This window comes from Scaptodrosophila lebanonensis, unplaced genomic scaffold, assembly GCF_003285725.1.
Source record: "Scaptodrosophila lebanonensis strain 11010-0011.00,11010-0021.00 unplaced genomic scaffold, SlebRS2 tig00000024-arrow-pilon, whole genome shotgun sequence".
In the NCBI taxonomy this organism is placed as follows: Eukaryota; Metazoa; Arthropoda; class Insecta; order Diptera; family Drosophilidae; genus Scaptodrosophila; species Scaptodrosophila lebanonensis.
The window spans coordinates 18,695,916-18,834,887 of NW_022060538.1; the positions used below are offsets into that span (position 1 = coordinate 18,695,916).

The 138,972-nt window shown below is 39.7% G+C and overlaps 19 protein-coding genes and 1 non-coding gene across 23 annotated transcripts in view; 12 read left to right on the forward strand and 8 right to left on the reverse strand.

Moving 5' to 3' along the window:
• Nucleotides 1-1,232, reverse strand: part of LOC115620971 (serine/threonine-protein phosphatase 2A activator-like) — a 1,251-nt gene extending 19 nt beyond the window's left edge. The window contains exon 1 of the mRNA XM_030514492.1: nt 1-1,232. This exon is cut by the window's left edge and continues 19 nt beyond it. Coding sequence (XP_030370352.1) covers nt 1-1,232 — 1,232 coding nt within the window.
• Nucleotides 1,233-3,672: 2,440 nt separating this feature from the next.
• LOC115620296 (40S ribosomal protein S3) lies at nt 3,673-4,889 on the reverse strand. Its single transcript, XM_030513478.1, has 2 exons — nt 4,784-4,889; nt 3,673-4,478 (listed from the first exon to the last, which is right to left on the reverse strand). The coding sequence occupies exons 1-2, from the start codon at nt 4,817-4,819 to the stop codon at nt 3,774-3,776; spliced, it is 741 nt and encodes a 246-aa protein (XP_030369338.1). The 5' UTR covers nt 4,820-4,889; the 3' UTR covers nt 3,673-3,773.
• A 426-nt stretch (nt 4,890-5,315) lies between these two features.
• On the forward strand, nt 5,316-7,122 carry LOC115620306 (E3 ubiquitin-protein transferase MAEA). The gene has a single exon (XM_030513490.1). It carries the CDS (start codon nt 5,436-5,438, stop codon nt 6,618-6,620), a length of 1,185 nt encoding a protein of 394 aa, XP_030369350.1. The 5' UTR covers nt 5,316-5,435; the 3' UTR covers nt 6,621-7,122.
• A 146-nt stretch (nt 7,123-7,268) lies between these two features.
• On the forward strand, nt 7,269-10,441 carry LOC115620307 (ras-related protein Rab-13). Of its 2 annotated transcripts, XM_030513492.1 has the most exons (5): nt 7,269-7,698; nt 7,796-8,088; nt 9,679-9,792; nt 9,859-10,008; nt 10,060-10,441. In XM_030513492.1, exons 1-4 carry the CDS (start codon nt 7,575-7,577, stop codon nt 9,967-9,969), a joined length of 642 nt encoding a protein of 213 aa, XP_030369352.1. In that variant the 5' UTR covers nt 7,269-7,574; the 3' UTR covers nt 9,970-10,008; nt 10,060-10,441. The 2 variants fall into 2 exon arrangements, with proteins under 2 accessions (XP_030369352.1, XP_030369351.1); XM_030513491.1 differs by having other exon boundaries at nt 9,859-10,435.
• Nucleotides 10,442-12,506: 2,065 nt separating this feature from the next.
• On the forward strand, nt 12,507-16,730 carry LOC115620972 (serine/threonine-protein kinase Nek8). The gene is made up of 10 exons (XM_030514493.1): nt 12,507-13,207; nt 13,293-13,431; nt 13,481-13,764; nt 13,818-13,982; nt 14,769-15,284; nt 15,354-15,522; nt 15,596-15,781; nt 15,848-15,980; nt 16,437-16,533; nt 16,592-16,730. The coding sequence occupies exons 1-10, from the start codon at nt 12,507-12,509 to the stop codon at nt 16,728-16,730; spliced, it is 2,529 nt and encodes an 842-aa protein (XP_030370353.1).
• LOC115620558 (SAFB-like transcription modulator) lies at nt 16,727-22,837 on the reverse strand. Of its 3 annotated transcripts, none has more exons than XM_030513845.1 (9): nt 22,601-22,837; nt 22,036-22,533; nt 21,406-21,430; nt 21,047-21,167; nt 20,711-20,760; nt 18,502-19,540; nt 17,910-18,062; nt 17,387-17,830; nt 16,727-17,318 (listed from the first exon to the last, which is right to left on the reverse strand). In XM_030513845.1, the coding sequence occupies exons 1-9, from the start codon at nt 22,718-22,720 to the stop codon at nt 16,931-16,933; spliced, it is 2,838 nt and encodes a 945-aa protein (XP_030369705.1). In that variant the 5' UTR covers nt 22,721-22,837; the 3' UTR covers nt 16,727-16,930. The 3 variants fall into 3 exon arrangements, 2 of the variants coding, with proteins under 2 accessions (XP_030369705.1, XP_030369706.1); XM_030513846.1 differs by having other exon boundaries at nt 20,711-20,757; nt 22,601-22,836; XR_003995229.1 differs by lacking the exons at nt 16,727-17,318; nt 18,502-19,540 and having other exon boundaries at nt 17,800-17,830; nt 20,711-20,757; nt 22,601-22,834.
• A 175-nt stretch (nt 22,838-23,012) lies between these two features.
• Nucleotides 23,013-24,859, forward strand: LOC115620688 (peptidyl-prolyl cis-trans isomerase sig-7). Its single transcript, XM_030514056.1, has 2 exons — nt 23,013-24,410; nt 24,469-24,859. Exons 1-2 carry the CDS (start codon nt 23,056-23,058, stop codon nt 24,824-24,826), a joined length of 1,713 nt encoding a protein of 570 aa, XP_030369916.1. The 5' UTR covers nt 23,013-23,055; the 3' UTR covers nt 24,827-24,859.
• Nucleotides 24,824-25,524, reverse strand: LOC115620689 (complex III assembly factor LYRM7). Its single transcript, XM_030514058.1, has 4 exons — nt 25,450-25,524; nt 25,247-25,390; nt 25,103-25,184; nt 24,824-25,040 (listed from the first exon to the last, which is right to left on the reverse strand). The coding sequence occupies exons 1-4, from the start codon at nt 25,468-25,470 to the stop codon at nt 24,874-24,876; spliced, it is 414 nt and encodes a 137-aa protein (XP_030369918.1). The 5' UTR covers nt 25,471-25,524; the 3' UTR covers nt 24,824-24,873.
• A 601-nt stretch (nt 25,525-26,125) lies between these two features.
• LOC115620554 (protein Lilipod) lies at nt 26,126-40,749 on the forward strand. Its single transcript, XM_030513840.1, has 8 exons — nt 26,126-26,197; nt 35,083-35,207; nt 35,373-35,512; nt 35,574-35,804; nt 36,031-36,099; nt 38,263-38,756; nt 38,832-39,063; nt 39,730-40,749. Exons 1-8 carry the CDS (start codon nt 26,126-26,128, stop codon nt 39,936-39,938), a joined length of 1,572 nt encoding a protein of 523 aa, XP_030369700.1. The 3' UTR covers nt 39,939-40,749.
• LOC115620555 (tetratricopeptide repeat protein 12) lies at nt 36,768-37,767 on the reverse strand. The gene is made up of 3 exons (XM_030513842.1): nt 37,392-37,767; nt 37,118-37,240; nt 36,768-37,055 (listed from the first exon to the last, which is right to left on the reverse strand). Exons 1-3 carry the CDS (start codon nt 37,718-37,720, stop codon nt 36,839-36,841), a joined length of 669 nt encoding a protein of 222 aa, XP_030369702.1. The 5' UTR covers nt 37,721-37,767; the 3' UTR covers nt 36,768-36,838.
• A 1,603-nt stretch (nt 40,750-42,352) lies between the features above and the next one.
• On the forward strand, nt 42,353-47,634 carry LOC115620931 (protein polybromo-1). Its single transcript, XM_030514438.1, has 4 exons — nt 42,353-42,449; nt 42,609-43,455; nt 43,513-46,530; nt 46,600-47,634. The coding sequence occupies exons 1-4, from the start codon at nt 42,354-42,356 to the stop codon at nt 47,574-47,576; spliced, it is 4,938 nt and encodes a 1,645-aa protein (XP_030370298.1). The 5' UTR covers nt 42,353; the 3' UTR covers nt 47,577-47,634.
• Nucleotides 47,635-48,800: 1,166 nt separating this feature from the next.
• LOC115621285 lies at nt 48,801-51,633 on the forward strand. The gene is made up of 3 exons (XM_030514888.1): nt 48,801-48,994; nt 49,118-49,298; nt 50,869-51,633. The coding sequence occupies exons 1-3, from the start codon at nt 48,853-48,855 to the stop codon at nt 51,527-51,529; spliced, it is 984 nt and encodes a 327-aa protein (XP_030370748.1). The 5' UTR covers nt 48,801-48,852; the 3' UTR covers nt 51,530-51,633.
• Nucleotides 51,634-51,804: 171 nt separating this feature from the next.
• On the reverse strand, nt 51,805-66,592 carry LOC115620973 (ETV5-related protein Ets96B). Its single transcript, XM_030514494.1, has 7 exons — nt 66,575-66,592; nt 60,277-60,748; nt 59,188-59,346; nt 58,285-58,363; nt 58,094-58,140; nt 54,777-55,467; nt 51,805-52,201 (listed from the first exon to the last, which is right to left on the reverse strand). The coding sequence occupies exons 1-7, from the start codon at nt 66,590-66,592 to the stop codon at nt 51,805-51,807; spliced, it is 1,863 nt and encodes a 620-aa protein (XP_030370354.1).
• Nucleotides 65,068-66,464, forward strand: LOC115621884. The gene is made up of 2 exons (XM_030515711.1): nt 65,068-65,077; nt 65,137-66,464. The coding sequence occupies exons 1-2, from the start codon at nt 65,068-65,070 to the stop codon at nt 66,462-66,464; spliced, it is 1,338 nt and encodes a 445-aa protein (XP_030371571.1).
• Nucleotides 66,593-67,557: 965 nt separating the features above from the next.
• On the forward strand, nt 67,558-70,311 carry LOC115621873 (solute carrier family 25 member 44). Its single transcript, XM_030515698.1, has 4 exons — nt 67,558-67,676; nt 68,067-69,061; nt 69,125-69,252; nt 69,378-70,311. Exons 2-4 carry the CDS (start codon nt 68,326-68,328, stop codon nt 69,567-69,569), a joined length of 1,056 nt encoding a protein of 351 aa, XP_030371558.1. The 5' UTR covers nt 67,558-67,676; nt 68,067-68,325; the 3' UTR covers nt 69,570-70,311.
• Nucleotides 70,312-71,019: 708 nt separating this feature from the next.
• On the reverse strand, nt 71,020-77,074 carry LOC115621872 (cytoplasmic aconitate hydratase). Its single transcript, XM_030515697.1, has 11 exons — nt 76,974-77,074; nt 76,800-76,892; nt 75,512-75,681; nt 75,240-75,455; nt 74,664-75,174; nt 74,496-74,596; nt 74,294-74,410; nt 72,214-72,868; nt 71,704-72,136; nt 71,361-71,646; nt 71,020-71,292 (listed from the first exon to the last, which is right to left on the reverse strand). Exons 1-11 carry the CDS (start codon nt 76,978-76,980, stop codon nt 71,182-71,184), a joined length of 2,700 nt encoding a protein of 899 aa, XP_030371557.1. The 5' UTR covers nt 76,981-77,074; the 3' UTR covers nt 71,020-71,181.
• A 129-nt stretch (nt 77,075-77,203) lies between these two features.
• LOC115620822 (exosome complex component RRP46) lies at nt 77,204-78,129 on the forward strand. Its single transcript, XM_030514252.1, has 3 exons — nt 77,204-77,334; nt 77,404-77,639; nt 77,702-78,129. The coding sequence occupies exons 1-3, from the start codon at nt 77,229-77,231 to the stop codon at nt 78,059-78,061; spliced, it is 702 nt and encodes a 233-aa protein (XP_030370112.1). The 5' UTR covers nt 77,204-77,228; the 3' UTR covers nt 78,062-78,129.
• LOC115620821 (CDK5RAP1-like protein) lies at nt 78,091-79,918 on the reverse strand. The gene has a single exon (XM_030514251.1). The coding sequence runs from the start codon at nt 79,881-79,883 to the stop codon at nt 78,138-78,140; it is 1,746 nt and encodes a 581-aa protein (XP_030370111.1). The 5' UTR covers nt 79,884-79,918; the 3' UTR covers nt 78,091-78,137.
• A 35,644-nt stretch (nt 79,919-115,562) lies between these two features.
• On the forward strand, nt 115,563-117,557 carry LOC115620974 (probable cytochrome P450 12e1, mitochondrial). Its single transcript, XM_030514495.1, has 6 exons — nt 115,563-115,634; nt 115,692-115,803; nt 115,922-116,165; nt 116,224-116,340; nt 116,399-116,852; nt 116,932-117,557. Exons 1-6 carry the CDS (start codon nt 115,563-115,565, stop codon nt 117,514-117,516), a joined length of 1,584 nt encoding a protein of 527 aa, XP_030370355.1. The 3' UTR covers nt 117,517-117,557.
• Nucleotides 117,558-120,577: 3,020 nt separating this feature from the next.
• On the forward strand, nt 120,578-120,649 carry Trnad-guc. Its single transcript has one exon. It is a non-coding gene; the product is annotated as a tRNA-Asp (tRNA).
• Nucleotides 120,650-138,972: the final 18,323 nt, after the last annotated feature.

A 138,972-nucleotide genomic window follows, 5' to 3' on the forward strand; every position in this document is an offset into this window, starting at 1 on the left:
TCTTTGTCTTGGGGTTGATTAGAGGACCGTGGCGATACCAAAGATTTGGGACTTACATCGCCGGAACGATCACTCAATTTGTCCGGATCTTGAAAGCGCATGAGGGCATGCATGTGTCTACTCACAACTGGCGTAACTGGTGGCAGATGGGATGGATGTTCGTGGTCTTCCGGGTTCTTATAGGTTATGCCGCCAAAGGTGTCTTCTTGGAACTCAGCAGTGGATCTTGCGCTCCTCAGTGGCACACCTAATCGCACCACCCGCAACTCCTCCCGGTCTGGCAAACGGCAGAAGGACATTAAGTCCGTGAAGGTGGCATGCTGCACGAACTGAAAATCGCCCATGACATCACGCAAATAGCATTCGATGAGAGTCTTATAGACCTCTGCCCACGATGACATCGACAACAAGCACCATAATTCAAAGGAATGCTCACCCAATACACCGACCCGCAGCTTCATCCGATCATCTAGGCATTCTACCAACAAATAGTCGTGCCGATAGGTCTTCAAATTCTCCTCCAATTCGCACTGAACGGGCGTAAAGGGCGCCTCCAGTCCCAGTTGTGCGGCACCCCACAAATATGGAATCATACAGTATTCATCGATGCCCCAATCCCCGCGCGAAACCGTCGGTTCCATGTGGTAGGTCTGAATAAGTCGTCGCATCAGATGATTGTATCGTCCGAATAGAAGCAATGCCGCCGCAACTGTATCTTCAGACACCAGAATTTCAGCCTTAAACAGGCCACACAAAAAGAACATGAACATCAGTTCGTGTCCGTGTCCGTAGTCGACCCGCATCGAGCTGCCAAAGGAGAGCGACAAATACTGTCCCAACTCCCCCACATATCTACAATTGCGAATCATAGCCTTGTCGAGCATAATGAACACTTTCTGATGCATTTGACGGGACCACGATCGGTAGGCCTGATGTCCGAGCTCTGACGACTGCGGCGGGTTCAGATATATCAGTTCTTCCAAGCAGTTAAACATGGAGCAGAGTTTCTCCAGCTGTTCGGTGACTGGAAAATCGCTGGTTATGCGTTTACCCTGGATGGCCAAGCTGGTGTTGTTGATATACGCCACGAGATCGTAGTATGAACGCGAGTGGACCCAGTCCAGCATATCCGCTTCGCTTCGGATGGGCTTCTCAGGACCCACCTGCATGTAGGAGACGGCGCGAATCGCCGCCTCACTTGGCTCGCCAACATTGTACAACGAGTTACTCATTTCGAGTTGTGCTATTTGCCATGCCAGATCGCCCTAGAGAATTGGGGATTTAAATTTGAAAGAACGACCGAAGATGTTGTGATTTTTTCAATCACATCGTATTAAGGTTCCATTTCCACAGCGTCCTTGTTAGGCTAGGGGTGCTTCACACCCCCTGCTTAAACCAAGGCCCTGGGCCAGGGACATACATTTCGCGAGTAGCCGAAGTTCACTGTTCAATTTCAGAAAAATGTCGCTGCTAAAGACTTGCTTAAATTGTCATTGAACGATAATTCGAGAGACTGGTCATGGCTACATAGTTTTGTCTCTTAGTAGCTATCATCACCATGAGGCCTTCATCTTTGTGGAATAGACGGCGGCTTAAAGATACTCAACCACAAGATACTCTCCACAATGGATCGCTGCTTGGGATCTGTTGTACTCGCTGTTGTTATTTCATGTATTATTTCCACAATCTCCCTTTTTTTTACAAATCTGTATTCAAGCTAGTAACTAGACAACCAACGCCTACTATCTACATTCTTCAATATCTTAGGATTCTGTCACACAATATTCACAACTTAAGATTTTTACTTAATAGTACATCCTGTGCTCGAATATTTTCCAAATGCTTAAACGCTTGGGGCATAGAAAACATCTGGAACGTATCGAGTCACTCTTCCTCTTGCTCTCCGTAGATCTCAACTATATGTGTTTCTTCATAAGCTGATTATTGGAGATGAAGATTCCTTTACCCATTTATGTCGTCGGGAAACTCTTTTACAAGTATATTTATCTTCTAGAATTCCGTCACCACAATTAGATGGTTTGTAGCTTATGCCCATTTAAAGAAATATTCACAACTTAAGATCTTTACTTAATAGTACATCCTGTGCTCGAATATGTACTAAATGCTTAAACGCTTGGTGCATAGAAAACACTTGGAACGTATCGAGTCAGTCCAGACGTAATTCCTTCATCTTGCTCTGCGTAGATCTCAACATTCTGTCACTCTTCACAAGCGGATTATTGGAGATGAAGACTCCTTTACCCATTTATCTCAACCTTATGTTGTTCTTCACAAGCGGATTATTGGAGATGAAGGCTCCCTTAACCTTTTAGGTCGTCTGGAAACTCTTTTCTATTTATCTAATTTAGATGAACAACACTCTACCTTTGGCACAATCATGTTCACTTTGTTTTAGATTATAATGATCCTTTTCGCCTAGTCTGAATAGCGCTCTCTCTTTCTCATTTTCATCTCCTGGAAATCTCCGACAATACACGACTGAGTCGTAGCACAGCTTGCAGGACTGGCTATTGACATCCACATATTTCCCCACTGGGCTTATCCCTTAAGTACTCCAAGAATTTAGCTTCCCTCTTCTACTTTATGTAGCGTAATTACCTTTATAAATTGTTGATCTGATACATCATTTAGAAACTGCATTATAATGTGAATTAAAACTTGAGTCGAGCGGGATTGACACGACGAATTGCAACAAGCGTGCGGGAACTAAAAGCCTTTTACTGTACTGGAGTGGAGTTGGAGTTGCTATTCAAAGCAGCTGGTGTCTGGGCCTTGCTGCACTGCATCATTGAAGAGTTATGGCCTTGCCTGCTTTCGCGCCCGCTAATTTAGATTTATGTGCCAAATCAGAGCCGAATGCGTGATGCAGGCAAGACGCCGACGATGAGGACGTGCCCACCAACAGTTATCCAACCAAACAGTCCCACGACGTGCTGCCCGGAACTGCCGCACACTCGCTCACCTGAGTCGCGAATGTGTGTGTGCGCGCCATTAAATGCGGCACAATTTTTCATGAGGCGATCGTGTGCTGGCTCTGAGATTTCAGTTTCAAATGCTCACGACCGCACAACAAGTGAGATCTAGCTTGGGTAGTAGAAAGAAAATCCATGGCTTCCATGTGCAATTAATTGTGCGGCAGTGGTGTGCCGAAGCTAATAATCTCTGTGATTTTGATAAATTATTTGATTGTTGACATTTGACTGTGAAATCGTTGCAATTGTTCCTGGAATTATGTATGGCAAGGAACTGAACTGTTGTTTCTGTTTCTTTCTTCATTTCTGTGTCACTGTGACTCAGCAGAGAGGAGGCGAATGAATGAACATATCAGTGTGATAAATAAGCAGGCCACAAGTAAGTGAAGTTATCTGCCAGGCTACACGCAATGCGAAGGACAAACTCATAAATCAGAGTTTTTCAAACAGTTCACGCTTAATCGCTGATTTCCGTTGCATGAACAACAACACAGCAGCAGCAGCAGCAACGACATGAAAAGGAAACTGGCACTGGAAACTGGTTGGGAGAACAGCAGAACCCAACCACATTGGCGGCCGCATTCGCCAGTCACAACATTTACAAACTGACCCTCGCGCACTCTTTACACTGTACAAAATGCTTGCCAAGTTCTTTATGGTTATTGTTTTATACTAAAAGTTACTTTGTTTATGTTTATTAAATCCTCATTTGAATTTACTTGTTGTTGTTGTTGTATTTATCTCAACTTCACCATTTTGCGTTAAACAGTAAACATAATTTTACAAAACTTTCGCCTCGGACAGATCATCCAAAGGTTTGCTGGGTGGTGGAATTTTGTATTCGGTCTCTGGAGTCTCATAGATCTTCTCCTCCTTGGGCTCCACAACGGACACATTGTCTGGCAATGGCTTCTTGGGTCCAATTTTGTTCTTGGGATCGTAGGGCAACATGATCTTGACCTTGATGCCAAGCACACCTTGGCGGAGCAGCACGTGGCGTGTGGCAGTCTCCACATAATCGTTGCATGGATCACCGGAGTGAATCATGAGTCCGTCGACGAACTTCATCGATTTGGCACGTTGACCGCGCAGTTTGCCGGACACAACAACCTCACAGCCCTTGGCACCGGACTCCATGATGAATCGCAGCACACCATAGCAGGCGCGACGCACGGCCAGACCACCGGTCAGCTTGTAGCGCAGCGACTCGGCCTGCGCAATGGCGCAGAGACCGCGTGTAGCGACCTTCTCGGCGTACAGCTCAATGCGGTTCGACTCGAAGTTGAAACGCTTTTGAACCATGGCGGTCAACTCACGAATGCGGCGTCCCTTCTCACCCAAAACCTGCTGGGTTTTCGTGGCCATGATAATGATCTCGGTGCGAGAGGGCGTCACACGCACCTCGACGCCGGAGTAGCCATCCTCGGCGAGCTCACGGGTGAGGAATTCGTTCAACTCCGCCTTGAAGATGCCGTCGGAGACGAACTGCAAAATTGAAAATACGAGTTAGCTGCGAGTTTAATAATTACAAAAATGCATATTAAATGCCTGGTGTGCACTCTGCCGTTTTGTTTTTAATTAATGCCATAATTCATTCATTCTAGCTGCTACACATGCTGGCGCTGCGCCCACAGCAAATTGTCGCCGTGCCCCCTTTGAGGTTAGCTTTTGGTTTAGATTGTTTTTGGCGTGTACATCATGAGGCTTCCATTTATTTTCCGGCACAACACATTCAACGGGAGGCGCGGCACTTTTCTGCACAAATTCTGCGGACATTTTCGTTTATTTACCTTGCGTTTTTTTGAAATCGTCAGGTTCATATTCATTTCATACGACTCGCACGGAACGTGGTCAAAAAGAAAGAAAGACACAGCGCTGCTTTACCGATAACATGGCTGTCGCTCTCAAGCAGTGTTATTCACTATTCACAGTTGCTTTGATAACAGTGCTGCCACTTGCACCAATTTTTCCTACGCTATCCCAGAGGTAGCCATCTTAGTGACGTCATAAGCAACCTTTTAAAAACATTAATATTTTTCTATTAAAAATGGTTCGAAATAGTTGAGAATCTCAATGGAAAACTGCCACAGTAAGAGTATATATATATTTAATATTGCGAAATTCATTTTTAAACCCGTAATGGTGTAAATGGTGTTTTTTAGTAATATTCATTGAACTTAACGGCTTTCATAAATGAAAAAAAATAGTACCAGATGATTGAAGTTCCCATATGATATGACAACATATGTCGAGTGGCAGCCTGCAACATTTGTGAAGTGGCAACCTACAACATTTATGGACATCAGAACAAAGCAAAAAAGGCAATTGCGTCTCAAGAAATACGCCTAAGTAAAGCTGACGAAATAGCTTCATTAAATAAAAAACGAAATTCCAATTTCATGTGGATTTGAGATATAATCGATTTGTCGCACAATCACCAAAATGTCAGAGATTAAGGCGTTGGAACACGCCACTCTCAAAGTGCCATACGAAATACTGAACAAACGCTTCAGAAATGCGCAGAAGGCCATCGATAGAGAGGTTGATCAAGTAATGTCAAGTTCGCGTCAGGTAGAGAAGGCCTTGGATGGAGAGCAGCCCCCCATATTGTCGGATGTTACGAAGCTGATGGGAAATGTGGCCCAAAAACTGCAGGTTCTCAAGCGAAAAGCAGACGAGAGCATCAATGACGAGCTCAGCGTCACTCAGATATGCAAGCGCAAGTTGGATCATTTGAAGGGCATAATGCCTGCAAGCAGCACCACCGGCATCGTCTGGCATGGCTCTGTCGACCAGTGGAAGCGCACACGTCTCGATCGCCTAGTTATCGAGCATCTGCTGCGCATGGGCTACTACGAGACGGCCGAGGAGCTGGCAGCACGATCCGACGTTCGCCACCTGACCAATTTGGATATATTCCAGACTTCGCGTGAAGTCGAGGACGATTTGGCTAATCATAGCACCACAAAATGCGTGCTCTGGTGCATAGACAACAAGTCGAAGCTGCGTAAAATCAACTCTACCATTGAGTTCAGTCTGCGAGTGCAGGAGTTCGTAGAGCTGGTGCGCCAGAACAAGCGCTACGACGCAGTTAAGCACTCGCGACGCTACTTCCCCGCTTATGAGAAGACGCAATTGAATGAAATATGCCATGTTATGGCTCTATTGGCCTATCCCACCGACACGGAGCTGGAGCATTGCAAAAAGTATTTGGATCCGAAGCGCTGGCAACAGCTGGTACTGGACTTCCGTCACGAGAACTATCGTTTATTCCAATTGTCGACCACATCTGTCTTCTCGGCGGCCATGCAGGCTGGCCTGTCGGCGCTGAAGACACCGCAGTGCTACACGCAAACCTGTCGTAATCTCAATTGCCCCGTTTGCCAGGAGGACCTCAATCGCATAGCGCTCAAGTTGCCATATTCCCATTGCGTGCAGAGCCGTCTAATCTGTCGGGTCACTGGTCTGCCTCTTAACGAGCACAACCAGCCCATGATGTTACCAAATGGACAGATTTTCGGACAGTTGGCACTAACTGAGATCACCAAAGAGGATGGCACTGTTACGTGTCCGATAACCAATACAAAATTTACGAATCCCAAAATCGAGAAGGTCTTCGTCATGTAAAAATAATTATCTGATAAAGAAAACGTATCTGTGAGCAAACTCCATTTATCCCTCAAGACTTATGCGAGAAGCACCTTTTCATCACAACACAGCTCACAGCCGAAACCCATCCTGCCTAGACTTAAGTAAGATTGACTCTATTTTGAATAACTCCATATCTATTCTATATATCCATATATGTACGTATATCTTATCTACGATATTAAGCTAAGAAGCGTTCGCGTTGCAAGCAGAAATCGCTGATAATTTAAGATATTTGAACGAGTGGACAGCGTTTTCATTTAACCGCCTACCACTCGCTCGAGACCACGAATGCTGAAGCTGCGCCGTCGCAGTTATATTGATTTTTCAGAGCAGAGCCGCCAAAGCAGAAGTGCGTTGTTGATTGAATGTTGTTACCGTGCTATGTTTGCAACGCGAACGCCTTTTTTTGACTACCTAAGTTAAAAGTATACCTTATAATACGCACCTAAAATAAATAAAGTGAAAATCATATAAATAGGCCAAGCAAAGCTGCATTTCCTTCTAACGACCATTCATAAGACAAAACGTTGCAAGCGCTCTCTAATTGCGTTGTTTGTTTTGTTGGCGAAATACAATTAGCATTCTACTTTTTATTTATATGAGAGCTGAAAATAAAAACTATACATACTCGCATGTATTTGTGGAAAGCAGCCTCCACTAACAACAAAAACAACGAAAGGCAAAACAGCTGCGTCTTCTGATACCAACAACAATAATAACAGTTGCAGCGCATAAACATACATACATATGTAATACAACCCCCACGGCCATATAAACGTACATACATACATATGTATATATGCATATGTAGAATCAACCACCACCAATCAACAGCAATAACAACAAGAAGAGGGGCAGCGACTGAGCTGAGAAGACACAAAAACCTAAAACCTGCTCACATCGCAGTAGATTTTCATTCGCAATCGCAATATGGCTTTGGATTTTGTGGCCACCTACAAGGTTCTGGTGCTGGGTGACTCGAATGTGGGCAAAACCTGCATTGTTCACAGATACTGCGATGAGAAGTACTACGACACATATATCTCGACCATCGGTAAGTGTGTGTCTCAGTCTCTGCCCGGATCTCATTAAACTTTTAGCATCAATTACGCTATTTGTATACCCATTACCTCCTTCCCCTACTCACACAGGCATAGACTTCAAGCAGAAGTTAATTAATCTGGATGGGGTGCCCATAAAACTGCAAATCTGGGATACCGCTGGCCAGGAACGTTTTCGCACACTGACCACAGCCTACTATCGGGGCGCCATGGGCATACTCCTCATGTACGATGTGACCAACTTGGAGAGCTATAACAATTTGTCTTATTGGTTGCGCAACATACAGGAGAATGCCTCGCCGGATGTGGTCAAAGTGTTGGCGGGCAACAAATGCGAATGTTCGGCGACCCAGCGCATGGTGGACAAGGAGAGAGGAGAAAAGGTAACATACATATGCCTATAGCCTATATATAATACTCACTATACGAGTAGTAGAGTGTCCCACATTCATGAACTCAGTGTGGCTGCCAAAAAGTAACTCTACTACACTTTTTTAACCCTCTTTGAGTGTTTCTGCTGTAGAACACTTCAGTATAAAAAGGATACAATGCTAATGCCGTGCTTCATTTTGTTCCTTTTGTGCTGAGAGACTAAATGGAGAGATGCCTGAAAGTTGAAATAATTTCAATGAAAATAAGGAATGATAGTAGATTCATATTAATGGAAGTCCCTTTTACCATCCAGAGACTGTTTCATCATTTAACAACTTTTCAATCTTCATTCACAACTTCTACTTCCTTCCTGGATTGTTCTGTTATGGAAAGGGTTTTAGTATCATATTTGAAAAAATATCTAAGGGCTACGAAGCTGCTTTTACCATCAAGAGACTGTTTCATCGTTTAACAACTTTTCAATCTTCATTCAAAAACTTCTACTTCCTTCCTGGATTGTTCTGTTATGGAAAGGGTTTTAGTATCATATTTGTAAAAATATCTAAGGGCTACGAAGCTGCTTTTACCATCAAGAGACTGTTTCATCGTTTAACAACTTTTCAATCTTCATTCAAAAACTTCTACTTCCTTCCTGGATTGTTCTGTTATGGAAAGGGTTTTAGTATCATATTTGTAAAAATATCTAAGGGCTACGAAGCTGCTTTTACCATCAAGAGACTGTTTCATCATTCAACAACTTTTCAATCTTCATTCACAACTTCCACTTCCTTCCTCGATTGTTCTGTTATGGAAAATATCATATTTGTACAAATATCTAAGGGCTAACCAGCAATAACTTATAAAAAGTTGATTTTGCACTCAATAGAATAACGCATCAATAAAAGACTCACCAGCACTATTATTTGGAAACCACCCAGAAGAATTTTAAATTTATTTCAACTCTTCACGGTTAGCAGTTAAAGCTCTTTAGTCTGCTGGCATATAAATTAACATTTAATGAGCTTCCTTTACTTCTTGTCGGCTCATCTATCATTAGATAATCCTTACATCTCTTTATAGCTCGTTCATTTTACTTGTAACCAGCATACCCTACTTATTTTAGTAGTATTCATCATCCAAGCTTGAACGTATGGTAATGAATTTGATTTGTTCTTTCAGAACATTAAACAAACATACATTTTTAACATTCTAGCCCTAAAACTCTTATAGAAATTGGGGTAGGGTTGCGTAAAGACCTTCCAAATCTAGACCGAATTCGTTCTGTTGTATATTATTCGTGGGAGTTTTATTATTGGTTTCAAGCTCTTAGGACTTCCACGCTTCTTCATACATTCTTTTTTAACATTATTTTTTTCAAGACTCCAATTAAGTCACCGAGATTTCTCTATTTTATCTAAAGCGTCGTTTATCAGGAAAATAAAGAGATGCTTTCTTTCTGAAACAATATTTTCCGCCCAAACGAAAGGGGTTTTAATAAAATACAGAAAGCGCACTTCTTTTCCTTTAGTGTTAGCAACAGCTTAGACCTCATTCGAAAACATATAACATCATTTAAATAATCATCTAAAATTATATTATAGATTGCTGAAAACTTCGACATGCCCTTCTTCGAGGTCTCGTGCAAGTCCAACATCAATATCGAAGATGCATTCTTATCATTAGCTCGTAAAATACGTGAGCAGCGTGAGCGTCGTGTAAGTAATATTTTCATCTATAATTTGTAACACTCACGATAGTGAAACTATTGGTACATTTTTCAGGGGGATAACTTCGAAAATGATGAGAAACAGGATAAGAAGTCGCCAGGCTCTAATGGTCTGGGCACATTCAGCTTGGGCAGTCTTTCTGGCGAGAACCGATGTTCCTGCTAAATCGTCTTTGTCTTCAACATAGCCACGGCCATTGATATGGTAACCTGAAAAAGTTGTCCAAAATTATTGATAACGTAGCGCATTTTTTAGAGAACTAGCGACGTTGTCGTAGCCAAGTTTGTGCGTACAATTTCAATGATATTATATTATCGATAATGATTCGAAATGCAAAGATCCGGTCATACCTACTATATATATATATCTATTATTAAGTGCGTATGTATATGTCAAACGTACAGATTATGCATTTTTAAGGTAGTCCAAGGAACGTACATATAATACTAATACTATATTTGAGCCGCTCGTACATGCCGTTTAATGTATCTCTATTTCTATACTTAAGTCATACATATAATCATGGTCTGAAGTTTCAAAAAAGTGGAACAACTAAAGCGAACACATACTTAAATACAAACATATTTCTTTGCAACTCTGAATGTGAAATCCTTGAACAGCCAAGTTAATAGACCACGTCTGATCCCCAAAAAAAACCCCGAAAGCGATCGCTTTTTGTAGATAGACAAACCCACAGGTGCAAAAAGTTGAAATTCCGTGAAATGCAGATAAGGAAGCATTACTTCTAGTTTGAACGATTTGTAAAATATTTTAATAAATTGCTGAGCTTAACTACGCGTAGAATAAATTTAACATAAATTCAACAAATTAGGCACAAACAGAATGCTTTATATAAACAATTATATATACATATACAGGGCTTTTACGGTTTTTAGTGCAGCGTCACATTGTGTGGAACCAGAAATGAAGGAAATGACCAATTGGTTGTTGTGGACAATTAAATGAAAAAAACTATATACATATTTCTTCACAGTAGTGCTTAGTTTATCCACAAAATGGGCGTTCAAATTGTATATGATGTAAATGATCGAAAAAACAAAAGAATGAAATTTTATGCGGAACCACTGAACAATATTTTCAAAGCAGAGACTAACATATTTACTCTTATTTGCTTAAGCTATTGGTCAGACAGGCAAATAATTTGCTCACAAACTTGTCACATTTTACATATATTTGATCAATTAGCATTCTATCCTAAATTGAGTTTTTTGATTTAACAAGCTTCTTCAGAGCTCACTCTTCAGAGCCTACTTGGAAATGTACAGAGATTTGTGTGCAAATTATCTCCATGTCTGACCATATCTTTAGATTTAGAGGTTGTTTAAAACGAATTCATTCAAAAATTGGTCAACAAATTTAGCCAACATTATTAGTTTCTATAGAAAATAGAACGACAAACCCCAACGAAATACGATTTACTCATGAACTAAATTTTTAAACCTTTGTTACTGTTAAGGGAACCAAAAGTCTCTGAATACCGTTTATGTACTTCTTCTATTCAGTTTAAAGTTCCTTTAGTTAAACTAAATTAGAGACTACGCTGTTCCAACTTCCAAGACAATTACACCAACAACCAGCTTTATTTTTAACAACAGATTTATAAAAACTTATCAGCGCTTCACATACAACAATGAATAGCAGGAAGTTATAAAAAAAAGTTGTGTAAATATTGTTTTTATTTATTAAATACGAATGCATATTAATTTTATGGTCAATTATACATAATTAATAACATTTTTAGATAATTATGCCGATGATTTATATGCTGAAACAAGGTTCTTTAAACTAGAACGAACAATGATATATGAATGTAACGATATAAAAATTATTTTTAAACTTAATTCCGAAAAAAATACATAGCTATAAATATGAAGAAGAATGTTTTTCAATTCCAAATGTAACATGTGACGTAAAAAAAGTGAGTACGGATTTCAGGTAGTTATACGATGAGTCCAAGCTTTATGTGTGCGTTGGCGATGCTCTGAAACGGGTAATGCTATAGAGCTCGAAGTGGGAATCTATATCATGAAAAGATGTGCCCGTACTTTGCTTTATAGATGGAACTATCAATGTCTTTTTTTTTCGTGTGCATCTTCAATAATCTCAAAAGCAATTAAAATAGAATTGATCAATCTACAATTGATCTCGATCCCAGATCTGAGCTCGATATATAATAGCTTGAAAATAATCTTATAACGAGGTATTCGACAATCAAGAGATAGGTTTCGGCCCCAGTCTCAGAATATGAGATTACTTGTAATGCTTGTTTCCATTTTCCATCTTCGTGAGCAGACATCAATCTCTATTTGCTGTAACATTTGTGATTTCCTAGAGATATTAAAATACTAGGTATGTATTGTTTTTTACTCAACCCCCTTATGGTAGATATTTATAATGGTCTTTAAATAAGCGACAAATATTTAATGCTAATGTGCACTTGAAAATGATTACGATCATAGTACTTCAATCACTGTCAATCAACTCATTTAAAATTGGTTAGCAGTTAGTTAGTAGCTATTAGAGATTGAGACGTTGTGATAAGGGTCAGTGCGGCTGCCTAGCAACCCCGATGACCACAACTAAGGACATCTATTGAGTAACCGCGACCTAATTACGTGCACCATTCGATTTCACATGAATCAATGATTAATGGGGCGACTAAAAGCTAAAAGCGTGCGGACATGAACAAATTCCGAGCCAAAGCCAGTTCCTTGCCAATTTTTAATGGACGTACACCAGATACCAACGGATTGACGAGCACATCGCTGCCCATGCCGGTCCTGGTGCCTGGAACTGCACAAAGGAAGCCCCCGACAACAAGTCGCAAGCCCACAATTTTTACCATAACGGACGGTAGCGTCGCAGGCATTGGCCCTGCTCCTGCCATGTCTCTGGCCCAGGCTACACCACAGCAGGAGCAGCTGGCCTTGCAACAGCTGGCGGTGCCGAAACATGCAAGTCTGGTTAATGAGAAGACGCTTAATATTGCCGGCACAGAGCTCACCAACTACGACAAGGTGAAGGTGGTGGGTCAGGGATCCTTCGGCATTGCCATTCTCTATCGCCGCAAATCCGATGGCCATCACATTGTCTTCAAGCAAATCCTTTTGAATGACCTAACCCCGCCCGGTCGGGACTTGGCGATGAACGAAGTGGATGTTTTCTCAAAGTTACATCATCCCAACATCGTTAGCTATCTGGGCAGCTTCATCAAGGACAATACGCTGCTCATCGAGATGGAGTATGCGGACGGTGGAACTCTGGCACACATTATTGCCGAGCGCCAGGGTCGAACGCACTTTCCCGAACGCTACATCATAGCTGTGTTCGAGCAAATCTCCAGCGCCATTAATTACATGCACTCCGAGAACATTTTGCATAGGTAATTGGAATTATCCTAATTATCTAGGGCGAATCTTAAGAAAGAAAAAATAACTTATTCGGGTCATCTCTGCATCTATTTAAAGGGATCTGAAGACGGCAAATGTTTTTCTAAACAAGCGCGGCATCGTCAAAATTGGCGATTTCGGCATCTCAAAGATAATGAATACCAAGATTCACGCACAAACCGTACTAGGCACGCCCTACTATTTTAGCCCAGAAATGGTAAGTAACCACCTGGATTCTGGCCTTCATTTCACAATCCCATCGACAGTGCGAGGGCAAGGAGTATGACAACAAGAGCGACATTTGGGCTCTGGGCTGCATTTTGGGCGAGATGTGTTGCCTGAAAAAGACCTTTGCCGCCTCCAATCTGTCGGAATTAGTCACCAAAATCATGGCCGGCCAATATACAGCTGTGCCATCAGGCTATACATCGGGCTTGCGCAGTCTTCTGGCCAATCTGTTGCAAGTAGAGGCTACGCGTCGCCCAACCGCTGCCGAAATTTTGGAATATTGGATACCATTGATATTTCGCAATTTGGGAAAAAACAAAGGGTGTGTTCTGTAGCAAATCAGCTTGACGGACTCATAAAATATCTGATTCCCAGCTACTCCTACGAGAACGATGCCCATATAAATGGTACACATCTGTCGGCTCAGGTTTCTGTAGCAAGTCGCAGCAATCTGACCATAGAATTACCCACCGCTAAGACCGAGACCAAGCAGCTTATGAATGCCGAGACTTGTGCCCCGCACGAAGTTATTGAGAAGCGGTAAGTTGCCAGAGAAATAATACATGCCATACAATTCCTAGTGTTCTTACAAATTCTTAGACAATATTATGAAATGAAGAAGAAATACTTACCTTTAGTTCATAGCCATTATAAACACTAAGATAAACTGTATTTTTATACCCTGTATAAGGGTATACCAGTTTTGTGTGAATGTATGTAACACACATTTAGTCATGTCCGTCTGTTTGTCTGTATGAACGCCTGGATTTGGGAAACGGCTGAGCCCACATTAACCAAACTTAATATATTGGCTCTACTACGTAGCCCCTTCCCCAATAAAAAAATGCGTCAATACTGTCCACAATTCCAAAGCAACGTTAGCTAAACTTTCCAAAGGCAATTTATAATTGTAAGTAAATCGGTTGATTCTAAGAAAAGTTATTAGCGAAACAGCATCAAGTTCGCTCTTCTTCTTGTTCTTTTTGCTTCTGCTAAGCGCCGGAATTTTGCTTGGGTACAGGGTTGGGCTTGCTCACTATAGTGTATTCTTATAAGTAATTCGATATGGGGCATCCCATAGAGATACTTTAGGCATGCAGCCTTGTATCCGGTATAAAAGATTTAATGATTTCTCGAATGCTTGAGAGACCTAAAACCCTTGAATTAGGAAACAGAGGTATATTTAGTAGAACTAAAATAACTCGAACTCTATCCAAGTTCATCTTAAAAACCATTTCTTTCTTTACGTTTCTTAACATTTATAATAACATTTATAATATAAAGATATTAACTCACACTCTTGCGTGCTCTTCAACTTTTTCACAGCTCTGTTCTCTATCAGCTGAAATCGTTTGGGAGCAGCTTTAGCATGAGTCCCATACAGCTTCCCCCGAAGGCGGTGATCATATGCGTGGCCATGAGCGATTCCCATTTTGTGGTTGTGAACGAGGATGGCTCCACGTATGCTTGGGGTGAGGGCACACATGGCCAGCTTGGACTGACCTCCCTGGAGGCGTGGAAGCATTATCCGAGTCGCATGGAAAGCGTGCGCAATTATCACATAATCAACGCCTGTGCCGGCGATGGATTCACTGTGCTGCTAACACAGTCGGGCAGCTTACTGAGCTGCGGCAGCAATACCAAGTACGCTCTCGGTCAGGAGGAGCAGAAGAACTACTATAGTCCAAAGGTAATAGATAAGCTGACAGATGTGCGCATTGACCAGATTGCTGCAGGCCTAAACCATGTTCTGGCGCTAAGTCGCGAAGGAACTGGCGCTGTCTACGTTTGGGGCAGCAGCTACAAGGGAGCCCTGGGCCTGGGCAACTACCAGACGCAGCAGTAAGTGAAATTCTCACTATCCTGTATACCCGAAGAGTTGACGGAGTAATGCTTGTTCCTAACTACCAGAAAAATGCCCCAAAAAATCTTGCTGGCCCATGTAAAGAGCAAGCCTGCGCAAATATTCTGCGGACCAGACACCTCCGCCGTACTATTTACCAATGGGGAGATCCACGCCTGTGGCAGTAACGACTATAATAAGCTGGGCTTTAACAGACCCGGCAAAATCACGGCCTTTGTAAGTGACTTTAAACCACGTCTAACGACCTTTCCCTATTCTGTTCCCCTTTTGTCTTATACATTCAACGTAGAAGCGTATTCAGCTACCACACAAGGTTCTGGAGGCTTGCTTCTCCTCCACCCACTCGGTATTTCTGGTCGAGGGCGGCTATGTTTATACCATGGGTCGTAACACGGAGGGTCAGCGCGGTCTACGCCACTGCAATCTCGTGGAGCAGCCAACACTTGTGGAGGCCATTCGTGCGCGTTATATTGTGGTAAACAATTATAGAACCTAATCCTCACGGAAGTTTTTGATTGTTAAGGTGTTTGATCATCCACAGAAAGCCAATTGCAGCGATCAGTGCACCATAGTGGCATCAGAGGACAACATCATTACGCTTTGGGGCACGCGAAATGGTATGCCTCTACCCGATATCGGTTCCAGCAATAGTGGTCTGAATATGGTATGTTTAAGTAAGCCTTATATGCTTCTAAATGATTGATCTAAGCGCTTGGGCGTGATTGAAGGGTTGTCTTTCAGTTATCTTGAAGCTGGCATTGCTAGGAATAATAAGATGATGATAAAGTAATTTTTTTTTGATTATCTAGCTCATTTCTATAGGTCTCAGAAATTTTTAAGGAACCCATTAACACACTAATCCCCTAATTACAAGCACCAAATTATTTGTACACTGTTTTCCTATTGCATTTGAGCGTAATTTAACTCATTTGAGGGTCGAATTTCCTGAGAGAAGTTTTTATAACTTTGTTCCAACTAGACCAACAGTGACAGGCAGCCACAAAAAGATAAAGTAGCCCTACATTTACTATCTTATAGGATTCAAATGTACCCTTTAAATTGAAAATAGGTATTTTTATGCACTTTTCCAAATAATTTCTACTCCCACACACAGCAACATGGCGCTCAAGCAGATTTCGAATTAGACAACAACACGGCGGCCTTTACAGATTTTCTAGCTTCAGTCTACAAGTCAGAGCTACTCCTTGAGCCCGTGGACATATTAGCGTGAGTGGAATTCAAGTAAATGTCAACCTTTAACTATCTGACAGATTCATATTTGCAGGCTATACTCTTCTAAAGCGCAGCGCGAGCGAGGATACTACGTACGTGTCCACCATGTCTACCCTTTGGCGCACAGTTTGTTAATCTTAGTGGACACCACGACACCACTTGTATCATCATTTGAGGAGATGGTGAATTGAAATTTCTTATTTTTTTATTTAATACATTTAATGAATTAAAATGTATGTATGTTATGTCATAGAGCAATTACACGTGCTAGTCTTAATTACAGTCCTAACATAAAAACTAAAGATATAGCATAAAGGCGCTCATACCTGCGCTCATGTGGGAATTATAACCGTGTGGGGCGGGTTGGTTGTGTGAATTGCTTAGTGTGTGCCTAATAGCGGGACATTTGGCCGCCATAGCGGTCCTGCCCCTGTCGCCCACCGCCGCCATACATGCCGCCACTGCTGCTGTTGCCGCCTTGATAGCCACTGGAGCGATCGTTGTAGGAGCGATCGTAGCGATCCTGGGTTTGCACTGGACGCCAGCTGTTGTCATCGACTGGTGCTGACTTGTTCCACGAGTTATTGCTGTGCAGATTTGAGGAGAGTCCATTGTTGCCATATGATTTCATAGGATTGCCGCTGCCCGAATGACCCAAATGTCCTCCGCCACTGCCTCCAGATGAAGGTGCCCAAATGTTAAGGTTATTTGAATTTGCGCCATAGCCACCAGCACCGCCGGTGCCACTGCCAGAGTTGTCGTATCGCTTGTTGCCGCTGCTAAAATATGGACACGAAAATTCAAAATAGTATTGGAAAAAATATATTTGGCTCTACTCTGCACTTACTGAGACAAGGAATGCCCGTCGTCCACTGCTCCACGTCTGTAGTTGGATGAATTGCTACGATCGGTAGCATCATTGTAGCGACCACTACCGCCACCAGCGTTGTTCTTGTGCCCGTAGGAGCTGCTGGTGGTGCCACCGACCACTGCAGATACATTGAGATGACGCACCTCCACCTCGCGCTTGTATTCATCGCGCTTGCCTGAAGATGTGGAATAATCCTCAATGTTGCGCTTTGAACTCGATGATATGTAGTCATTGGCGCCGGAACGCTTGCTGGGCACTGCTGGATAATCGTCTATAGCGCTACGCTTGGATGCAGTCGAAGTGCCATAATCATCGCGCTTGTTGGAATAGTCAATGCGTTTATTGGAGCTGCTGAAATCGTCGAGACCGCGCTTCGAAGCCGACGAAGAGCCAAAGTCATCACGTTTCTTGTCGTATGTGCTGTGACGGATAAAAGAAAGTTCAATGAATCAGCTATTGCTGTTACCAAGGAAATACTAATAACACCTATGTAACTCACCTGCGTGAACTGACCAGTGAGGAATCAAAACGTGGTGGCGGAGGAGCATCAAATACCGCAGAGCGTTTGCGTTCAGTTGTTGTGTCCGAAAAGCGATCATCGGTGCGCTTATTCACAGCACGCTTGACAGGATCCTCGCGAGACTCCATAATCCTTTAGCAATTTGGAAAAGAGAAAGAGGGGAGAAAATAAGGCAACTTATTAGAATATTTCATAGGCAGTTAAGAGGATGTTGTGGACACACAGTTGTGGTGGACTCAGAAACTATGGGATGCAATTGCATTTGGAGGAAAAAAAAAAGTTCCGTGAGCAAGAGCAGGACTTGCACTTGAAATAGTGGGGGATTATATAAAATGTTGTTCTTTTTTTTTTGTTTTGTTCAAATGTTGGCAGTTGAAGAGACAACGTTGCGTAGACGCGCGCTCGCATGGAGACGACAACGACAACGACGACGGCGTAAACTTAAAGTACTAATTTTGTACATGAACAAATGTATTAAAAATAAATACTATATAATATATATGTAGAGATATATATTGTGTTGTTCATTGCGTTACGTGTGACGCATTACAATTTTCTTTTTTTAGCATACTTCAACTGTTGACGCTTCAACTCGAGGCGCTCCAATTCGATTTTCTCGCGCTCCAGTTTCTGACGCTCCCGCTCCAGACGCAGCAGTTCGGCTTTCTCGCGCTCCAGCCGCTCCCGCTCAATGGCCAGCTTGCGACGCTCTTCGGCCAGACGCTCCTCTTCTAGGCGCTGACGTTCGCGTGTCTCACGGCGACGACGCTCCTCCTCGCGCAACTCACGCTCGCGTTCACGCAAGCGCTGCCGCTCGCGTTCCTCGCGAATCTTCTGATAGCTCAGCATCTCCCGCTGACGTCGCTCACGCTCGCGCTGGCGCTGCTCCCGTTCTCGATCAAAGTCGCGTGGCGGACGGGCACGGTCATTGTCGCGTTGATTTCCCTTACGGGGCGGACCAGATTTGAAGTCACGTTCGTGGCGTTTGTCGCCACCACCTTTGTTGTCCTTGCCATCGCGTATTGATGACGCCTTGCTGTTGCGATCCTTGCTCTTCGTATCGCGCTTGCCATCACCTTCTTTGCTGCCACCCTCACCCTTCTCGCGCTTGTCATCGCCGCCGCCAGCCTTGGTGTTGTTGCCGGTCTTCTTATCGTCATCCTTCTTTTTGGCATCGCTTTGCTTGTTGTTGCCTGAAGCATCCTTGGAGGCAGTGGTGGTGTTGTTGCCTCCAATTTCATTCTTGGTGCGCTCCACCGAAATGATGCGTCCATGCAGCTCTGTACGATGCATATTCTCAATGCAGCGCGAGGCATCCGCAGATGAGGACATTGTTACATAGCCGTAACAGCGCGTTCCTGGTGTTCGCGTATTGGTTACCACCTTGGCGCCAATCACTTTGCCAAACTTGGAGAAGATGGCCTTCAGATCACTGGCACGCGTCAGCGTGGACAAACCGGATACCCAGAGATTGCGAGACAGTGCCGCTTGCTTGCCGCCACTGCCGACTGCTGAGGAAGTGCCTGATTTGTTGTTGTTGTTGCTGCTGCTGTTGTTGTTGTTGGCGGTACTCGTTGAGGCCGCATTCGCCGAAGAAGTCGATGTTTTCTCTGCAAGTTCCATGTAAATAATAACAATATTGGAAGAGAGTTATGGTCAGCTTTGAGAGGCTTTAACTGGTTAACGGTTTTGATTTTGTTTACGATTTTTTCTGGTTTTAAAGGAAGCACTTAGCATTTTAAACACTTTGTTGTTGCTGTTTAGATATCATTCAAACGGAACAGATTAACGCACTAATATAGCAAAGAGAGTGTGAATTTGATTGGCTTCTTCCTGTCGGCGCAGAACATGCTGTTGCTATTCCACTGGTACTCAGATGCATCGAATGGAAGTAGACTGCTTCTTGATATCAAAAAATCAAGGATTGCAAGGGGAGCTTTGTCGGGACATCTTCACAGCATCGTTTAGTAATACTGCAAGCGATAAGCCTGTGGAGAAGCCCAGATATCCGCATTCTAGGTGACACCTGATTTTGAGTTGTGTAGGAGGCCAGGTAAATCATACCACAGTTGGCTGCTGATGCTGGCAGATTCCGCATCTTCCCGTGCAATGGCTTTCATAAGATTTCATATGCCTTCATCAACAATGTAGACCTTTTACAAAGTCGTTCTTATGCAAATTAATTATCCCAGAGACGTATGGAGACGATGTGAAGTATTGAAGTGCGCTATGGTGCCAGGTTGTTTTTGATCTGTAAGCAGATAATTGGAGCCCAGCTTCGAAAATTCGACGACAGATGTTTTGGTTGTCAGGTTGCAGCTCAGTCGTCTGTCAGAGTCCCCATTTGGAGCCAGCATCCTTTAAAAACAACTCTGTTGCTTCAGCTACCGCCGTCATTCCTTCTGGCATCAATCGTGGCGAAATTATTTATTGCTCCATCACCAGCGTCGCCTTTGTCGTCCTGCTATCAATCGACGCAACATCAGTCGTCATCATTCGCCGATTCATCAGTCATAACTTCATCCAGTCAGAGCTACATCAGTCGTCAAATCACCATTAGGTGGCAGAACGAGTGCCAAGTAGTCATCGCCCGATGACTACGTTCCAGTCCAGATTCTTCTCCAATCAAATTCACACTCTCTTACGGCATCTCACATGTCTCTTAATGTATTTTGGCTAACATAAAAATCGGCTCATGCTTTTTGCCTATGCATCTCATAATGTAAAAACTTTACAAGCACTCGAATTCGCCCTGCAGCTGAAAAAACAGCTTAAATTACCTTTATCATCCTTTTGGGTCGACGATTTCGAAACTGATTTTTGGTCGCTGCTTTTCAGAAGTATGGGACATGTTGAGACGGTTTCAGCAAATTGTAGTATGTCGGTTAAAAATAGAGTGAGAAAATCGCATTAGTAACGTCATCAGCGTTGCATTTAGATTTGTTTAAGGCGGCGACATATGACAAGCCATAGCAGAGATCTCAAGTGAAAGTGGGCGCAAGATTTTTCAAGCGTCCTGTCGTAGAGTTTATAAAGCGCCCACTTTTAAATAAATTCAACGCTGCTGCTTATTCACATTGCCACCGCCTAGTCGTAATTGTCGGAAGCCAACCAACCTAGCATCCTTCTTATCGCTCGATTTGTCATCCTTCTTCTTTAAACGAGCGCCATCGTCATCCTTCTGGTTCTTTTTATCAGCATCCTTGCCGCTTGATTTTTGTCCCTTTTCCGGTTTAACTGCAATTTGTTGTCACATTCGTTGCAAGGGAAATTGTTAAATTAGATTTAGCAGAAACACTGATCGCATTTTACTTTCTCAACTTATTGCTCAAAACAGAGCAAAATAATAAAACCAATTCCCCGCGGGGTGAGAGTTCACTTAAATCGATATTTACTTAGCAACCATATAGGGCATTTGGTTTTGAAGGGGTTGGTGAATGAAATCGTAGTCATGTGACAAACAAATATAACTTACCCGACTTTTCTTTGTCGTCTGGTGCCTAAAAAACAAACAAAGAATAAACATTTGCATTCATGGATTTTTTTAAAATAAATTAATGCGAATTGAACATTTGAGTCGAGCAGGCTCAACTCTTAAATACCCTGTACCCTTTCCTCATATGCTTCTAAGTAGTATATAGTTTCAATACATTTATATCAGGATTGTGTCCTGTGCGAATTACAGCAACAACAACACAGCCGCAAGCAGAGCTTGGTAGAGATAACATTTGTGGCTATACATTTCTTTACAATTGAACTATCATAATGAAACACGAAGGTAGATTCGCCCTAACCGTATTAGTTGTAAAATATCAGTAAATAAAACCGAAGAACTTTGGGAGTTGTGGAAAACCAGAAGAAAAACAACATAAACTAAATCTGACTAAGACTTAGGAGAACCGAAATATCATGTTTGGTTATTCTTGCTCCTGTACTTCCTGGGATCCTTTGTTCATGCAGACGTATCGTGATCCTAATCAGGAATATATTTAATTTATGGTCCAACACGGCTTTCTCAGTGGGTTACAAACACTCGCACTAAACTTGTACGCCCTTTTATTCTTTGGGTACAAGGTATAATTATATAAATAATAGATGAACTTACCTCATCGTGTAAAAGTTTTTGCTCGTCTTCACCAATTGTTAAATTGATAGACTCGTCATTGTCTATATTTACAGTGTCGCCGGTATTTTCCTCCTGCACCTCGGCGCCCTCACAATCACCGGCTCCATCGTCTTCACCATTTTCTTCGGCTTCACCACCATCATCTTCGCCACCCTCGCCTTCAACCTGATCGTCCCCTTCATTATGATCGTTCTCCTCCTGCTCTTCATCGTCATCATCAAGAATAACACAAACATCGTCCACATCTCCCACTTGATCTATTTCATGATCGCCATCAGAATGAACATGGCTGCCATTCTCATCACCATTACCAAAGCTCTGGTAATCTCCATCTTGCTCGGGATCGACAGGTTCTTCCTTGATCTTCACATCTGATATGTCTCCAGCCTCTTGTGCCACATTTTTCTTTGTATTGACACCCTTTGAAGCCGGCACAATCAAATGGGTGCTCGGATCGAAGCCCTCTTCCTTTAGTGCCTAGAAAATAGATAGAATTCCACGATTGCATAAACATATAATCAATGCAAACGTAGTTCATCCTTACCTTCTCCAGGCGTTCAATTAACACTACCTTTGGACCTACGGTCTCCAGCTTGCGTTTTTCCAACTCATCTTTTAGGTCGCATACGCGCAACTCGTTAATTTTTTTGCCAGTTTCGGCCATTTTAACTTTTACTTTATATTGGGGTCTATGCTAATTACTTGATACACTGAAATATCGCAAGAATTAAAATTACTTTACTTATCCAGCTTCCAGACAACGTGCTGCACAAATCAATTTTTTCCTAATGAAAATTTTCACAAGTCAAGATGGCGACCCGACGTCTTTTTCTCAGCTATCGACTGACAATATACCGCCCGATAAGCAAACTATTCGATTGGCAATGCAGTGCAACCTTTGATGAAACGTTTTCAGTGCGGTTGACAGGCTGGTTTGTGTTCCGGGTGTGTTTGCGTTTATTTTTTGGCGTTAGTGTGCGATTTTGATGATAGTGCGCGATGTCGGTGGTTATTGAAACCACATTGGGTGATCTCACTGTGGACTTGTTCATTGATGAGCGTCCAATTGCCTGCATGAACTTCATGAAGCTGTGCCAGCTAAAATACTACAACTTCAATCTCTTCCACACAATTCAACAAGGATTTATTGCACAAACAGGAGATCCCACAGGCGCTGGCGATGGCGGCTCCTCTGTCTGGGGCGTAATTGAAGGCCAGCATAAACGCTTCTTTGAAGCTGAATACCTGCCCAAGATTTCTCACTCCAATGCCGGCATGCTGTCTCTGGTCAGTGCCGGCAAGAATCTGGTGGGCTCTCAGTTCTTCTTCACGCTGGGAGAAAACCTTACGTCGTTGGATGGGACGCACTGCGTCATCGGCGAAGTTGTGGAGGGCCACGAGCTCCTGCGAAAACTGAACGATGCCATAGTGGATGAGAATAATCGTCCTTACCAGGACATACGCATTACGCACACGGTGGTTTTGGAGGACCCATTTCCAAAGCCGCGCGGATTTCAAGCGCCCGATAAGTCACCATCCCCGAGTGCAGAGCGCATGCAAAATGGCCGCATCGCCGCAGACGAGGATATAGACGACACTGACGGCAAAACAATGGAAGAGATGCAAGAAATGCTGGCAGAACGCGAGGCCAAGGCACGTGCTACGATTCTGGAGATTGTGGGAGACCTGCCGGATGCGGATATGGCACCGCCAGAGAATGTGTTGTTTGTGTGCAAACTCAATCCGGTAACAACAGACGACGACCTGGAGATTATATTTAGTCGCTTTGGCGTGGTTAAGAGCTGCGAGGTAATTCGTGACCGCAAGACTGGCGATTCCCTGCAGTACGCCTTTGTCGAGTTTGCGGATCAAAAATCGTGTGAGGCGGCTTATTTCAAAATGGACAATGTTCTTATTGACGATCGTCGGATACATGTCGATTTCTCGCAGTCTGTGGCGAGGGTCACTTGGCGTGGCAAAGGGCGCGGTGTTGTGGGTCCTGAAGGTAAATTGGACTTCAATAATCTAAAAGAGAGCAATGGCAAGCGAAAAGACTACAACAGAGGTTGGTCAGAAAAGAAGGTCAAGGAGGGGCCTAACGAACAGAGAAGTAGAATGAGTTCGGCCGAGCGTCGAAAAGCGCGGGAACAACGCCATCGTGAGCAATACAAACGGGAAGATTATGATCGCAAAACACGGCGTTCTATATCCAGGGAACGTAACGAACGAAGGCGTGAGAGGTCGCCCCACAAAAACAGGCGTTACTCGCCAGCCCACAGGCGTCCTGAAAATAGACGCAGTAGGAGCAGAGAAAGAGAACCAGAAAGAAATCGTCAGTATGCACCACAGCGGAGGTATGTACCTTAAACTTTATTCTATTTGGGCGCAAAACAATGACTTTATCATTTAAAGAACATCGCCAAAGCAACATCAGTCCCAAATGCGTCGGCCAGCTGAAACTAACTATAGGGATCGCAGAGAATATCACAGGAGTCCTGAGCGTGATCGCAAACGTGCTGCAATCGAGCCGAAAAAGAAGAGCAAGTCTAAGAAGTCAAGGCGTGGTGAGAGCAGTTCGGACTCCAGTGAATCCTCCACGGAGTCGGAATCAGATAGCGAAAGTAATGAGGATACTTCTTCATCGTCAACCGATAGCTCAGACGAAAGTTCCTCTGACGAGCGGAGTAAGCGTAAAAAGAGAAAAAAGTCCACACATAAGAAGAATAAGTCGAAAAGCAAACACAAGGCCAAAAAGAAACACAAGAAATAAAATGTAGCAACCGAACAGACTATTTAATTATAATATCCCACTATGTATTACTTTTTACGGTCCTCGACTTCAGCCTCCAGAGCGGCCGTCGCTGCTCCACCGCAGCATCCTTCCTGGACTTTGGCTCCACGTCGTCTACGCGGTGGTTCAATAATGGCGTCGGGATCAAATACGATATTGTCCAAGCGTGTAACTTCTGGCGTGATGCGCAATTCTTATAAGGACATATAATATTGATTAATAGACGTAGTGTTTATGTAATTATTTGCTATTTACCATAAACGTCGTCCTCGCGCTTCCGGGCCTGAATTACATTTGTACGCAGCTCGTAGTCTACATCTTGGGCTAATTTGATCATCTGAAAGAAGGTTTAGTCAAATAGTATCCACGCATATTCTAATGTTTAGCTCTCTTCGCCACCTTTTGGATTTCCTTCTCATTTGTTTCGTTTTTGTTTTGCGAAAACGATTCGTTTATTTTTTGTCGCCCCGCCGATAATGCTAGTTCATCGCCTTGGAAAACATATTGCCGTGTGCGGTGTAGCTTCTTAAAAGCACTCAGCACCTGTTAAAAATCAAATTATTGTTTTACTAATTGCATTTACAACTGCAACAAAAAGTTACCTCGCGCCGCATTTGGGACATTTTGTATGTTTATTTTATGAACAGCTGTTCCTGTAGGGTTAGGTAAGAAACGATTAGTGCTACCAGATCGTCCAACATTAAAACAAAGTGACCGATGTTGCGGTATAGGAAATAATTGATATCGATATTTTGTGTCACAGTAACAATCGTGATTGAGTAAATCGCCTCACATCTCTAACAGCGACGCTAACTGAGCAGCTCAGTTTATAGAAATTTTTTACGCTGTGCGGTTTGATTACGGCGCCAACGCACATTTAAGTTGCCGTACAAAAATGATATATAACCATAAAGAATTGAGAAAGACCTCTTAATTCTTTATCACGATGCAATACTAAGCAAGGCCGTGACGCGTAAATGTAATTCCAAAGAAATAAAACAACAAAAAAGTGACCGCGACAACAAAATAAGCGCACGCATAGAAATTCTTTATTATCGTGTTATCTGGTGCGCCGTCATTTTATTCACAGCGAAAAGTGAAATTGTTGTAACTGTTTGGCATTTTATATATTATTTTATTACAAAAAGTTACAAATTACATGAGAGGTTGAAGAGTGTGTGTGCATTAATTCTTAAATACTGAAGACGATAATTGGAGCGTACTGGGAATAACTAAACAAAACTGGCTCAAAGCGATAAATTAAAATTCTTCACGAACATGGACGAAGAGGAGGAGGAAGTAACAGATTTGAAGCTGCAATTGTTTCACAATACAGTACGCGAGCACATTGTAAGTTAAAACACAATCATTTCAGCATTAGCCCAATTAGGAAGACCAGGTGTAACGTTATGTGTTGTTGCCATTATCAACAGTCAAAACCACCCCTGAAAAATCAGCGCAGCAGCCTTGTCTGCCAAAGAGCAGCTGCCTTGTTTGCTGATGTTTGCTGTTCGACGCCCAACAACAGTGTAGAATAGACGCACGTATCTGTGCAGCGGGGACTTACGACTGCCATAAAAAAATTAAGAATAATTGGTACCTGGCACATTGGTTATTGATATGGTGCTTTTCTTTATAAGTCTTATCAGCTCTGCCAATATTTGCAGCAGTAAGCGAATACCGCCAATGCTTCTGTTGCCGACTGCACTTTCTATTTCAACCGCAAAATGAGCAATGAAAACAATTTAACCACCACCTGTTGTTTAATAATAAACATTTTTTAAAGGGTGTTTCTTTGCCACTTCAAAGTAAAACAAAATACTCGAAAGTTAAGTTTAAACTAAAATATATGTATATTCCCAAAAAGCTCAATAATTAAAAAAAAACCCCTTTGTCTTGCCTTAAAGTTTAAGGCTTAAACAGCAACACTAAAGTTCAACACTGTAATTATTAAACCACACAAACGAAAGAAGTGTATGCAAATGGAAATTTTCACGCAAAACTTTAAAGCATACAAGTGAAAGTGGTTTTGCATTTTCGATTTATCTGCTATTTTTAAGCATCCGCGGGATATCGAAAAATATGTTTATGGGATTGCGCAAACATTAATTTTGTTTTACAATTGAAGAACTGAAGAAAAATGTGGCATTTGGCAGCGCATGTAAACAAATTTCAAGTGCATGCCAACACTTGAGGCGCGATCGCTCACGATTTCGAAAATGTTTGTCGTGCACAGCTGGCTGGTTTTTCTTTTATTGTGCATAAACAATGGCAAGTGCCTTAAACAAATTTAAAATTAAGTGAACGAGGGTGGGACAATAGAACTCACGGAAAACTTGGCCGAAAGTTTATAGAAATTTGTGAAATGGAGTTAAAATTAGATTTACTTGTAAATATATTGGCCTTTCCAACAAATTCAGGCACGATCACGCGCATCGACGAATACCCTTCTTGTTTCATTCGAAATCATTTTTGGCAGGCATTGGCTCTTGGAGTTTAAAAGCGCGCATTGGAATTGTCCCCTCTCCACTTAACGCATTTATTTTTCCTGAACTATTTACATTATTTAACATTTCTTTTTAATTCATAAATAGTGATTTTTAGTGATTTTTCATTTTAGATATAGGAAGTTTATTTAAGGTTCCAAAGTAAACAAGACTTTTAAATAAATCGCTTTCTCACATTATTTAAAATGCATATATTAAAGCTTACCTCAGATTTAAATACTTAAATTGCTTACATATTAATAATTTAGTCACATTTTCGCAACAAGTTGTAAGACTCCCCTCGTAGTTGCAAAGAACAAACCTGTTCAATTGCTAGTTTGTGGCAAATTTTTTACCTCTGCATAATTGTTGTCTTAGGCTATTTTTAAAACTTCTCAAATGGGTGACCAATCGAATTTATTATTTAAAATCTGATGTATTTTTAAATGCTTTGTCTGGTAGTTTTCTGTTAGCGATTGATTGTCATTAATGGTACTTATAATACGATGGAATTGGAAAGCAACAACTGTTGAAAAACTTCATTTTATTTCCACTCATTTAGTCAAAATTGAATAATGCAGCACTTAAGTGGGTCAAATCAGAGTACGTGCGTCGCATTTCAACAAAGCTGCTAAATAATTCATAAATTATGCAACAGCCCCAAATACAGAAAACAACACATACATGCAAAGGCGCAACAAAGTTCTCACTCGATCCAGAAATTTTATTTTGGGTGCTGGAAGCGAGTGAATCCAAAAGTTTGACATGTGTGCCATGTCCCCTCACAATATGATGAGCCGTTCATTTGGATAGAGAAGCTTTTATTTGTTGAAGTAAAGTTTGTCCGAAACCATTTACTACAATGTTGTCCAATAAAGTGTCATTAATTATGGATGTTTAATAATCTTATTTATAGTACAGATTATACTTGCTTTATAATTTTTGTTTGCCAAGCTACGTTTTCTTCTTTTAAATATATAACCAAGCATCAAGACATTTAACACAAATATAAATCTGGATTTACAATCGGATTGCAATCCCTAGCTGATAATAACGAGTAGCTCCCTTCCATTACCAGAGATAAGTGGAAACCTTCAATGGACATTACAAACTACAGATGGTGTTGTTTGCATTACTTAGATTTAGGTAAAGAAAACCAATAGATAAGCACTGCCTATATAAGATTACGAGTGAAAATATATAGAAGAAATTGACGAAATATAATCAGTTCAAATTTTAAATTCAACAAATGGAGTGGTCTGTTCTTTACGCAAACCCTTACAACCAAGGTGTTCAATAGAAGATATATTCTGAATATTGATATTCCCGGTCATTCTACATACATATATCTGAGGCTGAAGATTAAACTGGGCAATCTAAAGAGCAAAACCGAATACCATTCCGGCTAATTTAAGCGAAACTGGCACTCAGAATACAAATAGACCTGATAGTTGAACTTTAAGCAAAAAAATAAAAAAAAACTTAAATTTATTGAAGTGACTTGAAAATGTTCACATTACTGACCAAAAGAGTAAAAATGCGGTTTGTTTTCAAATATAGTTACGAAAAGTTATTTGTTTGATGTCTTAGGACTATAATTTTTGAGTAACAAAACGGAAAAGAGAAGGCTGTTAGCCTTATAGCCTTATAGACCTACCTTCATCGTCAAACTGACTTTTATCAATTAGTATTAGAGCTTAATTTTTGGCGCTAGTCAAGAAGTAAAGTTTTTTCTTGATTGTTGTTAATGAATCGTAATTTAATTGCACTTTATAGGTGAAATCAAGATCTAAAACTTGTCACATACATATTAAATAGGCTTATTTTGAAAATTTTATTTAAATCTCCCGCCTAATTCTATTGAAGTATGTAAGTAGCAGTATAAGCTGCTTAGTCCCACTTGAGTTTCTTTTTTTGTGATTTATTGTGGATCGAAGCAGCCTAAACGGCGTCTACTGCTATTGTTCAGTCATTCACTCGCTTTATCTTTCACTTGGCCCGAGTCGTCATTAACAGCCGCTTGTCATCTTATTGCCAGCTTTTTCTTTGTGCCCCTCACATTATAAGCCACATTGTTAACATCTTTCACTTAAACTGCAGTCAGCAATTTGTTGCTCACTCATTGCTCGAGCGGCTTGGAGACCTTTCTGCAAAGTTGTTAAACAGCCTGCGACGCGAAATTCCTACACACAACCATAGTATGTACATACCTATGTACATATGTGTATATATACGAGTACATTAAAAAATATGTGCCTACAAACATGATTGCGCCCACTTTGTTGGCGTCGCTTGCATTTGTCTCTATTTATAGCCAAGTTGTCGCTGTCGCTGTTGCTGTTATGTTCGATGGTATTTGGGCGTTTGCTTCGAGTTCAAGCCAAGTCATTGACTCCTCAAATTCGTTGCATTGCTTTTAATAACAAGTTTTTAGCGATTAGTAGCGCTACACTGGCCTGCTAGTTTCATTCCGTTTACAGTTATGGCCAAAACGCGTTCATGAAAAATCTGGCGATGCGTGCCCAATGCCAATTTCAACTTGCAATGCAAGTCGGCCCGTAGACATATTTACGACTGTAATTAAAATGTATCTTTAGCAGCAGCGTCAAGCTTTAATTTGCTGCATAAATAAAGCTCGCGAAACAATTCATTTAGCTATTTATGCACATCTACTCGCACGTACAAGTATATATTATATAGTATGTGCATTTACCTTTTATAATGGGTGTGTAGGAAAATAAATTGTGCGCATAATTCCAATTCCAATTAACAATGCAAAACTAGTTACAGTAAAGTACAATCTCGATTGCTTGTACACTTGAAAGCTAACCAAAAATTCAACTTTACAAGTATTGGACAATTCCACAGCAGAAATGCATACTCAGAAAATATAAAAAATGTTGCTCGCTTAATTGCCAATATTATGGCGTCCGCCATAAAAGATATAGACATTGCGTATATATGTATAGAATTGTATAAACATATATACATATGTATGTAGATTGCGCCCGACGTGTTCCAAGTTCGTCGTCTCTCTGCCAAACCACACGTCACATACTACTTAATAGTATTTATGTTTTATAAATAGCTGTGCGCGAAAAGTGATAAGAAACGTTTTTCCCTTATACTTTACAATTAATTTTTTTAAATGTGTTTAAATATGTTGTTTTATTTTTAAAGCGACATTTCTTGTTTTCGCATTTTGTGCCAAAAAGCTGTATAAATATTGTATGGCAGCGGAATAGACAGCCAACTAAACAAAGTATTGACGTATTTTTTGGCTTTCTTTGGAGGCCAAAAGAAAAACAAAAACTTTAAATGTGTGGGTGCGTCGATCAATGTTTATAAATTTCTATCAACAATGTATTATGCCGCGAAAGGTATTTATGACATTTTCTAAAACCTTTCAAACTAACGTTACTTAGTTCATTAGAAACATTTATTTATATTTCCCTTTCTTGTAAATCTATTCAATTATGAATACGACAAATATATTATGTTTATGTACTCAAGTGAGATGATAAGACTAAAGTTATGTAAGCTAAAAAAGCTGTTTAATTAGCTAACTACCTCAGACACGTTCTTGTTAAGGTTCTTAAGTTCTTGCTCGAAGTAATTATATCACACCATATCCCTTTCAAAAGTAAAATAAACGCAATGTCGGTGCTTTATCGTAACCGGAAACCATAGCCATTGATTATGGGCTTTGGGACAAACATCTTTTTATTATTAACAAAATGGTATTAATGTTTAATTTTGAAACACTCTAAAACAGTTTTTTTTTGTACAACAAAATTAAATAATTTAGATCCATAGCTATAAAATAGAGATAAATTACCGGAATAATAACAATTTGTTGCCGGATGAAAAGTATACTAGTCTAAACTGCAAATGGAACTACAAACGGAGACGTGGCAGTCTTTATGTTTTGGGAACATAATTCTATATACATACAAGTATATATGATCAGAATATTCAGTTTTATTCACATATCGAGCAAGTTTATTGCAAAGCATATATAGCTTCCCAATTTTATATAGCTAGCCTAGGAGGCAATCCCCTTTATTTATTTCTGTCGGAGTGGGTAGAGGGTATTTAAGAGTCGAGTCCGTTGCATTCCTTTGTTGTTTATTATTAGTAATTATCTCAAATTTTATCAAAATTTCTGAGCTTTATCATATAATATACTAGTATATATAGTAGGTATGATTGCTACAACAAAGGAAATTTCAGTTAAATGGCTGTAGCGAGGAAAAGGCGTCGTTTGAGGGCATTTAAGAATGTCTTCTTGTTATTCTTTTTATTGGTATTGCAGATTTTTATTATGCCTAGAAACTGTATAAATTTATATTTTTATAAACAACAGATTTAATCAATAGGAACGAACAATTTAAAAAGATTAAATATGAAATGAGAACTTTAATCGACAGATTTGATTTTGTATTCACTTTTATTCAAGTACTTACTTCCTTTAATTTTAATAAATAAGTTTTCTCTTTAAAATTGTATATTGTATATTATATTGTATTGATAAAATTGTATTTTGTTCAATTTTGATTACATTTTAAGAAATAACAGCAGTGGCTCTTCATAGAAAATTTAGCTTTTTGTCGATCTTTTATACTTGTATGCTAATTTATTACTTTCCTTGTATTTGTTTAGTTGAAGCTGATATTATGTACTATATTTAATCAATTCAAGGGCTGTGCTCACGCCATAAGTACAATTTAAAGCAAAAAGCAAAATGTGCAAATCGAAAACATAATGTATATTCGTAAAATGTACTCCCAGTAATTTGACTTTGTTAATCAAATCAATCAACCCATGTACTGAAATGGGCCATAGAAGCTAATTGAAAGTGGCTATTGTGAAGTATATGTTTGTACATTTTTGTGACATAAGTATGAGTTAGTTATCTTTGTGGCAGCCAGAGGGAAATCAAGTAAATTGGAATGGTCTGGCGTTCACGAATATTAGATACTTTTTTTTGCATTTGGCCAATAGCCAACAGCTTAGAAAAATTTGCTGAAATATGAAACTTAATACGTATATGTAAATAGTTGTTCTTAAGTGACAAGAGTTAAGAGTTAAAGAACGATCCATACATATGGATGAACGTTCTTTATTAATTACATGTAGTATATACAGATAAATGGTAGATAAATATATTATATTGGAAATGATTTGGAAGGGCAGCTTAAGAATCAATATTTAGTTATGGGAATGTATTCTTAGAGCATCGAATTAAAGCTGAAAGCTGGAAGCCAGTTTAAATATAAGCTATTAAACTATTTTAATATAAATCGATAAATCTGTTGAGTTGCTAAAAATAGCGATAGATAAAAAAAAAACATACAAGTCGGCGTTCCATTAAACGAGATGCAGAACTGAATATATGTACGTATCAACTACTCTTCAATTTATAGGGTATACAAAAAAATTGAAAACTGTCGGTGGCATTGCGAATGCAGAAAAAAGACAAAGTTAAACAGGCGCAGACAGTGAATAAATTAATTGTTTTTTCCACTTTTTTGTGTTGCTTTCATTTTGTTTCGTCAGTACAAGAAAAGCCACTTCATTAGTTGTGGGTATACTATATAGTATATATCTATTATGTATCTGTACACATGTAGAAAAATACTTTATAATTTTTTTTGTTTAGCAACCACACAAAACAATGACGTGTGCCAACATTTTCGCGTGTTGTTTACTTTGAACAATTCGTTTTTGTAATTCGTGGCAGATTGATTTTCAGACAGTTTCATTTGAAAAGGAAATGATAAACAATTTGATTAGACAATATTTATTTTTGGTTTGTCTGATACTTGTATATGAGTAGTATTTATGCTTGATTTTGAATGGACACGCGTTACATTCAATTCACAACGCAAGCTGACAATCAACTTGATTTCCATTTCCCTTATCATTGCCCGAATACACGATTGCCATTTGATTTGTTTAATTCCCATCATTTATGGTCTAGTCCATAGTTCCGTCTGGCGCTTATGTGATTGTAATCTTATCACCAACCAATATTCATTTCTGTTAGGCGTTTTCGGGTGACCTTTGCACATACATACAAGTATAGAAAGACATATTCGTCATACAGTTTTGGTTGCAGCTGTGGTTTTCAGTTTTGAATAAAGAAAGAATTAACATCTATGGAATTAAGGCACTGTACAAAAAATTGTACATTTTTGTATGTTTAAGGTTGTCAATAAACTGGTCTTTTATAAAAGCTTTAATTTGTTTAAAAGTTGCCGTAATAGTTTCCAAGGAAACTTCTTATTGGAGGTGCTATGAATTAGAGCTCTGGCTTAGCACCGAAGCTGGTAAAGTAATATCTGGCGAAAATGTTGATGCTAGGTTTACCGTAGAAATCCTGAAATCTTGCAGAAATGCGTTGAAAATGAATAAAGGTTTGATTCAAATGACTTGAAATATCGTAAGCTGAAAAAAGTTATGTCTGGGTGTATCAAGAATACTTAAAATGCATACAAAAAGACTTTCACAATAAATAACCCGTACCGATCTAAACGCATGGACTATTACAGATAGTTATAAGTATATTGGTATTATAAAACACAATATCTGTTTTGAATCTGCTTTCATTTTCCAAGAGTTGAGAATACTCTTTCGCATAATTGGGATTCTATATGAATGAATGAAGAATGAAATCTATAATGTCTCTGACCACATATGGCTGTGAATCGGGGCATAGCTGGCCAACTGGCAAATAAAATTCCCCCAACGTGTCGGGGGCATTTATAGACGTTATTGTACAGCTTTTTCGTAGGCTTTCTTATCTTTTAAGTTGAGACTATGTTATATTAATCATATTTGAATTTTTAATTTTAAATCTTAATATATATATAAAATGTTAATACTTATATATTGTTATTGAATAAATCGACAGATCCACTTGTTGATTTAAATAAATAAATAAATAATGCTTTTAAATCGCAAGACTTTGGTAGGATTGTCAATCATTTTTTGCGCAACTTGTGTGGCAATCCACTATCTTGTTGGTAGTAGAGATCGTTCGTGCCTAATCATTGTGAAGTGTTTGGATGAACTCTGTCCCTCACTGCGGCCGGGCCGAAGTCGTTTCGGGAAAACTTTTGTATGTAGCTTCACGCTGACGTTTCAGGCGGCACTTGATTAAACAATGTCTATTGTTTGCGTTACTGTGTGACGTTTCATGGTAAATTTTCCAACTTATCGATCAAAAATATACATATGTATATATAGTACTGCTACGCCTTGAAACACCTATTCTAATGAACACCTATTCAAAGCTTAATGTTAGCTTGCCTTCTGCAGCTCATAAGTTCATAAGCAACCACATAACCCTCAGTCACTTAAATAAGTACAGTAATAAATATAAATCCATGAATAATTAAATATAAAGTTGAGGACATTGAGGAAATTCGAATTCATTTGTACCTTCACAGCCAGAATGACATTACGTAGCAACCAAATGTTTTGGGTATTTGTACACTTGTGGCAACAAATATACCCGTAATTTCAATGTGCATATACTAAGTATATAATGGCGATAAAGAATGAAAAAATGTGTCCGCCTGTCTGTATTTACTTGACGTGTTAGCTTAGCAAACAAATGGTTGAAAATCTTTTGAATCCCTCACATATATAAATACAAACAACGCATATTGTAAACAAAAACATGAAAAATGTATCAAATTTTACTCAAGTGGTCTCCCAATTCATATCCCATTCTCTTTTCAGATATTTTTGCTGCTAATAATATTGCTATATTTTACCTCATATGTGGTGGTGTCTCGGTATCGACGTCGCGATCGTGACGATCTCTACTCGAATGACGAGGATGAGGTGCTTGTCTATCGCATAAGGTAGTGTATCTACATATCTATGTCTATATATAGCTGAAGCGATCGGCAAGTCAACAACCTGTTGCATGGCTAATTACCCAGTCATCAGCATTCATTCATGCAACTGGCCATCTGTCGTCCCCCAATGTCTATAATCTCTGGCTTCTCTCTGTCCATCTCTTGCAGTTTCTGGCTCTGCACATTCACGCTAGCGGTGGCCGGAGGAGCTGCCATGCTCCTGCCTGTCTCGATAGCCAGCAATGAGGTTCTGTTGCTTTATCCCAACAGCTACTATGTCAAGTGGCTAAATAGCTCGTTGATTCAGGGTGAGTACGTTAATTGCTTTCCAGAACTAACTTCTAAAATGAGTTCTTTGTTGCTTTGCAGGTCTCTGGAATCACGTATTTCTCTTCTCCAACCTATCGCTCTTCATATTTCTGCCATTTGTGTATCTCTTTTCCGAATCCACGGGCTTCGTGGGTCACAAGAAGGGCATATTGGCGCGCGTCTATGAAACCTTTATAGTATTTATGCTAATGGCTATCATAGTCTTAGTGCTGACCGCCGTACTCTCCGCTGTGTTTGGCATTGAAAAATTTCAGTTCTTTTGGTTTCTAAGTAAGTATCACAATGATGGGTTTGTTTGCATCTGCCAGTCTATCTGTATGTGTGTGTTTGGCAAACGGAAACGGTTCTAGTCTACCAAGTTTGCGTGTGGGTGTGTGGCCTGCACCTCGGTAGCGATAGCCTTTGTCTCCGATCTAAACGTATGTATATAGTACCTCTTTGTCAAACACACACTGAATTCTATGAATATTTAATTTCCGCTCTTCACGCTTCACAGGCCTGGGCAGCGTACACTTGCCATTCCTTTACTCTTGCGTCTCATTTCTGGGCGTTATGCTAATGCTGAGTAAGTTAATTACACCATATTGACATTTTTCAATTGTATTTATAAATAAATCGACCATTAAGTGACTTGGAAAATGACTTTTCCGACGATTCTGCTTTCTGGATCCAATAAGAAAATATAATGGGAATCGTTTCATACAAAGCTTAGGAGTTTTATCCAAACATGGATTATAACCAATAAGTAATGGGAATATCTATATGCTTTAATGACAGTTTACACTCCATTTTTTTATATAAATTAATTTAAAATTGAGAAAATACAGCTTAAGAGTTGCAGAGTCCATATTATGGACCCAACATTAGTCTGTATAGGGTAACAAACGATGGTATCATAGGGCGTATTTTCTTTAAATCTATTAAGTCTATACTTTGTAAAATTTAAATTCTTATAGAAACAAATTATGCTGTAGTTAATTTTTAGTTGACTAAAAAATACTTTGCTGTGGTTTTCAATTGAAAATATAGTTCTGAGGGTGTTCTTAAGAGTAACCAATTTTTTTTTTTTCAATTAGACTAATTTAATTGTTAATTCTGATACGACCCTGGAGAATATTCTTCTCATTCTACAAACTGTTTTCACCTCTGGTATCAACAAGCAATCAGACATTATATTCTACTTGTACGATACCAAGAATAGTTTACACAATAAATAGTGTGTGCTGCTTGATATATGCTTGCTAATAACAATTATATTGATGTAAGGGATTGACACAATAGAATCGGTTAGGGGCTAATAATTATTACATGGTCAAGTCCATTTGCTGAATAAACTTTTCAATGTAGGCCACTTGGTTTGGGTTGCATTGGCGAGCGCTCTCAATACTAGCCTTAAATTTGGATTTGTCATTTAGACGCTTGTAGGCTGTGGCACTGTAGAGCCAGGCACGCAAATTGGACTCATCTAGCTTCTCCAGAACATAGCCGCAATCTTCCAATGCGCGTTTATAGTTGTTGAGTCTGGAAGTATTTTAAGAAGCATGCTTAGTGTAATATTAATTCAGATTAATCAGTTAGCATACTTTATATAGCACAAGGCACGATTATTGTAGGTTATGGCGCTTTTTTTAATGCGCTCCAAGGACTTGGTGTAGTGTAGTATGGCCTTCTCATAATTACTCTTACGAAATGCTTCATTTCCCTGGCTAGAGTGGAAGAAATGAAAAAAAAGAAGTTAGCCAAAGATATGCTCAAACAGAAAAATATTTGTCTGACCACAGTTTCAAAAGGGGGTTTAATATAAATATTTGAAATATTTTATAAATATTTACCCAATGGGCTTAAACTACGACTGACCTGCGATGCTTTTGAGCTTCGCTCTCGCATTTAGCACGATCTTCGGCACGTTCGTTGGCATCCCTTTCTACATCTCGCATAAAGGTCGCCACATCTGTAGTCTGCATATTATTGGCTCCAGTTTTGTTGTCATCTGCATTCTTGTTAATGACTGTGCGATTTTCGCGCACTTTCAAACGCACATTGTCAACATCAATGTTTTCAAAATTGGTCTGGCGTCTTTCTTCAGGAAGGGGCTCTTCGTCATCGGCACGTCCCTCCAGCACCTCCATAATGTGCTGAACTTTCGCCTCAAAATCTACAAAGTCGCTTATGTCTCTGGTAGCCATTTTTATAAATTTGTTTAAAAAATTTCCGGTCTATTTTTTACAGAATAAATTGTTGTTAGTAAGTGGTTGTTTATATCCAAGACTACTTAGTTACCCCGATAACCATGACAACGCACAATAGAGTTTGGAAAATAATGAGGCTTTCTAAAAGTACCTTAAAACTAGAGCTTTAAATTCCCTTTCTCCACACAAATGTTTATTATAATCATTCCGACCGATCCGAACTACTAAGAGGCTGTCTTACACATCGGGGTAAAATTATTTTTTGAATGAAAATCATATGGCACTCCAATAATATACTTTATAGATGGTTGTCGATATCATGATGTGTTCAAACTTAGAGTTAAATAGCCTAGATAGAAATTAAATTGTTTACATTTTTAATAAGTCCTTTTATAAGCTTAAGATTAAGAAATTGTTATATAATTTTGATTAAGGTCGAAAAGTCTATTTTAGAACTCAGAAACTGGTTAAGCTTGAATATAATAAAGCAGTACTTTCAATCAATAATGTTTCTAACTTGTTCTCCATTCATCTTTCAGTTTGCACACCCTACGGTTTTATACGCCTCTTTGGTGTTGTTAACCAGGTTCTGGCGAAGCCTCTGCTCCTGCGTGATCCCTACGAGGAGCTAACAGCCTTCTACTTGGAGGAGGCCAGCGTGAAGCGCAAGTTGGCTGTCATTGAGCTGCAGAATGTGAGTTTCAGTGAATCGGGGGCTTTGAATGGTCATATGACCAATCGAAATCGCAGCCACGCACCACTTCATCATTCGCTAGCGCATCTGTATCAACGGGCGGTGCTGGGCAGTGATGTGACCGCCCAGCAGGAGCAGCTCAACGAAAGACTGAGAGAATTGGCGTCTGAGCGCAAAGAGCTGGACAAATTGCAGAAGTCCAGCACATTTCAACGTACATTCATCTACCCAGTGGCCATGCTGCTCCTCCTCTTCTGCACCGGCATGACCATATTGCTGGTGGTGCAGAATACGCTGGAGCTACTGATTGGCATTAAGGCGCTGCCGCTGAGCACAAGGGTAAGTCTATATAATAAATTGTTGTACTATTGCTAATTGAAACTATACTTCTTACTTGTATTACTCTGCTGACAGCAATTCACGTTGGGCATTTCATCGCTGTCGAAACTGGGACCCATTGGTGCTAGTCTAGAAGTCTGCTTGATCTTCTATTTGGGAGCCACTTCTGTGGTGGGTTTCTATAGCATGCCCTTTATGCGCAACGTACGACCAAAGAAGCGCAACACCTCATTACCACAGCTAATGTTAAACTGTGGCATTATGTTGGTGTTGTCCTCGGCACTGCCGTTACTAAGTCGCATTATAGGTAAGACTATAGTTTTGAAAGTTTTTAAACCGATATTACATTTGTTTAAAATGTAATTTTGTTAATCCGAATAAAACGAATAATCCAAATTAATAATAAGGTGAAGCAGGAATAATTAATTGTTCGTCTGTTTCAATCACTAGTCATCTCAAAGTTTTAGAACCATCGCGATGAAACTTTTGGTGAGTTTATAAGATGACTAAATGTAAAATAGTACGAAAAAATTGGGTACATAGAGAGGAATTTAGAGGAATAGGTTTCATTACTTTCTTGAATTTTTGTTTTCATCTTCATTTCTAAGAGGTTTTTTAATTTTTAATACTCGTACGTAAAAAATAATTCTTAAAAGTTGGTTTCCATTTTCATCTTTATTAGTGCTATTCAAAATCTACTTCAATTATATCGATGTCAGTCAACAAATCTCAATACATTTCATTAGAACAACCGTTTTCGAGATTTTGAAAAAATATATAATCTAATTTAGGGAACTATACATGTTCCTGGAAATGAACTTAATTCCGAAAAAGTTCCAATTATTGAAACTCAAAGTTCCTCGTCGAATTTAGTTCCACAAGCCACACGCTTGTGAAGATTCTAAAATATTGTTATCTCTACTCTATTCTAAACAATCACAATTAACAAAATCATTATTTTTCTGTATTGCAGGCATTACAAATTTCGATTTGCTCGGCGATTTTGGGGCAATCGAGTGGCTTGGCAATTTTCAAATTGTTCTGCTATACAATTTGGTGTTTGGGACGACGACGGCGCTGTGCTTGGCCAACAAATTTACGGCGACGGTGCGGCGCGAGCTACGCGCACGGTTAGTGGAGAACTATGTGCTCTTTACTAACTACATGAGCTTTATCAACTGATATTTACTGAAGCGGCACGACAAAGACGCCACTCGCGCCGGGCTCCTCAAGCTCCTGTGGCGCGTCTTGGAGCGTTTGCGGCAGCGCGAGGGCATTGTCGTAATGTCGCCGCTTAAAAATCTGGCTAGTTTATATGCCAAGTCTCAGAACAGCAATAATCTAAGTGTTAATCATAGGAATAGAAGTAGTAGACGCCCGATTACTACCACCAAGGCCACTAGTCGCCAGGCAAACGATATGGACTGTTGAGAAGGCAATGTGTAGCGCTCGGAAATATTGATGAAATATTGAGATAAAGTCAAAACTTATAAAAGTAGTGCAGAACTGATATTTACATACATGTTGTTCCCTTTTATTTGCGGGATTAATTGTTGATCACATTAGCAGATCAGGCAATGGCCTTTTGTGGGAAGATACCCACACGGTCGCCTTTTCGTCATATAAAATCTCATGTTTGTTGTACTAACTTGTATATTTTTATTATTTTTACTAAATGTTGTGCGTGTGCAACAAATTGCAGTCAGCAATTTAGCTTAAATGTAACACGACAGTCTTGTATATGTAAACATTTGCGTATATATTCGATTAAGGCAATTATCTATATTATTAAACAATGTTCCTTAAGTAGAGAATAAGATGAAGAGCGGCTCCATACCACATCATTTCATTTTTTATTTAATTCTCATCATAGTTCGTGGCATACTCAAATTTCTAACACCCTTTATACATACATACATACAAGCATACAATCATCTAAATTTTATGTGATAAAGTAAATAAATACATTTTAACGATATTAACTTATCATGAACAGCTTGTTTCATTTAACGAATGCAACCAACGCTTGGCATGTTCTCAAATCGTTTGAATTTATTTTTTGTAATGTTTATTATTTGTTTATTTACAGCCTGACTGCGTTCTTTTTATTGGCCTGAGGAGCATATTATTAGCACTTTATTAACTCCTTCTGTGATGATATTTGTATTATGATGAAAATAGTAGTTTATTGTAGACGAAATGTATTTATTTAACAAATATATAGTAAATGACATATATTTTCTGTTTTGGCATTTTTCTGTAATTCTCAGCTTTAAACAGAACCATGGGTTAAGGCTGCAAATTAACAAATATATATGGTATTCAAATACATAATTCAACTAATACCTAACATACTATGTGTATATGTACGAGTATATGTGAAAATGAAGATTAAAGCATAAAGTATAAATTGCGTAAAAGTAATTAATTTTATTTTATTCTGTGGGAATTCGTTTTCTTATTCCGGTTGTCTTAATATTTGCGAGCGTACGAAACAAGGATCAAGACGGTCTAAATGAACTCTTAAAAAACTTTGATGCGGATAAGAAGAACAATAACTCATCTATGGCTGATATACCTTATACCCAAAGGGTAAAAACGTATACTAAAAAACCTAAACTCTGAAAACAAAAACCGTGACTGCACAATTTAATGGGTACATAAGTATATTGTATGATTAGCACGACGAGGTGTTCTTTCGTATGAATGCGACAACTTTTGGACCATTTCATTATCCAGTATCTTTCAAAACATATGGCCTAGCTATTTTATATTGCTGCCATAGGGACGGTAGAAATCAATCTAACCAAAACCTTTCTATTCCAATGTCGTAACTAAAACTGGCATTTAATAGTTTTTTATATCACCTTACCATAGTCTAATACAAATACCTTATCATATAGCTGCCATAAGAAAGATAGGTACAAAAAAGAATTCAAAATCCGAAGTTAGCATTTTTGTAAAAAGAGAGGAAGAAGGGTACATATTCAAGAATCTAAACATTCATATTATTTCCATTGGAATATATAATGGACACCAATATTTTTTAAACAAATAATTTTTGTCAATTTTAATTGGGCTGCTCTATTGACTGACTGTTGTTCGTTATATCAGAGGCTTATTATTCCAATTATGAAATTTATAGCTGATTTTTTTTTAACAAAGTGGCCTTAGATTTTTTTAACATATTTGATTCAAAGAAGTAAGTAAATAGATTATTGAGCTATTAAAAGATCGTTTACAAATAATCGTTTCGACAAACGACATAACATAAATATTTGCACGCAATAAAGTGAAATACGGTGCGGAAACATTTCAAATCAATTAATAAATATCCATACCAGCTTTAAAAGCATTGCTTCAATAGAAGTCACGACCGTGAGCGTGTAATGAGGGTATACCACCACCAACAACAACTTTGGTACATCGAATAAATTGCGGACATCGGTTGCAAAATATCGATAACAGCAATTGTACATCCCTAAAGCAGCGTTTTTGTGTGGCATTTTCTTGGCGTCGCTTTTTTAATATATTTTATATTATTATATATTATATAGTTGCTAAATTAGCAGTAAATTAAATTAAAACGGCCAGAGCATGCTAAGCCGTAAACGACGCGCCAGTTCGATTTCCAGCCGCCAAGATGAAGATCCACTGCAGCTGGATGATTCGACACCCGAACAGTCGCCGCTGGTAATTTAAACAATGTTATATGAATTTTATACAAAACAAGTTTAACAAAAATGATATATTTATGCGAATTATTTAATTCTGCAAAAGCTTATAAATTAGTCAGATACTTTAATTTTTACAAACTGTATATTAAGAAAAATGAACTTTGTCATCAAACAGCAGCAACACACACAATCGGCGCGAAAAAAGCGGCGCCTAGACCCATCGGAAATGTGTCAGCAGTTGTACGATTCCATACGCAATATCAAAAAGGAAGACGGCGCCACATTGTGCGATACATTTATACGAGCGCCGAAGCGACGGCAGGAGCCCTCCTACTATGACGTGGTGGTAAATCCCATCGATTTGCTCAAAGTGCAGCAAAAACTCAAGACAGACTCGTACGACGATATCGACGACTTGATGAACGACTTGGAATTGTTAATAAGCAATGCGAAGGCCTTCTACAAAGCGGACTCAGTTGAATATCAGGACGCAATTGCTTTGTGGCAGCACATTCAGGCGCAACGGCAGCGCATTTTGGAGGCCAATGGCTTTGCTGAGGAGGAGCCACGTGCTAAACGTATGCCACGAAACGCGCGCCGATTGACTGGCAGCACAGAGCCTGGTGGTGAACTGGAAGACGATTTTAATCAGTATGAGGAACTATTCGCATCAATTATGACGGCAACAGATCCAGTGAATGACAGGCTTATGCATCGCATGTTTTTGCTTCTGCCCTCAAAGAAGGTCTATCCCGATTATTATGATGTGATTGAGCATCCCATTGATTTGCGTCTGATTGCCACCAAGATACAAATGAATGCCTACTCGTCGCTGGCTGAAATGGAGCGTGACTTGCTGCAAATGACCAAAAATGCTTGCTTGTTTAATGAGCCTGGATCACAAGTATATAAGGATGCCAAGGCAATGAAACGCATCTTCACACAGCGGCGCATTGAGCTGGAGACCGGCAAAGGCAAGCTTGCCAAGCGCATGCGGAATCTTTCCAGTGCCAGTATTGCGGGTAAGTCCAGCTATACATTTATTAAATTTTTTGATTTGTTTAATGCTTTTTTGGCAGCTCTCAAAGAAGAAGTGGATAGCTCAGAGGATGAGGAGACGCACAAAAAGGGTGAGGGGCCCATGTGGGCGCTCTTTGATCATTTGTATAATGCGCCTGGAACTACCGATCATCCGGGCATAACGGGCCCTCCTTTAGGAAACTCTCTGTGGAAGCTGCCCGTGCGTCGTTTTCATCCGGAATATTTCGAGTTGATCAAACGTCCCATTTCTATGAGCCAAATACACAACAAATTGAAGAAGGGTGACTACGCGAATATAAGTGATCTCACTGGAGATCTGTATCTAATGTTGGATAATGCTAAGAAGGCATTTCCAGCCACACATCGCACCCACAAAGATGCCCTTAAGATGCTGAAAATTATGAATGCCAAGCTGGTGGAGGAATCATTGGAGGAAACTAGTGACTTGGAGGAGGACGAGAACGATGATGCATTTGCGGCCAATGCGCAGCCTGAGAAGCGGAAGCCTGGTCGCCCACGCGTCAACTCCAATTCGAGTATCCCACATACACCCATCAACTCGAACTCCCCTAAATCGAATCGGATTGCTATAAATGCGGCCATAAAAAAGAAAATATTGACAATACAGAAATATCTGGTGGATTATTCTGTGGCAAATCGGCGTCCGATAGAATTGTTTATGGAGAAACCGCCTCGGAAAGTTTACCCGGACTATTATGATATCATACAGAATCCCATCGATATGAACACAATCGAACATAATATACGCACCGATCGATATGCGACCGTTGAGGATGTGGTTTCTGACTACAGGTTGATGTTCTCCAATTGCCGGCAGTATAATGAGGAGGGCTCAAACATATATGAAGATGCCAACACCTTGGAGCGTGCGTTAAATGAGAAGTTGAAAGAGTTTCCCGGGCTGGCCGATGTTAAGAAACCCATTCAGAAATATACAAAATTGGGACGCCGGCCCAAAACCGCTCTAATAAGCGATCGTCTGTGGCAATTCTATGAAACGTTGCGCGAATATCAGGAGCCTAAGGGAAAACGGCAACTGTCCTTAATCTTTACAAAGCTGCCATCAAAGAATGAGTATCCCGATTACTATGACATTATAAAGGAACCCATTGATATGGAGCGCATTGCACAAAAGCTCAAGCAGAATTCATACGAGAGTGTGGACGAATTAGCTGCCGACTTCCTGCTGATGCTGGAGAATGCTTGCAAATACAATGAGCCCGATTCGCAGATCTATAAAGATGCGCTGGTGCTGCAGCAAATGACGTTGCAGCTGAAACAACAAATGCGTACGGAACGCGATGCTCTGCCCGATGTTCCACTGGCCGTGCAAGAGCTCTTCCTCACGCTTTTTACCTCCCTCTACAATCATCAGGATGAGGAGGGTCGTTGCTATTCGGACTCGTTGGCTGAATTGCCAGAATACGATGAGCTGCCCGAGGGTGGAAAACTAAGAGGTATTTCCTTGGATTTGGTCAAGCGTCGTCTGGACAAAGGCGCCTATAAACGCCTAGATACCTATCAGGAAGACTTCTTCAGCTGCATGGAACGAGCAAGAAAGCTGTCCCGCACCGACTCTGACATCTTTCAGGACTCCATTGAGCTGCAAACGTTTTTCATACGCAAACGCGATGAGCTGTGCAAGGAAACCTTAAGCTCACCTGCGTTAAACTTTACTCTGGAACAACTGCTGGCCGATGTGGAGGTAACACGCCAGCAGAAAGCCGCTCAAGAGGTGCAGGATCAGGAGGAGAAGGATGAGTTCAGTAGCAGCGGCAAGGGCGAAAGCATGACAATTAATCAGCAGGTTTACTCACCCGGCGACTATGTGTATGTACAGATGCCGGAGAATAAGATACCGACTATTGCGTGTATCGAACGGCTGTGGACAACGCCTGCGAATGAGAAATTGATGCAGGCTAATATTTTCCTACGACCACATGAGACTTATCATGTGACCACGCGTAAATTTCTGGAGATGGAGGTGTTCAAGACCAGCATTTCACAGACCATTTCCATGGACAAAGTTCTGGGCATGACCATGGTAATGCACATAAAAGACTACATAAAACTCAGGCCCGATGGGCTGCCCGAAAAGGACGTTTTTGTGTGCGAGTCGCGGTACAATTTGCAGGGACGCTGCTTTAAGAAACTTAAGAATTGGTCCTCGGCACGTGATCAGAGTTCCATAAAATTTGTACCACGCGAGACTCCACTTGAATTGAAGCGAGTAATGTCCGTGTTCAAGGAGCGTATTGAGAAGCATAAGGGCGAATTAGAAGAGCTCAAGTTGCAGGAAGCGCTCATCGAAAAGGAGAAGCCCAATGTGCAGTGCGATGCGCCACCAAATTCAGAGGACAGTAGCGTGTACTATCAACAATACAACACTATATGCAGTGGTGTCGTAAAAACCGGTGACTTTGTTTATGTGGCCACGCAAACGGGCAAACAATCAATTGCACAGGTCCAGCAAATTTGGGAGAATCAGGGAAAATCATACTTTAAGGGTCCGTGGCTGTTACCACCAAATGAAATTTCTCCTCCACTAGGCAAGCAATTCTATCGCCAAGAGCTGTTGCTCTCCACCGTCGAAGAGATCAGTCCTGTCATTGGCATTGTGGGGCGTTGTGCCGTCTTGGAATATTCCGAATTCATAAGCTCACGGCCAACGGAAATTACTGAATCTGATGTCTATATATGCGAATCGGTCTACGACGAAATGAAGAAGGCATTACGGAAGTTGGTCGTTGGAAATTTGCGTAAATTTCAACACAGCGCTGAGGTCACACAGGATGAGATTTTCTACTTTAAGACGCCGATCAAACCAGCCAAAGATGTTAAAAATGATTTGAATGAATTAACCATTCTGGAGGACTCCATGGATGGCGATCCGCCCAGCGTAAATTCAGACATTGCCACAATCTCGTCACCGGCACCATCGGTCAACTCTACGCCACTCACCTCTAAGGTGAAAAACAAGACGGCCAAGAAGTGCCTCACTGGCTACATACTCTACTCCAGCGAGGTGCGCAAAGGTAAGTTTAGGAAAATGAGCATACTTTTGTGAAGTGGAGATCCTTATCTTATCCCTTATTCCTCGACAGGCATTTGCCAAAGTAATCCAGATGCCAGTTTTGGTGACATCTCGCGCATGGTGGGCACCGAATGGAAAAACCTGCCGGCCAGCGTTAAGCAGAGCTGGGAAGATCGTGCGTGTAAACTGAATGAAGAATCTGCCGCCCTGCGACGCGAAATGGACGATCAGAACTGCGCCAGTCCAGCGCCCGCCTCCGCCCAGGACCCACCACCAATTCTCACCTATGAATGCCAGTGGGACAAATGCGATTTTCAATTCGAGGAACTACCCGATTGTACGGAACATTGCCTGTCCGAGGCTACTGGGCACATACAGCGCCATCCGCAGGCGGGTGTGGAACCGGAGTATGTGTGTCTTTGGCGCAATTGTCCGCGCATTCGCAAGACAACCCAGGCTTTTCCCAATTCACTTCGTCTTATTAAGCATGTGCGTGAGGTGCATTTGAATAAGGGCGGCAAAGTGGTGCCAGTCTCAGAGCGTAGCAAGAACTTTGTGCCCCGCAAGCAGAAAATACAGCCCCAAACGGCCAATGCCACAACGAGTGTGCCCAACAATACTCTATCTCCGCGGGCCGCCAACACTTCGGAGGCAGCTCAGCAACAGCTGCAAATGCAACAACAGCAGCAGCAGCAACAACAACAGTTGCAGCAGCAACAACAGCAGTCCATCGTGCTCGGCCCACCGCCAGAGCCAATGTTTGTGACAGTGCCGCCGCGTGCCCAACGGGTCATCCACTCGGAGGCGTACATCAAGTACATCGACAGTCTGCAGTCTGGCAGTCATCTGAATGTAGCCAACTGCAATAATGGTTGGCGCAAGGCCCTCTCACCTGTGACGCCCGCTCAGCTGGTCAAGCCCCAACTGCCCATCCATTGGCTGGGACCCAATGCCCAAGCCAATGGCGCTAACGTCGTACAAGCCCTTTGTCATTTACGCAATTACATGCTTGACGATGTTCTCCAGATTCGACGCAACTGCAATTAGTTCTAAGTTCTTGTATAAGTTCAAAAGTTTAGCACTGCGATGGCACTGTGTCCAATGAGTTCACTTAATAAATCAAACAGATTTACAAACTTGTTGTTTTATAATCCTGTGGAGGTAAAATTAAATGAAATATAACTAGCTTTGGTGAAAGTCTAAACATCACATTTATGTAAAAGGCAGAAGGAGTTGTGTCGATTCGGTTCGACTTCGTTCGTTTTGTACTTTAACAGCTAGAGTATACAATAATCCAAATGTAAAATTATTTTATCCATATGTAATGCCATGTTTGCCATAGAAACGATCCAATTACTAGAGGAACTTTGCTAATCTTACTAGAGTGACTATTTTTTTTATGAATATTTAACATTATTAGAATTTTTTATAGTGCCTCTAAATAATCTACAAGGCATGATTGCTTAGTTTAAGTTGAAGGTCTGTAGCTGGGATAAATGCAGTTACAAGGTATACAGACAGACGCTCTTCAGGCACTACACATACATAGGTATAATCTTGGGGGCATACAAATATTGATATTGATTTTTAAGCTGCAGGTATATATACTTATTATTATCTATTCGCTACAAATATACGAGAAAATATCGGAGTCACCTAAAATCCGGGTTCTAGCACAATTGTTTTTTTTTTACATCAAACTTTATAATTGTCAACAACTTAAAAATGTACCTAAAACTTCACTATACCAAGCAAAGAATTCTGTAAATTCAGACTGCAACCTTGTATATAGTAAATGATTTTAGAGAAAACAGATTTGGTTCAAATAAAGTTGAAAATATCTTAAGAATTATCCATTTATCGATGGGTCTTCTCATTTACTTTATGTTGCTTCATGTTTTAATTTACGAGTTACTCTGCGTATTATGTTGATATTATAGACTTTTTTGTATGCACATACATATTTGTATATGACCTTATCGGGATAATGACGTCATCAGCCAGCTGACATACCTTTGCTGTCTTGGTTTTGGCGTCTTTGTTTTGCTCGACTCGTGCGGCCAAACAAAAACAAACTGGTTTCCCCTGTTCCTGGTGGTTCTGTGGTGCTGTCATCATCCATTTATTTTGCGGCACTTATCTAATTGCCGGTCCGTTCTCTGTCACGCTCAGCGACTCTCCGGCGTGCTCTTTCAATGGCCGAGCAGCGGGCTGGTGAGCTCAAAATATTGGTGTCGACCAAATCAGTCGTAGTTTGACGCCAGTGCGAAGCAGTCGCTGTCTTGTTTATTTTCATTGAGGATTATTAAGTTCAAAATACAAAATGTCGGAGGGTGATTCGAAATTTGGATTCAAGGATATGGAGAAGGCGCTGGAGACTTTGAAGTTGCTGGAGAGCCATGATATGCAGTATCGGAAGTTAACCGTTCGCGGTTTGTTGGGACGCGCTAAACGGGTGCTGACATGTAAGTTGTTTTCTAATTATACCGACAGTATATACATACATATATAAGTTATAATTAATCTATACACTGATCTATACATGCATTTGTATGTGTCACTTATTCTATATATATAATTGCCTGTAGTGACAAAGGCGGCAGATAAATTGAAGAACATTAATGAGGCCATCGATGTCTTCGAGAAATGGCTGGCCGAGAATGGCGGCGGTGCGTCCAACAAGAATGCAAAGACTGACAGTGAGGACAAAGTGGAAACAGTTCCCGGCTTGGGTTTCAAGGACAAGGAGGCCGCCCTGGCTACTCTGAAGTAAGTTATTTGTTTATTTATTTTCTTTCTGGATTTGTGGGCGCATATTAATTAGCAGCGGCTGCTTATTATGACAAACGTTTGCCCCACAGCCGAAGGTCGCCGTTCAATGTTTGGCCAGCCATTGATTGCTATGATGTCATGTCACTGTTTTAGAGCGTTTATAACGCACACGCATAGATATTACCCGACTCGGAAATATAGTTTTGTCTAGAGCGAGCTCCAGCGCTGCCGGCATACGCTCCCTCTTACTCTATCTCTCTCTCTCTCTCTCTCGCCCTCTCCCTCTTCCTCATCCACTGTATTTGTCTGGGTCTTTGTGGCGCATCCATTTGAGCTCTGTGTGCACAATACTTGTTTAAATAGCTAGTCACATTTTTGGCACATTCCACGCTTTGCTTATATTCTTTGCTACTTATATCTGAATAAATATGCATCTGTTTTGAGAGATATCAATATTCTTTCCTCCGTTAATTGGACTGCTGGGAACTCATCGCATTTATCAGTTCTGCTGAATTGAAAGGATATGTGATATTAACTTTTCATAACTGCCAACATTAACTCCTGAGCCTAGAAATTGAAATGATTGCTAAATCATGTAAGCTAGCAGAGGGCTAGGGGCACCATATCGTGATAGTCTATAACAGACGAAGCAGTTTTGAACCATTTCGAAAGTATTTGAATTCATCACAATACGTATTTCGAGTTCTAACCACATCTACATTCTACATCCAGGATCATTTATATTTTATTTATATGTAAACTTTTAAAGCCCCATTGCACGTGATTAGAAATGGTTTATATTATTTTTGTTACATTATTTCGTCTATACTAACTATATATATATAAAGCTGAGATAGCGTCATTTATAACTTCATCATAAATACTAAGAAACAGATTCTCCAGTACAGCATTTATAAAGAAAAAGAAATTAAATAAAAACTGCATTTTTTTACACCCTGTATCAGAAGGGCAACATGAAGATATATATTCTTAATCAGAATGACGAGCAAATCGTTTGTCTGGATGAACGTCTGGATTTCGTAAACCACTAAGCTCTTATTGATAAAATTTGATATGTAGACTCTCCTAATATCTCGGCAACATGGGTGTGTTTTATTATTATTTAGATACTTTCCTCTCATCCACGCTACAGAATTTCGGCAATACTGTCAAAAATTAAGACTTTGCCTTCGTAAATAAAGTAAATTACATTATTGCATCGAAATCGGTCAATTCTAAGAAAGTTATTAGCAATTAAAAACGCCCACAAGCTGCAGGAGCTGGCTTGGGTACAGGGGAGCATTATCTCTTGTTAAAAAAATACAATAAGCGGTTTCTTTTAAGAAAATAATTTGGTTAACCATCAAAGTATTCTTGAGAGAAATATTTATGCATGAAAATCAAATTTTGTAAGAAACATCATTCTTATAGAAGGAAAGGTAATATATTCGTATTCCTTTTGCCTTTTCTGGGAACTAGTTTTTCATGTGGAAATACTCTTCTTCCAATATCAGATTCTACATAATGCTCATAATTTTCTCACCTTCCAAATCTCTTTAAATTACAGCATTTTGGCTGAACGCGATCCCGACTATCAAAGACTGGCCATCAAGGGGTTGATTGGAAGCTCCAAACGTGTGCTTTCCGGCACCAAAAACGAGGACAAAATCAATTCCATCAAGGAGGGTGTACAAATACTGGAGGAGTTTCTCGAAAAGTTTGAAACAGAGAACCGCATCAAGGACAACCGCGCCTATTTGGCATACGATGTGGTGGCCAAATTGCCAGAGCCAAAGGACGAGTTGGCCGCCGAGTTCTTGGCCGCCTATGGCGGTAACAAAGCCAAGGGCAACTACAAGCATTTGCGTACCATGTACCCAGAGGCGGATGACACCACAAGCTGGGACATTGTGCGCAACAGAAACATAGCCAAGTTGTTGGAGCAAATAAAGAGCGCGGATGCCAAACTGTTCGAGGCGGAGAGCGGAGCACCAACAGAGCTGCATCTGCAGCTGATACACTGGGCATACAGTCCACAGCCGGACAAGGTCAAGAGCTACGCCAGCAAGCTGGCTGGTAGTGGTGCAGACAGGCCAGAGAAACGGAAGCTAGACAGCGGCAGTGGCACCGGAAGCGGAAGCAGTGCCAACACAAGCTCCAATTCAAGTAGCGATGGTTCCGACGATGAGTCCACTCCCAAGAAAAAGAAGAAGCGTGTGGAGGAGTGAATATCGATGTTCAGAGTTCCTGTCTTTCATTTTATCAGAATATTGTGCATTGAATAAATTGAATGCATTCTTATAGAGGGATAAATGTAACGAACAGAAAACGATATTTTTTATTTGTTTTGTTTGCAACTCAACGCTCGAGTTCTACAGATTTGTTGTTTGTGTGGTGTTCTTTATAATTAGTATATACTGTATGGCATGTAACTAAATAAATTACACAATGTACACGAGCAATGGCCACGCCTCTGCTACCCCCAGCAAGCCACGCCCCCACACTACTGATACTTATGCAAGCCGGCGTCGTAATAATCCGACGCCGCCGTCGTCGTCACTGTTGTTGTTGGCATCTTGTGCGCCCGCAGGGAGGCCTCCGCCGAGACGGGCTTCGTCAGCGAGAGGGTTAGCTGATGGTGGTGCTGGTCGCCCTTGCCCGTCAGATGACCGTAGGCCATGTTGAAGAGTGCGTCGGGATCGCATACGAAACGATAGACATACCTCTCCCCATTCACCTTCTGCATGATGCCCTTCTCGTAATAATAACGAAGACTCCGCGACAGCTTGTCGTAGTTCATTGCCGGCCGGTTCTTCTGTATGCCCCAGCGACGGGCCACCTCTTCCGGTTCGATCAGCTTGAACTCCATGCCGCGACCCGTCCACGCAATGCAGCTGGCGCTGAAACAATAGGGAAGGGCGTACGAAGTCGTATTACAATTACATTTTTACTACCTCACTATAAAAACAATTGTGTGGAATTTAGCTTTCAGCATCTCTGAAGCAAATTGTAGGTATCTTAATAATAATATATTTTCAAAAAAGTGGCACTCAAACACGAAGTATCATCAAAAGTAATTATCAGTTGAGATGAAACATAATGGCTTTTAATTAATCTCAAACGATAAACTGATATTGGTGTTTAAAATGGCATTGTTCAGTGCACTAAGAAGGACTTCCATTATAATAATCCGATATAACAAACAATTTATATGAATAGAACTATTAAACGTAACCTTAGTTCAGGAATCGAATGGTATTTATGTCGCGGACTAACAATTTGTTAATAGATATCATACACAATAATTTCGCCCTACGGCTAGTAAGATGTACAAAGAATATCGAGATCCTAGTCTTAACAATGCTAAAATACTTCAAACTTTTGCTAGCTGAAGAGGTAAAAGAAGGGTTATTAAAATTAATTGGAAATTATAACACAAATAGGCCTTTTAAAACCTCTATTTCTCAATTCAAGGTCTCCTACAGTCGCAAAGAGGTTAATATCTGCAATCACTTATTTAATCGTATTTCATAATTTAATTTTTTCCCATCATCGCAAGTAATTGCCCTGAAATATGTTTCCCCATTTATGTCGTTGCATACTAATCCGCAAGATCGTTGTTGTGAGCATTATTTTAATGAATTTGTGCCAATCTGAAACTTAAACTCCAAACTTAAACTAACAGTGCTTTAAAAATTATAGTTTGGAGATGATTTTTTCTATGCAGCCGATTAATTGAACAATTGCTTTGTATTCTTTAATATTTTCGAAATATTAGAATCAATCATCTCTGGAATCATCTCGTCAATCACAAATTTAATCTAATATGTGCATAGTTCCATTAAAGATGTAGTTTTCGGAGCTTCTTGTCTTAAATAACAAAGAATGGTTTGATTTAAAATTTCAACTATTTTAGAACTTCAAGGTAAAAGTTAAATGGATAATTATAGTATTTCGGCTTCATAATCATCTTCGGAACCAGCTTAGCAACAAAATTAAACATAATCTAATAGATTGAAGAATCAATCATCACCGGAATCATCTCTTCAATCACAAATTTAATCTAATATGTGCAAGTCCCATAACAGATGTAGTTTTCGGAGCTTCTTGTCTTAAATAACAAAGAATGGTATGATTTAAAATTTCAACTATTTTAGAACTTTAAGGTAAAAGTTACAGTGGTTAGTTATAGTACGACGGCTTCATCATCATCTGCGGAATCATCTTAGCAACAAAATTAAACATAATCTAATAGAATGCAGAATCAATCATCTCCTGAATCATCTCGTGAATCACAAATTTAATCTAATATGTGCAAGTTCCATAACAGATGTAGTTTTCGGAGCTTCTTGTCTTAATTAACAAAGAATGGTATGATTTAAAATTTCAACTATTTTAGAACTTTAAGGTAAAAGTTACAGTGGTTAGTTATAGTACGACGGCTTCATCATCATCTGCGGAATCAGCTTAGCAACAAAATTAATCATAATCTAATAGATTGCAGAATCAATCATCTCTGGAATCTTCTCGTCAATCACAAATTTAATCTAATATGTGCATAGTTTCATTAAAGATGTAGTTTTCGGAGGTTATTGTCTTAAATAACAAAGAATGGTATGATTTAAAATTTCAACTATTTTAGAACTTTAAGGTAAAAGTTACAGTGGTTAGTTATAGTACGGCGGCTTCATCATCATCTGCGGAATCATCTTAGCAACAAAATGAAACATAATCTAATAGATTGCAGAATCAATCATCTCTGGAATCATCTCGTCAATCACAAATTTAATCTAATATGTGCATAGTTCCATAACAGATGTAGTTTTCGGAGCTTCTTGTCTTAATTAACAAAGAATGGTATGATTTAAAATTTCAACTATTTTAGAACTTTAAGCTAAAAGTTACAGTGGTTAGTTATAGTACGGCGGCTTCATCATCATCTGCGGAATCAGCTTAGCAACAAAATTAAACATAATCTAATAGAATGCAGAATCAATCATCTCGCCAATCGCAAATTTAATCTAATATGTGCATAGTTCCATAATAGATATAGTTTTCGGAGCTTCTTGTCTTAATTAACAAAGAATGGTATGATTTAAAATTTCAACTATTTTAGAACTTTAATGTAAAGGTTACAATGCATAATTATAGTATGTCGGCTTCATCATCATCTTCGGAACCAGCTTAGCAACAAAATGAAACATAATCTAATAGATTGCAGAATCAATCATCTCCGGAATCATCTCGTCAATCACAAATTTAATCTAATATGTGCATAGTTCCATAACAGATGTAGTTTTCTGAGATTCTTGTCTTAATTAACAAAGAATGGTATGATTTAAAATTTCAACTATTTTAGAACTTTAATGTAAAAGATAAATGGATAATTATAGTATTTCGGCTTCATCATCATCTTCGGAACCAGCTTAGCAACAAAATTAAACATAATCTAATAGAAAGCAGCGTTCATCTCACCTGGTTGTGGGCTCATCTAGCAGTGCGACCAGAAACTGCCACAGCTGCAGCGAGCCACGGCGCTGACTGATGCTCTGGCTCGTGGATATGGCGCCGCTCGCATAGAACTGATCCAGACGCAGCTCCGCATCGCTGGACGACACTGTGGCCGTGGTCGAGTCGACGGCATTGGGTCGCAGTGCAGCCGTATACGTGGAGGAGATGGTCGCATTGTAGGGGCTGCTGTCGTACTTGAGCTCCGATTCGCCGGTGCCGGCCACCGCAGTCGTGGGCGAGAGCTCGCGATAGATTCCATTGGTGCCATGATGTGCCTGCTGCTGTTGTTGTTGCTGCTGAGCGTAGTGCGTGGGATTGGCATAGACGCCGGAGCTGCTGATTACTGCCGTGTGAGTAAACTTATAGGCCGAGTGCACCGGCGCCAGATGCGCTTGGTGTTGATGCTGATGTGACGAATGCTGATGCAGCTGGGCATGTTGTTGCTGCTGTTGCTGGTGGAGCTGCTGATGTTGTTGTTGTTGCTGCTGCTGCTGAGCACTCGCCGCGGCAGCAACGGCTGCTGTTGTCGTCGTCGAATCCGCATGTTCGATTTTGGTGTTATGCTGGAAATGATGGCCACCCAATGGCACACCGCCAGATGAAACAGCAGCTACCGTGGCCGCATCGTTGCAATATGCGGCAGCAGCAGCAGCGACTCCTTCTGCAAGGAGATAACAGTAGAGTGAGAGCGAGAGATAGGGAGAAAGGACGAAATGAAAGCGGCTTTTATGCACATTTAAGCAGCAGCATAAATACCGTGGCCAGCATGCCAGCAGCTAACGGGGTAAGGGGTGACTGCTAATTATATTTTGTTGCTAAATGGCCGAAGGTATTTAGCAGCCATGAATTATTTAGGGCAACAACTGGGAAACTCGCACAGCAGCCACTACATAAAATGTTCAATATGCTGCAATTTAACGTCAAAACAAACCCACACCAGAGCACTGAAACATCCCAACCCCATCCCTATCCCAGATTCCACCCACACACACAGAGTCGACAGGTTTCCCTTTTCATTAAGTGGCAGCAAAGTGGCCTGCCTGCCTTGCTATCTGGCCAGCAGAATGAATGCCTGTTTGTCCTCCTCATCAGTGCTCACTCAAAATCACATCAGGACGAGTCGACGCAGCGCATTAAAAATTCAAGAGATACCTTTGCATAATCCATGAGCAAGTGTCGACAAGCAAAAACATCATTGACGATAACAACAAAGCTGCTGCAGAACCTGTTGGGTGTGCCTGGGAGTATGTTTTCCAGTAAAAGATTCCCATTGGTGCCAGGGGCGAGTGCGCATTGTTTTGTTCGCCTAAGAGGCATGGGGTGGTTTCAACTTCTGCAGCAGTCGGAGGCGTACAATGGGGAAAACCTAACGATTAGTGCAGGGAAATTATGCAAAATTTAAATATAGGTAGAATCGCAGATTGCAACAAAAATACAAGTAATTACTTAAAAAAGCTATAAACAATTTGAAATTGCTTGTAATTTCAATTTTAATTTTAATAAAAGCGGAGGAATTTGGTCGCGTTGGTTTGCAAAGTTTATCTCTAACTGACGAAAACTTAATTTTCAGTTAGATGTTAAATATACTTATTAATACTATATATGATATTTTAAGCACGCGTCATCCAATTCTTATAGCTTGGACATGCCTATCTATCTACGTAGCGAAACTATAAAAGAATCGGAGAGATCTTTGCAGTAACTTTTCTTTACAACTAAAGATATTGACAGAAGCGAAAAGATTATTCCTTTTTTTTAAAGAACTACTTTCTTAGCTTTGAAAGTACTTGTAAAACTATTTCGTAGCAATAATATGTTAATACTTATTGCTTTAATACAGGGTGCGCCATCTTTTATGTCGGTATGTAAATATTGAATAACTTTGTCATTAGTGAACCGATTGACTTGAGTAGACAAGTGTTGAAAAATTAGTCTGAAGAAATTGTGCAGAACAAAATTAAATAAAAATATCTCATACTTGAAAATCGGTTGTTTATTTTCATAGATATTCAATGTTTACATACCGACATAAACATGGCACACCCTGTATATATGTTTCGAACTAGTATAGGAATAATATTTTCAAGCTTATCTTCGCGATGAATACTTTCTAGTCTGCAATGGAATAATTTTGTTCATTAAATTAATAGATTGAAGACATGTTTAATATCTTTTAAGGCAACGTTCATATGTTTTTCTAATCTATGATTGAACTGGAATGTTAACTTAATTGTTTAAATTAATTTAATTAATTAAAATTTATCGGTTTAAGAGGCTTTAGAGAGAGTAAAAGGAACCACTGTATCTCAACTGATATAGCTTTTGTATAAGAAAGGTAAGCAATCTGTAAAAAATTCAAAAAACCCTTTTTTATGGCAAGTAAATAAATAATTACGCTTCGAAGTAAAATTTGTTGGTGGTAGACTATTTATGACTAAGTGGCTTTTGATTAAAAGTGTTCTTCTGCTTCTGAATCTGACTTAGAATTAGTAGATATTATTAAGTTAAGCTGTTGACGATTATATATACCTTGATTTAATACAGGGTGACTGAACTAAAAAAAATATATTATTTTTGCAGTAGATGCTTTTTGAAAGCCTGATGGAATCCAGTCTTAAACTTTCCTTGAAGCTTCTGACTATTCTTAACGAAATTTATAGACTTTGCTAAGCCAACTTTTTTTTCCATTTGTTCTGGTATTGTTAGCACTACCCGTAATATTTGTAATTTTTGTGCGCTTTCTTCAACTTTTCGCCCATTGTACACAGCGGCACGCTTACTCCAGCGTACTCCATCCTTCTGCCTATGCTCATAGCCACTCAGTGGCTTGTGATTGAGTCGTTTGTTTGCTCATTGCAATACCGCCCCCCTACCCATGATGCTACCCCCACCCTTTGCCCTTCCGCCAGCAGCTAGATAAAAAATCAACTAACTGGTAGGACAAAAAGAAGAAAAAAATCGTGTTGCACACAAATTGAATTCCTTGCCTGAGCCCGCCAATTGGATTAGTGTGTGGTTACTACCGCCGATATTGTTATTGTAAATTATGCGCGCGATTTCTTGCATTTTAATATAAAAAATAAAATTGAAACAAATTGAGTTATTGGCATGCAAAACTGATAACCTTGCGCGTGCTCTGCCGGCAAAGTCGCACCACTCTGTACCACCCAGTCCCACCCAGCCCCACCACTAGCTCGCCCCACGCGCATAATTTAAATAAATGATGAGCATATGACTTTAATAATTCCTTTTAAGTTCATTTTTTTGTTCGCAATGCTTACCTTCGTCGCTCTTTTTTAAAATGCCCGCAGGTGGCGATGATGGAAATCTGTCCGAAGTAAAGGGAGAAACCATATATATTGATTGACTTAAAGTTGTGGCACGCATTGCGGCTTGTCTTGTCATTAAGACGCCGGCCCACCCAAGGCATCCACATCCACATCTTCGGGAATTGGCAGAAAATTGAACTTACCTGTAACAGTACGGGTGCGTCACAGCGGGTATGTCGAAAAAAGTTGATGTTCTTTCATGCCGCACGCCTTTAACATTCACTGCAGTGGCAAGTGGCATGGGGCATGTAGAGTGGTGTGTGGAGTATGCAAGAAAATGTTTTTAGCGAGTTTGTTAGCAAAAGTTTGACATAATTTTTTCTTATTTTTGGGCGTGCCTTTGTTAGATAATATTTCGTATTAAGCAGCACGCCGGGATATCTTTGAGGACGAAGATTAAGCATGTCATCTGCACGGGAGTCAACAGTCACAAAAAACCCGAATCTTAGACATTGTGAATGGAAAACATTTGGGGAGCAAAGATAACATGGACTTAAACGCTATTGATTGCAGAAGTTCCTACTATAGTTTTCCTTATTGGTCAATAAAATAAATGACTATCAAGCTCTTTAAAGAGGCTTTACAATATTTACAGAAAAAGTGAATTTCTGATTTCTTGACTTCTAACTCGATTCTTGATTAGCACGAGAACAGCAGTTGATGGAAGCATCTTCGTCTGTTTGTCTGTTTGTATGAAGCTCAAATTCTCAGTAACTATGTGAGCCAGTATCACCAGACTTGGCGTAAGGAAAGTCCAAGAAATTTTATGTTTGAAGGTCTCTCTCATAAAGCGATGATTGTTTAATAAAAAGGCGCGTGTGTAAAGTGAAAAGTTTAACAAAACAAGGCCGCTGGCTGTTTTTCCAGTCAGTTAGTGATGAAAACTCATAAACAAAATTCATAAACAAACCGTGTAAATATCTAAATCAAACAAAACCGTGCACCCAGCAACAGATACGGATAAGGGCAATAACATATACTCGTATGTAAGGATACAATGGGGTAGGAGTAGGCAGAATGCCTGCCGGCCGGCTGAGGACGCTTACCATTGTACCTTGCGTTCAAATAACCCTCTGTGGATGTGTCCAGGCCGAACTTGCCAATGGCCGCTGCCGCCGTTGGCGTTGGTCCTGTGTACATGACGAGCTCATCATGATGGTGATGGTGGTGATGATGATGGTACCAAGAAGATTCCCGTGCCAGATCTGTTGAGAATAAAGTGAGAAGTGTAGAATTGATTGCATCAGAAAATAACAAGACTTAAGTAGTTCGTCTTGAATTCTGTTCATCTATATTTCGACTATATAGTTGAATATGACCTTGATTTACTAATTAGTTTTCTAAATCGTGATTCCCATTTCTAGCAGAAAAGTAATATAAATTTAAACTTACTATATGTATAGTAAAAAGGTATGATTATTAAATAATCTGATCAAAATTCTATACTAAAGAAAGCTCTAATTTGCAAGACTCAAGAAGATATTTACAGAACTGAAAAGTGCATAGTTTTGAATCGCTGATATGGGTCGAACGGTAAGTTTCATTAGTTGAATTTTTTTATTTTTATCAGATAAAGTTAAATAAAAAGCTTTAACCAAGAGTTTGAGAGCAGCTTTCCATCAATTGACCGTTAAACTCATCACGTTTCACAGCGAGTGTTCCTATGGATATAATGTCCCGATTCTAATTCCACTACAAAATTTAATATTAAAAACTTTTTTAGTTAATAAAAGGTTCACGTAATTCAATTCAAGTCAATACAGATTGGGTTCGGATTACAAAAGTCAGTATTCCTCGCTTTAAAACTTCAAGAGTTCTTGCTGGCATGTCGATATTGATTCGTTTTTTATTTATTTATTTAAAAAAATGTTATTTAAGCCATTTCGAAACACGACTTTTTAATATTGTACCACCGTATTCTGAAATTTCTTAAATCGAAGCTCTATATCATATACATATACAAGTATTAAGTAGTTGCTTTAAGATGGGTGCAACAATTTTTAATTTAATTGTGAAGAACTGCGGATAGAAAAAAAAACGTCTTCAAGATGCGAGCCTAATTTTCCTATTGTTTGGATAGTGGAAATGGATTTGAGGAATCTCTGGATCTCCAGCCCATACCATATCATACATACCATTGCAGAGCGTGCTGCCATTGCCATTTGTGCTTGCTGCCGATACATTTATTAGCGCTGCTGTGGGAACAGTTGGTGGTGGTGGTGGCAGTGGCAGTGGCGGTGGCGAGGAACTGACCAAGCAACAGGGTGACTTTTGTCCATGAAGATGGCCATGGGTGCAGATGGCCTCCATGAGCGTGTGGCCGACATCCAAGTCGTTGTGACTGGAACATTTCTTGCGCTCTGAGTCCAAATTGCTGCAGCTTGACTTGCCCTGAGCCGGCAAGGTGGATGTGACACAGGAAACCACCGAGTCTGTGGTTATCGTCGAGGTGTTGGGAACTGTGTGATACAGCCCCTGATGAGGAAGATGATGGTGATGATGATGGTGGTGGTGCGGATGGTGTGGATGATGATGGGTATGTGGATCCAGGTGTGTTAGGGTTTGCTGCAGCTGCTCCAGATGCGACTTCGCCTCGCCGTAGTCCGTCTATCGAAAAGAGGAAATGAAGCAATATCGAGGCAGGAAATTAACATGACTTTGATTTTAGCTAAGCGCGAATATTCGTCAATTTGTCAATACTTAAAGCACAATTGTATGTGGGCCGGTTGTTGGCCTAGGCTTTAAGGGCAAGCAACTTTAAAGCCACCTGCTGGGTGCAAGCGAAAGCGTTAATGCGATACCCGGGGCTCTCTCACAACAGGTTAAGACAATAAAACAAAACACTCGTCACATTGACATACTGAGTAAATTGAAGTTGTGGCAATTAGTTTAACAGCTTCTAGCGCCTTGCTTTGCTTTTGTCGAGCCGAGTCAGTCGACTCGAGTAGCACCTCATGTGTGTACAAGTAGTGGTTGTCAATTGACTTTACTTTTCTGTCCCAATCCGTTGGGTTTGCGCGTGCGGGCCATTAAGTAATGAGCCATTGCTACTGGAGATGGAGAGGGAGACAGAGGCAGAGACTTAAACTTTGTCATTGCTACTGTCACTTGCAGTGCGAAATTGGCCAGAGAAGAATTCACACCAAGCTCAGAGAACGGTGGGAGCGGGGGAGCGGCTGCCGGCACGAGACAGTGACAGTGGGACATCAAACATCGGTATATGACTATGACAATGACAATATAAAGCGTTGGTCTGTTGACACTTTTACATTTAATGAGCCGATTTGAGGTTGGGCTCGTTTTAATTCCCCACTTCAACTCTCTCTCTCCCTCTCTCTGTCTCTCCCTTTCTCCGCCTCTCTCCAGCACTGTCTGCGGCTAAATGTCATTAGGGTGTGCATTTCACTTTGCGGGGCTATTACTAGAAAATGGATGTGTGCTCGTATGATTTTAAGCAAGGCATTTGTCATATTAGCTAATTTGATTCAATAAGAGCAAGTACTCATTACCTACTGTCATTCAGTCCATACAACAATGCTACAGTCGCCTTTAAACTAGTGGTTATCGCGGCAATTGGGAATTGAAATTTATGAGCTGGTGGATAGCTCCCCAGTTTTCAATTTAGTTCATTTTAGGCTATTGGGTGCCGAAAAAACTTGTGGAGAACGTTCTATATCTTCATTTTTTGCATACCGTAGGGTAAAAAGGGTATATTAGGTCTAGACATGTCCGTCCGTCTGGATGAACGCCTGGATTTGGAACACGGTTGAGCGCACATTAACCAAAATTGGTATGTAGACGCTCCTAGTCCCTAGGCTACACGAGTTTATTTTATTTTTTGGAATTGCCTACATCCAATCTGGCCTGTCTGGCCATCCTACAAGCAGTACTACTCTTTGGTGTCGTACTACAGGGGCCAGCGCTGGATAAAGCAAGTAATCTCACCCTACTCAGCAACGTGCAAAGATTGGAGGAGCTAACTTATGCTTTACTATAAATATAATTTTCCATCTTTTGCCCCTTGATATTATTGGAAGAGAGATAGTTACGCACGCAAAGATATTCCGACTTACAGTGGGGTCCCGACACATGCGGGTTATCACGCACCAGAACTTACTAACGTAAAGAACTAGGTAGTTAGAATTCCTACACAACTAGAGTGGGAGCTCCTTTCTGATGTTAGGAACACGTTCGACTCTAAGCTGGCAGGAAACGTCGGAGGGGAAATCTTCTTTCCGGAACTGGGGTTAGGACTATCCTGTCGTCTTCTCGACCGCTGCAGGGCTTATGAAAGGCAAGTACCTGCTATACAAGAGGTCACGCGACACTTATTAGTAACCACAAATAGAGCATCTAAGCTTCTAAAGGCTAAAAGTTTCCTTGGAACAAACGAAGCAGTTAACAAATTTCGGAATATGCAGACCAAAGAACGATAGTTATGGTGACTGATTCCGTAATATCAGTTTTACAACCGAAGCATCTTAGTTCGAACATTATTAATTATATTTGTTTAATCCCTAACCAATACCTAAAAATTTGAACAGTCTTCAGGTGCCTAATGAATTTTATCTGAGTTTCCATATCATTTTCAAAAGTCACTCAAGACTTGGCGCACTTAGAGATGCCAGCATATCTCACCTGAATATGTCAGTCTTATGTATATATCTTTTGGCGCACTTAAAGATGTCAGCATATCTCACCTGAATATGTCAATCTTATGTATATATCTTTTCTTCCCTTCTAGTAGAGTGCAAAACAAAAGATAAAAACCAATGGCTCTCCATCCGAAACTGGTGCAAAGCGTTCCGCACTGCCGCCTTCCAGAATCATTTGTAGTTACCCTTAATTATATATCTATTTGCTCGTATCTTTCTTTATTTCTTACTTGCAAGCCCAACAGCGAGCAAGACAGCCAGCAGAGGTAGAAAGCGGCAAGTTAGAAGTGCAGAACGTGTTTTTCTGAAGCTTTCTCTCAGTTTTTGGGCAACGAATGCGTCGGCGGTCGCCATTAGACAGACAACGTTATGAAATATGGTATCAGATTTTGCAATGGAAATAAACAACAACAACTACATACATACTATAAACTTGTGGGAAGACAGCAAAGCTTCCGCGATTAGGCGTTACAAATTCAAAAATTGCAAAATATGCGACATTTAATAAGTGCATGCGAACAATTTGTAAAGTCTAAATACCACGAACACTCAACTAACCGCCAAAGACAGACAGCGAAGCGGAACTTTTGCGTTCATTAACCATTTTTTCTTCTTCTTTACATTATCTGCTATTGGTTCGACGATATAAATATAAAGTCGAAATGTTTTTATTACTAAGTTTAGTGAGATTTCCCAGTCCTACGTTTTTTGTATAATAGCATTTTACACATTTTTTTTTTTGAATAAACAACATCTGATACTTCTTTTATAACTGTGGATATTCAATATACTTTTTTAAAACGTTGTTAATTTATAATTATTTATTTATATGCACTAAATTTTATCTATAGACCCTATGGATGGAGGGAATATGTTAAATGCTGTTATCATTGTTGGTGACGAAAAGCGTTAACTAAACTAAACATCTGATCCTAGAAAAAATATAGTTTTCATTCATTTTGGAAGCAAATTTAGAACGGCTCATTAAAAAGACCTTTGTGAACACGATCTGTTAATCGTGTGATAAATATAAAATAAAGTTCATATTTTCCTGCAAAGATGGTTGGATTATGATGTGTGGGAAGTTTTCATAAAAATGTTTCATTTAGCATCCACATCGAGAGCCATAGAAACGGAACAGGAACGGGAGTCGCTGCTTCGGCAAATACGCGAAAGGGGATCCACATCTAGAGCCATGGAAATAGAAACGGGACAGGAACGGGAGTCGCTGCTTCGGCAAATACGCGAAAGGGGATCCACATCTAGAGCCATGAAAATAGAAACGGAACAAGAACCGGAGTTGCGGCGCAGCAACGCCAGCCGGATATGCTAGTAATTCAATAAAGCAGGCAACTGGAGCAGAAAACTTGAATTTCTGACACGTACAGTCAAGCCAAAACCAACCCAGCGCCGCAAGCGCGCCAGACAGGAAAATAAAAAGGTGACCCTGATTCAAAATATCGATTGCACCTCGATGACCCTGACAGTCAACAGAGCGCTGCCACCCTTCTGTTTTTGCACTGCAGTGAGGCCCAGCTCTCTCCTGCAAGCAACGGTGCATTCAGTCTAAAGATGACAGACATAAGGCGTAATAAGTGCAGTCAATTATGTTTGCCATTGCAATTTGGCAAAACAAACATGGCTGTCAGCATGAAGACAAGCGATTGACAGACGTATGGCCTAAGCCTATGCGTCCGCCCCCTCATTTACATGACGGCGGATTGATCAACTTTGAACTTTTGCAAACAATGGGGGGAGATTACGACGCATGCGCGCCCGCAAGTGCCGTTACGAAACAGCGTCGACAGCGACGCAAGCAGCGAAATCTCTGCTGCTATTGTTGATGTTGTTGTTGTTGTTGTTGTCGTGTTTGTTTTGGGATCGTACGTTACTTTGATCTACTTTGAGGCCACGACGCAGCAGCATACTACAATGATTTTCTTCTGCGTCTTTTAAGTGGGTAGTGTCTTTTTTTCCACGCTGGCGTGCGTTGTGTGCGGCAAATTGGTTGTCGTGGAAAACACTTTCACTGCACAGCACACGTTGAGAAGGCAGTGACACGGCTGGGCTTCATCATAGTCATCGTCGTCTTCGTTGTCGCCTTCTTCTTCGTCGTCGTCTTTGTCTATGGAAGCGAAACCGTTTCATTTGCTGGGCCATTGCTGCCGCGCACTTTGGGTTGAGCTGTGAACGCGTACGGTCTTCTTTTTTGAGTGTCTTCAATGTGCAATGCCAGGATCGGAATTTATTTGGCTTGCTCTGCTCTTCGCAATGCTTCAGGGTAAGCTAATTGCAGATAATTGACTCAACTTGACCCATTTAATGTGTAATTTGCAACAGCGGTTGCTTGTCAGCCCTATACAGCGCCCCATCGTTGCTCCAATCGTCTTGAGAATGCTCTGGAACACATGCGCAGGCGGAGTTCGCAAACGAAAAGCTCGCGTTCGTTGTGGGATCGGCCCAATCAGAGTCCCTATGATCTGTATCACAGCTTTTATGGGCAGCACTCCGATCCAGAGGAAGATTTTTACAATATTGGCAGCACTGGTCGGGGTTATCATGCCAAGCACATGCAGAGGCGAACCCGACCCCATCAATTTGTGGGCACGGGCGCCCCCTCGGACGCCCTAGAGCTGGAGCAGCTGCTGGCATCCCAGCAACATAGACAGCCACACAAGTTGGCCATATCGCGTGTGGATGTGGAGGATCTGAAGGTGCGTGTACCGCCGGGCAAATCCGCCACACGTTGGGTGGAAATCGACAAGTGTAAATTTAGCACGGAGAACTCCACGCTGGATACTCGTCTCATATTTCCGGACCTGACGCTAAGCGGTAAGGTGGTGCTCCAGCCGACGGGTGGTCGTTGCCACATGATACTGCGACTGAGACATGCGGGCATTGAATTCCGTACCGTGCCCATTGGATTTGAGTCGGCAGCCGGCCATGAGCAGTCGCGTCGCCTGGGCGCAGCCTCTGTGCGCACGGACTCGCATTTCGCAGAGCCGGGATTTATATCAGTGTTCGCTCACGGCTGTCAGGGACCAAGTGGCATACGTTATCGCCAGAACTCTAAGCGTAGATTTGGCTTTGCCGGTTATGACGGAACATCATCACCTCCGCCGCCGCCGTCAGCCCCGCAAGTGGAACTGGGAGAGCCACACATCATTATGGGAAGCACCGGATCGCAGCGTTGGGGCAAATATCACAAGCCAGACTATGACATACGCAGTGGCTATCAGCACCAGGAGCAAACCACGCAGCGGGATCATAGTCTGAGTTTCGACAGCCACGAGCTGAACTCACACGAGTTCTATGATGTGAATGGCGACAATTTCTATCGGCGGCAATTCAGCAAGCGGAGGCGGCGTGAGCTCCCCAATAGGCGTAGGCGGCAACTGGCGGATGAAATTAACTTCAACGAGGATGTGCTGCATTTTTCGGATGAACAACTGCAGCAAATGGTGGAGCCAGATGCACGCGCCTTCGCCGATATCTTCAGTGGTGGGGAACGGGAGCAGTTAGTAGGCGATGCCATGTCCAATGAACTGGAGAAGCTCTTCTCCATGGGAGTGCGCGGTCTCTTGACCACCTACATGCAACGCGCCCTGCAGCCGGCCATAAAGGAGACGCTAATGGAGAACATGGGCTACACCTTGAGCTACGGCTGACAATAACTGACATACATATTTAGGGTTAAGAACACGAGTATTTATTTATCATATGTCTGAATTAAAGCTTTAAACAATTGCTAAGCACGACTTTTCTCATGTAGTCTTACCAATTTCGCCGTATCCATAACTGAACTGAAAAACGCTCACTCGCTCCGCTTTTAAAAACACAAACACACGCACGCACAAGCACTTGAACTTGCTAGGTTTATCCACTTGATTGGTATTCTAAAATTTTAACGTATCGGAAGTGCAATTTATCAATAATTGTGAATAACTGAACCGCAGGCGACACTCATTTCGAATATTGTTGGCACATTCCGTTAGCATCGTGCAAGCGTTTCGAAGTAGCCGCGTTGACTGTGGACAGTGTAGCGATTTGTGGGATATGCGCCCCCAGAAATGGACATTCATTGTGCTTTTTGGGGGTTGTCCTGCCCGCAGGATGCTGGACACACTGCGCAGGTGCGTAACGCCCACATAGTCAGTTTATTGGTAAGCTAATCAAAGCCTGGCAGCCAATCACAAGATTGGAAGGGCGTATATGTTCACTTCTTATACGAAAGGTCTGTTCTTAATTGAGAAGTTGCGAAGTTACCGTTAGAACTGCAATTGCCATTTATTTGTGGTAGCACTGGCAGCCAAAAACGACGTTAACCGTTTTTTTTATAAGGCAGCTACGGGACACCCATAGTTTAATTAATTTAATAATAATAAGGCTCACGGTTGTCCTAGTTCGGCTCAACTGGAAATTTTTTATGAATTTTCTACTTTTTCTGTTCAAATTCCAAATAATAAACTAATTTGAAGTTTTTCAATTAGTTAAGAAAAACTCACAGCTAATAATCATATACAAATTAAAATTTGCTCTATGTATATAACAGATTTCAGTCCGCTGTTTTTTAGAATGCCTTGTAAATTATCTAATTATCTAGAAAAAAAATGATAATTTGTATTTTAAATTATATTTTCCTCTGTCAGAACTGATATACCAAGACACAAACCTCACCTGCACACATTTTACAGCACTCTGCACAAAACGTTAACGCAGTGCTACCCATAATTTTTTTGCACAGTCAGCGCTATGCAGCACTGTGCTCCGCTCATATGTCACAACAATGCGTGCGCATCCCTCGCCCTCAACCAGTTTCGCCAAAAATATTTGTGATTACATTTACTTGCGGGTCAATGATGTATAAAACTGAACAATTGGTGAGTGAATAAACTTTAAACAAAAAACAAAGCCGAACAATAGAACATAGGGACGCGCGTGTGGAATAAAATACAATGGGAAGCAAATGAACGCGTGTAACCGTAACCGTAAAGCTTGCCAAGATTTATGTTTACGCACGTCAGCGAAGCGCCAGTGCGATAAGGGGGTGGTGAATGGGGTCAGGTGGTGCTGTTGCGCATTATATAATTTTAAAATCGACATTAGCATATGTGCCAATGATAATATTTCATGGACAACTCTAGCTAAGTGCAGACCAAGGTGCAAAGAGTGAAGTGATGGAAAAAGGAAATAAATAGCACTCCCACAAAATCGAAATGCGGCCGCGCTAACCTTGAGACTCTCACAATGTTTTTCATTTCCCTTTGTAGATACACAAGACGAACGCTTAACCTACACCTACACACATATACACACAAGCGCGCATATCTTCATTGCAAGTCATGCTGCCAGTCGAGCATTAATGCCGCCGCCGCCAACGCAAACGGATGACGATGATGATGCTGTACAAGTAGTCGAAACAGGGACTTCGCCTTTTTATACATACAAGCCGAAAGCTTTCCACGTACATGCTACCGGTTCAATCGGATTACAAGAAAATCACCGTCAGCGGCACCAGCAGCTAGCAGAATGTCTGGAACGGGCAACACAAGCAGCAATTCGGGCAGTACCAAGAGCTCGAATACTCGCGTGACTGTGGCTTCTGGCAGCGCTGCAGGCACAAGCATCGGCGTGGACGGCTCCTCCTACATACGCACAATCGAATGGAACATGATGAACAAAGCCAAATTCTTTCCGCTGTCCATGCTGAGCTCGTTCTCCGTGCGATGCTGCCTTTTTCCACTGACTGTGATCAAGACGCAGCTGCAGGTGCAGCACAAGAGTGATGTCTATAAGGGCATGATCGATTGTGCCATGAAGATATATCGGTCGGAAGGTGTGGCAGGATTGTATCGCGGCTTCTGGATCTCGTCGGTGCAGATTGTGTCGGGAGTCTTCTACATCAGCACATACGAAGGTGTGCGTCACATACTCACTGATCTGGGTGCTGGACACCGTGTGAAGGCCTTAGTTGGCGGTGGCTGTGCGTCACTGGTGGGTCAAACCATAATAGTTCCTTTCGATGTTATATCACAGCATGCCATGGTGTTGGGCATGTCGGCGCATGCGGGCTCCAAGTTTGATGTTAATCCACTGGGCATTAAATCGTGGCCCGGCCGCAGTCGCCTGCATATATCCATGGATATAGCACGTGAGATCATGCGACGCGATGGCCTGAGCGGCTTCTACAGAGGCTACACAGCCAGCCTGATGGCCTACGTTCCGAATTCAGCCATGTGGTGGGCATTCTACCATCTCTATCAGGGTGAGTCATAGTTCAGCTCTAATTTTGGTAATAAAAATTATATAATTTGTTGTTATCTTACAGACGAATTGTGCCGTATCTGCCCCGTGTGGGTATCCCATCTATTTATACAGTGTGTGGCGGGCAGTTTAGGAGGTTTTACAACGACAATATTAACCAATCCCCTAGATATAGTGAGAACGCGTTTGCAGGTAACATTGTGATTAGAATAAATTGGCATAATAATGAATGAAAGCAGCCTTTCACTAATATCTATAAAGACGATAAAATCATTTGAATAATGCTCATTAAAAATCAACTCTATATTTGTCCACAGGTACATCGATTGGACTCGATGGGCACCGCTTTCCGTGAGTTGTGGCATGAGGAGAAACTAAATTGCTTTTTCAAGGGCCTTGCGGCACGTCTAGTGCAATCGGCCGCCTTCTCATTTAGCATTATCTTAGGTTATGAAACCATCAAGCGCATTGCCATCGACGAGCAATACAAGAATCAGATACGCTGGTAAATAAAGCGCACAATCGAAGCAAGTACATCAACATCTCTGAATCAATAACCAGGAATACTGCATTTATGCGACCGACCACAACGGAACACGCTAAAGCAACCACCCACAAATCAACGCTGTCGATAACAACCTTAACAATTACACATTCGTGAAAGATATGTTGTTGAGAAGGAGCTAGACTTGCTAAATGATTTTGTAAATAACTGTCAAGGAAATTCTTAATGGAAGAAAGTTAGTAAATGCGCAAGTTTATTAGCTAAATAATAATTGCGAGTGCAGCTGAAACTTATTCTTAGTTATGAATTTGAGAAGAAATAGAAGTCAAATTTTGAAGCGCTATAAAATGTTCAACATATTTGAATGCAATTTAATTTTTAAAAACCCAAAGTTGTAGCTTAAAGTGTAAATTTATTTGTTATTATAATTATTTTATACTATATATTCAATTAGCACAAGAAGCAGTCTACGAGTTGATTAACACAATTCGTTCTTAATGATTTAGCCTTGAATTGATGTAATTGATGATGATGTTAATCATAATGTACATCATAGTAAACAAAACTGGACAAAACTGGTCATATGTGTAAAAACACTTGTCTCAGTGTCAATTTGGTGGGCACGGGGCTTTCGGGAAAAGTTAGATGGCACTGCCTCTAAGAAGATATTTAAGCATGTGTGTGTTCGTTTGAATGAAAACTAGATTTATTGTATATTGTAATAAAGTACAAACCAAGAATTCCAACATTTTTGGCTCTATAAAATATAAAATCAATGTCCACTCTATGAACAGTAGTAGCATGAAAAGTCAGTTGGGGAAAAGCGTTAACAAAGAGAGGATATGTATGTATATAGATATATAATTGCTTAATTTTTTATAGTTATTTATTAGCTATGGTTTGGTTAACTACAGATAAGCATGCATCTTAGAAGGGAATAATATTTTCGACTGTCTTCACTTTTATTTCATCACTTTTTGATTTGATGTCACTTGTAAGGTTTAAAAAAATATATATATTTTCCAAGGTGTCTAATATATTATAATTTGTTATAAACCAAATCGTAGACCAATTTAGAATGTATCTAACTTTTATTTTTAAAAGTTCTGTTCAGATCTGTTTACTGTGATCAGCACATTTTAAAAATCCCAGACATAAATGTTGATAAGAAACTGATAATAGTTTACAAATTCCTATCGAAGAACGGAATGTGTGAACACGTCTGTTCTTAGTGATAAGGCAACTAAGTAATTTTGGAAGATTATTGCTAATAGTCAGATTAGTAAACAGATTGATAGCCTCTAGTCAAGGAAATAGGTTCTGGGTTTCTCATAATAAGAATGTCTAGTTAGCAAGAATAACAGAAAATCAAACTACTGTGCGTCCATTTCGATTTGTTTTCGTTGTTGTTCTAACGAATTATTGCCTAGAATCAACCAAAATATTGCCACAAATTCTTATTAAAAGCATTGTCTATGCCTAATTTTATTGGTTCGACCAAAGGGGAAAGCAGGAAAGCATCCACCACACAATAAAATCCTAAATGACTACAATGTATTCAAAATGCCAGTGGAATATAAAAAATAACGAAGAAAAACAAAATGTGGAGTACAAATTTAGGCGAGCATTTTGCGTATCATGTAGTTTAAGATGCCGCCATTCTGGTAGTAAGTGATGTCCACCTCAGTGTCGAAGCGCAATACGGTCTCGAAAACTGTGCCATCAGCCTGAAAGAACGAAGATCGGCATCAATTACATAACCGCAAACTGTAACTATCTGTTGACTTGGGCTTACCTCAACTTGTATTCTCTGGCCGGGCTTGAGTCCGCTTTCGGGGAATGCAATGTTGTAGACCTCCCTGCCGCTCAACTTCAGCGTCTCGGCATTCTGTCCCGGCAGGAATTGTAGGGGAATAATTCCCATGCCCACCAGGTTGGAGCGATGAATGCGTTCGTAGGACTCAGCAATGACCGCCTTAATGCCCAACAAGAAAGGACCCTTAGCAGCCCAGTCTCGGCTAGAACCGCTACCATAATCCTTGCCAACAACCAACACCAGAGGAGTGCCCTCCTCGCGATAACTGCAATGATCACAAACTCGTTAAATGTTTATCGCAGAGCTTAGGCCGAGCACCTACCGTTCAGCTGCATCAAAGATGTCCATCTCCTCCTGGCTGGGTATGTGCAGGGTGCGTGGCCCGGTCTTTGTGACCAATTTGTTCACTAGGCGAATATTGGCAAAGGTGCCACGTGCCATGATCGCATCGTTGCCACGACGTGAACCGTACGAATTGAAATCTCTGGGCGTCAGGTTGCGTTCGGAGAGGAAACGCGCTGCCGGCGAGTTTCTAGCAATGGAGCCAGCGGGCGAGATGTGATCCGTGGTCACCGAATCGCCGAGGAAGAGCAGGCAACGTGCCTTTTGGATACTCTGCAGCTTTGGCAAATCCCTAGTCATGCCCTCAAAGAACGGCGGACGCTTAATGTACGTGGATTCGGCGCTCCAGGGATACAGCTTGCCATCGGACACCTGTAGAGTTTGCCAGTCCTCTGAGCCCAGCTCGATTTTGCCTGTGCATTAAAATATATAATTAGACTCAAGAGTTTGGGCAGCCTGGTTTGTAGGGGGATCTTTAGTTTTCACTTACTGTAGACCTCCTGGAACATGGCGGGTATGACGTGCTTGTTCTCCACCTCTTGAATCTCGGTGCGTGTTGGCCAAATGTCGCGTAGGAAGACATTGTTGCCTTGGCCATCCACACCCAATGGCTCCTTCTCAAAGTCAATATCCACACGACCAGCAATGGCATAGGCAATGACCAGCAACGGGCTGGCCAAGTAGTTCGCACGCGTATTGGGATGGATGCGACCCTCGAAGTTACGATTGCCGGAAAGAACGCCACAGCAGACCAGACTATTCTTTTCAATCGTGTTCACGACATTGTCGTCCAGTGGGCCGGAGTTACCAATGCAGGTCATGCAGCCATAGCCCACAATATCAAAGCCAAGTTGCTCCAGGTAAGGTATAACACCAGATTCCTTCAGATAATAGGTGACCACACCAGAGCCAGGCGAAAGAGAGGTCTTGATGTAGGGCAGAATGCTCAGACCCTTCTCGACGGCATTCTTAGCCAGCAAACCGGCACCCAACATGACCGACGGGTTTGAGGTGTTGGTGCAGGATGTAATCGCTGCAATAACCACCGAACCATGCTGAATCTTATACGTCTTGCCATCGTCCCACTGGAACTCGCCGCTGGCGGACAGCGCCTCCGGTGCGATTGCGAAACCCTTGAAGCCGACCTAAAATTCAATCAAAATAAATACGTTGCTCAACAGTGTCAAGAATATGCGCGTTCAATGCCCTTGCACTTAACACAGTCGAACCACCTTAAGTGTGTTTAGAGATTAGTCGAGTGTTTCTAGAAATTGCTGCGACTTTTTTCGACTGTGATGAGTTGGAAATCTTCGAGTTGTAAGTGTTTGATTATCAGTTTTTAATACATACATATGTGTGAGTATGTTGTTATGAAATAGACAAGTAAATAATTCCTAGATAATAGCTGCCTATGGAATAGATTTCGTTGGTATTTATTTTATGTTTTTAAAGCTTTAAATAATAACATTATAAATTCAATATTCCCAATTGCTTTCTTTTAAAATCAAATAGACATATTGAAAAGTTTAAGTTTTTCTTTTAAAGACACTAATCATTATATTTAGCTTACAAAATGCTTGAATCAGCATTGAATCAAGTGGAGTTTTAAAAAGTTCTGCTGTAAAAGTGGACCGGCCATGAGGCTTCCACGTAGACTAATGAAAAGTAAACAGTCGTTTTTTTGGCTTTAGAAATGAAAATCGGTCACCTATGCGTCTTGTCAGCATATAAGTAGTATGCACATGCTTGTATGTGCATCCACAGGTCAATTTGATAGGTTTGCCTGTATATTATAGTATGTAGGTCAGTTTGTTTGCGGAAGCGTGCGCATGACGACCCAACACCTCGAGCTGCGCGAACTCTCGGTTGGATGCAAAGCAAACCGGGTTCACTGAGCTCGCTGTGCACCTTGCACGGGCTGCATTTGCAAATATCCAGCGACGAATTGCAATAAAAACAAATTGTGTTTGTTCATAATTTTAGTAATTCGGCATAAAAATGTCGAGCATGCCAGAAATTGGGGGCCTTAGTAACGCAAACCTAAGCGAATTTTGCCAATAGCCAAAAAGCGATCGGCTGGAAATCTGATGCGCTGGCAGCGGCCATTGAACGTGCCTGCCCAGCTTATAAGAACGTGGAGTCCAATTGCTGGCTTTCAGTTTCGGAATGGTACGTGTTAAGTTGGGGTGCTGCCTGCCTGCCTTGCACTTCACAGGGAGCTGCGTTAAGCGATCGTTGGACTATTCATAAAGCTAGACACCAGTATTGCAGTGCGTTGAAGAGTGAATTGTTGAAGCTTCGTCCTGAATTTATATCGAGTTATCTAAGGAAATAGTAGCCGTGATTTTTCATACGATCTTCTCACATATCACAGTTGCTGTTTCTTTTAGATAGCTCTTTTGTAAGCAGCGTTTCGGCTAGTGTTAAGCTTAATACAAGTATATGTGTGAGTGTGCGTGTGCATTAGCGAGACAGTTTCAATTTATGGGATACACTAAGTTCAGTTTTGTCAGATCCTCAACATCACTGGGCTTTGTTTATCTCATAAGAGCGAAATTAGTACAACTTACCGGATTTGTTAGACAGGACTTGAAGTCCTCGAGCATGTTGGAGACAGAGACGCGATCGTGTGGGCGCTTGGGACCTGAAACTGATGTAACAACCGTTGACAAGTCCAAAGTGATGGTCTACAACGCAAATTGAATAAAAGGATAAAGGTATTTTAATTGCAGATATGCGACTGACTATTCAGAAATGGTTTCAAAAACAAACCTGCGTGAACTTTGGATCCTGAGCCTCATCCGAATAGTTGCGCAGCTGCTGTGTGGCCTCCAGATATCTCTGAATGATTTCGATCTTCTTTTCAGAGCGATCTATGGGAAGAAGAATACAAGTATGGTTATTCGATTTTAAAGACAGCATTTAATAAGAATTACTCACTTGTTTGTCTCATGTAATTCAGCGTATTCAGATCGATGGGGAAATAGCCGACAGTAGCGCCGTACTCAGGACACATGTTACTGATTGTTGCACGATCGGCAATGCTCAGCTCTCCGACGCCTGGACCATAGAACTCCACAAATTTGCCCACCACGCCCAATTGACGCAAATGCTTGGTAATCGTCAACACCAAATCGGTGGAAGTCACCAGAGGCCCAAGTTTTCCCACCAACTTGTAGCCAATAACCTCAGGCAACAACATGGAAATCGATTGACCCAGCATAACAGCTTCAGCCTCAATGCCACCCACACCCCAGCCGAGCACGCCCAGGCCGTTGATCATGGTCGTGTGCGAATCCGTGCCAACAACGCTGTCGGGGTACAGGATTTTTGCGCCAGTGCCGGCCTCTACTTCGAAGACAACGCGTGCCAGATACTCCAAGTTCACTTGATGTACAATACCCGAGCCGGGAGGTACGATCAGCATATTGTTAAAGGCACGTGCACCCCACTAAGCAAATAGACAAGACGAGATGTAATACTTTGTGAGAGCTTGTAGATAGGTCTGATGCTCACCTTAAGGAAAGTGAAGCGTTCCTTGTTGCGCTCAAACTCCAAATTCTGATTCTTAGCCAGTGCATCACCGCTGCGTGCAAAGTCTACCTGCACAGAGTGATCGATGACCAAATCTGCGGGGCAAATGGGATTTATTTTCTCAGGATTACCGCCCAAGTCAAGCACAGCATCGCGCATTGCGGCAAAATCTACAACGGCAGGCACGCCGGTGAAATCCTGCAGGAAATCAAGTAGATCTACAGAATATTCCAATATAACTAGCAACTACTGACCTGCAGAATGACGCGTGCGGGCTTAAAGGACACCTCCACATCATTGGTGCCCTGCTGCAGCGTGGGCGTCCAGCTGAGTATGCTCTGCACATCCTTTTCCAACACGTGGAAATTGTCGCAATTGCGAACGGCAGACTCCAATAGCACACGGATAGAGTATGGTAATTGCCCTGAAAGGAAGTAAAATTGTAAGGCATTTCAAAATGAATTCATATTTACTAAAATTACGTTATGGAAACTAATATTATCAACTTTTAGAAAAATAATTATATTTAATTGTTTTTATTTATTAATTACTTCTGTGTTACTTCTTTTGGGAAAATCTATCTTAAAAGTAAAATGAATGTTTATAACACTAGAAGAATTGTATTAAATTCCAAATCGAATCTCAGTTTTCCAGCTAATATGAGATGGTTTTTGTTAAAATGGCACGTAGAATTAGAAACATTGCCTTGTTTTTTGTAGTTATAAGATTTCGCCATTCATTATCATTTCGTTTACAATTCTTTTTACACACCTTTAGTAAAAAATTTGGCTGATAAGAGATTACGTTGCTTATCGCACAGTGGTTCAAGATCGTGTCTTCCTGTTGGTTGCAGTTAATCGTCCGATAGACTGACAACTAATAAAAGAAACCACCTTTTGAACCCGACGCACGCGACACCGTCAAAACATGCGATTGTTTTCTAAGATATGTTTCGAAGGCAACTGAAGACGACGTTCAGAAAAAAGATCACCTCATCAGCAACAACAGATTAAAGTGCTCGTCTTCCTACGGGACTCTGATAAGTGGATGCCTCATGTATTTGTTCATGAACTTGAGAACCGCACAATAAGCGAGCACAGACGCGCATTTTTCTTATCTCGACATGCTCGTTTCAGCGCATATACATATACTATGTATATATGAAGGGACAAATTGAGAAGCTCAACGAGCAGCTAATTAACAAAATCAGCAACAACTTTCGCTTTCGCCGTGCGCTTTGGAAAGCTGAAACTAACTTGCGGCGCTGCCTCTTATCGGCAACGTAGCCGACGTCGCAGCTCAATGACACCACTTGGTCTTGCAAATTAAAGCAATCGCCGACGCTGCGCCCGCAATGGGCGCAAGCTCTGATGGTCGCGTGTGCGGGGTCAAACTTCAAGATTGAAAAATCAGCGCATTCAACAGGTGTTCTTGTTCAGACCACAAGCTTTCAATAATTCCAGTTTGTGTGCTGAGGTTGAAAAGCCTCATAAACAAACTCTAAAACCACGTCACCTCCCTTGTCCAATCTCTTCTACTTACCATACTTTCTGTCGATCGAGGCCAAGTCGAAATATTTGTAGACGGTGCCGTCTTGGGTGAAAGACTTTTCAAATTGAGCAAATGGATTGGCGCCTGAGAACAATATATGGCGTTAGTTATATAAGGATGATGTGCATCTTAAGAGAGAGGCCGCTGATTTCAGCCCAGACTTACCGGCCATTATTGCTTTTTATATTGCGTATTAGTAAAAGAGTATTCCCACCTTTACTGAACTTACTCCGGACGAGCAAAGTGTGCAAGTGAAATCCAAACAGCTTTTGGTTAGAGATGAAAGCATCATCGTTGCACGCAAGTTATCGATAACGATAGCACAAGCTGGGTTGCCGCAGGAGTATCGATGCTCGTTAGCGGCATTGTTTTTGATAGCACGCGCACGTTGTTTTTATTTCATTTAGCTGCTAATCAACAATGGAAAAACAGAAAGATGAAAAATCTGGCAATGAGAAATTACGCCAAATGAGCTGCGAGTTTAATTCGTTGTCTCGTTGCGATGGCTCTGTTATGTATAGCCAAGGTTTGTGGGGAGCAAAACAAATCCGTTGAGCGGCCGGTTTACTAAGAATTGCTTCTTCTTCCTTCCTAGGCGCCACAATTGTTATTGCCGCAGTAATTGGACCCGTTGAGACGAAAACACAGAATCTGTGCATAGATGGCAGCTACTTGGAGTGCAATTATAGGCCCAAGGCTGGACTGCCGCAGGTGAAGGAGCGCATAAGAGAAGCGGCCATACGAGATGTGCTAGAACTGGCGCTACTAAGTGAATCGTATCCCCGTTCAAAAATGTCCGTACAGGTGCAGGAACTAGAGGATCGTGGCAGTGTGAGTGGCATATGCGCCTTGTAAATGTTAAGTCACTCAATATTTTTGTTGTTGTTGTGCAGATGGACGCGTGTGCTCTGAATGCTTCTTGTTTGGCTATGTTAATTGGCGGCCTGCCCATGAAATACAGTTTCGCAGCGGTGCATTGCATTATCAATGAAAAGGGTGAGATCGTGCTCGATCCAGATCTAAGCGAGATGCAGCATCAGCGTGCTAGCTTTACATTTGCCTTTGACTCAGTGGAGGGTAACTTGTTGCTGATACAAACAAAGGGTTCGTTCAAAATTGCAGAATTCAATGATATCGAATGCCTATGTCGCGCGGCCAGTGCGCAGATCTTTGAGTTCTACCGCAGTCATTTAGCCAATTACCATGGCAGAGCTTCAAAAGAGACCGCGACGACCCCCATGGAGGAAACGTGATATGCATTAAAGAATGAAAAAATTGCTGATACGAAATTAAAGCTCGTATTATTTTTGTTTAATGTCAACTGTTGGTTCATCTGTTATTGTTGTGGTACATGGATATGCTGCTGATCTCGAGCGGGGTGCCCTTCAGCACCTGCGAGTTTGACTCATTAATGCGTGTGATCACAAAATCACCAACTTCTATGTGTCTGGAGACGCCATTCGCACCCGTGGGTAAACTGCAGGATGGCACTATGACCTTTATGTTCGCATCATTGCGTCCAAACCAATGCGATTCGGACCTTTTACTTTTGCCCTCGATCAGAATCAGCTGATTCTGGCCTACGAAGCGGCTTTGTAGCCTTTCGGCTCCATTTCGAAAACTCTGGACCATGCGTTGCAATCGTGCCGTTTTCACTGCGACTGGCACATCATCCTTATAGCGTCGATGTGCGGTGGTCTTCTCACGCATGCTATACGCAAACAAATAGGCCACATTATAGCCCACTTGATCGATCAGTGTGATTGTATCTTCGAATTCCGACTCCGTTTCGCCACAAAAACCGCAGATGAAATCGCTGGAAAAGCTGACCTCGGGCAGTATTTCATGAATGTGATCAACGAGCTGTAGGTACGCCTCCCTCGTATAACCTCGACGCATTCTGGTTAGTACCTCTGTGTTGCCCGATTGCGCCGGCAGATGCAGCTGCTTGCACACATTTGGATAGTCACGAATAACGTGCAGTACCTCATCGGAGAAATCCTTAGGATGCGGCGATGTGAAGCGTATGCGCATTTCTGGTACAGCCTCGGCCACAGCTTGGAGGAGCGCAGCAAAGGGCAACCCGCCAATCCTGGGCTTGTACACTGTGCTAAATCCAGCGGCCATATTAGCGTCTGAAGTATGGTCCGTACTCTTATCTCTATAGGAGTTGACATTTTGCCCCAGGAGTGTCACTTCCTTGACGCCTTGGTCCCGAAGTGCCTGCACCTCCCCCACAATTGATTGCAATGGTCGCGAGCGTTCACGCCCTCGCGTAAAAGGCACTATGCAATAAGAGCACATGTTGTCGCATCCACGCATTATGGAAACGAAAGCCGTGGGCGATTCATCATTTAATCGAACGGGCATTACATCCGCATAGGTCTCATCTAGCGACAGCAGCACGTTAATGGCTGAATTTCCATAGTGTCGAGCAACTGCCAACAATCTTGGCAGATCCTTGTAACTGTCAGGTCCTGCTATGACGTCTACACACTGCTCCTTATCTAGCAGGCGCTCCTTCAGTCGCTCAGCCATGCAGCCAAGCAGTGTGAGCTGCAGTCCACGTTTCTTTCCTCGACGTTCTTTCAGAGACCGCAAGTGCACCAAACGATTCCAAATCTTTTGCTCGGCGCCATCGCGCACGGCACAAGTAACGAGCATGACGACATCGGCCTGCCGCAGATCCTCGCAGCGCTGATAACCATTCTGCTTTAGTATGCTCCAAACCACTTCAGTGTCGTTTGTGTTCATCTGACAGCCATAGACTTCGAAATAGACACGCCTTCCATTTCCATTGTAATCGATGGCATTCAGATAGGGTACGCTGTTCTCCTCCACTTCATCAGCATGAGTTTCATTCAGCTTTAGCCTGGACAAAGGTTTTGCTGTGAAGAAATCCTGCAGCCCCGGCCCGCGACTTATCTGCTCCAAGAAAGTCTCACGTGTGGCAGTTTTGTTTGTGGCGGTAGTTGTTTGTGTTGCTGCTGCAGCTGCTTTGCTTTGTGTGCGCTGTTGTTGCCAACGCCAACTATTGCGCAGATAACTGGTGACAGTTGGCCACCGCGCTTTCATGGCACTCTTATTTATTAATAATTACAATTAACATGTAATTATGCAAGCGTTTAAAAAAACACTTGTTTTCTATTGTGAGTAATCGATAACAATGGTCCATCGATAGATTCACGATAGTGCAAAGGCGCGGAAAAATTTAAATCAAATTTAAACAAAATTCAAATGAAGCTTAGCTAAGTAGATGAACTTTGTTGTTCTTCGTAGTGCACTCCAAAGCGTATTGTCTATTCTTTGAATATGGGAACGGATTTTTAAAACTGTCACTGGTCTGGCAGCCTTTACAGGGCTGCCAGTTGATGAAACCCAAAACCGTTTTCGAAGTAGTTGCAAAATCTTGCCGCTTGAGGACGCTACTAAAATTTGTCCTAAAAATGTTCCGCTAATAAGTAAGATTTTCAAATTGGATTCTTTGAAGTTCATAATATTCAAAATAGCTAGAATTAAATTAAATTTTATTTATTTTTTTTTTTTATTCTGCTTTTAAACATAATAAACATATTTCTCAAACAAGCCAATTCCTAAAAATAGGCTATTTTGTAATTTGTTGTAAAATTAAGTTTAAAATTTCTTGTTATGAATTTATTATTATTTATTAATAATATTAATATTTATTATTTCTGTTTTAAAGATTTATATAATCTAATATTTTAAAAAAGCATTGCCATGAAGGAAATTAAACACTGCCTATTACTGCGTATATACTAAATATTAATATCTATATCTAGGCTGGTTCACTGCGATATGACACCAACCCCTTTTTGTTCGATCTTATAAATAAATCAAGAAAGACAAATGCATGTAGCGCCAAATATGTAATATCACAGCCTAAGGTCGCAAAATAAGAATATAGATTCATCACTGAAAGAAATAGCATATAAAACATATAAATATTTGAATATAATATAACATTTGGTCGAACTTAATTTCTTAACGGGGGCTATTTTAAAAGTTTTTCCCTCAACCACACAATGCACCTTGCACTAATTACTTGCTATATTTCCTTTTGACCAAAATCGGCATACCACATAGTAGAGGACTGTCTACAGCCGGAGCCGACAATAAGAAATTACCCAGCCTCATTATGAGCTTATCGTGGTCATGTTAATAATACACAGGTGAGGACAGTGCTAGATGAGGCACAGTAAGAGCATCGCTTCCCTTCTCCTCGGGATAAGTCAACGCATTTGTAACTGCATTGTCTGGTGTCGGCATCTTGTGGTTTTGTGGGTCAATAACTGAATAATTGCGTTAAGCAGAATGTGTGCATAAATTCAAGCGAGTTGCTGTCCGACTGCAAAAACAAGGACGAGATGGTTGCATAAATATGTAATGGGAACGGCATTCAAACATACATACAAGTATATACATACCTCTGTATATATGTATGTATGTACATATTTGTAAACAGTTACTAGCAAAAATATTTTAATGAAAATGAAATGAAAATTCCAGTTTTGGCCAAAAGAATTTCGTAATTACAGCGAAAAAATGCTGTAATTAAATTCATGAAGTTTTTGCCTGGCGCGCAGCCTCGGGACAAGGAAGCGAGCATTGTCTGCCATTTTCTTGGCCCAAGTGGCCCAAATGCGTAAGTCTATGTGTGTGTGTGTGTGTGTGGGCTTTTTCCTCTTTCCTCCATCACCGTTCTCTGTTTTTGCCTCACGATGTTGGTTAAGCATTTTCTTGTATTTTCTCGCCACTTTTCCGCTAAAGTTATTTTCGCCTGAGTTCCCCTTCTATCCAACCAGCCAACCAGCTGCTATAAATCTTGACGCTGAAGTTTGACTCGAGCTCTATATGGTATATAGTAGTTGTACATGTATGTATGTGCGTAATTGTGTATAGAGTCCGCTGGCTTGCGCATACGCTGAACAGCTTATGCCCTTGGCTGCCACTATTGGCCAGCCTCGTCCTTTTCGGCCAAGTTGGCGTGCATTTTAAAAATGCCAGGGAATGTGGAGCTATGGCAAGGATGGTCGCGACCACAGCTTGTCAATAAATAATAAATAATTCAATTGCGCAAATTGTGTTTATTTTATACGCATATAATTTTTTGTCACAGCAATTAATCCGACATTTTTGCGCCGAAACACGCTCTGCTGGGAACAAAGTTTATAAGTCTGCCCGTTCAGCTAAAGCTAAAGCTGAGCAGTAAAAGCAGAAATGAAGAAATAGTTTTGTGAGATTTTGTTTATTTGATTTCTTTAAGCTTAGTCTATAAATCAATTTGAACATATTTTTCCAACATTATTAAGCCAAAAATACTGGTTTTTGGCTATGCCAAAATTATTTAATATATTTTCTATATTCCCACGGCAAATCACAACTCATGTTTTGTTGTTTTTGCCTATTTCAGGAATGACCCCCGCCATATAAACTTATCAAGTTCGTATACCCTATACCCGGGGAGAAGCAAGCATTTTTGAGCCTATTAACTATATATATTCTGAGCCAGCCTGACGAGATAAATCTTTTTAGTAATCGTTTATCTGTCTATCTGTTTGACTGTATGAACGTCTGGATTTCGGAAATGGCAGATTTTCAATGTACTCTATTCCATAGCTATATAAACTAAACTTTGCACATGTTAATAAATAAATAAACAAATTTCATTTAATTCGGTTAATTTAAAAACGTTTTTCTTATATTTTTTCTGAAAAAAAAAACGGAATTCTTTACCAAAATGTTTATTTTTTTATTTGCACACTTTTTCCCTATTTTAGCCAAAACATAATGTAACTATAAAATATAATTTTATTTCAACATTTTGGGGCAATAATTAATTAATTAAAAATAATAATTAAAGTATAATTTCAACAGCAAAATATGAACCTTCTGGATTAGACATCAATCCCTATTTTGGGTTTACTTAAGCGAGATATTGCAAAGACAATTTTCCAAAACAAACCACAGTTGTGGAAAAATATTCAAAAAATTTCGTAGAAACTTGTTCAAAAATTCATCAAGAATATTTAGGGATCCCCCTAAATGCGTTTTCAAGAATTCAGTTCCATAGCTAACTAAATTTCAATGTTAATTTGCAAACTTTGTTGAGCAAACGTTAAAAATCTGTGATTTATGTAATATATAGTACATAATTTGAAGAAACGGCTGCGACTTATAAATTGTTTTGTGTGGAACCGACCCCAAATATCTAATTCAAAACTGTAGACTCCGCGGGCACACTGATTGCCTTTGTTAGCTTTATGTGTTGTAATTGTTTCGCTTTGTGTGTAATACAAGTAATATCCATTAGAGTTAAGTAAGGTGTCACAATTATTAGTTATTACAAAAGTTCAAAAGATCCGCATTCAGCATAATTATTATTATGTTAGTAACGAGCCACAGATAATGTTCAAAAATGAAATTTCACTTTTACTCTCGAGTACATAAACCATCCGGCGAGAACAAAACCGGCTAACCGCGAACTCAACTAGTGCACAAATCCAAGCCCAAGCCCAAGCCCGACCCCAGTCCCACCTCCAACATCAATTTCAATCGCCCTTGCATCGTTGGCGCCCCCTGAAACAAAACGACAATTTTAGGCGCCATAACGTGGGCACACACATAATGAGCCTTTGAATGGCTCAATGCGTGGCCTTAAAATGACGCCCAAAGTTTACTTACCGTGCTTTTTTGTTTTTGTTTTTTTTTTTTTGTTTTGTGCTTAGTCAACACCCCCCTGGGTTCGACTCGGAGTTTTCTGTTCAATTTATGCGCTGTTTATGGCATTATACAACACTGAGCCCGTAGAAGCCCATCCCCAACTTCTCGGGCAGAGTAGAACTTGAAAGAGGGCGGGTGTGGGGCGTTGCTGTGCTGCTGTGGTGTTAACGGCACTGCTGAGAGTAATTCGGTAACCGAACCAAACTGAACAGAAGACGGCAACAACAACAACAACAATAGCTATAACAAAGAGAGCGCACGTTAATAGAAAATGGAGCCGTGTGCGTTGTCGTTAAATTGAAATTGTCGCGCAAATAAAAATTTGCATATTTTAGCATTGATTTCGAGCGCGACGACGCTCGCCAACCATTTGCCGACATGCCCGTGGGAGTTCTGGTTTCAGGCGAGCGTACGGGCAACCAATTCGGCGTATACGTAACGCTACACTTTCACGCTCATGCTTTCTACACTGGGAACTGGGAAGCCAAAAAGTGTGATGGCTTTGCCAATATTAATAAGCTGTTTCCTCTAAAATATTTTCACTTCTCACTTGACTTATTTTATTGTAATAATAACGATCCCATGGAAAGTTTTGTATAGGAACTACACATATACTACAAGTATATTTCGTGAATGAGCAATTCAAGGGTTGTTAAATCAAGAATAATAAATTGGAGATCCATTTAAACACAATTTATATTCCATATATCGACATACATAGTTCAGTACATATGGAATTTTGAAGTTGAGTAGGTCGTAATGTCCACTTTTTTCAAATGTCAAGAAATTTGGGATGTTAAGTCAGGGAACACAACAATTATTCCCCAACAGCGGCAAAAAAAGAAAATATTCCCAAAAAAGCATGTAAATAAGGGCTTTAAGTGCTTTGGCCTAATGAGTGGGTGCATGGAGTGCAGCACAGTTGCTGTCTACAGTAAATCCTGACGCTGTCACAATAAAATCCACTCAAGCTAAACATTCTTCAGCCATGTCAAACGACAGGCGTGTGGGCGAAGGGGGCGCGGGAGGGCAAGCAGGCCGGCACCGTTCATATTGTGCGCATATTTATGCATGCGGCAATGACAGAGAAGCAGAAGGAGAAGGAGACTGAGACTGAGAGGCGCAACAAATTTATGCGCTGCCGGGCATTGGACGAAGCTTATGGCCCAGCTTCTGCTAGTGTTGTCCGCCCGACTCTAGCTTCTGTTAGAGTTGCCCGCCCGACTCCAGCTGCTCCAAATGCTTAGCTCTGAACATCCAACAAGAAGAAAAAACAACAATTTCTCTGACTTTGCTTTTGCACGAAATAATAAAAATTGCTCATTGATTTATTTACGAGTTGTCTTGATGACCAGCTTTGTGCACCATGGAACTCCACGTAAAGTTTGGAGAAATATAATAATAGCTGTTCAGTTTTCTTTTACACTAAAATATTGGTTAAGAACGGTAATGACTTGAGGAACGACAGCCCTATGCTTTAAAGCTGTAAAAGGTGTCTTTCATAACATACTGCAGGCATTAAGGAACTAAAAAATAGGAGCCTAAGGTACGAGTCTGTGATCAAATTAATACGATGCTATAAAATGAAATATATTTAATCTAAATTTTGTTTAAATTGTAATAATGGCAACCTTCCTGACTGTTTTTAGTACCAGACCCCATCTGTTTAAAAAATGGCACGGTTTCATTCCGTTTGGGCAACAGACATCAAAGTTATTTTTAAATCCAGCCCTTTCTTAGTGGCTTAAAATTGTTTTGCGGTATATGCCGGGCTTCCTTGTATTGTAGAGCACGAGAAATATCGATAGCACTATCGATAGTTTCACATTTTTCGAACTATCGATGAAATTATGTCCACCATCGATAGTTCATTCATAGAACTGCACGTTAAAAGGAATACAGAAAATAGTTAAATGCAATTTTAATTAATTAATATTTATTTAGTGGTGTTGGCTGCGGCTGGAGTTGGAAAAAAGTGGACAAAAGTGAAAGTTAACATGTTTTAATGAGTAAGTCTTGTCTCAATGAAATGTGTGTTTTCCTTCTTTTTTAAGAAACAACAGTCTCTGAACCCGAAATTGTTCAACACTAATATGCACAAAAATATATCTTCTCAATAATTAATTATGGTTAAAGATCTGATGCGTATGATCGCATTGGATGTGCAGATTTTCAGCATTGTACAGGATCGTGACTTTAAATAAATTATAATGTTTTTCTAAATTCTTTTTATTGCATTCAAACTTCGATGGAACTATCGATAGTATCGATGGATTCATACAAAACTATCGAACACATCGATGGACTCTACTATCGATTGCTATCATGCATTTTCAGAAACTGTACATACTAGTATGTACATCAAGACAGATATTTGAGTCTTCGCCATTTTCTTTTCCGATGTATGAAAATCGAAGTTGATTTAAAATGGCGGCAATTTTATTTGGCCGATTTGCCAAACTAACACACTGTGCTGTTATCCGGAGCTTGTCTTTGATGGACATTGACTTACATAAAGTGGACTTGCATTCGTACTCAGTCGAGTCATTTAGTCACAAGTCGTAGATCTTTGTGTGTCAGTGTATGTGTGTGTGTGTGTGTGTGTGTGTGTGATGCCATGGCTTTTGACACACCATATTGCCGGCGCCTGCTACTGTCACTTGTTAGTGCGCAATAAAGCGCTTCGTTTAAATATTTATGAGCAGCAGAGACGTTGTCGGTTAAATTGCAGGCAAAACTTTAATAAGAGAGACGCCAAAGGACCACACACTTAACTCTGGTAATTTTCATTGTCACGTGGCGGTAATTACCGGTGTAGCCAGACACACACCCAAGCACACACACACACAGCATTGGGAGACGTACAGACAAGGCCACACACCAGACGTTGACGGCCACAGCTTTGAACTGCACACGCATTGCCATTCAACACTCTCCTCTCCACAGGCAGTCCAGCCACTCCACCACTCCATTTGGCATATCCTGCCGCGTTGCCCGGCGCATTTTACAATTTCAATTCATTGAATTTTAACAGCGCCTACAGCAACAGCAACAACATTACGTTGCCACGTCCTTAACCAGCAAAGTTTGTAAAACGTTATGTGCAACATTTGAACAGGGACAACAGCCAACACCAAAATGCAGCATCAGTCCATGGGCATTGTTGTTGCATAAAGCTGCTCGTTCAGTCGTCTGACTAAATGGCAGTCAATGCCGCCGTGCCACATTGCTGCTGGGCTCTGGTGGGGGCTGTAGCTTGGACTCGGTTCGAGCTCTGTCTCTCAGATATTAAAACGTGTTTTATCACGCGCCGCCATTTCGCGGCCATATTCATTCCAATTGCGGCCAGATTGGAGGCCAAAACGTGCGATGCTTTGTGGACAAGTTTTGAAGTGTGTGCTAATGCACTGTGCCTACCAATGGAGTACGTGTTTCCGTCTGTGTGTGTGTGTGTGAGTTATGAGTACAACAAAGTTAAAGCTGGCATTCAGTTTTGAAAAAGTCTTGTTTTCTAAATCAGTTCAATAAAGACTCATTATAGTTTTATATTTAATTACAGCTGAACATTTTGAGATACTCTTTTGGTTTTTATAACAGCATTTTCTTTGAGCAGGAAGTTTGATGACATATGTATATGCCTTTGAAGAGATGTCCTTGCTTCAACTTATGACTACAGATACTCTAATTAATATACTGTGGCTGCTTAGCCATTCATTTTTGAACGGATGAAGATATATGAAGTCTGGAAACCAGAGAAATTTTTCACAAATTTCAGCAATCTATTGCCACCACGATCATCAAGCGCCTAGATCTTAGACGAAGAAAGAAAGTGGAAATACTTCCAATCGTCGTAGGTAGGTGCGGCTGTAAACTGTTGTAAATAAGGATTATATATTGTCCGTACATTACTTTTCCCTTTTCATGCTTAAATTGCTCCTCTTTTTTTCTTTTCTTTATACTTGTATGTATTTAGATGTCTCAATGGTATTACCAGACAAAAGTATAATTAATATCAAGATATACTAAACCTTAATACTACACTGAGATATTATTTTTGCGTTTTTAATGTAGGTACTAATTTTGAATATTCCCTTAAGTCACTTAACCACTTCCCCAAAACTTAATCTAAACATTCAGAAGAAAACGACACTTAACTCTCAAGACACTTTAGAAAACTATTGACAAAACATCAATACCAACAAGAAACTCAATTGATTGACATCATCAGCAATGAAAGTAGATTTATCAACGAGCTAGCGGGGATCGCACGATGTGAGTTTGTTCCAGAGTAGGATCTCTGGATTCGAACCATGCTGCCATCATCATTACAGAATCTTTAATTTTATTTATTTATTTATGTCAAAAAACAAACAAACAAACATTGACTGTCGACATAGGAGGAACATATAGTACATTTATAAAAATTTTAAAAATCATCTTATAAGCTACAAGAACTTGATATCGAAGTCCCGATTTCTCATAAAATTTAATAATTGTCCAACCCAACACAGATATTAAATAAAGAATACCACGAAAAAAAAAAAAATGTTTTTGTAACGATCAACACATATATTTAAACCTTCTATTGAAAGGTAAAAGGGAATTAATATGTGTTTTGTGAAGTAAAATGGTTGTCGAGGCCTTTAATTAGAAGCGTTGGAATGCGAAAAAATATAGATTATCTCAAGGTTGATTTTGGTATTTATTTATTATTTTATTATATGAAACTCACAACCAGGATAACTCATACTGTACGTCAATTGTAGATGCCATATAACATTTTTATTGTAGTTACACTTCGGAGGATGCTATTCAAATTGGAAAAACTCACATTTGAGACAGCGAGCAGAATGTCAACGATGACAACGGGAATGGAGAGTATGTGGAAAAACAAATAAGACTCGAAAAACGGAAGGGTTGCAGCTTCAAATAACGACAAACCTAGCCCCAGTAAGCGGGAGCCAAGGGAGTTGAATGGGCCGAGGGGCAACGGGCGTTGGCAGCAGCTGCTGTTTGTCCTTTGCCGCCATTTTGTGCGTGTTGCTCGCTGTCCGTGAGTGAGTGAGTGAGTGTGTGTGCGTGTGCGTGTGTGTGTGTGTGTGTTTGGTACATTTTCGTTTTGCAATTTCATTAAATTCCAACATCCGCCATAAATCTTCCACTCTTCAGCACGGCTTCTGTGCTTTGAAGCGATAAAGGTACAACGCTCGTTGGCCTGCCTCGTCTCATATGCATGTATGTGTGTGTGTGTGTGTGTGTGTGTGTGTGTGTGTGTGTGTGTGTGTGCGTGCCTCTGTGTGCCTGTGCCCCCGAAAATGGCAACAACAAGAACAACAACTGGCGTAGCAGCATAGGTTTTATATTGGGATACACAAAATGGTCGTTGAAGTGGTTGAAAGCGATTATTCTGACTGCCAAAGGTTGACATGTATGTGATGCTATGTATGTGTATGCCTCTGTGTGTGTGTCTCTGTGTTTATATGTATGTCGCAACTAGCTAAATTGGGTAAGAACGCTCGTTTGGTCAATAGGTAGCCAAAAAGCTGTGTGGCAAGTCGGGGTTATTTGAATTGTGAACTGTGCAGATAAAATTGCTCAGGTTCTGAATCCAACTATCCCCTCTGTTAGTTTTAAATAAGCGTAAACATAAATCTAGCACATACGTCTTTCGAACGACTTAATACTTAGCTCACAAGCTTTATGACTTGTCCCAACTGATCGGTAGTCAATATTTTCCCTCTTATCGATTAGGCAGGATTTCAGAACTGCAGAAGCTTTTGCATTTTGATTCACTTTAGTCGGGTCAAGGCTATTTCTTTTATATATATATTATATTCAAGATTAAGCGAACTTTTTGTAAATCATTTGTAAATGATTTGAGGGACGTTGCGCTCCCCTACAAAAAATGTTTCCACATAAAGTCGACCACACGTTCATTATTATGACGCACTATTTCGCCTCAGTATGGAACTGAGTTGGATTTGTTGAGTTCATTGATCATATGCATACATTATTTTTTAAATGCATCATGCACTATTCAATCAAAATTGTAATTTTTTGGCCCACCCCTTTGGGAAAAGCTACCTACGCCCTTGTATATATGTACATATATAGCTTTCCATGAAACACATTCGAAAGACTGTCTTATTTAGTTAAGCAAATAAATTATAGCTACTTTTTAAAAACGAATGGTGTTTTCTTTTTCATTTAAAATAAGAACAACTCTTGAACACTATAGAATGACTTATGTAATTATGTTGTTTGTATTTAAACAAAAGCAAAAACAGGTATTAAATAAATGCAATGAAGACAAATAAGATTGAATCAAATTTTTAAAATTCCGAATGAATTAACGAAAGGGAAAATCCGCAAAAACCATAAAATTTTTCCCTCTAAGGTCTTTGAAGAGAATGAATACCAACTTTATATGTTCTCCGAGGTCTTTGAGTTAAGGTGGTCATCATTTAGTTCGTCGTGCTATGAATATGATTATTTGTGGTTTGCAACGACTTCTCATATTTTAATCGATTTTATAAAATCCTTCACCTTAAGGAGGAAGTATATATGAAACGTATAAGAGAGAGATTGCTTTATTTATGTTTAACGGATAAAGTTCCATTTAAGAAGCGCCAATCATTCCTTGTGACGCACTTGCGTTGAGAGAGAAAATTAATAGGAAAAGTATTTATTTCAGAATCCTAGAATGAAACAGAATTCCAGAAAGCTTATATAAGCATCTTCTTTATAAATAGGGGCCATGAAGGTAGGGCTTTAAATCATATAATCTTGACCTTTTGGTCTTTGATATTTTCATAAAAATTGTGCATTTAGTGGATTCTCCAGCAGTTAGTTCATCATAACTGTTTAGCCACTTTGCAGCCACAAATGAAGCAAACTCTTATGACAGTCGACCAACAATGTCACCCTTTCCACAGCCAAAACACTGAATGAGCGAGTTAAACAGGCACAGAGGGAGGCACTAGAAAGCTCAGCTGTTTTGGCGGTCATGCTGCTTATTAAATTGAAATCCTTGTTTCAAGTGGCTGCTGCTTTTGTCTCTTTTCTCCCCTACTTTTGTACTTTGGTAGTTGTTGTTGTTGCCGGTGCAGTTAAAAATGCTTGCGACCACAAAGCAAATTACCTTTTTCTGTCAACTTTTGCAAAACAAAATGTTTCTGCAGACAATTGGTTATGTAGACCATTCGAGGGCGCTACCAGGCGGAGCTGTTTCTGTGCAAAAACCAAAAAAAAAAAGAAATAAAATAAAATAAAACAAATCAGGTGTTTTTTTCCAAATAATTTAAATATAATAATAAACAATATTCCTTCTGAGAATACATGAAATGAAAGCAAACTTAAAAATTAAACATAAAAATATATTTAGAAATGTATAAGTTAGAGTGTTTATTTTTAATTTGATTTCATTGAGGGCGTTCTAAAAGTAGAAATGTCCTTTTGCAACTCATATAATTGTACTATCGTAATAAACTCTGTGTAAACATTTTCAAATTGGTTCGCTACAGTACTAGTTGACAATTTTATAAGCCAAGTCTTCGAGAGTTTCTGCGCGTCTCTAGTGCCAGCCACTGGAGCTGTGTGAGCGCGATATAATTGAATGTCTCAGGTGTTTTGTCAGACAATGCTTAAGCCTTTGCCGGGATTTTCTCGGTCGTACGGTGAACGCTGCTCGGTGCTCGGTGCTTGGTCGCAGGCTTGCCTTTTTTCCCTGTCCATGTTTGTCGTTGGGCTTTTAAAGCGTTTAAAGTGTTGCATGGTTTTAGGGGCGGAAACTAACTGGCCCAGAAGGTGGAAGTGGGGGGCGGGGGGAGAGAGTTGGGGGGGGGGTGGGGCTGGCAAATGAGTGACATTCAAATCGCGTTATTTCACACCGCCTGCCAGCCTAATTAAAACATTCATCTTCATTTTCACCTTTTGCCTAATTAATTCACACAAAAATCAACTAAATTAATATGAAAACAGCAAAAGACGCCAGGCTGCTGACCAAAGACTCTCACCCCTACCTCCAGCAGGCCCATAGAAGTCCAAAGCGCAGGCTGTGCTATATTTTGTTAGTGTTGTTGTAGTTGTTTTTGTTTTTGTTACCGACTGCTGCTCCTGCTGCTGCTGGTGCTGTTGCTGCTTTCGGACGCTAACGAGAATTAATGGTTGGCAGTGTGGCACACACAATTACGACAATCTTAGGTAAGAAGAAAATTGTCACCAGTCACCGGGCCGAGCAAAAAGTCCATGCGCTGACAGCGCCACGTAATTGGCTTTGTGCGTGTGTGTGTTGGTGTGGGTGTCGGTGTAGTGATTGGGTGGCGGGGTGGTTTGGTTGTGGTGGCTCATGCAATGTCAAAAACTGCTCAATTTACGCTCGTGAAATTAATTTATGCCCAATGCAATAACCTCGACAGCAATGTCAATAAAACACATGCCCTCATTTCTTTTCGTTTCTTGACTTGCTGGCCAAGGTGACGCTGCTGCCTTGATTGCTTCGCTTGCCATTGATGGTATTGATGTTGCTGGCCAACTCCGACGACTTGCCTAATTACGTTTTGTCAATTTGAAATTAAAATTTTTCCGCACACCTACACACACACACACACCACCACCACCATTAGTACACCACCATTCGGTTGCACAGAAATATCGTGTAGCGCTTAAGAAATGCGCCTTGCCAAAAATTTCCATAATTCAGCGATCTATATGCAAGTGGCGCAATTGAAGCGTAATTAGACTTGGGTCCTCACTCACACACACACACACTCACACACACATACACACCTAGACATCCGTAGACACACTCGCCACACACACGCACACACATGAGCAGCGCACCAAATTGGCTAGCTAGCTGCCGCTAATTGGTTTTTGCCACTCAGCTTCTGCCATCAATACACTGCCATTCACTTGAATAGATTCAAAAATGTTGAAAACGTTAAAGGAAGGCAATTGTTCATTACAGAAAGAGCATTATTGGTCAAATTTATGTAAAATATTCCATTGCGTATTGGTTAGATTTGTATTTTATAGTCGAAAATACGATAAAAATAGTTTCGTACACAACTATTAGTTATTTAACAATTTATTTATATTTATTTCTATTTATTTATCGTAACAAATGAAGAAAATCTTTTTTGCAAATATATGCAAATTGAATTATTTTTTGTTTTGATTAAAAAAGAGCCATAAGCTCTACAATTTTCTTCTTCCTCATAAATTTTGTAACACGTAGACAAATAAATTAAATTATTTTTTGCGAACCATTTTCATCTTTTATATCAAAATATTAAGTCAATATGTAAATTAAAAAAAATCATATAATTGAATATAATTACCTTAAATATATTTTCATTAAAATTAGCAGGGCTGTCCAAAATGTTTCGTTTTTTTTTTGGGCTTATACTAGTGGGTTTTTAGGCTTCATTAATAAAACATGCCGCTCGTCCAGTTTCCAGTTTCCAATTAAAGTAAATAATATTTTTGCAGGTTAGTAAACTTTTTTTTCTTAACTAACTTTAATCAATTATACAAAAATCACAATATAACCTATGGATTCTAATTACCAATAATAATTGTGTTTTGTTTTGTTCTTTTTGCATTTGGCTAGATTTTCTGACCGCTTCTTCTTGATTGTTTTGGGTTTTTTCCACCATAAGTTTTTTGATGACATTGTGCAAATTTTTTTGCCCCCTTTGACCTTTTTGAATTTGAAATTCCTATAGGCCTTCTTTCAAGCTATTTCATTCTGCATTTTAGCAGCTTTCTTCATCTCCCCAGCTCATTCGTTTCACAGTTTTGAGTATCTTGCGTTCATTCTGATGGGACTTCTTTGCCTTGCAGTTGGTATATGCAGCGAAGTCTACCTTCAAGACGGATATTTTAAAAATATTATTTTTGCCTTTTCAATATTATTATTTTGCCGGGTTTCAATTGATCTTTCTTCTTTTCTTGCTCTTTTTGAAACAAATCGAAAAGTGGAAACAGACAAATAAGATTGTTTTGATTTATGAAGAAAGTCACAGGTTTAGGAGAAATAGATTATTATCGAGTAATTTATGCTCTATCATCAATTCTTTGTCATAACATCAAACATCAAATCTATGAGAAATGTCCTCTGAAGAAGCCTTTGTATCTATTTAGCTGAACAGCAACGTATTTGGTCAATATTCAAGGAGCTTGCAGTAGCGTTTGTTGCCTTTCAGCGCGCCAATTAAAAACGTGCGCACATTATGCTTTATTGACTTCTCACACCCACCTAGATAGAGTCGTGCACACACACAAGTACAGCGTATAATACCAATACCCAATACCCAATAGTCCTTGCCCATAGGAAATGCCTTCTGCTTGTTACCTGGGCCATGCGCTGGGCGTGCCTTTTAGCAATAATAACGTCCTTTGTTGGCCATAAAACAAATCATACAACTTTATGGTCAGCGTACAAAGCCCAACAGTTCCAACCCAGCAATGTCCACTAGATATGTAGGTCTGAGCGTGAACGGGGGTTGAGACAGCATGCAACTTTATCTTTTTATATTCACCATTATTGCCACAGATTAGCTACGGGATTTACTACAATGTATCTGCCCGCTCGTCCTGTTTGTTGTTAATGTCGGCTCTACGCACTTTTTCTATTGCCAGCAGAACGAATTAAATATGACCATTTGTATAATAGCTCGCATACGATGTCTAATAGTATGTGGGCAGGTGGCATAAGAGTGGGGCAATGGGATGGCTGCGGGTGAGGGTGGCTGCGGCTAAAACCCGTAGGTATATTTTTCGTATATGCTTGTGGTCACTGAAAATGCAAAATGCATGACATTTTTGGTTCAATTTTCCAGTTGGTAAGTGCTCGGGCTTAAGTTCGGCTCTGCACGCCAGCCAAATTGTGTATCGCTTTGGAATCTAGGATGAAATTGCGGTCATCATGTGTGAGAAGTTTCATATTTGGACGATAAAGTGCATGGTTTGTTTGGCAGAGAGGAAAGCGAAGAATGGGGCGGCATATCAAAGAGTGTAGTTAAATAAAAAAAAAACAGCAAAGATAAATATACGAGTTAGTGAAGGAATAGAAAAACTGCTTAAAATGCATATTTATTGCAGCATATTGTTAGAGATTTAGTTCATAGTTTCTTTTTACGTTTATTCAACAAAATAATTCTGACTTTATTTATGTAAATTGTCTCCAGAAATTTATAAACTTGGACATACAAACACCTGCCAATTACATCAAGTGGCGAAACGGCACTGACACAGCTACAAGCAAATACTTTTAAGCCGCGCTTCTGGCCTTTTTGCTGAACAAAAGAATAAGAATAATTATGTGGCAACGAAATGCTAAATTCCAATAACTCCCGATTGCTGCAAGACTTATGCTAAATGTGATCACATCATGACTAATAAATAAATCTATATATACGAGTACAGTGTCTGTATTTCTTTGGGGTAGGAATAACAGTCTGACCAATTGCTTTAGAACTTTTGTGTTATTCATACTCACATAATAAGTTGGCAAGTTTATTTAAACAATTTAATGATTGTCCACGTTGGACAGTTTTAAATAAAATGCACTCTGCTATTAAAAAAAATAATAATAAAATAAAAAAAAAATAATTTAAATTGTTTTGCTTATTTATTATTTTTTGTTTCCAGTTTTAATTACTTGTTCAAAAAAGTATTTTCAATTGTTTCGCTTACTTATTCTTTTTTTCTTACAATTTTTATTACTTGTTCAAAATAGTGTATTCATTATGTTAGTTATACTCGAATAATTGCGTTTACTTATTTCTGTTTTATCCTAAAATTGAACATTTCTCGTAGATATAAAATATTAAATTCCTTAAGTGTAATATATTATGGATTGTTGTTTGGGACCTTAATTAATTATTTCTAGACTTGTCCTACAATACTATATCTTTTTAAATATTAAATAGCGTTTAATTTAAGGGCATATTTTCTTTTCTGATTTTAAATGCTTGTACAAAAAAAATTGTGTCTTTCAGATGCCAAAAATCATACTCAGAAAAAGAGACAGCGGAGAAAGTAAATTAGACAGGAACTGCGACTTTCTTAATGTGCGAGTATACGAGTATACGTATGTATGTGTGTGTGTTTGTGAGTCATTTAAAGTCATTTAAAGAAGAAGACTAAGAGTGGGCGTGGTGCGTGGGCACCGCGTGTGCTGAGGTCGAGTCGCAGCTCCTGATGCGGATGTTGTTGTTGCTGCAGCGACGGAGGACTTTCAGGCTGTTGTTGGGGCACCAGTGTGCGGCATTTTATTTCGCATTAAGAGATTAAGATCAAAATTAAAATTTAAATTACCAAGCGCGCCCGCTGCGCCTGTACAACTCCGTGTGTGTGTGTTTGTGCGTGTGTAGGTGTGACAGTTGCCGTTGTTAGCATTTGCTTTTGTCATTTAAGGTACAAGAATGCTAAGTTAAATTCCCTTTAGTTTAAGAGGAATAATAAATCTGCTATTGAAATAATGATGTATGGATGTATTCACTTTTAGCTAATTGATAATTAATAAGGTGGAAACTATAAAAAAGAAGGGTGCTTAACAGCAGTATTTACAAATATATCTTAAAAGTGCATAGTACCATGAGTTTATTGCAAATAGCGAGTTTCTTTTTAAAGTCAATGTCAATTAGTCACCTCAAAGTTGCAATTAAACGCGGTTCGACTACCTGAGATGTACAAGAGTATATTAGGTTTACGCAAAGATAAAAATTTAACAGGCAGAAGGAGGCGTGGCAGACCCCGCAAAGTAACTATATATATTTTCTAGATCAGCATGAATGGCACACTCGAACAATACTCATTAACTGCATTAGAACACCGCTTCAAAAAGCTAAGAACTATTAGAAAGATATGGGAGATAAAGAATCGAAATGCACTGCAATGTCATTGTAATTATTGTGGTTAAATGTCCTGTCAATAAATTAAGATTACATACTTAAATTATGCGAGCTTTTATTTGAATTCAAATTAAGAGAATTGTCGGTAAGATGAAGTAAGATAAAGTAAAATAAAGCCTAACATGATCAGCACACATACATACTCTCCTACATCCTTGCATGTTTTACGAGCCAAAGCCAATCGTAGGAGAATTTGAATAACAATAGTATAGACACACATACATACACAAATACCTTTCCAAAGCTGAAACAATTTTTGTTGTAAATTTGTTTCTTAACACAAAGAGTTTGCGATTCATTTGGTTTAATTTTGTTTCATAATTATAAATACCATGCACTTTAATTAGCTCACCAGACGCTGGAGAATTAACAGTTATGTGTGGCTTGAGCAACAACCAAAAAAAAAAAAACAGCAGTAGAAACAACAACAACAACTGCATTTGGCAGCGCTGACAGACTGGCAGACTGACAACTTAATTGGCTTTCTTGGAAATACTTCCAATTAACAATGCAGCAATATTCTTAGCCTCTTTGCCCGTTCCCTGATATGCGCAATGTACAGATATATGTTGGAACATAAGCAACAACATCAAACTCAAGTACAACAACAACAATTACCGCGTTGCTATGACAGCCAAATTAAAGCGCCAAAATATTTCAACCAACAAAAGTTGTAGCGCAAAATTGTTTGATTGACTTTAAACAAAACTTTCCACAGCAGCGGCACCTGACGCTCAGCCCTCACCTTCTCCCTCTTTCTCTCTCTCTCCCTCCCTCTGTCCACATCCTGCTCTTGCCACATGCAACACTCGAGCCTGAAGCCTTGGCTTGCAAAAAAGGCTGCAAGTGACGGGCGGCTGCTGGCAACAGCAGCGGTCCAGGCTGGAAAAAGTAACTCGAAACAAAACTGCAAATCCCCAACTTAAGACCCCTAGAAAAATTTATGAGCACTCAAGTTGATTCAATTTAAAATTTTCGAGTTTGCCGCCCACAGCGTTGTTAGAACTCATTTTTTTAATTAGGCTAAGCTTCCAACACACACAAACACGCACTCACAAAGGCAACTTGGCAACTGCGCCCTGGTGCTAATTGTATGGCAAAGGACTGATGGGAAGGGCTAAGGAGGAAGGTGTACGAGTATTTCCGTAGCCTCGACGCTGTTGTTTACTGGTCAGGTCGCAATGTTTAAAACAATGCAAAAACTTTGCCTCTGAACTCATTGTAGTTATTCTTGTTGCTGTTTACGGCCACAACAAAACAATAACAAAAAAAAAAAAATTATATACAGGAAAAAAATATACAGAAATTTTGCCAAGCAAAGTTTTGGACGCTTTTTGGAGTGGCATCAATTTTGACATTTACCTGCAGCGTGGCAAAGTTTTGCTACTGTGCTTGTTCTTGGTGGTGCTGCTGTTGTTGTTGCTGCTGCTTTACAATTTTCCGTTCTGGGCCTCGAGCCCTTACACTCTCCTGTCTGCCTAGCACTTGGTCCGCGCCCTCCCTCCCCTTTCCTTTTTTTTAAGCCGATTTCAAAATTAAGTTGCTAAATTTGCTGACAATGGCAAGCACAATAAGTAGCCCGCCCCCTCCTCCCCACTTCGGTGGAAACAGTGCCCCTACACTGAAATCCTTTTGCAACACATTTCACATAATTTGCAGCAGCAAAAGCGAAAACTTTGTGATACACAAAATCAGCCAAACGCCTTGGCGTATGCAATGAAAAATATGAGAAATGTAAAATGTCAAGCGGCGTGTGTGAATGTGTGTGTGTGTGTTGGAGAGCATCAGTGCTGCTTTTTGTTGTTTAAGAGTCTTAGCTGATATTTCAAATGCAGAAAACAATATTTTCAAAAAGTGTAAAAAAGTGTAGCTTTAGTTAGTTAGTTTAAAATAAGTTGAAAACAAACTACATTGAAGACGTTCTAGTACACCACATCTCAAGTCTTCGGGTATACGAGCATGTTTAAAGACGTAGAGATAGTTAAGACGAGCAGTTGTTCAATGCAACTGAACCCGGAAACTGAAAAGGTTCAAAACGGCAATTGCTAAGTTCAGGCTAAGTTCCGTTTGTCCTTTTTAGAAACAATGAAGGTGTTTTCGAGAAGGGATATTAATTAAGAACAAATCTGTAATGCATATAAGTTTGAGCTCTTTTATTATTATTTACACAACATGGTAAGCAACAGATAAGCACTATAAATAAGATACGATATCACTGTTGGATGAAATTTTATCATAATGAGTAAAGAACGTAATATATAGTATAATATAGTATAATATAATAATAATGCAAAAATCCCTGGACGAAGCCTGTTAATTTTTTTGTTTTATTTTTTTATTTTTAACGTCTTTAAATACTTTGTTTATAGTTTCTTCTTGAAATCTAATTAAATGACATGTGCGGCGGTGAAACGTTGATGAAGACTGTTATGCAATTATTATGAGCAAGTCTTGAATCCTTAGCTGTTATTGGCTAAGAAAAATAGCTAAAGGGACAACACTATTGGGTATGTGTGGGAAATGTTAGCGTTATTTAAAATTTTTGCAGGCTGTTTGTTGTTTGTGCGAGTATGTTGAAAAGTTTTGGCGCAGTGGCACGGAAGTTGCAGTCAGGCGGTGTGCAAGAGGTAGGAGGGATGTGCTGGGTTGAATGCAAAGTGCAAATGCTCGTTGGATATGCTCTGGTCCTAAAGATGCCATAACCGAAGTGGTTTCTGTCCACGTGTGTGTGTGTGTGCTTTGGAGCTGCTGACTGTGTTTGCCATCAAAAGTTTTTGGTAAGTAAAACCTCATGTGCATCTAATTAAAAATATAAAAAACTTTATTTTAAAGCCAAGCCGCCGAAAAGAAAAGTTTGTCGCCAGCCCGGAAATGACTGTTTGTTTATGTTGCGAATGAAGCGGCTGGGAAGGAAGTCGGGTTATAAGCCAGCTAGTGTGAGAGATCATAGCTGCCGCATAGAGCTGTGGCATGTTTCAAAGTTCCTGGCATGTTTATAAGAACGAATGTGCGTGAGATTTGCAAATGAGCTGCCAAAAATGTCCCAAAACTTCACATTTAATGCAAAGTAGCTAAAGTTCTAGGGTTGACGCTTCTTCTACTCACACGAGCGGCTGGCTGCAAACTTCGCTACATTTTCAGGTTTAATTAGCATAAAGTTAAGTTTCAGTTTCTGCAAAAGTAAAATCTCAAATGCACTAATGAATTTTTAAGATAATGTGGTCGGCTGAATGAGAAACAGTAAAATAAAAATACAATTCAATATTAATTTATTTAAAGAGCATTTTCATATTTCTTGCTTAAAACATTCCTCCATTATTTTGATAAGTAATTTAATTTAAATTGATACCGCAAAAAAGTAAACGGGTGTAGATTTGATTTGAGTCAACCATTTAATTCAACTATTTCTTGTAAGGTAGGGTTTTATGACAGCAATATTTGATGATAAAGCGATCGACTCGAATAATGTATAATTGGGTATTAACAAGAAAAAATTCAAGAATAGTAAAATATAATAGTAACATCTTTATCTGCTGTATGACGCTGTCATATATAGTATGTACTGATTGATTTCAAGTTCGGCAGAAACAGAGGACGAAACCAAGAAATTTGTAATCTGCATAATGATATTGAGAAAAACTAGGTATACTTGAGATTTCTCTTATTTTCAATGGCATACGGATATTACTGTGGTTCATTTTTTGAACTCTTCATATATTCAGGCTACCAATTTGCTATACCGTAGAAGAAATGTTTGTTGAGAGATGTTTTAAATATGATTAAACCGTGCATAGAAGAATAATTTGAGCAGATAATCTGAAAAAACCTCCATTGCAATGAAAGTCAATAGACGTCAGCCTTTCTTTTAAATTATATACATTTTGGTTTACTTCGTAGTATTGGTATAGGCTTTTCTATCATAGAATACTCAAAAACATCGCACTTGATTCCTGTAAAGGAAAGTTTAAGTTAAGAAAACGTTTCCTAGCTGCTTCAATTATGACAGCTGTGTGGAAATTGGAACATCATCTTTCTTTTTTGTAAAGACGTCTTTACGTAATTACTTTGAATCAGTCTCTCAGTTCTATTCAAATTATGACATTTCCATATAATTGTGTTACAATTTGAACTTATTTTTTGCAGTGCACCATTTTTGATTGTCTCGACAAATAAGTAAGAAGAAAAAAGATATTGCTCAAAAATGTTCAGCACATCGTAAAGAATTCCTTAAATTGCACATTAAAAAGAAATCATTTATAACATTTCCGACTGTTTTTACAGAACTGGGTAGTGTCTCTCTTTAAACGAGTGCAACCCTTTGCCTAACCCTCATTACCCAAAAGCTTCACATACACACTTAGATGCCGAGCGCAGCTGTACATTTAGACACGCCCCCTTCACGTACAGAGGCACACTGGGAAAATCAGCCGCCAGCGACAACTCAAGAGCTTAATGGTTTGCTTGTGACAACGAAATGCTCAACACTAACAACAACAACAAGAACAACAACAACAACAGCAAGAACAGGAACATCAAAATGACGAAAATTCCAACTGCCAACTAACCAGGACCTGCCCCCAGTCGCAGGCATAAGAACAGACACCAACACAATCCCAGTCCTGCTATCCCAGTAGCCGTTTGAGTGACTGACGCTGACTTCGACTTGTGCGTCCTCGTCACATGAGCATCCTTCTCAGCATCATCGTCAGCTCCGTCTGATGTCATTAATGCAACGCACCCTTGGATCCTCGCACCCTCGCAGCATCGCAGCCTCACATCCAGGCACCCCTTGCGCCTTAACCCTTTTTGCTGTCATTTGCGTGGCCTGTGCTTTGTTACTACAGTGAAACTGTCTTGGCTGAGATGCTTACAAAATATACACAAGTCTCTAGAATATAGGTTTTTTTGTCGATACCTATTATGCAATAGAATTATAACTCATTGACGTCAAACGGTTTTTTATGATCGAATATTTAGAGTTGGAGGAGGAGTTCAAATTATGTTACAAAAACGGCACCTTAAAAGAAGCCTGCAGAGCCTTTGTTAATGAGAGTACACCAATTGCATACTTAGCTTAGTTTTGGTTATATTTAAACATTAAGTTGGATTCTTGAAACCATGTAAAGTAATTTATAAATCTTTAAAAAATATTGAAACAGGGTTCTTAAAAGGACAATCCACTCTGAACCTGAACTCTCAAGTTGCTGTTGGTTTAGTGAAACATAAAAGTATAGTATGTTCGGAGGATTACATTTTTTGTCGATTTTTAAATAGATTCGCAATGTGATTTTCTAAAACATAATATTCTTCTCAATTTTACGATTGTTTTTTAATCGGGAGCTAAATTTTGTTCTAATTTCGATTTTGTCACTGCCATCTATTTCCATTATATTTTTAGTTTTTGGTTTTCAATTAGTTATTTTCCCAATTTATTGCTATTTCTATTGTGTATTAAAGTTATAAAACTTACACATTGGGGAATAAAAAAACAGTTATAGAGACTTGTTATTTTTCCAAGATACTTAACTGATTTCTAATTGAAGCTTTTAAAGCATTTAAATGCATATATAAGATTCGGTCTCTATGAGTTATTTAGATACGTAATCTTACTAGAGTTCTGCACATACGCCTGAAAATAATCCATCGAGTCAGGCTGGCTTAGATCACAATAAATAATATATGTTTCATTTATTTTAATGCCAATTTTCCGCATATATTATTGTAAGTATGTTTTCTTGATGAACTTTTTTATTGTAACTCATATGTAGGGAAGATGTTCACTTATTTTTTAAAGGAGAAACTCTTTGGTTTGTTTAAGTTGTTTGCTACGTGAATTACATTTTTTGGATGCTAACTGAAGGAAATAATAAATTAAAGACAGCTTTTAGTTATCAATGGATCCACCATTCTGTTTACGAAAGTACTGCAATAAGTTTAGGTCTCCAGGGACATATAATAATTAAAACAAAAAGATGAAGAACTCTATGTGTTATTTAAAACTAATTAATAGCATATTAGAGCCTAAAAATAATCCATCGAGTTATTTTAAAAAGCCCATTACAGACCGTGCGAATTATATTGCATTTAGTAGTGTGGAGAGGGCTATTTTATTACAAACTGTTTAAATATATCTTTCGTGAAAATCTTCTCGAGCATCTTTATGTTCAATTATAATGATATTTACTGTATAATTTAGTTTGGTGTGCCTTCCTTGTGTTTGCCAGCAGTTGACAAAACGAAATGCTTTGCAGATATGCTTTGCACAGGGCGGCGCATGTGATATGGCAGCCCTTCCCCAACCCTGCTTGGGCAGCGAACATTCGGGTGGGACAAACAAACAAACAAACAAACGAACAGGCAGCAAAAAATAACAAACGAGCACAACATGAGCTGAAAATAAGATTTTTGAGTCATTTCGTTTTGTTTCGTTTATGTTAGCTGGCGCTTGGACTCAGCCGCAGCCCCAGCCACAGCCACAGCCTCAGCCTCAGCCACCGGCTCAAAACGAATAAGAGTACGAGTATCAGCATCAGAATCAGCATCAGCTTCAGATTCAGGGCTTGACTGTCGTCATCGTCGTCGTTGTCGTTGTCGTCCTGCACTCTGTGCCCGGCTGAGCTTCACTGGCTTGGCTGATGTATTCATGAAATCGTGTGATTAATGGCTCGCACAACATTTGCACACACTGCTCGACCGTTTTACCCTGTGACACACACACACTCACACACACACACGCAGTGAGGCATCGTTGTCGTCGTCGGCAGGCGGCATATCTGTCTGCGTGCAGATAAACATGCGTCCTCCTCCTCTCCCTCCTTCTCCTGCATCCATCCAATCTTCATCTCCACACTTCTGCTCGGCATGCAAAATGCCAAAAACAACAACAAGAAGCACAGTAGCAGTAGCAGTGGCAGCAACATTGGCGTTCACAAAAATTTTCCGGCTGTGCGCGTTTGGTTGCCATTTTATCTGCGCATGAGGCGTTGAAATTAACAAACAGAGCCGCCACCGCCGCCGCCGCCGCAGACCAACCACCACCCCTCCCACCCATCACACCGCCAAGGTTTTGCAAGCGAAGCAAAAAAAAAAGAAAAAAAAAACAGAACAGAACAAACAACAAAAATGCGTCGTAATTAAACCGAATTTAATTGCTTTGCAACCTCACCCGCTCGGCATGAGCCCCTATAACTATGCTATAATCTTTGACACTTTTATTGCTGCTCTAAAAGTTATTAACTTGATTTAATAAGCGCCATAGTCGGACACGCTTAGAACGCAATGGCAACAGTAATGGCAGCCAAACCAACAACAATGCAGCTTTTGCTGTTTAGCATTTTACAGTTTACAGTTTTATCTGTTTGAGAATTTCTGACGTGGGCAGCAGGATGGGGATGGGGGGATGGGGTGCAAAACTTTTGGCACTGCAAAAGAATTTGATCGCGTGGCATTCGGGACGTTGCTTTAATTAACTCATTTTTCATTGAAATTGCTAGCAGGCAGTAAAATGGACGGGCGCCCTTGGTAATCTTATCTGCCAGGCCTCTTTCTCTCCCACACACACACACACAACATTACGTGAGCACATACATACCTACATAGCGGTATGTTTATATGTACGTGTACATACAAATACAATCATAGGTAAAGCAAAAATACTGTAGCGTGCTTGCGGGCGCCGCGCGCCCATCACTCATTTTCCCGCTAAGCCTTTTGTCTCTCTCCCTCCCTCTCTCTCTCTGCCTTTTGTGGAACGCTCCTGATAAGCAGCAGACAATGTCTTGGCATAGCTATTGCTGCTGTGGTTGTTCTTGCTGCTGATCTTGGCTTATCAAAATACTTTGCCAAAGTTACTCGGGTATTGTAATTTGAATTTGAATTTTCACGCCAAATTATGCGCCACAGCGTAGCCAAAAGGATTAGAAGGGGCACGCTTGGGTATTTGAAAGCCCATCGATTCTGAGCCTACAACTAAAATTTAGTAGGAAATTGTGAGCTGTGTAGGATAAAATTGCAAAATAAAATAAACATAATAGGTAGTAATTAAATTGGAAATAGAAGAACAGTGCTTAAGAAATTGGTCTAAGGAGTAAAGTGAAGCTCTTAATGTACAGTTTTTCCAGTTCATATTAAAATTTATTATAACTTATAGCATCGTTTGATTGCTATTTAAACATTTAAATATTTTGCCTTTATATTGTAGAAGGAGTTGGATTGATCTTTAAGGAAATTTTAACAAAAAAATACTCTGAATTTCTCAAATCTATTGTATTTGCCGCAAAAATGCTTTCATAACGGGTCGACGAACTGCGACAAATTTTCCTGATTTGAATTTTTTGGTTAATAAGTTATTGCTTTTACAAAGACTTCAGTAAAGATTCTGTGAATGATGACCTGCTAATATTAGAGCACATATTGCAATTCTCTAGACTTGTTCAAAGCGTTTTTTTTCTCTTGTTTGAAAAACATTACTGAAATAATAATTTCCAAGCTGTATAAGCTTAAAAGATTGTTACATATTTAAGAATAATTGATCAACATAACAAAGAAAACGATAGATTTCGTTGATTGTAGATTATTCTAGAAAAGTTGGATAAATTTATAAAGGTGGGTGATTGCCCATTTTAGATTAGAAAACTATGAGACAGCAGCAATAATAATATTGCAGGTTCGATGCACACCATATAAAGCATATTCCTCACATTTAAGTGGGTTGAAGCTGCAGCAGGACTGCTTTGAGTTTATCATTTCACATGTCAGACTATTCCTAATAGGATATATCGAATATACTATCAACTGGATAATTATATAAAAAAAAAAAAACGCAGAACGAAGTCAATTAAGCATAACGTCTAGATTTGAAGCGTTAGCACAAATTGACAGCAGCATGAGAAAACTCGCCTCAGTATCAAAGCTCTATCTGCAAGTGAGAGCTCTCTTTTTCTCTCTCTTTCTCATTCTATTTCTATAGGATCAATGCTTTCATAACACTAAGATAACTTAACATAACATACTCGTAATAATTACATCAAGCATAAGCCAAAAGGCAATTACATTTACTAACAATTTTAAATATGCACACAAATATACTCGTATAAATATATGTGTATGCTCTGTTTTTCTATTACCAGTTCGGCTTTTTTGTTTTTAGTTAGCCAGCTAGACACTGTTTTCTGAAGAGATGTCTTCAAAAGCAGCTCGTATAGCATACCTCGATTAACAGCAAGCTGTCTTAGTGTATATAACTATACAAAATTTCATAAATTAAGGTTTAAACTTAAATAGTAAATGCGTAGTACTTTCATGGTAAGGATGAGGATGAGGACAAGGGTAGGGGTACATACGTCAACTGCAGAGACAACAAGGAAGCAGGCGGAGCAGCAGAGGCAGCAGCAGAAATCAGCAACATTTTGTGCGCTTGAGCAAGCTACACACTTTCAATTACAATGTAATTTACTTTATGGACTTATCTCTTGAAAACAGCAATTTCGCTTGTAACATTAAGCATAATTTTATGGCCAGCACTTTGCGGGTAAGTGTGTGGTTGTGCCTGTCTCTTCGTCCGTCTGTCTACGTCCGTCTGTCTATGTCTCCGTTCGGGCTACTGTCAGTCAGTTACTGGCGGCAAGTTTTCAAGTGAAAGTTTTGGTGTCTGTGGGCATCTTAAGTATTTTGGCCACACCACAAGATGCCGCAGTAAAGCGTCCATTGACAGCCGCTCGCCTGGCTGAGCAGACGACAATGGAAAATGGGAAATGGACGAAAAGGGAAATTGGGATGTGGGCGAGCGAAAACGGTCTTGTCCGTTGTCTGACATTGTGTCACTCACAAAACCCTCAAAGTTGTTTCATTTTTAATGAAGTTGAAGTTTTTGCATGCCGACGTCTTCGTTGTCTTCCGCACAATAGCCAGGCATAGCATTTAGGTAGGTCAAAGGTAAATGTGCAAAAGGACCTTGCCAGCGTGCTGGAGATGCCGCCATGCCAGACGCTTTTTATGACCGGCACCGTCTCAAGCGCAAACCTCAAAATTGCAGATTTAATTTTATTTTTATTGCACCTTGCACGCTGCACAGCAACTTGGATGTAAATTGTTTCTTTATGTTGTAACCGCGCGCCGCTTACGTCCTTGCCGCCATTCCTTTGAATGCAATATGAAATGAGGAAAATTCTAGGGTAGTTGGGTTCCTTTTTTTTTATAAACGATTGCAAAGGTATGCAAAACACAAGCTCTAGTGGAATTGAAAAGATAGCCTTGTCAAGAGAATCGCTGAATATGTTATTTTAGGAAATGAATTTTTATATTAGAAGCGCATATTGCTATTACAAGCTTAGTTTAAAAGGAAACCAAGTGAGACAGGGCAGTGAAGTAAACGCAATAGCAAGTTTGCGAGTTTTCATATTAAATACTTAAGCATTAACCTTAAATATGACTGATAATATAGGCAGTTGATGACAAGTCGACGGCTTATATTGTCGATAAAAATGCAATACAAATGAAAATTGAAGAGACAAGGAAGTCTTCAATTAACATATAACAATAAAGTATTGGATGGCTTCGAGCTGCCAGTATTTAAGGGGGCTATCGAGTTATTTTATGTTTATATAAGGTATCCAAATTATAAATAGCTAACCACTTCCGGCTCTGAATCAGGACATTATTGGCCGAATGGGAAGTAAAAACAAGTCGGGGGCATTATTAGATATTACTCGAATTCAATTCTATTCTTCTGAAGGCTTTCTTATCATATTCATATCATTTGATTTATTTTGCCTACAATTGTTGAACATACTTAACATTTCCTTACCACCGACATTTTATAAAAATACCGAAATATCGAAATATATTGTTGATTATAATTTGAATTTTAAAGTCATTATTTTTACGTATTATATGTTTGGTTTTTGTGTTCGGATATGTATTATTTGTAGCTTTATCAACATACTGAGTTATCGGCTCACTGTAATATTAAATAATTTGTTAAGATTCATGCACCGTTACATATATATAATTGAAACATTTCAATACATATTGCTGCAAAGATCGAAAAACAACAAACTAAGAGCTATAAATTATATATATATATATTTGTGAATAAATGACTCTTAATGTCATTTCAAATTATATGGAACTTCTAAAAGCTATTAAATGCGAGTAAAGCTACTAACGTTAAATAAAAATATTGCTTTGAAACATACTTGTATATGTACTTAATAAAAATCCTGGTCCTTATTAAATGCGGGGTACCTTTTGAATTACGTGCACTATGAAGCGAAACATTTTGCGGGAAGCATTTAAATGCAGTGCATTTATCGGATGCCAAAAAACAGTCTGTGAACGATGATGCTCATTAATAAACATAAGCGAAAAATTGGCAAATTGCGGGAAAAAAAATCGAATGAGCAACAAGGAGGACAACAACGCGAAATCAAATCAAAATCATTTACAAGCCAAGCAAGCAGGTAATGACATGGCAATGCAAAATAAGAACAATGAGAATCGCGTACGAAAATGCTGTAGGATTTCTGTACAGGGATGTAATATTTGTAATCAAACGCAGTCAGAGTCATAATAATCAAGTCGTAAAAAACAAATCCATTTTCGCGCTTCAATGCACAGCACACAACAACAAAAACAACAACGATGAGATCAAAAAAAGTAACATAACAACCGCAACAAAAACAGCAGTAAAAACAATAATAGTAATGGCGAAAGCGCAGAATAAAAAAGAATGAATGAATAAAAGAAATTTTACACCTTTTCCAAGCGGCAGCCACAGCCACAGCCATAGCCAACAACAGAATGGATCAAGGATAATGCGCACAAGGATGACGACGCGAACGAGGACACTGCCACTGGCAATACATAATAACGTGTTACACTTTGTTGTAGTGGGTACAAACAAATCCACAGAGCGGGGTCATAAAAAACAAATAGCTCAATGCTTGGCAGTTTCAAGATTGAGATTTGACTGAGAAGGACACTCGTGTGTGCTGGAGGAGCTATTCTGACAACCTGTAAATTTTTTGCGCTTTATTTAACCCCACAGACACAGACACAGAACAGAATGTCAAATGGAAAATCTGTGGCTGCGCTTAATGACCGTAAAAATCAATCGTAAAATATTGTAAATTATTATGTAATAGAAATGTTAAAAGCGGCCGCCGTCGCTACCACAATATTCGGGCACAAGCGGACATCTGGAATAATCGTAAACTTTTTGGCAGCATCCAAGTCGTAAAACTTCGTCGCCGGAAGTGCTAAATGAAAAGCTCTGCGCTAGTTTTCGCACACAAACAACAAGTGCAGTGGGAGTCTAGCAGAGGTGGCGTTGGACGAGGGTGAGGTGGGAATGGGGGTGGGGAGGGGGGTGAGTTAGTTGGTAGATTGTGGGGATCTTGAGTTGTTTTGGGGCGTTTGCATCATTACACTTGAGTGTTTTACAACTTCCGTTGAGTTCGCATGGCCATAAAGTGTAATCTTCATGTTTTTATTATACATGCGACAAAGGGACAGCTCAGTTATATATGAAGAGAGCGAGTGGCAGTGGGAGTGGGAGAGGGGGAGTGGCAAGGCGAACTGGGACCTGATGCTCTTGATGTGTACGCGAGCAGATGTGTCAATAGCAACAACTACAGTGCCATCAAATTGACAGCTCCTTTGAGTCGTAAAATTCTCACAGCTACTGTTGTACATATGTCGTGGTCGTCGTTGTTGTTGTCGTTGTCGGAGTGTCACACTAGGGTAATGATTGTCACCGGATAAACAATTAAATTGAGGTTAGAATGAAACATAAAAAGCGCATAAAAAGACCATAAACGGAGCGCAGTCTGGCAGAGAAGGCGGCAAGCATTGGACGGTCCTTTAACTTTCAGGGTTGGGTTCGTCCATTCTTGTCGCCATCATCGTCGTCATCATCATCATCATCGTCAACGCATCGTAAACATTTTAAGCTACAGTTTATTTTCATTTGAGTCGGGATAACAACAACATTCATTTTGTGTGCGTGTGTGTGTGTGTGTGTTTGCTGTTGGCCTCTTTACACTGCTGGCTCGTAAAACGGGTGATAAGACACTCGCCGTTGGTAATGATAATAAAATTATAATTTCGCACTCTACATATGCTAGTGGTTGTAACTGCGTGTGTGTTTGTGTGTGTGGCTGTTTTGTGTCCTTATGTGGGTCGACACTTAAGCAAACTCGCTTCTTGCCATGTGAGAAACTGTAAATTGCGCTAATAAGCATTTAAAATTAACTAAATGCGCACTCGTACGATAAAGTTCACGACTTGGCCTTTTGCCTGTTTGCCTTTATTTCACTTTCGGGCTATAAAACCTCATAGAATGGTCTTTGTGTGACCCCATTAAGTGTTCAAGATGCGTTTTTCGTGTTTCTCTAGAGCGAATGGCTGGGACATGTGGCTTTTTCCTTCAAAGTCATCAAGTTTTCGAGTACCTATAAATGAATTGGCCATAGCATTTGGTGCTAGCAAACATTTTAGATTAGTTGCGGGATGTGAAAATCTAAATGGCAGAGCTATGGGTCGAGCTGTAAAATGTGTAAAGCTTTTTAATTTGGTGATTTCAAATTAAGAAATGATAAATACATAAAAGGTTTGCACAATTGGTTGGTCTGCAATTTTCGCAACAATCATTATTTGCATAAAATAATTGAAAAATAATATTTAAATTCTTACAAGGAAACGCTTTCAAAAATAACAGTCTGTTGTTTGTGTGAAACTACTTAAAAAAAGTAGCACCATTTCTAATTAGTAGAGTTCTCAGAAGCGTCTCATTGATCAGCTAATAACAGCCTCTCTTTTCAGCCATCTCCGGAATCTCTGACCAGAATCGGCTGTGAGACGGGGCATAGCTTGTCGAAGGGCAAAGAATATTCCCCCACCGAGTCGGAGGCGTTAATTAGATATTATTGTAATTTGATTAGATTTCTCCTTCTAGCTTTTCTAGCTTTATAATTGTTATGTATTTCCGATATTTGGTGACATAAATAAATAAATAAATAAATAATTGGGTATTAATTCCCATGAGTAACCTATGAGCAAATACCCTTGATAAACTTTTGAAGTTAGTAGCTCATGATAGTTTTTAAAATGTAAGCACTGAGCTGGCGGAATGTGGATTACATTTTTAAGCTGCTTTTGATAATTTAATTTGGGCGCTAAGAATGTTTTTTTTTAAATAACTCTACTTCAACATTTTTTAACTGATTAGTTCTCATATTCTTGTTCATAAATAAGTCATGGCTACGGGAATAAACAATTTGAGTCTTGGCTTGCTAATTGGACATCTAAAATGTACCGAACTTGATTAAATATTTTAACTAAACAACAAATGAAATCCATTTCATATTGAAACATTGAAGACACTGAAATAACAAGAATTTAAAGCTAAAGTGGAATATTTTAAATAAACTGAGAGCTACAAACCTAAAATTGTATTAAGTACAATATGATTTATAGCGACAAATTAATCTGATTCTATCATAGCATAATGTTATTAAAGCTCTTCTGTGTTTTGAAGCTCTTTAAACTAGTAAGTGGTTCCTTTAGCAGTCATCAATATAAGCGGAAAAATCAAGCTTAAGACTTATAAATAATTCTGTCCTAGAGGGTATTAGGGTTCATAAAAAAGACAATACAATTTTAATAAGCAAAGAGTCTATTTTTGATTTGTGTATTGCAGAAGATTTGCGCATAATGAAAATGTTTAAGTTAAAAATGGTTTCATTTAACTCAATTAAATCAAATATATTCCCTAAGACTCCGATAAAAGCTGTAGATAATTGTTATCTCATATATTAAGTTTAGCATATGACTTTAATAATTTAAATACGGGTAGGTTAAAAGATGGCACAGTTCCTCGACCAATCATTCACTCAAATGTTGTACATAAGTGCACAAAAATAGACTCTTCATTTCAGTATCTCTAAAACCTTTTACTAACAGTAAAATTTATTGAGCTTAATAGTTCAATATTTTGCTTTAAGCAACATAATCGTGTAGCTTGTTAAGCAGTTGTTTCTTTTTGGTTTTTTTTGCTGCCTTAGAGCATACAAAAACGTCATGCACACCCACAAAAGGGGCGATTACTTCCGCCATTTTCTATGATGAATTGCTACTTTAGCTTAACACACAGCTACGCACACAGAGATGCAGAGATGCGCAGACCTACACACACACACACACATGTATATATATACGGTGGCATATATACAAAAACCCATATAGATACACATTTATCCAGTTCTCGACGGCGTTGACAGCAGCAGCGCCGTCGTCAGCAGAAAAAGTGGCGCAACGTGAAGAAGGAGCGGAGGGGGAGTTGGGGTGGAGGGAAGATGGACGAGCATGTAAAGCAGGTGAACTCAGAGTTAGTTGGTGTTGTTGTTGTTGTTGGTTGTAGCAGCAAAAGCAACAGCAACAGCAATTGGTGGCAAAACACTGAAAGGACACAGGAAGTGCACTTTGCCAGCACAGGCGCTCATTCACACACACTTTAATGCGCGCCAGTGTGTGTGTGTATGAGCCATTGGGGTGCTTTTTTGCCGCTTATTTATGTCTGGCAATCATAAAGCGCGCCCCACTCACACACACATACACACACCACTCACCAACACAGACGCACCTATGGGGGAGAGTGCAGGTTATGACTTTCTATAACTCAGTCTCATTGCATGCCGTCCCGCTCTGCCTGCTGCCCGCTGCCCGCTGTCTGCTTGTCTTTCTGCTCTTCTTGCTCTTGCGGCTGTTTCTGATGTATTTTATACAAATTGCAAGCCTTAGTGCTTTTATTTTTTGGCGCTGCGTGGACGTCGAGCAGAATCATCCATCAATGGCAATGCACAGGACGAGGCCAGACCAGGCCAGGGCAGGCCAGGCGAGCTCTGACTGTGACTGTGGCTGTGGCTGACGTTTGTGTGTCGCAGACGTCGTCGAGGACAACACCCCCTGCAGGACAATGGGCGAGCATGCGGCGAAATTTGTAAATAAATTCGCTGCAGCAACAAAAGGAGGCTGCGCATTCGCCCCCCAACACACATGCACACACACACACACACACAACCACGCTCCCTCCACCTTTCTCACTCACTCTCTCTCGCGCGCTGTCTTCAACCACTCTACTCAACAGGCTTTGTTGCTCAGTCGCGTTTGTAAAATAATAGCATAAAATATTGTTGTCCTTGAACAATTTACTTTTATTTTATTTTTATTGCCTACATTGCGGCGCTGCTTGCTTTCATTTCTCTCTCTCTATGTGTGTGTGTGTGTGTGTGTGCGTTTGTCTGCTTCAGTATGCGTGTTTGTTTTCATTTTGGCTTGTATTTGTTTTTTTTTTTTTTGTTTCGGCGTCTGTATTGTATTGCTTTCGGCATTTTGAGCTTCATTAAATTTATGTTGCATTCCTCCTTTTTTCTGGTTGTTTGTGCAAAGTCATCGGCTTGCCGCAACAGTTTTTCGGGCCTAGTTGCACGTGCCACACCATCGTAAAACAGATCGTAAAAGTTTATTACTTTCGGCTGTTTCTGTTTGTTGTCGTAGTCAGCAGCATCGCCATTCCTGCTGCCCTCGCTGTCAGCTGTCAAATTGAATTTGTTTATATTGCTAACACACAGCCGGCATTGCCATTGTTGTTGTTGTTGTTGTGCTCTAACAGGTTTCATTTTCACTTCCCGGAAATCATTGCGTCATGCTGATATTTTGTATTTTAACGTCCCCCCACCCTACGCAACCCAATGACAGTGACAGTGGCGCTGGCAGCCGTTGAGTCTCCTCGCCGGCTGTCATCCTCAGTTCTGTGTTTAGGCTTCAAAGTCGATTTTGTTGGTTTAGGTCAGTTAGTTTTGGCTTTGACAGCTCAAAGTCGAGGTCAACTTTTGTATACATGCCACAGTTTATCAACGCCAATGTTTATGTGTGTGTGTGCGTGTCTCTGTCCGTCCGCCCGTCCGTCTGTCTGTCAATGTGAGTTTATATTTATGTTCATGTCGGCTGTTGTCGAGAGCCCGGCGAGACGCAACGCATCGCAACGCAACGCAACGCGACACGGCACGACGCGTCGTTGTCAGTAAAACATAAAAAATCGATTTTTATTAGGACCGCTTTATAGATTTTCTGTCAGCAGTGATATTTCCTTTTGTCTGCCGCTTCCTGGTAGTTGTTGGCTATGACGGGCTTAAATTTAGCAAACTTTAAGCCGCAATGTGCGTATGTGGTGGATGTGTCTGAAAATAAAAAACAAGCTGATCCCAATAAGAGTCAGAAATGTCTTTATTTATCTGCATTGATTAAGCACCCTATGTGGATTTTTAGCTCATAAAGTTCATAGCATTTATTCGTCTACATTGAAGAATTTTCTACCCGTTCAAAGGTTAGGCACAAAATTTGAGTCGCCTTATATTAAATCAATTGGTAGCTATCAATGGCTTGGCGTTTGAAATTTGGTCTCTGAAGGCAGTCAAGAGAGATACTTTTTAGCGGAGGGAGACAAAGATAGTATAAAAATGTATCCTTAAGATAAATAATTAAATTACATTTTAGGTTTATGCGTCTTGTTGTGAGCAAATAGAGGCTTGTTTATCAAAAACATTAAAGCTTCGCTAGAAAATCTTGGAATATCAGCGTTGCTTGTGATATGAGAACGCCGATCTGGTTGAAGACTTTGCAACGCCATTCATGTACATAAGTATTTGGCAATTGCTTACTAAACGCGTTTTTGTACAGGAAAAAATATTGCTGATATAACATTTGAGTTTCGATTTGTGAGGAAATATGTTGAATCCTTCAATAAATGACATTAGCTGCCATTAAAATTTCATAGGGAATACATCAATAAATAATTTTGTATATTTCAAGGTATGTTTATCTGAATGTGTTTGAAATGTGCCGTAATTTCTCTCTTAAAAGTCATTTTCTTTAGAAAAATGGGAGCTTTTAATATGCTAGAAACAATTTTTCTGTGTAGGAAATATGTTAGCTATTACATACCTTTTCCATCTAATCTTAAAGAGTGGAGTCTTTGTAGTTTTCTGTTGGTGGTACTATTGTCAAGTAGACACCAAGTTTATGATGAATGTTATTATGGTATTGTATCGTATTATGGATAAACGGATGAGCTTGGAGACTATACTCAGTGCTTTATTTTGAAATCTTTGCGAAACTGAAATGTTGTATACCTTGGCCGTACCTCAGAGGTGAATGTCATATGTCCAGACTGGTTTAAAAGTAAACAAATTATTGTATTACCTCCCTTCGTTAGCTCTGTTGTATTTTTTAATTTTTTTTCCAACAAATGAATTTCCAAATAGGATAACTTGTAAGAATATTATGGACGATATCATACTGTGCTTCGCAATATAAAAGTGACAAACTTTCAAACTGGTTTACTGTAAATACTACAAGTTATTTATAAAATGATTATCTTCCAGCTTTTACCAATTTAATTTCTTTCTAAATATTGTCTATGTCGTTAAGCAATCACGGCTCTGGCAATTCCTTAGGCAATTCTCTTCTTAAGGTAGACAGTCGAAGAATATCAAGAGAGCAGAAATGACACAAATATTATTCAACGCTGAGTGAGTCAAAGCTTGTTCGTCCAATTTTGGAGATTATAGATTAGACTTGAAGAATTGAGAATTAGTAGCCAACATGCTGTGTAGGCAACTAAACGGACAAAGTCTACGTTATTCCTTCCCAAACGAATACTTAATTCAAATAGAATATTAACATTTTATTGCCCATTTCAAATTAAAATACAATTTACATTTAATCTTAGCACATACATATAGAAAGTATTATCTTAGCGATTTTATATCGGTGGACTATTAACCTCTACAAATCAGAAGCGAAAGCTTGCTTCTCAAAGTTTTCAAAATGTTTACCAATTATTAAATTCTCTCAACAATTAATTTACGGAGATAGTTTGTTATGAATGGGAAAGCAAAGCAGAAATGAAAAAATACATTCCGAATTAATCAAAAGACCGCTCACAGAGCGGGTAAAAGCTTAGAAAAGCTTTCGCATGACGCTGATAGAATGAATAAATTTAATAGAATGTAGAAATTGATAATTAGTAGCCAACATGTTGTGTAGGCAGTTATACGTGCAGAGGCGGTTCTGCGCTCGGTTGAGTGTGCGAGCAGTCAATACAAAGGTAAGCTCATATTGTTGCCAATATTTCAATATTTCCAGTGAATTGTTGGGATTTTAGGCTGGTCAGGTTTTGGAGCCCGTGCCTTCCGTGGCATTGGAGCAGGCCAAGCCTTTTGCAGAGTTGCCGGGACCCAGCAAATTGGAAATGATCAGAGCTTTTTTGCCAGGCGGTGAGTACTAGTCGAGAGCTTTTCCAGAGGCACACGCCTAATGCTCTCTGCTGCTCTCTCTCTCTCTCTCAATGGCTATAAAATGATAACGTACCATACTGTGGGAACACCATTGCAGGTCGATATCGCGGCAAACCAGTATTTGAAATGTTTATGGACTTGGCTCGCCGTCATGGTGAAATCTTTCGTCTGCCTTCCATTGCATCCAATGAAGTGGTTCTTACCATGAATCCCAAGGACTACGAGATAATTTTCCGTAATGAAGGACAATGGCCATATAGGCGTAGTTTCGAAACCTTCACCTATTACAAGACTGTGCACAGACGTGATGTGTTTGGTGCAGATGACGGCTTAGTTTCCGGGTAATTGGTTCTATTTCTTAGACTCCTTCACTATACGATTCTACATATTTTTGAATAGTAATGGACCAGAGTGGGGCAAAATGCGCACGGCCGTGAATCCGATTTTGTTGCAGCCTCGCAATGCCAGATTATACATTAAAAATCTGTTGCAAGTGAACAATGAATTTCTGCAGAGGTAGGTTGCGAAATGGAATACAAACAAAGCTTTTTGTAGACATGGTTGCTCTTTTCAGAATACGCAATATTCGTGATCCGAATACTTTGGAGATGCCCGACGATTTTGCCGAGGATATCCGACGCTTGGTATTGGAATCTATAGGTTCGGTCGCGCTGAACACGCATTTAGGACTTTTGGGAGCACAACGGGAAAGCGAGGAGGCTAAGCAGATGATCAAGGCATTGGAAAATATTATTGAAATTGGTTTTGAGTTAGATATGCTGCCAGCAATTTGGAAATATGTGCCTATTCCAAAGTTTAAGCTAATGATGCGATCCCTAGACACCATTACCGATATTTGCATTAAGAATATTGAGGAAGCTATTAATCGCATCGAATCAACTGCTAAAGATAGTCAAGTCACTAATGACGCAGATTTGGAGAAGAGTTTGTTGGAGAAACTATTACGACACGATCGTAGAACAGCCATCATTGTAGCGATGGATCTACTGTTTGCTGGCACAGATCCGGTGAGTTAGAAAACTTCCGAATTCGGCATTGTGTAACCGAATATCCAGTATTTGAATGTTTTTCTTAATTTTGTTACAGACGGTTGTCTCGCTCAGCGGTATTTTGTTATTGCTGGCCAAGAATCCGAGTAAGCAGGCGCGTCTCCTGGAAGAGTTGCAGAACGTGTTGCCCTCAAAGGACGCTCCACTAACCATGGACAACATGCAGAACTTGCCTTATTTGCGCGCTTGCATCAAAGAAGGCATACGTCTCTATCCAGTTGGACCAGGCACATTGCGCCGCATGCCACACGATGTGGTTCTGAGTGGATATCGTGTTGTGGCCGGCACAGATGTCGGCATAGCGGCCAACATCCAGGTGGCAAATTCCGAAGAGTTTGTCCCGCGGGTTCGCGAATTTCTCCCAGAGCGTTGGTTGCGCAACGAAAGCGCCAATCTAGTTGGCGATATTGCATCGCCATTCATGTATCTGCCATTTGGATTCGGACCGCGTTCATGTGCAGGAAAACGTATTGTGGATATGATATTGGAGATCGCCGTGGCGCGTCTGGTGCGTAACTTTGACATCGGCTTTAATTATCCCATTGAGAACGCGTTCAAGGCTCAATTCTTTGTCAAGCCAAATATACCATTTAATTTCAAATTTGTGGAGCGGGAGAAGTAAGCACACATTTTCACAATAATAATAAATGAACACGACAAGAATAAATGCAGTTTTACTCCTAAATATAAGTCATGTTTTTAAAAGTGTGTTGTGTGTATTCACAGCTAATATTAGCCTAAAATTGATTTGATATTTAATTTCGAATGTGATTTTATGGGGAACCAGTCGAAACAGCACAAAATTTGGACTACAGTGCACGCTATTCTGAAGAAGTATATCGATTTCTATGAGAAATATTTTTCATTGCAACACTACTTGAGCCATCATGATGATTTGTCAAATAGCATCTTTGCAGTACTTGACTTGCTGGAGAAAAGACTGGCTTGCTGCTCGCACGCCCCTCAAGATTTGAGTGCACGTATGCTGTCATTGCTGTTATTGTTGTAGCTGAGCTCAATGGCCACTCCAGACCACATTACACCACATCAAAGTTAGCAGTAAAAGCGCCACTTGAAAGACAATTTTTGTCGATTTTCCTTGGCTACCCCAAAATTACGACAGAGCCGTTGTTGAAGTGAAGAGTACTTGGAACAACACTTTGGCTGTGGCATGGCTCTGACATGGCCTCAAACCGATTTTATGGTCTGTCTTTAACGCAAAAAACATAACTTTGAGCAGTTTTCAGTTTTTTATATACAAGTTGCATTCTTCTGGGCACTTTTATATAACAGAATAGGTTCGAAATTAAAAATACTTACTACGAAACGAATTTTATGTAGAACTGAGAATATTGACTAAAAACTGAATTTTTTATATGGATGGAAATATAAAAGCAGATTGATTCAAATTTATTATAGTTTTATTCTTCTGGGGACTTTATTTAACATAATAGTTTTGAAATTAAAAATACTTACTACAAAACGAATTTTATGTAGAACTGAGAATATTGACTAAAAACTAAATTTTTTATATGGATGGAAAAATAAAAGCCAATTGATTCAAATTTATTATACATTATAACTTGTAATTAACAGAATAGGTTTTAAAATAAAAATACCTACTACGAAACAATTTTTAAGTAGAACTGTGAGTATTGACTAAAAACTAAATTTTTTATATGGATGGAAATATAAAAGCAGATTGATTCAAATTTACAAGTATTACATATAAGCAGCAAGCGAGCCATTGAGAAAAAGCGAACTTCAAAAATATAGTAAATATATAGTAAACAATAACAATTATATTTGTTTTTTAAAATTACCAATAAATTTTTTTTTATCCGTAATAGCATACAATTCTTATGTAAAGTCTTGAAGGCTACTCGTTTGGCTTAATATTGTAGCTTAAATGGATTTTGATTGATTCATTTTTAATCTCTTCCCAAGCAGCTGTTGTTCTTTTTACTGCACACAGACACGCATAGGCTCGTTTACTTGTATTCGAGTAGATCGGCGCCCGTTTTCAAATTTTTATTCTCAGCCCAGAACTATGCTGCGTACTTTCTAGAAAATTTAAGATAGCGCCATCTATGCTTGAATACTCTGCTGGCAACACAGCCATTTCTAAAGTTTGCCTCATTTTGAGCCGTTGTTGTTCCGTCCTTCTACTATTGCTTCGTCTATTTTGTTATCAGACAACAAATAAGTGCACTGGCATACATAAATAATTCACAAGCATTCATTTTGACATTGAGCATAGACAAAGTTGCATTGCATTTCCATTCTTTTTGTTGCCCACCTCCCTTCTCTTGGCAAGTCGGTCGAGTGTTTATTTGGTACATTTCCTTTCCTTTATTTTTCCATTGCCTCACTTGGACAGAAGTCGTCTTATCTGTGCTCGCTGCTGCCGTGGTGGCTCGTATGTCCTGCACTTTATGCTACTTTAGTTGGACTTGGATGGTGCCTGCCTGACTGCCTGTCTGCCTTCTTGCCCCTTTGGATGCCGCCATGCTATCGTCTTGTGCATTATTAAAACTCTTCTGATGGCACTTCCGTGCCTTGGCCCCTTTGCCACTTGTTTCATTTGCTGTATTTGCTTCACTAGACGGTAGGAGCAGGAGCAGCAACAGGAGCAGCTTTTGAACAGCAGGGGCCAGAGCACTTGAAATGTCAATGCTGCAGCCTGCAGTGCATAAAGTTTTATCGTGGACGGGGCGCAGGACGATTCTGTCACGTTTCTTTAAATTGGCAAAGCGGCGCAGCGAGTGGTGAAAGGGTGTGGTGTCGGGTGTTTCAACTTTGCTAACGAAATGCATTGCATAAGTGAACACGATTGCGATAGTGCAGACAAACAAAATAAATGGAATTCATTATTGCATTGGAAGAGGCGCAGTGAGACGCCTTGCACTCAGTCAGGACTCGTCTGATTTCATTTTCGCAATTTTTTATTCGTGCCATTGCATAGCCAGCCCCTAAGTTTTAAAGTCCTGCCAGCTGTTATCTACGAGTTGCAAAACCCAAATTGAAAATTCATGTCAAATGGCGCACAAATCAATGTCTTCTCTACAAATTCCCAATTTTGTTGTTGCTACTGCTACTGCTGCTGCTGTTACTGTTACTGTTGCTGTTGGTGCACGCTAGTTGCATGTTTTGCAAAAGGCATTGCATGCTTTTGGGGGCGGCTCATGCACTTTATGACACGCATGCCATAAAGTGAACAATTAGACATATGACACATGCACGCATACACCTACACAACCACCCTACACTGACAGCTAAAAGTGTGTTAATAAGCTTAAGTGCAGTGCTTTGGCTGACATGTTATGGAAGTCCTATATACTATAGTCCTAATAGTATTACTGGCAATCGATTTTAAGATTCTAAAGATTATTAGTTGGTTAGTTTCCAGTGTACTTACATACTTGTACATCAGTAAAGTAGGTACATATATAAATACTTATATTTATTTATTTTCCTAATTTTCTGTACTGTACGTATTCAGGTGTTGAGTTTTAACAGAATTTTAACCCATAAGCTTACACATTACAGCATTGCAACGCAGCGGCTATAAAAATAAACTTAAATAGTTGCCTTGAAAATATCAACAATTTATCGACAAATACGTTGTTCTGCAAAAACTACTGCGGTGCTTACAAAATCTTCCAAGCAACCCGTGCTCAACATCCTCGATAGTATAGTGGTTAGTATCCCCGCCTGTCACGCGGGAGACCGGGGTTCAATTCCCCGTCGGGGAGATAAGCGACAATTTTCTTTTTTTTTTTTAGGTTCTGTTTTTATTTTATAATATTTTTTATTTTTATATAATTTAGTTATTTATTAGATAATGGTACTGTGTGCAATTAAACTGCTGCAATGCTTGTTTGAAAAATTTTTAGTAGACCTTTTAAAATTGAGCTTGCAATTTAGTTTGCAATTTAGTTTGCAATACTTCCAGTTTGTTCTCCATTTTGGCAGAGAAATTTAAATGAGATACATAAAGATTACATTTGCAAGTCTATAGGTTTGTAGAATTATTCTTCTGCTATTTACGAGTACGTGATGTGTAAACACAAGTGTTTTTATAGTCTACATTTATTTTATGATTTCTGCGTTGAGGTGGTTCTATAAATAGAACGTAATTTTTGTCAAGCGCAAAAATTTCTAGAAAATAAATAAGGTATTTTATATGTATGTATTAACATTAACATATAAGCATTTGAATTCTTTTTTATATTTTGAAATATTTGTGGAGTGTTTTTCCATACATTTTAACTATTTTATTATCAAGGTCTAATTTGGTGGAACAAGATTTTTTCTTGTGGTATGAGGATGAATTTCAAGATCTTGTCTCTATGCTCTTTTGCTGTATTTATTTTATTAATAAAAGATAACTAAACATAAAATTAAGGCAATATAATGTTTTTCCTCATCATTAGTATTATTATAGGGCGAGGTATTAGCAGACAAGGGTTTAATTAAATGAAATAGTTTGATAGTGAGTATGATGTGGCTCTGGAGTTTCTTCAATGTTAGGAGCTATACATTTTATTAGAAAATTGATCAGGAAGAATTTCGTTATGTTTGTGTGGGGCAGCTTACTTTTGGTGACTAGTGTACATTCGCAGAGCATCTTACGTGCTGCAATTTGAAATTTGAATTTGGCTTTTGCATTGAACTTTGACTTGGCATCAACATGAGTCGACATCACACTAACGAACGAGAGTCTGTGCCTGTGCCTGGGCCTGGGTCTGGGTTTGGGTCTGGTACTGCACCGCTGCCCATTCCTCTGGTTAAGCACGCCTTTGACATGACAACATGGCGTCCACTGCTGCCTGACATTGTGGGTGTGTGCGTGTGTGTGAGTGTGTGCGTGTGTGTGCCAATTTGCAACAGCACGGGCGTGGCAAACGGACCACGTCTAATGACAGTATACGCAACCTGCTGCCGTCTACGCCTTCGCCTCGACATGTACAATGGCAAGAACAACAACAATGACATCGACATAGCCAACGGCCTCGACCAGCTCCAAGTGTCATGTGTCACGTTTGCGAGACGCTACACCACACTAACACACTCGCAAACTCACCCACTCGCACACACACACACACACAATAATACACAGTGCTCTGCACTTAGTTGGTTGTCAATTTCGCAGCTGGGCGTGGCCGTCGCTCAATAGGCATGACTTGGGCATTAGTATGTAAAAGGGCAAGCTTTAAAAGAATTGCAGCAGAGCTACCCCCGCCCCGTCCCGCCCGGCAGCCTTAGCACGCCTTGACAGGCGCCCATGATTAATGGTTGTCAATGCTAAGCGGTAAAATAACAACAACAAAAACAACAACAAGAAAAAAAGAAATACTTAGAAGGAAAACTGGCAACGTTATTATTGCTACTGCTCTCGCTTTTCATCATGCAGCCCGAAACGCGCTGAAAGTAATTTTGTTATTTTAAGCAAGTTCCAGTTCTCCCTTCCTGGGCCCAACTGATGAAATTACGCTATGGGTTTTGCATTTGGCGGAAATTGATTCGGCGGCACGCACTTTTTTTCCAGCCCGTTTCCGTAGGAATTCCCCAACAGTCGTGCAATTTTGCAACCTTTTGCACCCCAGGATACTGAAGCGGGCCGTCTCGGATAGATTACGCGGGAAATACAAACACAACACACAAATATACTCGTTTACTCGCATATATTTTCTATATATATTGTGCGGCGGCGGTTCTCCTTCATGGCTTAGATCGAGTGTTAATGGCATTGGCAATGGTTGCGATGCTCCCCATTTCAAAGAAATTTAATTTATTATTTCAAAGCAAAGCATTTCTAATCGAATTGTATTGTAATAAAGTGAATTGAAAATTGAAAAATTGCCTTGGCTGTGTTGTATTCTACTGCCTGAGTGTTAGTAAAAAAAAAAAATTTGTTGAATTGTTTGTTTGGCATTCTGTTTTGTGGGGGTGTGGCTGTGGGTGCTTAGGGAAATTGTGGTTATCGGATTGTTGACATTAATGACATGTTTTTGTGCAGCGTTCTTTGGAAGCGGGAGAGGCAGCAGACTGCGACAATTGGTTGGGGAATTTAATTGATAGGCATACTGAATAATATACAAACATTTATATTATTAGAAAATTGACATTTGTCCTTAATAAAGGTTCAATTTTGCAAACGTTTTGGGTTTATAGAAATATACTTTATTTAAGAATCACATTTAAATTTGTACAAAAATATAACTGATTTCTATGAGAAGTAGGTAAAGAGCTGATATTGAATAAAAAAAAATAAAAAGTAATAATGGAAATTCTAATAAAGACAAATTTTTTCATGTGTAGGGGAAAAATAGTGCAATAACGACAACTTTAAGAAACTTATTACTTAATCTCAGAACATTCCTCATCTCAAAAATGGAAAAAAAAAATCAAAGTCAACACATATTTAGAATGGAGAGTGGAAACCTTATTATCTTACTCTTCGTCTGATAACGAAACAGGTTCCAGTAGATTAGATACGCGTACTAAAAAGAAACTTTGTTGAGTTCTTTTGTTTTCATTTCTTCCTGATCTTTCTCAAGTGTTTGATGTTTTTAATCCGACATTTCACTTAACTTATTCTGCATAGGCTTCGTATCATAAAACTTATATTTTCTTGTGAGTTGAAGTATTAGTAAGAATAGTATGTTGCATTTGTGTTTCGGTTTTTATACGAAGTGCTGTCTGACATCGATTCTTTAAATAATACTAATTTTTACAAATGGTATTCTTTACCCAAGAAACTGTAATTCTATTTCTGTTTATTGTTTCCATAACTATACTTTTTGTTAGTTATTATATTAAGTCAGTAGTTATGTAAAAACTTGCTCTTACTTCTGATCCTCTTATTCTATTTGATGACTCAATTCTTTAATGTGTGATCGAAAAATGTTGATGAAAATGTTTATAGAAGTGTAAATTGCTGATACACGAATTACATAAATAAGTAATTAATTTGCAAACATTTTCCGCCACAAAAGAATGTAATAACAAATTACTTGAACTCTACTTTCACGCATTCTCAACACTCCAGTGTCCCATGTTTAGTAGAAATTGTTTATCTTACAACCACATACGCTTTAAGTTCTCACTTCAAGTCGAGCAACCCGTTCGGGGTCATAAAAATAACTGTCAAACGCATGAGGGGTAGCAGCACCTACATTTGTGCTCCAGTATCCAATATTCGTAGCCCCCCTTCTCGCGCTTCTGTTGCGTACATTTTTTATTTTTATTAATTTTCCAAATGAATTCCTGACAACGGCAAAAAGGCAATGGCAACAATAACAATGAAAGCAACAACAGAACCAACAAAAACAAGCGGCAAACGATGCGCAGCCAGCCAAAAATGACAAGAGGAACTGACAGAAAAGTGGGGGCCAGTCTGGTAGACCCATTGTCAGTGTTCGGCGCTTCCAAATGTTGCTTGTCGCTATTATTTTGTTGTTGTTGCTGCCGCTGTTGTTGTTGTTTTCTGTGCTTGTTTTGTAACTGCTGGCGACATTATTACGTTACTTACTTTACGCCATAAATGTTGTTACGTCATTCAAGCCAAGCAAAGCTCACAAAAAACACATCGAAATTGCAAAAAACAAAACAAAAAAACGCGAGAAAAGAAAAAGCGCTCCTATTGGCAGCATGAAGGTTATGCATATACTCTTTGAAATTCCAATTGGCATGTCAGCTAGGCGAGCAGATTAGCCACTTATGGGTAACTAAGGGTATATGTTTTATGAGCTCCCTGTTCTGCCTGGAACGATAGTTCCCACAAAATCAGATAGCAATCGACTGTCCTCTAACGTCGTCGTAATTTTTCATTGTCTTCCAGTCCAATAGGGTACTTTTTACTACGAGAATAGTCTTGCTTACTTTAAAAATGAAGTGCTGATTAAGATTAGTGACTGGATATTGCATAATTAAAGAAAAAGTCAAATAATCTATATCTAAACAAATTAATACTGTTTGATCAATAGTGTTAATCTTATGGCTAATGGGTGAATTATATTTATAAAAATAATTTTTGTAATAAAAGTTATAGAAATCAATAATAATTGAAGAATATCAAGAGGTAGTTTATATAAAATATTAATTTTGGGAATTAATAAAAAAGAAGTTTCTTTTCTCTAGAAGTTTTAAAAGAATTAATCTTATTTTTGATTTACAAGACCAATGTTTTAATTAAACTATTAAAACTAATGATTATGATTTTATATTTTGGTTTACCTATAATTTTATTTCTTATAGCTTTATTTTGTAGGACCAAAACTTCAGCTTATAACAACACAGCGTGTCAAAAAGTCGAACCTGTTTTCTGATATAAATACAGGTACACTTTTTAAATATCTATAATTTGCTGAAACTAACCTTTCATTTCAGTGATATGCCAAAACCAAACTGAAATCCTATATATGTACCAGTATTGGATAGGAATTAGACAGTGCGATTTATTCTTCAATTTATAAATCTCTCCGGAGAGAAGTGGGGAGTAGCAAGCGGAAAGTATATATTGTATACATTCTTATATTCATAACACATATTTACTGCTAATACGATAATTGATTTAATACTGTACTCTTTTTTTTTAGAATTTTTGTAATTTTAAATTTTATTTGAATAAAACTTATTATTATTTTTGTATGTTTCCATGTTATTAAATAGATAGTCTTTTGCCAGAAATGAATAAATAAATATTAATGTTTTAGAATTCCAGAGTAATTATTGTATAACTTGTTATATTATTATTATAATATGATATTTTTCATAGCAATTCAATACAAAATGTTAGTTTTTTATATACTTTTTAGTCTAAATATTTGGGCCATATAGAAAATTCCAATATTTTTGAATAGTTGTCAGATACTATATATTGTGATGAAGAACATAGTTCCAGTTTGTGCAAAGTTCAAAAACTACTATAGTCTTATAGTAATGCACTTCACTGTAGCTGATAGGGGGATTTAAGGCCATTGCGATTCCACCATCAACATTGTCAGAGACTCTTTGTTCAATATTTTCTAAAGACCATGACTAAGTAGTTATGCTCTACGAAAGGGTACAAAAAACGGCATCGCTGAAATGTGCTTTTATTTTTTATCTACAACTTTAAGCTGGGATGGTGCGGGGAGAGTACGCATCATTGTTATGTGACGACTTTTTGACTTCCGTTACGCTGATGCGTTTCCGTTTCCGTTTGCTTTACGTTGTTTGTGTGTTGTGTCTGTTTATGCCAGATTTTTGCCGCTGCTGCTGCTGTTGCTGCCTTTTAAGCCTTACAAAAATGTAACAAGGATAATAACAATAGTGCAGACGATTTTACGCCGTGTTGATTTGCTGCTGGCAGCCAGCAGCCCACATACACAGTCTGTCATCGCAGGCAGAGACAGAGAGACAGAGAGACTTTAGACTTCAGTCATGCCAGGCAAATTGTCGCTGCGCACATCCTTTCGGCCTGCTGTATTCTGTTTTTCCTTTTTGCACAAACAATTTCCTTTTTATGTTATTTTAATTTTATGTTATTGTTATGACACAATGAAAATAAAATTGAATTGACACTGACGCCACACACACTCGCACATACACATACACACACACACACACGCATACACAGACAAATACTGATAAGCGTGGAGCAGAATGTGTGACAGTTGCCGTTGACATTTTTATTGCCGGTGGCTGTGCTTGGGCAGGATATTCAAATGGGCCATAAGTGCGGTTAAAGCGCTTTGAGGGCGAGCTCGCACGCTCAAACAAAGAAATCTCAGTTACAACTCAAGCAGTAGCTACAACAACAACAACAACAACAACAATAATAACAACAACAGCAATTACAACAACAGCAAGAACGATTTTCAATTTTTGACGCTGCCAGCTGACGTTTGTCCTCCAGCTTCATGGCTGACAATATTATTTGTCGCGCAGGTTCAAAACAATATCATAAAGTAATTTATATGCTGGCCAGGCATCGTGGCTGAGGGGGTGCGTATGTGGGCGTGGGCGTGGACAGGGGCTGGCTGCCTGTTTGATATATGGGCGAAATGGCTTTTTAATGACAACGACGACAACAGCTTGTCCAAATTACAAACGCACACAGACGCACAATCGTAGCACAGTTGTAATTCGATAGAACTACTCGCTACCTTAACAGGAGGAGGACAGTGGCATTTAATTCCACTTCTCTTCAGTGTTTGAGCACGACAAAAAATACTATACTTGTACTATAGTAATATTTTATTTATATGCTTCTTTTTGGGTTCCTAAGCATCAGCATTTTCTTTTGGAGACGTGGAGGAATACTCAGATATCAGTACCGATCCTTTTTCGGCAAATTGCAAGAGGCGTGCAATTTTTTTGTTCATTCTCGAAATCTCCCCATTTTTGTTTTTAACAAAATTTTATTATTTAGAACAACTCTAATTGAACTTATAGAAAAATACAAATACAGCTTAAACTAGGAGTAAAGTCTTATTATATTTAGCAGAGTTGTGAAGAAAGTGTAATTATTTTCTTGTGTGAAATAAGAATAAAGTTTTCATCGATATATAGTACAATAGTGAAAACAGAAATGTAAGTTACTTTCCACCAAAGTAACATAATTAATTTTTTTCTGTTTAATCAAAGCATTGAAGTCGTGCATTCAGATTAGCACCGTAACAATACATTTTTACAAATATAAAATAGCCTAACCTCCACTTCCGCACTTCCGCGCGAGAATTAATACATAATTAAATCATTGAATAATTTTGGTTCAGGTTCTTTCATTTCTAATTCCTGTAGCTGATGAGAAAATATCTTTTCTATTTTTTTGTTGCAGGGCGCATGTTATGATTGGATCCGGTCAGACAATTTTTATTAAAATATGTTAACTATCTGCTGTACGAATGCATTCAAATTTCACTTGCAAATTCTTCAGTTATTAAATCAATTTCTTACAAATAATATTTTTTAAATCGTAGGTAGCAGATGTATACAAAAGCCGTAAAAACTGAGACAACAACTGAGACATAGATTCATTTACCGGATATATTTAAGCAGCATTACACATGTAATGTAAAAATCTGCCAGTTTAATATACCGGATATATGCATTTGGCTGAAGCCGTTTTCCTTATGTATAAGGCGTTCATTGTAGTCAAGTTCGATTGTGGTTAGCTTTATAGGCATGATGTGATTGACCGGACCGTTGTCGCCTCCCTGCGTTAATTTTGATTGTCTTTGCATCGTCTAACTGGTTGATAAATGGGTCACACGTACGCAACACTAATAGATGACTGTTGTGACATGCGAGAGATTTGTTGTAGATGTTCCAACACACACACACACACCCAAACACTCTGCGGACTCTATCAAAAAGTTAAAGTTGTGCACGAAGTTAAAGCGCCTGCTTCAGCGAAATGTGAAATATGAGGAGTCTGTGATGAGATTTTTTTTTAATATTCATTCAACAATATACCGAGGGACGGACAGATGTGGCATGCATTGCGCTGGCCATTGGCGCGGTTCTCGTCTAGCCTGGACATGAACCATGCAAAGCCGTTGGTTGACTGACTGGTTGACTGGCTGGTTGCCTGCCTGGTTGCCTGCCCGGTTGGATGAGGAGCTGGAGCTGGGCTGGAGCTGCAAGCTGTAGCTACAGCTGTAGTGTCTGACTATGTGGCTGGCTGGCTGTGGCTGTGGCTGTTGTGTTGGCTTTGCGCAGATAAGAGAATTGTCCTGTCAACTGGAATGATATATGCGCCAGCGCATTCAAATTGGGCTAACAGACGAATGAACGGACAGACAGCCAGCCAGCCAGCCGGGCGGGCGGGCAGACAAACGGACGAACGAACCAACGAACGCATGGCAGTGGACGAAGGTTGAGATTGTGAGGGTGATTGGGGGCTGGTTGGTGATGCTGCTGCGCTCAGACAAGCGGATGTGTTTTTCTCGCACATCAGCGTGCGTTTCCTACGGGCCGTCGCTGATAGCTGGCCCCCTCTCCATCCCCCTTCTACCCCTAGCCCGGTTGCAATCCCCTGCAGTTGGGGTCTTTTTCGGCATAAATGTGCGCCACTTTTTTTCGACTATGTATCCGTTGTATCTGTGCGCTTTCTTTCTCATATATGGCCACACTTTACTTTTTTCCCATTCGCCGTGCTTTTTATTTATTCTATTTTTTGTACCTTTTTTTTCATACTACGCGGGTTTGTCGAGTTGAAAAATTGGTGTGAAAATTCAAAAGGAGTTTCAAGTGTGTGAGTTATGAGTGTGTGTGTGTGTGTGTGTGCGTGCGTATGGGTATTGCTGTGTCTGCTGGGGTGTTGCGAAATTACTTCGTGTGTAAAATTATGCGAATTTCGCACACACACCCAATACGGGGCAAAAAAAAAAAATGCAAAAGAAAAGGTGCGCATATTCATGTGCGAAGCGGGGAGAGGATGATTGCTGCCTGCTGCCTGGCATCGCGCTTTTATGGCGTTTCAACACTTGTATGCGCATACAAAATTTCTCATAATAAATGTAATAAATAAAAATGCGAGCTGAAATGTGACAGTTTTTCTCTTTTTCTTTCAAGCACGCAACAAATAATGAAATGCTGCACGGATATGGGGTGCATATGGGGTTATCCCAAGTGTCTTAAAATTAAGACTTTCAGTGAGGAATGCCCTTGCAGGCGTCTTCATAAAAGATTCATTCAGCTTCGAAGATGATAAGATGATAGATTTTAATATAGACATCGTACATGTTTCCACAAAATATATTGAGTTGAGATAGATAGTTTCCTTACCAATCAAATAATAGAAAAGTGAATGGAAATTATCTTATACAAAGTTGATGAGAAATCTTGACAATTTTGATGCACCTAGTTTAGAGACCCTTCCCAGAACCGTAAAACTCAAATATACCAAGTTCTTGTATATTAGTTCGTGTATTACTATATACTTTTATTTTCTTTCATTAATTAATTTGTGTAACTTCTTATAATTTCTGTCGACTTTTTCATAACTTCTGAATATTATAGTATGGAAAATATCTTTACAAAAGTAGATGAGAAATCTTGACAATTTTAATGCACCTAGTTTAAAGACCCTTCCCAGAACCGTAAAAATTAAAATATAACAAGTTCTTGTATATTAGTTCCTATATGCGAAAGACTAATTGTTGACATTTCAAATTAATTTCAGTAACTTCTTGGAATTTCTACCAACTTTTTCCTAACTTTTGAATTTTGTATTTACATAAGCAGTTTAATATTATACAAGTATTATACATCCCATGATGCAAGTAACAAAACCTGTTTAACTATTTATTTTTCGAATAACTGCTTGAAAATTAAGTAATTTTTAATATCATTTCGGGACATATAAAGTTCATCATTAAATAATTCTATTATCCTCTTAAAGTAATAACAACATATATTTGGAAACATATTTTAAATTTGAAATATATGCACAAGTTGGGCATATGTGATGCCATTTAGTGAAGAACATCTTGGAGACTGATTTATTAAATCGTCAGTATCCAGTTGTGTTTAGGGAAGCCAACAGTGTAGCCTCTTTTAGTTGGCAAGTCGTATTTGTTACTCTAAACACTTTATCTGGCCAGTGACAGAGGAGATGTTCCAGCGTTTCGATCGCATTCCCTGCATTTGTCATCTGCTGTGGGGTTGTTGATATGAGAGATAACCAAGCAATGACCTGTGGGTAGGTCGGTTTGATTCTTTTGCTTGTTGTTGAAGAAATTGTAAGTATGTAAGTTTTTGGTAAACTTGTTGCTATAATTAACATTTAGTTGTTCATTCTAATTCTGAATACAAAAGTTTTCATTACAAACATAATGATAGCACAATATACAAATTTTTGGAAGCCTTCAATTGCAAGCAGTTTTTTAAGCAAATTGGTTCGGTTTCTCCTTATTATTTAAGTTCTCTTAATAAGTTGCAATAAAATTAAATTATTTCTAGAGCAGATCTCCTACTCTTATTAGATGCGAGGGTAACACATGTGGTCGTAACTCAAACTATTTTACTAAAGGCGTCTCACAAATCAATCCACTGTCATGCCCTGCATTCGTTGGCAAGTTGTGTGTGCTTATTAAGTTGCAAGCTGTCAAATTTGTCAAACAAGGAGCTAAGGTTCGGGTTGGGGTCAGTCACACCATCGACAGCAATACAACAACAACAACAACAAAACAGAAACAGGAGCAGTCACAGAGCAGACCAATCACTGAAAAAATTGCCATCAAAAACGTTAACGCGAAATCAGCAGAAAGTTTTAACGAAACAAACAGCAACGTCATCAGTTACACGACAACAGCAATGGCAGAAACAAGAACAACAAACACAGAGACTGCCACGATGAGCACGACAATGAAATAATTGACGCCATTGACGCCATTTTCCAAACGGCAGCAACAACTCAGACGCCTACAGCAGCAGAAGCAGAAGCACCAGAAAGAATAGGAAGGGGCGAGGAGGCTAACAGTTTGGGGGCAACAACATTCTTTGAGAATTGAGCTCATTATGGCATCACGAATGGCATGCCACGCCCCCATTAGTGTAAAAAGCATGCACACGCCCACGAGAAACGTCCAAAAGTCAGCAACTTGCTCTGTCGGTCGGTCGTTCACTTGGACAGCGATTGTATGAATGGAAGAGGAAGATGTTGAGATTCGGGATTGGGGCTAACGGTTTCAAATTGCTTGATATGCCAAAGATGAAGAACTGTGCGTAAATGTGTGTGTGTGCCTTTCGATTTTTGTTTGCGACAGCGAAATGAGCGTACATTTTGCTTAGCTGTGGCTAAAATGTCGGGATTGATGTGCCCAGATGCCGATGTCGATGCGAATGTGAATGTCAAGCGAATGACTGCCATATACTTGTAGTGGTCCATTAGGGAGGCTACACTTGGAAAAACATCAAGTAAAGAAGCGGAAGACTGCAGAAAATTCGTACAATTCGAAGCCATTTCATGAAATAAGTAACTATTAAATGTATGCATACTTTTAAGTGACAAATGAAACATAAAGGGTTCTAGCATTTTATCCTGAATATTGTTGAAAGTCAGTGCCATTTTAATCTGAGACCGTTACAATAAACCTAAAAACTTTTTAGATATTCTGCTGAATTGCATTTTGAAAATCACAATTTGTAAATTTTATTTCTATTTTAATAGGGACTTACCGGACTTACAGTACAGGACTAAAAAAATTTAAAAAACTAAAAATAAAATTGATTGATATATACAAAAAATGTGAGCTTTGCAAATTTCAGACAGGAAGACTAGGGATCTGACATGGTTGTCCTCTTGGTAGCCAACCTCATGGATCTGGAGAAGGAGTAAGCCTCCATGCATTTGTTATAAGACTGTCAAACCCTAGGGTGCAGTAGGTCGAGAAAGGGAAGTGGGGCTACTCTTCTCCCGGTTGTCTCTGGGTCGCAATGACTGCCTTTGCTCATCATTTCCACAAGGCTTCCTTATAAACAAAGGCCATACACCTAGAGTCTATGATGTAACATCGTCAATAATCTATTAACGTTTTCGATCGAAAGTATAATGGCTTATGGGAACCATAAACGTTCGTGGCAGAAACTTGTATTCAATATTCAAAAACATAATTACATAAAGACTTTTTGAACATTAGTTTGAGCATATTTTTCTGAGTGTAGTGTAGGCGCGCATATACTCCAAGCTTTCTTATCGAACATTTTTGGGGCACACACAACAAACACTACTTACAAATAAACATGCATATATACACATACATGTATATAAGTGTGTTTGAATGTACTTACCTACCCTTTTAGCTAGCCATGTCCATCAGGCGGTTGCTTGCCCGAAAGTTGCGTGCTTTTGGGCGTTCAGGCTGAATAAATGGGTGTAAAGAGCAAACAAAATGATTAATTGCCTTGAGCTTTGATCGCCTGCATGAGCACAGCAAACGACAACAACAGGAATAGCAACAGCAACAGCAAGAACAACAACAAGCGCTACAGCATTAGGAATAACAACGACAAGGCGTTGTAGAAGGATATGGCAATGCACAGAAATTTCAGCTGCCAAAAGGGTGCATTGGGAGAGAGGGTAATGCTTGGGGTGAGGGTTAGGCCTAGCGTTAGGGTTAGGCGACGGCTGCTGTTGCTCTTCCTGTGCTACTCTGGCGTTATAACAGAACGACTTTGCTTCCGTTTGAATAAACAAACACGGAAATGTAACCCTCAGTTCTATAGAAGCAGCAACAGCAAACCAACAGAAACAACAACATCAAGCAATAGTCGAAAGGATAAAAGTGCTCGACTTTTCGATGCTCTGACTAAGTGCTGTGGAAATTAATGAAAGCCATGGAAATGATTTTAGATAAATGCATTTAACAATAAAATATATACATAGCAATAAATAAATGCTTATATTGTTAATTAAGGGCATTTTAGATAAATATAAATAATTTGGAAACTAAAGAATAAAAAATTCGAAAAGAGAATCTAACTTTGTAGTCTACTTGGCTATTTATTCTATTTGAATGTATTCTAATCCACGTTGTAATATCCTCTTCATTCAATTTCTTGGGTGGACAAGGACCGATCGATTCGACTTTCTCATCAAGTATAGAGACAATCCTTCTTCAAGCTCTCCCTTCATACTTGATGTTAGTAACAGCATTTTGAATAAGGAGTGGGAATATAATAATATAAAACTATTTTGGAATATTTTTAAATTATAAAAGTTTAAGTTAAAAGCTAAATAGCGAGCCAGCTAGAAATTATATATTTTTTGCTACTAAAATATGAATCACGTGTTCTAATTAGAAACGAATAGCGATAATTATTATAGAGACTAAATATATCACTGGTCTATAGGTTATAAAAACAACAACGAAGTAGTAGCTGTCGCTGCTGCCACAAACTAATGCTTTGAAAGCGCATACTGACCAGTTGCTGACCCACGCCCACGCCCTCGCCCTCACCCAATACTCGTACCAACGAGGCGAATGGCCAACGGCTGTGTGTGGTCCACCTCCTGCAATTGCCACCATGGCTGGGCAAAGTATCACTCAACAACAAAGCACAATGCGCGGCGCTTTATCCTTCAAAATCCTGTAATGAGAAGGGTTGAAGTTGCTCGCTGGCGGTCGCTGTGGCCATGACTGTGGCTGCTGCTGTGCCTGCCTCGTGGCCAGATAACGATACTGGCCAGTGGACCACTCAGTTCGCAACGCACAGCTCTGTTGCCATTGCTCTGTGATGGGATAAAAGGATAATGCGGGTTTCCATTTCGTGTGTGTGTAATGTAGCATGTTGCCGGCGCACTCGACCGCCCCAACCCGGAACCGAAACCAAGTCAACGATAGCCTCTTGCAGTCTGTTTGTTTTAAAATTACAAAAATTACTTCAAAAACGAGTAAAATAAGGAGCCGGCATTGGCATTTAAAAAGTGGCCTGCGGAGCATATTAAAAGCACATTTTACTGCCATAATTTGTGCTGGCCTCGTAAACTACTTAGAGGTAGGCACGAGCGCAAAAAAAATTTAATGAAAAACGTTCGGTGTCCCAACATAAACATTAAGAAATTTTCTGCCCACACCGAGACGGGGTTCTCATGGCCTGTGCTGGTACCTTGGCAGGAACGGCAGTAACATTGAACAGGCAGGGAGCAACGTCGACGATAAGCAGACAAATCGCTGAGAAAAATACGCAATTTAAATGCATAACACACACAGGACATGCCTAATGCCAATAATAGAAAAGGAAATCCCGTCACAAATCCTTGCGCCCAAGCCGACAAGCGCAGTGCCATGAGCGAGAAAAATAGGAAAAAAAAAATTATGTTGCTACACACTCACACATATAAATACATACATATAGTCGTATGTATATGGAAAAAGACGTTAGAAAATATAGAAAGTAATCTTACACACACTCGCATTCACATCAAGGATACGCCGCCTGGCAAGCCCAACCACCTTTGGCGACATTTTGTTGCAGATTAAGTTCTATTCGCACATGGCTGACTTGAAATACGATACACACACATGTCCTCACATATGCCCCTGTGCTTCTGTATGTGTGTGCGCGCCTCAAAGTAATTGGGACATCCTGCGAGCATATAAAGTGGATATAAAGTAGCAAAAAGGCGGCCTTACGGCAACGCCACGCACTGCTCCGACAACGCTCCGGCATTTTTATGCGTTCAAATGTCGTCGTGCTTCATCCGTCGCTGGTCTTCCCGCCTCCCCCCTCCCTCTCCCCCCATCCCCACTCACTACTCCTCGTCCTTCGCCCCCTTTCCCGACCAACACACATGCTTGTCGGTTTGCTGGGAATTATTACAATTTCATACTTCTTTTTTATTTGTTGTCGCGCCGAGCTTATGATTTCTGAAATATGATGTGAACGCGGGGCGGGGCGGGGCGGTGCGGGTGACAAGTGAGGCGGGGGGCAAGGTTGGCGTGCCCAAAAAAGTTCCAGCTGCTGCTTCGTGCTACTTTGTGGCAGCCAGGCAAAGCAACGGAACACAACTTTCTTTCTTTCATTCTTTCTTGGCAGTTGCTTCAAATATATTAATAAATTTCATTGTGTATGTGGATGTGTGTGTGTGTGTGTGTGGGAGGGGGCGGGGGGAATAAGCTCGCAGTTGTGACATTGAGGCCATTCATAGTCGGTGTGCGAGTGTGTGGGTGGAAAAGTTGCAATTTCTAATATTGAAAACGTCCAACAGACTCAACTTTACATAATTCACTTTGCGTGTTGTTTTGGCAATTGTTTGCAATAGTATGCTGGTTTCATCCGCGCAGTTAGGAACTTAAAATGTTCTCTCTAATATGATATAAACTTTTCACCATTAATTGCACAATAATCGATAGCTTCTGCTAATGCCTGCCTTGGTTAAGTTTTTGAATTGCATTTTTAATTATAAATCTCTAATAATCTTCCCCAGCGGTTCAAATATTCCCCTTTCTATCTACAAGTATTTGCTTATTCCTTAAAATTTAATTAACTCTAAGTTTCCTTCCGCCTCATTAGTTTGTCTTTGTATGTGAATATTAAAGTTATTTTAATTTATTTTGGCTGTGATTCGTGTCCTAGCAGCCGAATGGCAAATAAAATTCCTTATTCGATATTATTGTAATTTAATTTAATTTTTTCTATACTTAATCTTTGCTAGGCTTAAGACTTTTTAAAACTTTTAAATAGTGTTATCTAAGTCGACAGGCTATGTTTGTAGGCAAAAAAAAACTAAATATTTATATATATATTTAATTATATTTCTAAATTTCTTTTACATATAGGTAGCACATGAAGAACGCTTGATGAGCCAGAAGTTGAAAGTGGTGCAAATTGGGAAATAAGACAAAGACAAATTATTGGTAGCATCAGCTAATCCAAATTGTCCTTAAAACAGCAGGAAAGCTGCTATATAATAAGTATTTGAATTTTAGAGGCAGTCATAGTTAATCACATGCTGGTGGTTTGTAAATGTTAGCATTATAAAAACTCAATTGACAAAGTGAAAACAGGGACATTAATGGAAATGCGCTTTGCGAAGAAATCCTACAAAACAGTAGTAAATATTTAAAGTTCATATTTGCGAATGAAGTGTCAAAAATTAAAAACCAGCGTCAATTGATAAAGCTGTTAAATTTTTGTCACAATATAAAATTAAAAGCATTTAACGTATTGCCACTGAAGATGCTTATGAAGAATTCACTAAATATTAGGTAATAAGAGTGGGAAGTACCATTGGGAAAAATGTGAGATTATTTCATATGCTTGAAGTATAATTCGAAGCTGTATTTAAAATGCATTCAATTTAGGCCACAAGCAAGAATATTGGATTTTATTAATACAGTAACAACAAGTTTGATTGCATATAAAATATAATCAGCACGAGGAAAAAAATAGCAAGAGTATGGCTTGCTTGAGTTTGATTAATGGCTACTTAATTGTTACTCGAAATAGTTATATATAATTGGCATATGTTAGATAACAGTTATCAAATTTGTTTGTATGTGGCTTGAATATTTAAGTGAAAATACAGCAACTAGACCTGATCTGATCAAAGTAATTAAAGGAATTCTTCATTCATTGGTTTATATTTTTCAAAGAAATAAAGCTTAAAAGCAACAAAAAATATACTTGTATTGCTTAAACACCTATAAGCTGGCTTAATTCATCATGCAACCGCCATAATTTAAAGCCTGGCACTGGCTTCAACTGAGAATGCGCGGCAGTATTGGTTTTGCTATTTTATCGGCGAAAATGCCAAAAAATGATTCGCAGCAACAAGCAAGGTAAACATAATACAATAGATAGAATTTTTATCAAATAAAAAATATATGTATACGTATATGTATAATAAAACGACAAAAGCCAACAAAAGCCGATGTGTAGTCACCGCACTGTTCCGCCCCGCCCCGCCCCCTCCAGCCCCTTCCCTTCTAGAGAAACGAAAGCCAGGAATCGAACAGAAGCCATTTGTCAAATGCGTCGCCGAACGCAAAATGCGCGACGCTGAGCCGTAGATAAAACCGTTCGAAAGCAAAAACAAACATCAAACGGGCAAACAAACAAAAAGTAAAATAACAACAACAAAAAGAACGCATGCGACAGGCAACAACAACAACAATGAGAACAACAGCAAAACATGAGCCTGCATGAATATAAAATGCGACACGCACACAGCAACAACAAAAGGATGCGTGGCAATATTTTTCACGCGTCGCACTCACACACACACACACACACACACACAAACATGTTCCGAGAGGACCGCAGGACATGTCAGGAGCGCTGCGGGGCATATCCTTGCGCCATAATGGGATTATGGCCGATTAATGCATTGACATGTAACGATTTTCGATTGAATTTATCGTTTTTCGGTGGCTCGAGCCATTTTATTCATTTACGCCCACACGTATGCAATGATATTTGCACACTAACACATGTGTGTAGGTGCGTGTCACTGTGTGTGTGTCTGACCATGTGTGTATGTTTGTTAGAAAACAAAAGCATCGTAGGCGGGCGGGCGGTCTTGGACACAATATGCAAAACAAGTCGCGCAAATGTTGACGCTTTTTTTGTTGTTGCCAGCAAACAAAACACTTTTTGTTGTACTTGCTGTGGTGGCCGTTGTTGATGCTGCTGTTGTTGTTGTTGTTGCGAGACGCGAGCTTTTTAGACAATTAAAACTAACAATGCCCGGGGCCGTCGGCCGGGTCCAAAGACAAAAGAAGCTCAGCGGCTGTGATTAACACATGTAAGCTGCGCAGTCGGCGGCACAGCTTTTGTTTCAAAAGCCGTGCGGTCTACACAAAGGGGGTTGGCAGGGTGCTGGCTGGCTGGGCATGCAGTAGGGGTTAGAGGGCATTGGAACATTATGCGGCACATGTGTCGTTCGCCCTTTTGACTTTATCAATTGAGCGTCATAAGCGGCAATGTCCAAGGCACAGTGTGACATTTTCAAAAAAACTGATATTTAAAATAAAAGCATATGGCAAATGAAAAAAAATGTAAATATACATTTGTTGATAAATAAAGATTTATAAAAAATAGATCTACCACTTCTGGCAATTTTACAAATACCATTATAATATGATAAACTATTTTCAACTGCCTTCACAATATTGTACTCATTGTTTGATTTCCTTTCATTTGGTTTGCTTTTTGCTGTAATTTGCTGAACTTGTTTACAAGGAAACAGTTATTTATCTTATTTAATTTAATTTAAACTTCAATCTCGTCTGCTAATTTTTTATTGGGTAGCTTAGAAAATGTTGTTACCTGGCTGTTTTTAAAATAAATATTGGTACACACAGTTTTAATCAGATTTGAATTTAATAAAATTATGTGAATATATTACCTTTGAATATTACTGAGGGGTAGGTTTAGAAATCAAATAAATAATATTTATCTGCAAACATATTATGACTCAAATATTAATATAACTTATTTGTTAGACTTGAATACAAGAAGGTATCTTTAAATTAAAAAACAATTGATAACTCGTCAGTAGACTCCTACAAATGATCTGGATCTGGTCAGTAGACTCATGTAAATGATCTTCTAAATACAAATATGTTGCGGTTTTAAA

Excerpts from the sequence above, each read along its gene's own strand:
- LOC115620822 (XM_030514252.1), top strand. The coding sequence starts at position 77,229 with ATGGAAAAACAGAAAGATGAAAAATCTGGCAATGAGAAATTACGCCAA. Across the intron at positions 77,335-77,403 it reads CTCTGTTATGTATAGCCAAG|GCGCCACAATTGTTATTGCC; the intron begins GTTTGTGGGGAG and ends CTTCCTTCCTAG. Across the intron at positions 77,640-77,701 it reads AACTAGAGGATCGTGGCAGT|ATGGACGCGTGTGCTCTGAA; the intron begins GTGAGTGGCATA and ends GTTGTTGTGCAG.
- LOC115620554 (XM_030513840.1), top strand. The coding sequence starts at position 26,126 with ATGGACGAAGAGGAGGAGGAAGTAACAGATTTGAAGCTGCAATTGTTT. Across the intron at positions 36,100-38,262 it reads GGGCGTTATGCTAATGCTGA|TTTGCACACCCTACGGTTTT; the intron begins GTAAGTTAATTA and ends TTCATCTTTCAG. Across the intron at positions 38,757-38,831 it reads CGCTGCCGCTGAGCACAAGG|CAATTCACGTTGGGCATTTC; the intron begins GTAAGTCTATAT and ends CTCTGCTGACAG.
- LOC115620306 (XM_030513490.1), top strand. The coding sequence starts at position 5,436 with ATGTCAGAGATTAAGGCGTTGGAACACGCCACTCTCAAAGTGCCATAC.
- LOC115620558 (XM_030513845.1), bottom strand. The coding sequence starts at position 22,720 with ATGGCCGAAACTGGCAAAAAAATTAACGAGTTGCGCGTATGCGACCTA. Across the intron at positions 21,431-22,035 it reads AAAAACTTTTACACGATGAG|GCACCAGACGACAAAGAAAA; the intron begins GTAAGTTCATCT and ends TTTGTTTTTTAG. Across the intron at positions 17,319-17,386 it reads GACGGGCATTCCTTGTCTCA|CAGCGGCAACAAGCGATACG; the intron begins GTAAGTGCAGAG and ends TCCATATTTTAG.
- LOC115620821 (XM_030514251.1), bottom strand. The coding sequence starts at position 79,883 with ATGAAAGCGCGGTGGCCAACTGTCACCAGTTATCTGCGCAATAGTTGG.
- LOC115620972 (XM_030514493.1), top strand. The coding sequence starts at position 12,507 with ATGAACAAATTCCGAGCCAAAGCCAGTTCCTTGCCAATTTTTAATGGA. Across the intron at positions 13,432-13,480 it reads ACTATTTTAGCCCAGAAATG|TGCGAGGGCAAGGAGTATGA; the intron begins GTAAGTAACCAC and ends TCCCATCGACAG. Across the intron at positions 15,981-16,436 it reads TCTGAATATGGTATGTTTAA|CAGATTTCGAATTAGACAAC; the intron begins GTAAGCCTTATA and ends ATGGCGCTCAAG.
- LOC115620688 (XM_030514056.1), top strand. The coding sequence starts at position 23,056 with ATGTCGGTGGTTATTGAAACCACATTGGGTGATCTCACTGTGGACTTG. Across the intron at positions 24,411-24,468 it reads CAGTATGCACCACAGCGGAG|AACATCGCCAAAGCAACATC; the intron begins GTATGTACCTTA and ends TATCATTTAAAG.
- LOC115620974 (XM_030514495.1), top strand. The coding sequence starts at position 115,563 with ATGTTGTGTAGGCAGTTATACGTGCAGAGGCGGTTCTGCGCTCGGTTG. Across the intron at positions 115,635-115,691 it reads TGCGAGCAGTCAATACAAAG|GCTGGTCAGGTTTTGGAGCC; the intron begins GTAAGCTCATAT and ends TTGGGATTTTAG. Across the intron at positions 116,341-116,398 it reads AACAATGAATTTCTGCAGAG|AATACGCAATATTCGTGATC; the intron begins GTAGGTTGCGAA and ends TGCTCTTTTCAG.
- LOC115621872 (XM_030515697.1), bottom strand. Across the intron at positions 75,175-75,239 it reads AACGCTTCACTTTCCTTAAG|TGGGGTGCACGTGCCTTTAA; the intron begins GTGAGCATCAGA and ends CTATTTGCTTAG. Across the intron at positions 72,137-72,213 it reads CATGTTCCAGGAGGTCTACA|GCAAAATCGAGCTGGGCTCA; the intron begins GTAAGTGAAAAC and ends TTTAATGCACAG.
- LOC115620307 (XM_030513492.1), top strand. The coding sequence starts at position 7,575 with ATGGCTTTGGATTTTGTGGCCACCTACAAGGTTCTGGTGCTGGGTGAC. Across the intron at positions 8,089-9,678 it reads ACAAGGAGAGAGGAGAAAAG|ATTGCTGAAAACTTCGACAT; the intron begins GTAACATACATA and ends ATTATATTATAG. Across the intron at positions 9,793-9,858 it reads GTGAGCAGCGTGAGCGTCGT|GGGGATAACTTCGAAAATGA; the intron begins GTAAGTAATATT and ends TACATTTTTCAG.
- LOC115620555 (XM_030513842.1), bottom strand. The coding sequence starts at position 37,720 with ATGGCTACCAGAGACATAAGCGACTTTGTAGATTTTGAGGCGAAAGTT. Across the intron at positions 37,241-37,391 it reads GAAGCTCAAAAGCATCGCAG|CCAGGGAAATGAAGCATTTC; the intron begins GTCAGTCGTAGT and ends CTTCCACTCTAG. Across the intron at positions 37,056-37,117 it reads CGTGCCTTGTGCTATATAAA|ACTCAACAACTATAAACGCG; the intron begins GTATGCTAACTG and ends AAATACTTCCAG.
- LOC115620689 (XM_030514058.1), bottom strand. The coding sequence starts at position 25,470 with ATGTCCCAAATGCGGCGCGAG. Across the intron at positions 25,185-25,246 it reads ATGAGAAGGAAATCCAAAAG|ATGATCAAATTAGCCCAAGA; the intron begins GTGGCGAAGAGA and ends ACCTTCTTTCAG. Across the intron at positions 25,041-25,102 it reads GCGCGAGGACGACGTTTATG|AATTGCGCATCACGCCAGAA; the intron begins GTAAATAGCAAA and ends TGTCCTTATAAG.
- LOC115620931 (XM_030514438.1), top strand. The coding sequence starts at position 42,354 with ATGCTAAGCCGTAAACGACGCGCCAGTTCGATTTCCAGCCGCCAAGAT. Across the intron at positions 43,456-43,512 it reads TTCCAGTGCCAGTATTGCGG|CTCTCAAAGAAGAAGTGGAT; the intron begins GTAAGTCCAGCT and ends CTTTTTTGGCAG. Across the intron at positions 46,531-46,599 it reads CTCCAGCGAGGTGCGCAAAG|GCATTTGCCAAAGTAATCCA; the intron begins GTAAGTTTAGGA and ends ATTCCTCGACAG.
- LOC115620973 (XM_030514494.1), bottom strand. Across the intron at positions 58,364-59,187 it reads TTTGAACGCAAGGTACAATG|TGAATGTTAAAGGCGTGCGG; the intron begins GTAAGCGTCCTC and ends TTGCCACTGCAG. Across the intron at positions 52,202-54,776 it reads CTAGATGAGCCCACAACCAG|CGCCAGCTGCATTGCGTGGA; the intron begins GTGAGATGAACG and ends CTATTGTTTCAG.
- LOC115621873 (XM_030515698.1), top strand. The coding sequence starts at position 68,326 with ATGTCTGGAACGGGCAACACAAGCAGCAATTCGGGCAGTACCAAGAGC. Across the intron at positions 69,062-69,124 it reads ATTCTACCATCTCTATCAGG|ACGAATTGTGCCGTATCTGC; the intron begins GTGAGTCATAGT and ends GTTATCTTACAG. Across the intron at positions 69,253-69,377 it reads TAGTGAGAACGCGTTTGCAG|GTACATCGATTGGACTCGAT; the intron begins GTAACATTGTGA and ends ATTTGTCCACAG.
- LOC115621285 (XM_030514888.1), top strand. The coding sequence starts at position 48,853 with ATGTCGGAGGGTGATTCGAAATTTGGATTCAAGGATATGGAGAAGGCG. Across the intron at positions 48,995-49,117 it reads CGCTAAACGGGTGCTGACAT|TGACAAAGGCGGCAGATAAA; the intron begins GTAAGTTGTTTT and ends AATTGCCTGTAG. Across the intron at positions 49,299-50,868 it reads GCCGCCCTGGCTACTCTGAA|CATTTTGGCTGAACGCGATC; the intron begins GTAAGTTATTTG and ends TTTAAATTACAG.
- LOC115620296 (XM_030513478.1), bottom strand. The coding sequence starts at position 4,819 with ATGAATATGAACCTGACGATTTCAAAAAAACGCAAG. Across the intron at positions 4,479-4,783 it reads CGATTTCAAAAAAACGCAAG|TTCGTCTCCGACGGCATCTT; the intron begins GTAAATAAACGA and ends TCAATTTTGCAG.